At 37.4% G+C, this 144,179-nt stretch overlaps 1 protein-coding gene across 1 annotated transcript; it reads right to left on the bottom strand.

Moving 5' to 3' along the window:
* Window positions 1-74,931: 74,931 nt before the first annotated feature.
* On the bottom strand, window positions 74,932-115,632 carry tox3 (TOX high mobility group box family member 3). Its single transcript, XM_023953644.2, has 7 exons — window positions 114,900-115,632; window positions 93,230-93,295; window positions 84,578-84,826; window positions 77,564-77,827; window positions 77,247-77,477; window positions 77,021-77,101; window positions 74,932-76,887 (listed from the first exon to the last, which is right to left on the bottom strand). The coding sequence occupies exons 1-7, from the start codon at window positions 114,999-115,001 to the stop codon at window positions 76,072-76,074; spliced, it is 1,809 nt and encodes a 602-aa protein (XP_023809412.1). The 5' UTR covers window positions 115,002-115,632; the 3' UTR covers window positions 74,932-76,071.
* Window positions 115,633-144,179: the final 28,547 nt, after the last annotated feature.

The raw sequence follows: 144,179 nt of genomic DNA, 5'->3' as shown, positions 1-144,179 counted from the left end.
ACAACTTGTCATGAAATGAGCGTTAACTTTTCCAAAATCCTTGACCTTTTGCACAATGTGCCAACAGTCAGTTAAGGGAAAGAAATTACTACAAACAGAGAAGTAAATGCGCCTTTAACTGTGAATGTATCACCCTTTTTTGGCTTCTCATATTTTAAATTCCAGATTAACACCGGCACATATTAATATTTGCTTTTCATTTTAGCCACTAGTGGACCTCAGTTTCAGAGAAACTTAAAAAACAGCAAAGCTAAAGTGTGCTGAATGTGACATTCCGACAGGATATTAACACTGCAGCTGCAGTGTGAAGAAGTTCATATTTGAGGAAATGTAATTAGGCGCAAAGGAAAGGATGTCTTTGTGCACATGAAACAATGAATTCAGTAAAATAGGAAAGTCACACTGTCACAGGGGCTGAGGCAGGTTAACATCGGAAACTTGTAGTCTTTTATGGAGCAATCACAAAGTCAAAGAGAGACCAGGTAGGTAAACATGTTCCGTTCTAAACTGAGAAATTAGGGAAACAAATAAAGCCAGAATGGGTGAAAATTCTTGTGTTTCTTGGGTATTTATTCAGTTTTTTCTGTATTTCCAGTATACTTATCCCATCACTAATGTCGTTGGAGTGCAACTTCCCAATTTGCATGAGAAAACTGGACATAGAGACAAGTGTTTTTATCAACTGTATTTTCTTATCCTGACACATTAACTCCAGAAAACACTGAGTTAGGCTGTGTCAGATTTGACTGTGGACCCGCTGAGTATTTAATCTCCCTGAAGTTGTAAAAACAAAAATTAAATTGAGGCACAGGTTTGTGACACGATTCAAGTAAACATTCATTCATTTTTTTAATTTCTAGTTTTAAAATAGTTTGGTCTGGCTTTAAAAACGAGTTATCTGTGAACTGGTGACTTCAACCGTGGAAAGTAAATAAACCACACACACAAATGTTAACTGTGAAGTGGCACCTAAAACTTTAAGAACTTTTATATGTGTTAATTATGTAGGTGCAGAAGATACACTGGTGCAGGCTCTAGTTTAAACTGTAAGGCTACCTTTAGCAAAACCTCTTTTTCACAAACTGCATTCTTTGTGAAAGGGGCAAAGTTCTAGACTTTATTTCCCACTGATTTATCTTCTGTGACAAGTTTTATCCTTTTAAACTAACAAACTAAGTCTTGGTTGTTCCAACTGAAGTATTTAATGCATGTTCTAATGGGTTAATCTGATTTGTTTTTAAATTCTTTCATGTAGTTTTTAACAGTAATTGTTTGTCTATTGCATTTTTTATTTACATTTTATTTTTTAATTCTTATTTTTGTAAAAAAAGAAAAGGAAAAAAAGCTCTTCTAGGGACAAATGCTGCAAATTAGCTTCTGCTAAAAGCATTATGATATGTGCCGGGGACTGCTGTTTTGTAAGTCTATGTTTTATATCTGTCCCTATTCAAAAAATAAATTTAATTCACTTTGAAGAATAAATAAAAATAATTACTTTTAGGAATTTCGACAGTTTCAATCACTCATAAGTCACACTGTAATCTTGTGAGCTATAAAATCCCAGAATTCTACAGACTTTATTGCACAGAGCTAATAGGAAGTGGGTGATTTGACAAGAAAGAGGGGCTATGCTTGAGAGTTTCAGAGTGTGCCCACTCACTCCTCACATCAAAGGGAGACTTATGATTCCGCTGTAATGGTGTCAGTGTCTGCACTCAATTTTGGTAATAACTTGCCGCAAAAGAAAGAAACAATCTGGAAGCAATTTGTGATAATGCTGCCAAGTCTTTCTTTTCTTTTTTCCACTAACAAAAAGTTATTCTAACTGTTGACCTTTCCAGGGCCTGAGTGGCGTTTTACAGCGCTCTGTGCTCTGCGCCACTGCTGCAGTCAGAACTTTTGAATCCTGCATGCCCCTTCAGTCATTACACAACACACCTCTGAACAGTGTAGCATGTTTCCTTTGTCAGGCAACAAAAAAAAAAAAAAACATTTTTGTATTAGGTTTTTGAAATTAGCATGAATAAATATCTCAAATTATTTTTTTTGACAACTTTTTACCAGCTGTTTATTATATTATAAACCTTTTTAAACGGGCTCAGGATTCATGATGCAGTTTATCAGACTTCTTCCCTTCACACTGCTGCTCCCTTGTGGTGTTTTAAGTTATGATCAGCTGCTTTGACATCCTGATTTGAAGTTTGAATCAAAACAGTAAGCTTGAGTCCAGAATTAACTGTTAAACAAACCTTAAAAAAATTAATCTGAACAAAAACAAAGATGTTTGTTTTTTCTATGCTGGCTGCTTGTTTTGTGTCTGCGCAGCCCATTTTCCACACATGATCAGGATGAAGAAGACAATAAAAATGGAAAAACTAAAGGTCATAAAAATTAGTACAGCAGATGTTAAATGGCATCCAGACACTATTTTGCAATAAAAAGACATCTTTGTGGTTGATATTTATGTGCGCCACGGTCGGCCGTGGCAGAGGTAGGCAATCAACTTCTGATTGAAAGCTTGCAGGTTCGATTCCCGTCTCCCCACCTATGTATCAAACTGTCCTTGGGGAAGTCACTGAACCCCACCTTACCTCTGGTAGAAGGTTGGCGCCAGTGTTTGGAGGCAGAGCCCCATCAGTGTGTGTATGTGTGTGTGTGAATGAGTGAATGGGACTGTGACTGTAAAGGGCTTTGGGCCTTCGAGGAAAAGTGTTATACAACTATACGCATTTAGCGTTTTCTATGAACACATTTTATGTTTTGATGTTTTGTTTTGTTAATAGTCATACATTTGTGTCATAAGACACTTGCAACCACACTCCTGCTGCCTTTCCACCTTCCTGTCTTCTCCTGTCTTTTACCAAAGCAATCAGGTGAATCCTGCATTAACTCCAAGGAAACAGCCCATTAATATTTCACTTGTTTTCAAGCCTGTTTTAGCCATACATCAATGCCCAGCCACCTCTTTCAAAGCCATGCATTAGAACTATTTCCAAAATGCTTCATTGTCAGCCTGTGGCAGCCTCATTACTTATTAAGATAAGAGAAAAGATGAGCAGAAGCAGTTGGTGGCTCGGCTTGTTTAAAAGCTCCTTCCCACCTTCCTCCTCTACCTGCCTCCACCTCCACCACTATTCTCTTTTGTGTGCTCTCCCGGTTATAAAATAATAGAGAAGTTACTGAAAAGTTTGTTTAGAGAGTAAAAAAAAAAAACATTTTGCAAGTTCTTGCTTATAGTTTGCTTTAAGGCAAAAATATTCTCATCACTCACACACAAATAACTTATTAAAACGCCTTATATAAAAAGCATACGGATAAATTAACATCTATAGATTAAAGCAATGTGAAGAAAAAACTGTTTCAACAGGGAGGGAGAAAGGAAACATTTTGAGAACAAACAGAAACTTTTGAGGAACAAACTGCCAAACTGACTGAGCAAGAAGCAAAGGAAAGTTGCGCCATTGTTGCCTCATCTCCTGACAAAACTAACATTACATAGTAGTTGAAGGATCTTAAAAATCAGCTACAAAAGGAACAAAAGATCAGAGAAGATGTGGGAATATTAAAAGCCCTCTTTGCTGTCACTCCATCCAGATGATGGCATATCTTTGTAACAGCTAAAAAAAACTGTTAAGCAGGGCTTCATGAGAGAGTCCTACTGCACACTCATTAAAATCCCTAACAGCTGATGGGGTCATAAGTATGAATTTTGGATAAACTGATTTGGGTTTTGTTCTTAAATTTAAGATTAGGGTTGTGCGATGTTGTGGTGATTCGCACTGTCACCTCACAGCAACAACCCTCTGGCGGGAATCCTGGCTGGGTCTCATCTGAGGGGACTTTACATGTTAAACCTGTGCATGTGTGGGGCTTCTTTGGCTTCCCTTCACATTTTTCATAGGTTGAAGGCAGAATTTTAATAACTCCTTTTACTGATTGATTTTCTTCTCAAACTGTTTGTTTTTTTCATTTTTAAAAACAAGTACAAAGACAAAAGATAACATAAATCAGACGACATAAACTATCTACAAAGCAAAATTAACAACAATAATAATATATGACTGCAAAATGTACAATATATTATTTTATTTTTATTTTATTTCGACCACCTCCCAACCAATTAACCTTTTGACCTGAAAGTAGACTTGATGTGAGACTTTCCCATCTAAACCTTTCAGCTATTAGCACATTTTTTAAAGGCAGAGGTCATGTGCTGTACGTGTGACCAAGCACAAAAACATTGCTGCATGGCCCGCGCACATTTTAAGTGCGTCCAAGGCTAAAGGTAAGGGTCAATTAGACACCAGCTTCGTTAATAAGACTATTACTGTGGATGTTTACAGTAAACCAACTGCATCCAGTTTGGAAAAGTTTTGTTAGCACAGAAGCACTGAACTGACGAATGGCTGGATCAGAGTGGAATTAATCAAAGCCTTCCACTCATTTTTCCTAATAAATCACAGCGTGCAGCTGGAGGGCCCAAGCAGGCGCAGCGCAGGGAGGGTCATCAGACACTGAGCAGATTATTTGCTTTTTTTTTATCAGCCATCTAAAGTCAAGCTATTAGTCATCAGAGAGGGGATGACAAGGCCCACAAACTAAGCATTTACTGTACAGTAATGATGAATGAAGCTGGGTTTTAGTGGTCATAGATCAACTACAAGGCATTGTCCTCCCTTTGATCTTTCATCTCTTCTGCAATGATGGAGCGGGAAGAGTGAGAAAGTCATGTTAGAAATCTATGGAGTTGATATCAAAAAGATGTATTTTTTGGAAATGAAGATTTATTAAACAACCAAAAGGTAATCATATACAATAAATTTAAGTTGCCTGGATTATTGGATTTCTGGCTTGGTAAAAAAACTTTACTTCTGTGTAATGAACATGCTGTTCTGTCTATTTTGATTGGCAAAACAACCCAAAAAGAGGTTGTGTTGCTGTGGAAAGGTGATACTGGCAGCTCTGAGGGTTATGCAAGCACTCGCAAAGGTACGGCCACATTGCTGCGTGGGTGGGTGTAAGGAAGTTGGACAGGGACGTCCCCGTACTTTTAATGTGCGGCTCCTGCGACAGCCCGGGGTGCCACATCCATCTGTGTCTTTTTGCCAAATTTGATTTTAAATATTTATCACGCCATACATCTTTGCTGTAACAAATTGCTGGCAAAGTGCTATTGTCTGTGAAGAATGTAGTAAGAAGGATGGCGCTTTAGAGGGAACATCAATGTTTCATCTGGTAAAATATATTAGTGGGAAGCGTATGTGCAACTACAGCACTTTTGTAACACGAGGATGATACTCAAGTGGAACTTTCTCTAGAGTGTTTTTCCTGTCCAGCAAGAAAAGGAAGACATTTTACATGAAATACTCGGCCAATCAGATCTCTTTCTTTACTGAACATCAGCACACACGCTAGAGACAGTACGTGAATTATTTAAAAAAGAAAAAAAAAAGCACATTTATATAAATGAGTTTTTTTCTTGATTTATTTTAATTTATTTTATTTTTTAGTGATTTAATGATTTAGTATGAATACAGTGGCATCAGTGTAAATTATGTTTTTCTTCAGGATAAAAAACAAAACATTATTTAAGGAAGTAATGTAGCCACAAGAGGGCCCAGGCCGGGGTCTCACTGTGTTGGTCCCAAGCCCGGATAAATACAGAGGGTTGTGTCAGAAAGAGCATCCAACGTAAAATCTTTGCCAAACCATGAATGGGATCCAGACCTATAGGAAGCTGATTCGCTGTTTAGTTTAAAGGAAGTCATATTTAGTGGGTAAACCCTAACGACCTTCCTTCTTTTCAACAAACGTTTCAATGTTGTGGTAAATTTGAGCCTCAAATCTCCTTCCGGAGCAAATTGAATCAAAACCGCAATTTCTTTAAAATCTTGCTACCGTATAGTTTTTTTTCTATTAAACAAAAATAATGTTTTGTTTATTTTCGAAGACCCGAAAGTTTGAGCAAAACAGCAATGCAGTCCGGTTTGCATTATTTACATGCTTTGCTCCAGGTTATTTAGAATGTGGCAGTTTTGACAGCTTAGAGAAATACTGACTCACTTTTATGGAGAAACAAGCATTGATCCAAACTGTAGCAGTAAAACAGACCAATGCTCAAAGTAATGGCCGTTTTTCTGGTAAACAAACAAAAAAAAAAGAAAAAGAAAAAAAAGATTTACAGCTTAAGAGGCACAGAAAAGCCCTTCAGCGATACTTTCCTCAAGAAGTTAGAAGTAAAACATTCTAAAAACGGTGCTGTTTCTAATAAAATAGTAATGTTATTTTAATAATAAATCACCTATATAGAAATAAAGTGTTAGCATTAGATGTTTTGAGCAAAACTTGTAATACTAGAAAAATAAACACAACAATCTGGGTACTTGATAAGCTGTAAATAAGCACAAAGGTCTGTTTTATTTTTTCAATGTCCTGCTGAAGTAGTTTGCAAATACAGGGCTATTGATTTATCTTTTATTTTTATAATGTGTCTGTATGAATTTGGGAAGTAAAGATCTACAAAGCTTTGAACACTTAAGTTACTGCCCACCTTCATTAGTTTACCTCCTTGTGACCACAAGATGGAGCTCTTATCTTTTTCATCACGATTAAAAAAAGGTAATAATACAGAGATCCAGATCACAGTCATTTTATCTTTTAGAAAATAATGTAATTAGTATTAATTTAATGCATAAAATTGTATGCATGAATACACAAATATGAATGTGTGTGCCTAATTCCACATATCCACACACACAAACACGTAGGCCACATTTTTGTTTTCAGAAATGTTATACTTTATAGATTATATGTGGTGTGAGATCTACTTTTTAAATCTTCCCTCTGTAAAAATAAAAAAAATGTTGTCCATCTTACATCATTTTGTAATGCCTGTTACATTATTTTACTTTATTCTTTTTGCCTTGGCAACAGGGACATCCCTTAAGTGTTCCACTTGATGGCAGTAGTGTAGCAGCCCCCCTGCAGGATTGAGCATGTGTCTATACTGTTGCCAGTATGTAACTTGCTCTCTCTTTCTTTTTTTTCTCCTTTTTTTTTTAAACAAAATGTCTAAAATGCAGCTTAATTAACAATTCAGTGTTAGCACACATTATTATCCAGTGTTCAAAAAGAGACTCACAAACAGAACATTGCACAAAAACAAAATGTCTTAGAACCTTTAAGGAAATACATCACACAAAGCTCCTCAACACATAAATATGTATTACTTCTGCAACCCAATTAGGCACGGTAAAATCTGGCCTTTGGGGTAGAAACCTGTGAAACTGCATAGATTTTCCCGAACCATTCCTCCATGGCCCTTTAGTTGGACAGCTTTTGCTGTTACTGACAATCATGCCAACTGACCTGTATGAAGAGGTTTTAATCTAAATACATTTTTTTCTTATCTATGTGTACTACAGGATTATGACTTGCTGCTTACACCTGGCGCATGTCATAAAAGTGGATGGATGTTTGCTGAATAGCTTTGTTAGTCTTCCTCATGGAGCTGGCTTATGCAAATATCCCAGAAATCCAAATGGAGAACTGCAGCTTCATTAAATTTGGCAATAAAATACTTGCAATACCTCATTGGCTTCTAATGGACATAATGAGGAGTATGACTGAATCCAATCGGCTTGAGTTCGATTTAATTTGTTTGGCATTTCACAGACAGGAATGCATTTAGAACTGCAAGTAGACATGAGAAGTCATTACAAAACCAGGACACAGGCAAAGATTGTCTTTCTCAGAGAAACAAAGGCCTCCACTCTTTCAAACATCACGATTCCCATAATACTTATATGGAATATTCAGTGGTCCGAACCCCAGCCACATACTGGAAATGCCAGTGGTTGATTTTGCAAGATAGCGTTTCAACATATTAGGTTACTGAAACTTAATTAATGCAATTCCATTCTTATATTCAGCTGTTTTTCTTCCAAGACGAGATAAGATTGACTGGCAGACTATAAAAGCAGCTTAAAAAGATAACAGAGGAATAGACATTCTTCTCAACTAAAGAAAAAAGAAGGTAAAAGCAGAAAGAGAATAGTAGAGGCATACTGCTGTGCAGACAATAGAATACAGATCATATAAATGAACCATAGGAGAGCACATCAAATAAAAACACAGTCTTAGCTTTGGTCAAACAAGCAGCAGATAAACCACAGTAGGGAGAGACCAGGAGTTGATACATAATGTAAAGTAAATCACTATTTATATGGTGCAAACAGTTGGAGATATATTTTGTATCCCAAAAAAAAGCCACTAAAGTAGCATGTGGAGGCAATCTTTTCATTCAGGAGCCTTTTAGATTTAGCATTTTTATTTGCAGTCAGATGTGTCTCCATAAATCTCCTCAAAACAGGTACAATCTTGAAGAAAAAAGAAGAAGAAAAAAACACCATATAGGCTGATAGCAACAGCTCGCCATCCTCAGGTCTAGCAGTTTTAATAAGTCACAGTTTAAACTACCAGTTGCCGAAGCCAGAATAATTAAAACAAATGTGAATAATGAGGACTACAGTGTAGGAACAATGCATAGACCAGATAATCATATCCTGTCAGGAGCATGTGACTCAATTTGATTACATCTTTTTCTTTTCAGGACTCTACAGTGATCCATTGTGTATACACAAACTAGCTAATCAATTATAACCTCCAGCTAATGTAAAGATGCTTTTCATACACAGCCCCCCTCACTGTGCCTTGCTAAGATAAATTGGCTGTGACCCAAGCATGACCCTGGCTGATGTTCATGAGACCATTAAATTTCCTGCAACGAGGGTGCACTGGGGTTTGTGTGTGTGTGTGTGTGTGTGTGCGTGTGTGTGGTGGTGTGGTGGTGTGGTGGTGGGGCGGGGGGGGGTTGAGTGTGTAAGAAGACAGGCAGAGACATACAATGAAAGGAGAGGAGGAGGAGCAAAGACACAAAATGAAACAAAGGAAGAGTTTGAGCCATGTGAGCAGATATCCTTCAAATAAAAAGCCACCACCAACTAATTCTGTCTTTTGCTTTCAGTCATTATTTTTTTTCTTTTACAAGATTCGTTGTTTTGATTGAATGGCATACTAATTGTCTTGGTTAAACTCCTCATCCTCTGTCAGTCAAAGTTGTCTGGGAAAGGTTGGAAAGACAAAAACACATAAGTTACCATTATGTTTTGGTTCGTTTAGTCATAGAATTGATTGTATATATGTCTGAAATGAGTCATGTTTTCTAACAATGTTTAACTGTAAAGTGTGAAGCCATGTAAATTCTTCCAGTTTTTTTATATATATATATATATTTTTTGGATTAGTTGTTTCCAACTGTTTCCATTTTCTACACACATAAAGATGAGCTGCCTTTAGTCTGACATCCATGATGATTGGACATCCAAGAAAATATTACATAACAGAAAGAAGTGAATATTGCATTTAAGAGAACCTTGACCCTTCATATCTCATAGAAAATCAAAAAAATAAAAATAAATAAAGAAAAAGAATGAAGAAAAACAAAGAAACAAGCAACTTTTTTTAGGCAGCAGCCTTTTAATTTTTTCTTTATTTTTAAATACATTGAAATGTTACTAATTAATTGTTATGTGTCTAGAACAATTTTTGCAGTAGTTTATTTATACATGTATTAATATTATTTTATTTATTGATTTATTAATTTAAGTAAATTTTAAGGTATTTAATTAACGTTTTTATTTGTGGTGTCATGTAAGAAAATAAAATCATCACTTACTATTTTGGAGAAACTTAACTATTAAGTTTCTCCAAAACATGATATCCAACTGCTAAATCCTCCAGATTTTAATGAATTGTTCCAAATAAAAACCAAGAAGATTTTACTTATAAGAATATGCCACTGCATGGAATTTAGGGTAAAGTCACTTTTTCATAAATTGCCTTTCACAGTAAATATTTTTATTCGTGAATACATTTTTGGCCAAAAAATGATATGTCTTGATTGATTTTGCTCTGAAAAAACTGCCGCGTATATCCTTAAAAAAATGACATTTGATTAGTTAGATATACCTAATGTTAAATTGATTTATAAGATGCAAATAGAGCGATGTTTCTTCACTTGCAAGCACGTCGTATTCGTTTTGTTTCTTTTAAGCAAAAATAAGATTAACACCAAAGGAAGAAGAATGTCATGGAAGTTTCAAAAAATAAATCAGAAATGGTCAAACAACCAACACATGAGAGCTAAGAGGAAATAATAAAGGGCTTCAGTTTAACACAAGATTTCCCTGATTGACATACCTGACACTATTTTACAATTGTGTTGACAAAGAAAAACATGGCAAGCCGAAGTTAAAGTGAAAGATACACAAACAGAAAATGTCACATGTACATGCCTATATTAGCCTTATAATTTTACCAGCAATTAAGTGAAACATTTTGATAGATATCAAATGTTGGCCACAGTGCGACATTTTTATTTATTATATTAGCTATTAGTGCATTGCTGGAGATTATTACTTACTAAAAGCGATAAAGACACTCTTATTATGCATTACTTGATAAGACTAAGCCACAAAGAAAGTTTGACAAGTGCACTTAGTGTGAGATAGGGATTTTAATGAAAATAACAAAAACACAAACAACAAACACTACATTTTCTTAAAACCCTGAAAAACTCTCAACTAGGTGACCTTTAACACTATGGAGATAATTCCCATTTAGGTAATGGAGGCAACTTTCTATGGAACAAAACAAATGACATCAGTCTCTATTTGGAAGTCTGTTTTTACTGCCCTGTAAGTCACAGGCTTGAGTAAATCAGCTTTAAAAGTGAAAATGAAATGCTTCCAATAAAAAACAAATAAGCAAACAGAAAGTAGTCAGTTAAAAGCCTAACATAAAACACAACATAGTAAACAGCAGCACTAAAGTAGGCCAGTAAAAAAAGAATTTTAACCCTAAATTTGCTGTTTTTACTTTAAAGTAACTATAGATGGATCTTTGTATCTCTACATCGCTCACATCTCACATCCAAGCACTTCAAGGACATCATAAGTCCCAGCTAATTTCAAAACCTTGCTATTGTTGTTGGCTGTGACCTTCCCGCACACAGAGAAGCTTCACATTAATTACACGAGTCTTGAGGAAAATGGTTTGATGTTTTTCTGAGAAGGATATTTAGGCAGGTTTAGTATGAAATTCATTTAAAAAAAAAGCTCAGGCAGTATTAAACCTCTATTAATGATGTTTTTGTTGGCAAGAATAATTCTGGTCAAGAGGTCAAAATTAATGCTAAAATACAGGACGACAAAGCCAAATAATTTCTTTATTGATTTAACCAACTTAAATAAATGTTTGGACAATTGCTTTTTGGAAGCTTGATTTTTCTTTATAAGATGTTTGAGAACTTCCTAAAAACAAACATGCTGTAAGACAAATTTCAGTCAGGACCGGGACAGCATTTAAAAAGGAAAAATGTTAACATCAACTATAAGTCAAGAAAAGGATCCGTTGCTGCTTGATCCGAGTGCAGCTTCTGAAACCACGGACCATGAAATATTTCTTGACGGGCTGGAAAAGTGGGTGGGCTTATTAGGTACGGCCCACAGTTGGGGCAGATCTCATCTTAAAGGCAGAGTGCTCCAGGGTTTGAAACTTCGACCTCTACTGTTCAACCTTTACATGCATTCTCTGGGTTTGGAATCATGCTTTATTTATCTCTGTTACCAAACAACAATGATCTGTTCTTTCTTTGCTGCTGTTCAAGATAGGTCATTTACAGTCAAACGTTTTTCTGATGAACAATAAGATATAAATCAATGTTTTTCAGAAACAACAGGGGAAGAGTGAACGTCACAAAGAGATGATATTTGGAGAAAAAAAAAATAAAGTCAAGTTAGACAAAGAGGTGAAGAGGGTAAAGCTGCTTTTAGCCACCATGCTGTGCACCATGAGGACCAGACTCCTGGTAAACGTGAATGTTTCCACATTTAATTTATAAGAAAGCCCAAATTATTAAAAAGATTTTTTTTGTCCTTGTTTAAAATATTAAACTCTGTGTTCCCTTTTTTTTCAATTTGTTTTACTTTATGTTAATATTTTCCCGAAAAGTTGTTAAAAACTGTAAAACAAGGAATTACTACTGCTTGAAAGGAGCTAAACAGAGAGCCGGCTTTACCACCAAGTTGACAGTCAGTTTATTACAAGACTAAAAACTTTCCAGCTACTGCATTTTATAGGTGTGGGCAGTTATTTTTATATACAATTTAAGGAATGATAAAATATAATGTTGATTGTTCATCTTATTAACTCTTATTGTTTACCCATTCCATGTAAAATCATGTTTTTGTTGTTTGTTTAAATGTCCTTTTGGGAATTTTCTGATAATGAAAAACATGTATGGAGTAAACTAAGCTTAAATTACATTTCTAAAAATGTCTTAATTCTAATCATTGCAAATCAGGAGCAGACGCAAAAAACAACATACTTATAATTAAAGGACCGCAGGGAACTCTTTTAAAATAGATAAAAATATAATCAGAGTGGGCTATTGAACAAAAATACGCATGTTTAGATTTCAAGATATATCCGCCAAAAGATGTTTTTTTTTTATATAAGTTAACAGGAGTCCGAGTTTAACATAATAGAATAGTGTTAAAACTTAGACATAATGCATTTCTGCATGTATAAATATATAACAATATATATTTTACATATATGGGCCTTAGCAGTTTTGTTTAAATGTACCCATTATCTTTACTTTTCTTTTTTTATGTTTGAGAGCCAAAGGTGTGACACCCGGAAACATCTTAATACATTACCTTTTTTCCAATTTTAGCTCTTATACCAGCTGGGTTCACATGAGGAGTCTGTCATGTTGTGCAAAAGAGAGGATCTTGATCTGTGGCTCAAAGGGACAGAAATTCAGGGTTATTATTAATAAGTGCTGGAGAAAGAACATTATGTTGGCACACTGGCTCATGAGCCAGCAAATTGAGCTTGCAAGTACTAAGACACCACAGAGAAAGGTCATCAAGTTACTCCAACTGGAGCTAAGAAAAGAAATGAATAAAGCTTTAGGACTATATTTTTCAAAATAACTGCACCATTCATCATTTAGCCATTTTTATTCCTAAATCGCTAATGCAGAAGATGAGTCCCCTTTATGGACAAAAACCATATGAAATTGGAATTGAATATTAGAAGTCTGTTTTTAAAAAGAGTTAAAGAGCTAAACCAATACACAGTCAAAGAACACCAGCAGGACAAAAACAATTGAAACCATTCATGGTATGTGTTTTTATAGCTCAAAAAGTCACAAGAAGCAAATCTTTCAAAGGGCCCCTTCTCCTTCATTCTGAATTTGCAATCCATTATATAGAATCTATTATAATAACCTGGTCTTTTATTTTCTTTTTTTCAGATAGTTAGCTGATCTAACTGATGTCATTCATTTCCCAATTTGTGACTTTCCATTCTCCTTAAATATTTAAAAATGGCAAGGTTTTGATTTGGTTAGGTCTGGGAGTCTTCTGGACTAGTTAGTGGCTAACAAATGCTGATGCTTTTAACCTTAAAAGCTATACCGATTCTGAGACTGCTCCTCTGCATTCATCATCTATTTTTTTTCAGTTCAGTTGCTTTCTCCTTGTTTTTATTTACTGTGCATGTAACTAGATAGTGTTGCCCCTATTTTGGCCATCTGAGGAAATAATGCTAAAGTCTGATCCCACACTGAGGATGAGGTTGCAGAAAAACAATAATTAGAAAATAAACAGAAGACCCCTCAATCACTCTTGGCACATACCAAGATATGGGATTTAACTATTACAGGGCAATTACATCTACAGCAACTTAACATTTGGACTTGTTTGACATCGAGTTGCTTATGCCAAAAAGGGTGGAGGAATGAAATGCTGAAGAAATAGAGGATTAGTTGATGGAAACTTGAATCTTTTATAAATAAACTTGAATAAGACTGAAAAAGTTGCAGGAGCAATAAAAACAAAGTTTTGGAAAACGAATACTGTAAATTTAAATGCGTGAAAAAAATAAAAAAATAAACTGGACCATTTCTAAGACATGTATCGTGCTGCAGTGGAAAGAAAAAGAACAAACTACCGGTAAATGCAACAAAAATAACCCACAAAAGATGAATTTAGAGCATAGGTTCCCATAATGTACCCTATTTTCTGCACTATGGGGTGCACCAGATTATACTGTGCAATGAAAAGGTAAAAATGCTTAATGGCGTACACTTGTATAGCGTGGATTCTCAGCGCACAAAACAAAATGACATATTACTCACATACACAATCATATGATTGATCAAAAACAAATGTACAAACTCAAACAAGTTCATCCTTCCTCTTTCAGATTCCTATCCTGTCATTGTTAAAGAAACAAACCTCATCAGTCTTTTTATTTTTATCAAATCCGCCTATTCACACACTTGCATTCTCCATTCCCACTCTCCACCCACCGGAGCTAAGGCAGACTATTTTGTCTCCTGTCCTTTAACAGATCATCAGTGAACAGGTGCATTGACCCAGTGACCATCATGCAACTGACCCTCCAGAATATAAATCATGTCTGTACAACATTTAAAGCTGCTTTGTTTGTCTTCCTAAGGCCCTCCTTTGTGTTTTTTCCCCTCCTTTAACACAAATCTGGGGGTGAATGTTTACAAAAAGCTGAGATAAAGAGCAGTCAGAGAACCTAAACATTTGCTTTCAACTCACTAATTCCTTTTTGTGGTTCTTTTAAAAGCTTTAGGTTGATCTTTAAAACCACACACACACAGATATAATGGTGACCAGTCCAATGCATCCAATGCAGTTTTTAAAAATACAACAATATTTTACATATGAATCCCAAAAGAAAAGGTGCAACAAAATCATTTTACTTCAGTATTGCAAACAAAATAAAGTTAAAAAAAATGAAAGCTACCTCTGAAAGCAAGATGTAACTAATCAACAACTCTTTTCCAGCCCATCTGATACACAAATTGTGCCTAATGGTCCTTGCAAAATCAATTACCTCGCTAATACTTTGCATGCAAGGGATACCAAACTCTGAATGCTTGATGCATTTGCAAACAGACATTACTCACTCCAGATTATTTTGCTCCATTTACATTGCATTAGCACCTGAAACAGCAAAATGACTTCTGCATTTTTTTCAGCCATCTTGATTTCATTAAAATGCAGAATGGCCTTCCAAGGAAGCTGACAATACATCTAGTTGGAACAACCAAGACAGCAAACAACTGTCTGACTTATGACAAATGTGTTAAATGCTTTATGTATCTCGAGATTGTATCATCTACAGCGTTTGATGCAGCATGAGACATTCACAGAATAACTGAATGAGACACGATCACAGCCTTTTATCTGCAGATAACACTATTAATGTCTGTTTAGCACTGAAATTTTTGCACAAATAATGTATAAAACATTCTTAAGATAGCACTCCTAATGCATTGTGGGTCTCTATCACAGTTAGGGTGTAGATTATAGAAAGAGAGTGTGTTCCTTGAGCTGCTTTAAGACTTTGATTAACACAATATATCTGCACCAGATAAAGCTTGTGGAAGGAGGTTATTTCCAGAATAAAAAGACTCCTGTAGTGTGTCAGAGTAATAATAGAAAGAATCATTGGACAGACTCTGTATATAATCCATCCTTCAGTGGTTGCTGCGTTAGATTTACACTGGAGTGTTGTACAATTTAACAATATGTCATTCTTAGAAAAGAAAAAAAATAGTTGCTGAACTCTACATAGACTGGAAAAAGCTGAGCTCTCTGTAAAGTAACATGGTTCTTTGCAGCAAAGCACAAATCTAAATCTGGTGTCATGCATTTTTAAAGGGAGCTTTATGGAGGACAATATCCAGCACAGTATATAGTACAAGATTGAAATAAAATGGATTGGAGTAACTGTGCTTCTGTATTCCCCCCCCCCCCCCCCCTAAACATAACAGCAGCTTCATTTAGAGGTAATAAGAGTCAAACCAACTTGGTTGACAAATTTTTATTTGATCCAGACTCATTTACCAAATAGTTTTATACATAAACTAGACTGTCTACTACACACATTTGGTTACTTAAACACTTTTCAGTATACAGTAGTTGAATTAAAAAAAAAAAAGTAGCTTAAACAAAATAGGATATCTGGGAGTAACCACATACTGTAGGGAACTCAATTATAGATATATGTCAGTTAGAATGACCGCTCATAATGTGAATTATTTCAGAGAAGTAAGTATACCAGCGAGGTTCACGGCTGGTGAGGCACTGACGTCATCAGCAAGAATAAACAAAGATATGAAGCCTCCAGAGCGGCTTATTCACCATTTCATTGGCAACAGTTAAAGTCAGTTGTTTAAAATTTCATTTCAAAGTTTTCCTTCCGTATGCAAACTGTAGCACAGAAAAAAATAAAGAAAAACAATCACCAAAATTGTAATTTTTTACTTACTTTTACTTGAAGTTCATCCTCCACTCCTTTTGAGTGACGTGTCTAAAGAAATTCCTGAGTTTAGACACGTAATCCTCTATTTAGAAAATGATGCCAAACAACATTAAATCTTCTTCCTCTTTTTCCGGTAGTTTAAATGACTTGGAGGTGCATTTCCGCCACCTGCTGTGCAGGAGTCGGAGTGGGGGAATACCTAACTAGGCCAAGAGAAAGAAAGAAAAAAGCTGTATTCTCCTAAGCAACCAGGTCCTTTCCAAAAAACTATGACCACTACAAAGAAACTCTCTTCCCCTCCTAAAGCCCTCCTCAAACTCACCCCTTCACTCTTTGATAACTTTCCTCCATAACTAGATGGGTGCACTTGACTTGGTTTCACTAATTCTATTATTCTTTAGCCGCAGTGTCATATTCTCTGAGATCACCAGCGCCCTCTGCCTTGAGGCACGCATACTGTGTGCCTCACCTCGAGTATTTTTAGCAGAAGAAAAAGACTAAATGCGTTACAAAGTGGCACCAATGTAATCAGACAGTTGGCACAAAATAAGCAAAAGAAGTAATTAAAAAATAAAGTCTCTTTTATGATGACAGAAAGACAGACTTAGTAAAGCGCATTCGTCAGCTGCAGCTCCACTCAGTGCTTGCGGTGCAGGCCCTGCCGCTCTCTTGTGTATTTGAACAGGAAATTTGTAAATGTACTACTTTTTGTTGACCAAAGAAATGTTGAAAACCCGACAGAAAAAAAGGAATCATGGGATAGACAGGTCTAAAAATCTTAATTTTAAAAAGTATGTGCAATTTATTTTATTTTTTTGTTTGTTTTTTTAAGCTAAATTTTGCCTCCCTTGGCTGCACATCAGTGTGTGAATGTGTGAGTGAATGTGTGTGTGACTGGGTGAATGGGTCCGTGACTGTAAAGCGCTTTGTCCTTGTAGGAAGAAAGGCGCTATATGAGTATACGCCATTTACCATTTGCCATTCACATCACTGCTTTGTACTGACGTAACTTTCTGGCTTTCTATTATTTAAAAAAATAATAATAAAAATTTGCCCATATTTTGTAAACACTAAAGCAGCAGTTTGTTCTCAATGATTATAGAAACAGCAGTCTTTTTGGAAAAAGGACATTGGGTTATTGTTACATGTCGATAAAAGAATCTAACATCACAAGAAACAAGTTAATTACTGGACATTTTGACATTTTGGGTAGATGTCAATAAAAAAAATTTAACTTTCAGAGTTATATTCAACAATGATCGATAATTCCTGACTTTCTATCTAAAAGGGGAATAATTAAACTGTTTTTCTAACCTAGTACTTTTTTTTAAATCAGCTTCCACTAATAGTATTGTTTAAAGGTCAAACTTTCCGGTCCATTTCCCAAACAAACACCGTTTTAACTTAACATTACCAAAGGAAGTGGGAAATGGGAAACTACTAACAGCAAACCAAACTTTTTTTTTAAATAAAAGACAACAAAATAATCAAGCTGAGAAAAACATGTAATTACCTTTTTTTCAATCAGTGCAGCACAAAATTAGGAAAATCTGTCATATTAGGGTGCTGATTAATCAACTAATGCAGAAAGTTTGTGTGTGGATTTTTCTTTTTTTACAGTTCTTACCAGACCTCACTTTTTCCCTTGCTTGTTATCTTCTTGAGTTATTGAAAAAACAAAATCAAAAATGTATTTAAACAGTAAACCAGGCAGATTTTAACATTTTTTCTTCAGTACTTTAAATTATCTTTTTTTTTCTTTTAAAGGTATTGTTCTGGAACATTAAGGTAAAGTACCAACAACTGCAGTCTCCTAAATTTTTCCATAAAATTTGAACAAAACAACAAATACATGCTGATCTTCTTGTAATGGAAGTTTCGGATATGAAGGATGGGAGACTCTAAAATAGCTTGTCTGTAGTGACAGGATATTTTACAAGAAATAAAAGTTAAATACAGATACAGGTTACTCCAGTAGTGGACCTAACTATGGTAAGGCTAAAACTAACTGAAACAGTTAAAGTCCTACTCCAATACTGTTTTGATTAATTTTTAAAGCATTCCCAGTGGTCTTCTATTTATGATTATGCCATCTTTAGCCAAAAAGATTGCTGTGTTCTAGACATAGTTTCTGCAGAGTGGCAGCGGTTCATTAAAAATTTGCCTCTGACTTGTGGATGAGACTTTTGGTACGGAGTAAGGCTTCCCTCATTTCCCATCATCCCTTTGTTTACACTCTCTGCCGTTAACTTAAAGCTCCTCACATCCTCAACCTAACATAAGCAGTGCAACAAGCTATCCAGCCGTAAAGTTTTGAGCCAGATGCCAGCTTGGACGAGAAAAACAACGATGTTCGTGGATCAATATGAAGTCACTGCAAACTTGTCTGATGGCATATTTTTCATCTGCTTCTGTTTGACAATTTGAATAAAAAAATACTCAGAAAACGCAGTTTTGATCATATCTTCTTTATAAATGTCTTCCACCATGAGAAAAAATGCCACAAGAACATGGTAAAAAAAAAAGAAAAATACACCTAAAACACTTTTCATTGGAGTGGCTCTTTAAAAACTTGGTCTCAGACACTGCAGGAGAAATGTTTTATTGAACATGAACATATTTAAATCTCAACATCATAAAGCCTGGCTAAGGATAATTTCAGTTGGACATGCTGTACTAGACTTTGTTCAATGAATATTAACATGGTGTATTATCCTCTGTTTTATTTCCGTGTTGTTTGCATTTACCTTGAGACTTAAAACCTTATATGGTGGAACATAAAACTTTATAATTTAGGGAGTGTGTAGTTCGGTTTGAACATGAATGAATGTGCTTGTAGGGATGCCAAAAGCTTTTTATTTTGTAATAAAAATTCAGACAAAGTGAAGCACTCACCTCTCCAGTCACAAAATAAACCTCATGCATTCGTAACAGGCTGCTGAAGGAGAAAAAAACACTGTTGATCCCATTTAAAACACTTCAAATTAGAAAAGTAAAGCTGTTATAATTTTGTATGAGCAGAGTTTCTTCACTTCACTGAATGTGTCTATAAAATTCTGAGAGAGAACTAGGTTGCTAAAATGCACTTAATTTGGCATGATAGATTGAGTCCATGCTTCAGTGAGTGTAATTGAATCTGTGACCTATTTCTTCAGAGGAAAATTATCTCTTGGGTTATTTGTCACCATACATTTTAAAGGAATTCAATAGTCTGGCACTGAGTTTGAACGTTTCTATCCATTTATCAGCATTGTCTCAAATGAGTAGGTTGTTTTTGAATGTAGTCCTCCATCTAACAGTGTCTAAGCCTTGAGCTAAACACGTTACATCCTGTCACCACTTGTAATTTAATGTATTCATAAAAGTATAAAAGGAAAAAAACAATTAAGACGCAATCTGACGAGAGAACATGCCATTCATGGCTCTTTATTGAGCTGAATCCTCACTGAAAACCTCTCCAGGGATCAGCTGCATGGATACCATATTGCTTTTTGACCTCAAATACAGTTGCTTTCGGAAAAATTTGTATTCATCTCAAATCTCATCTAAAATCTTTAGCTGCAATTTTCTACTCCAAGTAGGACCTGCAGAAACACAGAAAGCCTCACATACACAAATGGAACATTGCCTGCAAGGTTAAAACGTACATTTGTACAACTGAGTGCACTGGCCGTCTGGAGAAAATGAAGAGTAGTATAGCAGTCAAATATTCGGTTTTGTCAGTGCCTTAGGTCAAGGATAGTAGGCTATCAATGGGCTTTCAGTTAGGTTTTTAGTTCTAAGGTTCTGTTCCATTATTACAAAACCATAACCATAAGTAATTTTCGTTTTAAATAAAGAGTTTATATTTGTTCCTGAACAACAACAAAAAAAGGTATCTGCTGGTACTAAACTTTAAAAACGAAAAAAGAAATAAAAGCATCTCTTTGCTGGTGTCATTTTGCTAATTTTGTTTCAATACGTCTATTAACCCAGGTGTAACATTAATGTCACACAAATAATGCTGCAAAGTAAATCTGTACTACCACACAACATTATATTTCAATAAAATTCAAATGCCTGTGAGGAAGTAATGTAATAGAAAAATAGTCTTTTTAGGGTAAAAAAAAAGAGGAATTAATAAAAGAAAATAACCAAAATGGAACAAAGACAACAAACAGAGTAGTAAGTGATGCTGGTTGTTGCTATGCAACAGCAGAAAGAGTGCACATTAGCAGCTGCACAGGTGGGAATATATGTGAAAACACTGTTCACTAAGTGGTTTTTATTGCTGCAGCCAAAGGGAATCTGAAACACTTAAAGAGAACAGAATACAAAGTAAAACAAAGAAAAAAGAGTTTGAGTTAGATACATGATGGAGAAAGAGAGCTTCAGCTTCATTGGGGTGAGGCTTTGTGCAGTTCGACTGAATAAACCGAGTTATTAGGGGAATATTTAGTGTCAATGGGTATGAAAAATAGTTTTAACCCGATATAGCAGTTTGAGATTGCTTAAAAATTGTGTTTTTAAAGAGACTCAGTAATTAATTTAGCTCAAACTCCATTTCAATAACATGGTCCTGCAGGGGCACAAAAAATAATTTGAAGTCAGGACGTTAACTAGGTCATGGAAAGACCTTGACTTAATTTTCAGCTATGCTTCGGTAGATTTGTTAATGTGAGATCATTAATCTGTTGACCCAGCTTTAGTAAATTGTTAGCTGTGGAACAGATGGCTTCACATTTGACCCTAAAGCACATATATAACAGGTTTTGGAGAGATCAATTCGTCCATTGTACCCAGGTCCCGTGGTTGCAAAACGAGCCCAATCATTATCCCTCCACCACCATGCATGCCAGTGATGACATCCGGACGTCGCACATTTGGATGCCCCTGAAAACCAAAATCATTTCAATCTTTATCAGTCATTTTCTGTAACGTGGGTGATATATTTTGTAACATATTTGACCACTTTGCTTTGTTACGTGATTTTAAGGCTACATTTTTACCGGACAGAAAGTCTCAAACTCATAATTGTTGTACTAATCACATTTCCAAACATGTGTTATGTTTGTTCCCACTTTATCCAAACATCTGCCAGGAGGTGTTGTGAAAATCCAGAACATTTGCTGCAAATCTCTTTTTGTATTCCCAACAGTTCAAAACTTGTCATTCCTTTTTTTTTATTTTTTTTCAATACAGCGGGTGCTTTTATCCCCCCCTTACAGAAAAACTGAAGGGATTTAAAGAAAGCAATCCAATTAAGAATTAGTAGTCATGAGATTTACATGTATAATTACATGACTTAATGTATGCGTGGCTCTGAATGAAAAATCACTTCTGGTGGTAGAATGTAATTAGTGGAGACACCAAACAATCTCACACAGCTGTCATATTTATATTTAAGTGAGCTATAACTGAGAAGACCCGGCTGATTAGGACATGTCTAAGTTTGCATTGTTTCAGTTGTCAGGTTTTTCCTCTTTCATGGTAAACTGCAGTTTATCACTAGGTATTCAATAGGTTGACTCTCAGTGGAAAGGTTATCCATATCACACTAATGACTTTCTTGACAGTTTTTCTTCTAATTAATGAAATTAATTCTTGATAACTAATTGTTGCTGAGGTCTGCTCCATCTGCTGAGTTGGTGAAAGTGAAATTAGGTCATTATAAAAAACAACTTGCTAATTTCGAAATATGTGCTCAGCTTTGCTTCCTAATTTGCTGAGCAAAATGCTGTAGTCTGCTGTGAACCCAATAAAACCTCTCCTATTTAAGAGCATCTATTAGCCTAAAAAAAGAGAAAAAAAAATCATTCTAGGTTTAACATACTTGTGGCTGAGCAAAGTGTAAAGCAGCAGCCTGTAGCAAGATGCATTACATAATATTCCTGGCAGTCTAACCCTCCAGAAATCATCTATGGGATGATATTTAGAGTCACTGAAACAGAAATATAACTCTGTGAAATCACAAGATATTAATAAGAAATACAAAACCCTGTCTGCACTTCATTCTAGTAACTTGTCTGGAATCAGCCCACATATTGTGGCAGGTGGATACGAAGACGATAAAAATGATGAATAAATGGGCTTGCAATAGATAAATTTCAGCTCAACTTGTGAGGAGAAATATTTTTTATCATGACCTTTACAATGTGTGCTCTTAAAATCTAAGTGTTGGTTTCAAACTGCATGAAGTAGCCCTGGTCTTCATCCAGTTTGGACTACTAATCCTGCATTCATCCATGACGGTTTAGATGGGTGCACTGAGGCTGTGTGCAAATTTCTAGGCTTAGATATGGTCAAGGAGGCGTCAGCCATCACAGAGACGCATACAAAAATTTGCTCTACTTTACCTCTTGTGGTTAGAGAAAAGTAAATCCTGAGGACTCATGCCATGCAAAGCAAATTCACCAGCCTTGCAGTTTTTAGAAATGCAGTAGTATCACATTTGAATTACATAGTCAACACACAAATCACTAATGAATTCCATATAAACAGCGCAATAATCACGCAAGGTTCGTGTTCAATGTAGATTTATGTGTTCTTTTCATGGTTTTTTCTTACTTCTTCCGTGGTTCTAATGTGGTTTATTCATGATGCATCTGTGATGATTTCACCCTCAACTTTTCTCACTTTTCTCACGTATTACTGCAAACAATTTTCAACCGTACAATATGCGCAAAATATACGTAGTGGCTGTGTTACACAGCCTTTGGAACAAATCAGTCTTAACCACAACGTACAAGTTATTGTGCTCATGTTGAAGTTTGTTTGATATGAGTGCAGTGCATCCATCTTTTGAGTGCTTGTATTTCACCACTGATTCGAACAAAGGCAACAAATTTAATGCTTCATTCTCTGATGGAAAGTAAAGGTTTTCCCCTAAGGATGAAGCATTTCTTCTTCTGCATTCACTGTCAGCTGCCACTGAAGAAACTGCTTAAACTCTAGTTGATGGACAATAATTATGCATCCCTAGTGATCAAAGAATGTGAATCAAACTGGGAGATTTGACCTTGCCTCAAAGAGATCCAGTCTGCTCCAACAGATCGGCTAACAGAGTTAGATATGCATTAATCACCACAAAAAAAAAAAAAAAACAGTTTTCTTTAACAGTTGTGAGCTATTTGACATTTACTGAACAGTTAGGTAATAATATAATAAAGGCATATTGGGCTGTCAGGGTTTCATGTGATAAAATGTTCGTGTTTGAATTTAGTGCTGTAATACTGGGATTTGCATGGTGACAGATCACACCAATCCTCAGGACGTCACACATTTCACCAGGTTTTGAAGACGGCTGTGTGACATATTCCAAACTTCTGCTGATTTTATTACACTTAAAAAGACTACATCACCAAACAAAACGGTAAATCTTTTGATCAACGTTTAAAACCAAACTTTGGTGCATTTTTACAAAAAATCCCAAATTTCTCAAAGTTAAATAGGCAAAAACCCAATATGGATTTAAATAAATACATTTAGTGTATTTATGAAATGTGGACATGATTGTCTGAAAGCAGAAATTAAGAGTGATTTTCCATCAGAAAGCCACTATTTTCCAAGCTTTTTTTCCACTTTTAGAAAGGGATTAAATGTCTGAATGAATAATCATTTTTATCAGTAGGGGTATTCATTTATCTGTTTTGTTTTTTTTAATATGTTTGAAATAACTTAAACTAAATTGTCCTCCAGATCAATAAGCACTTTGAGTTTGGCACTTGTAAGAAATCATTTAAATTCCACCTGAGTGGCATTATTTCATTATTGTTGTTTTTTCAGGCAGACTGTTTTTCATTTTAATGAGATCTTAAACTTCAATGCATGTGGAGCCAGTGGAATGACAAGCATCATGAACAAAGTTCAGCAACAAAAAAGAAATAACAACAGACAACCTAAAGAGGCCGGCCTGCAAGCTTAGTCACTCAAATAGAATTTGAAATGATTAACTTAACTGAACACAGCTTTGGGTAACTATTAAATGAAACCAGGTGACACTGTGACTTTAAAACAGAACAAAAGTCAAGAGAACACAACTGAGATCAAAAACTAAATTAAAGGTTTCAACACTCGCTAACACCACAGCACATTTTAAAGTGAGATTTTAATTCCAAATTTTGAAAATCAACAAAGTTGCAAACAAACTCTGTATTAGTGTGTAACATTGGTAAAAAAAATCAATTGACTGAAAAAAAAAGTCTGGAAAAAAGAACAATGATGAAATGCCATTTGCAGGTTCACCAAACTCCCAGAACCAAATTCAATATGTAAATACGTTTCCACTTGACTGCTTTACAAGGAAATGATTTCCCTTTTCTCTGTACCAGATTCAGACTACATCACAAAACGTATTTATCCATGTACCTCAAGTGCTACGAACCAAATCCAAGTCCACGACAAACACAGGTTTTCTATCAGCATCAAGGGAGAACAAATCAGAGGGTGTTGCCTCTGCATTAAGGAGTAGAACTGAAGGAAGATTTACATGATGTTTTAAGAGTTCCTGGCTCCACATATTTTAGGAAGACGACCTTGGTTTTGTTGTTGCACACGTTTCTCTGGCAGGGCACAGAAAGATGACTTATGCTCAACAAAATGTTGCATCAGCCTCTGCAGAGCTTTAAAGGTAATAGTAAACAAAATTTAGGCACAGAAGCCTGAACAAGGGCTCTGCAAAACAGAGAAAAGAGAAAAACAGGACAAACACACATTGAAATCTGTGTGCAAAAGAGGCCGCAAGTGCATTGATTTGGGCAAATATACAGATATAAGGAAACAGGGTTAGTATGAGTACAACCTGCCTTATAATGCAATTAAAGGCAAGTTTATTTGTAAAAATAAAATGTGTAAAAATAAAATGTTAAAAACTTGGGGAAAATAAGGAAAGATCTGTCAAATATGTGTACAATAAAAATAATTCGACCAATCCCAGCCCCTCACAAAGTGCATGCATAATGTTTTATGTATGCTCTCTCCTGCTAATTAATTGGAGAAGCAATTACACATGTGCAGCTGTTCGGCCAGATGCCAGTGAACTCTGCTCTAAAGTTATGTTGGCAAATTAAAGCTGACAAACACGAGGCATGTAATCAAGAGTTTGCCTTGTAACAGGAACGGGCATCTGGACTCAGACACACCTGAGGTAAAAAAAAACGTCAAAGTATCTGTAAGTTTGTCCTAAATTTTGTCTGCAGACCTTTGCATCCTGACCGTTTATCTTTGTCCACCTAAAAAGATAAATACAATCAGATAATAAGATTCAGGGTTTAAAACATTTGGGTTTGTACGTTTGCTACAGGTCAGTAACCTGAACATATGTTCTTGGTTCCAAAAGCACGAGTATACATTTGTTTGTAAAGTTGCTCGTGCAACCCCTATGAGATTGCGCCCTGGGCAACCAGCCATATTGCCCATAGGTAAAACCGCCACTGCACCAGTGTCCGTAGTGCTGATTGACTTTTGTAAAAGCAGGGCCAAACTGATCTCTCTTAAGATTTTCATTATTATTCGTAAATGTTTTCAATGATTGTGATGCAGCAATAACCATTTTGCCGTCTAGAATAAGCTGTTCAATAGTATGACGTAAAAGCCAGTTTTGTTTTAAAAAAAATTGTCGTACATGACAGGTAGTGATTACATGTGTTGACAACCAGAAGGACCATGCATAAATGATTGCAGCAAGAAAAAAGTGAAACAGCAAATCGATTAAGAAAAATAGTTCTCTGTATGTGCAACAGAAAAAGGATGTGAAAACATAAATTCTTGAGAGCTGAGGATTTTAGTGGAGCACAGTTAAATGAATGAAAACATTTCCAAACTTGCTCAACTCATTTTTATTGCACTCAATAAAAGTTCTCTCATTTTGTCCACCATCATCAGTTTTAGGTTCCCTAAAATATTTTCCCTGCTCAACTTGGGAAATACACAGTTTCACAGTAATTTAAAGTGTGTTGATGTGCAGATGGATGTTTTGTTGCTGTGCTTGGAGGAGAGCAAACTGGTAACGTTGCCTCCCGACTCGCTGGGGTTTCTTGTCTCAGCAGCCTCTAGTCCCAACATGTGATAATCATCATTCCTTCTGTCTTTATAACTCATGAGTGCCACAACCTGACAACTTCATACATGCTGAAATACACAATCTCATCTCAATGCAGAAATGGATTCCGCACGCCATGCTGGGCTTTTGAAACCTGCTCTAACTGTTTTGAAGGCACCCTGAATGAGATGTACTGCGTTTTTAAAGTGTCAAAAGCTCAAAAGGCACAAGTGATTATTTTAGCAATCAAACAGCAGAATACAGTGTCAAAGATCCTCTTATCTCTGAAATTTACATTTACGTGGAAGGAGTTAAAGATGTATTGCAATTGTTTAAAATGGGAATCAAATCAATAACTGGCTACCTTAGCGACTCATCTGCTGGTTTCAAAGATGACAAATTGAACTGATACATTTGAAAGGTAGCATTTGTAAATCCCACTGAAATGCCTCATTAATCTTCTCATTTAGATGCTGCAGGACATTAAAGCGAAGAGTGGGAAATTACTTGTCATCCTCACAGCAGCGCAGTGGAACATTTTAAATGGGGGTGTAATTGTTTTTCTGATTAGTTCAGCGCGGGTATATGTCTATTTATTTACATGTTCTGTTAACAAGGCCAGCATTTGTTGTTCTTCCCCCATTCTTCTGGAAAAAAAATCCCTTTGAGGCATCAGAGCAGCTGAGGAACACGCCTTGTTGGAAAAGGGAAGATTTCAGTTTAAATAGAAAAGTTCAAAGGTACATTGAGACAAATTCAGAATCTGCTTTTCATGAATAAACAGATGAAGTCACTGAACTTCCTTTCAAAGGGTTCTGCTGAAACCTAGTGAAACAGAAAAACTCAATAAAAACAAGCTGAAAGGGGCTTCAAATAAATAAGTTTAGAATTCAGTGCCTTGACGTGCTTCAGTGTGAAAATGTAGAGATGTCACACCACGTCTGTCACTGCATCCCTGCTGGTGTCTTATCACAACGGAGTACGCTGGTGTTGATTTAACCTAAAACAGAGAGAGGAACAGTTTGTCAACCAAAGACAAGGAGACGCACTTCTACCAAAATCCTCCAATATTTTCCACAGCGCACACATTTTCCTTTATTATGCTACATCACTGGGAAGTATTGGAACTGATAGTGTAGCGAATATTTTTAACTGGGGATTTCATGATTGGATTTTTGGCCCTGACCCAGTTCTGATTTCCGTTTTGATACAGAGTTCTGATCCGTTTCCTTAACAGATTTACACTTGGTTTATTTTATTAATCTTTTTTTTTCATCTAACACTTAAGAAGAGCACTTCTGAGAAGTAGCTTGAACAATCAAGTAAAATTCCCAACAAAAGACTATCAAAAAATAGTTAACTGTGAACTAGTAAAAACTGGTGGTAATTCAAATCAAATCAAGCTTAATTTATCTTAAAAAAAAAGCCATTTCATGCTCTGAGCTGCTTAAAGCGCTTTACTGTTAAAAAAAAAAAAATTAAATAAACTTAAAAATCTCATTTAAACCTATCCAATCCTCCCTTTATTGACAAATAATTAGTCATGTTGGAAAGTTTGGTGACTGTAGCTTTAGTATATTTAGAACTATTGAACATTTTGTATCATACGATTCATGTTTCAATAAAAAAAATCTTTTTTAAAATCCTAAAAATTCTCAACCATTTATTAGTTTTGAATGTTTTTGAGAGTTTATAGTTTTTTTGTTCCTCACTTTTTCCCAGAGATTGCACTTTAGACGGTCCCCTCGCAGCCGTCTCACTTCCATCTCTGTTTAGTTCTCATTAAGATAAATTGTAATACCATGTTTTTTTAAATAACTTCTACGGACGTTGTTTGCATCAGGACAAACCAGTAGAGACGCTTGCGTGTTTTAAACGTTTATGAAAGAGTTACTGAGCCCGGATGTCTGAATCTCACTTTACAAACTGTTTTTGTGTACTTCCTTCTCTAACTTGTGCCGTTATTCTGCTGCGCTTTACAACAATAAAATTGTAAGATCCTTTCATGATTTGGCATTTGCTTAAAATAATAAGGTTTTAAAAATATAGCGCTGGTCAAAAATAATAAAATAAATGTCCAATCCCTGATTGGGATACGACATCCGATTCTGATCGAGTCTGAAACTTTTTGAAACTTTATTCATCAAATTTTAAATTATAAGAATGTACAATATGTGGTTTACATTCTTTACCTATGGTTCAAAATATCTAACATCTCAGCTGCTTTACAGAAAACAAATGCTGAGAGATACTATTTATAACCTTTTTGTGTCTGTATTTTTGAGAATGAACAAATCAGAATTGTATTACTTTTGGGTGGAAATGACCTGAAGTATAATGTATGTCTGGCTGGGTTCTGCATTCATTTATACAATCCTTGGATAAATAAAGACACAAAGCTACATCATTCCTGAGTAATGCTGCAGGCTCTGCGTTAAAATTATAGAGACCGTTACACCAAGTAAGGTATGCTCTCTGCACAGAAAAACATGAACTGGGGGCTGTAATGCCTGGCTTTGGTGCAGTTTATATTTAGTTCAAATTTCCAAAGCTATAATTAACACACCTGCCCTAGTTGTAAAGGTTGAAAAGTAACTCTTGAATGAGCAGATGTTTTCTTTTTATCAGCAGCTGGTGCGAATGCTGGCGGCATATGACATACATACTTGTTGTAATTGAGAGGCAGTTCTGCTTGTCAAGAGAAAAAAGGACATCTGTCATATTAATATGTTGCAGTAACTTGCGAGATTTATTGAGGGTGTTTTAGAACTTCCTGGTAAGACATATTTGTCAAAGAGGTCTGAGCTGTACAGTGCTTTCAGACACTGTCCTGATGACAGGAAGGTAGAAGCAACATAGCCTGTGTCATTTACTTGATCTTACATGTCCTAGTTTATATATTTTTTTTGCTTCATTTTTTTCCTCAACATGATGCAAATCCATCCAATGCTGACTTGGGAGTACAAACACCCTGATGCTGCAACTAGATCTGAACATCGTAAAATGAGCCTGATCACTCCAAGTCTCCTGGGAATCTGCTGATGTGCCAAAAAGGCTCAAGTTCAAAAGCAACAAAAACCGAAGGACGCAGGCCACCTGCTGTTGCTCAAACAAAGCAACAGCCAGCCACTGCAGGTTGCACAGCTACTTCTCAGAAGCTGATAATCATTGTTGACCATCCAGTGCAACATTAGCATTGATCCAGACAAAGCTGGTCCCACATGCCATCAATAATTGATGGAGACTCATAATCATGGGTTTTTATTAAATGACTATTGGCCATTGGTCTATTCAGAGGTAACCAGCTGTGTTGTAGGAGAGAGTCAAGTCAAAACAGGTCTTTGTTGCATCCATCAGTTTTCTGCTTCACTAAACAGCAGATTTGTTTTTCCTTCACGTCATTTAAAAACAAGTAATATCCTTTTTTTTTCACCTCACTTGTGAGAAAATTAAAAATATATTTTAACACTTTGACATGTACTAATACCAGAAATCTAAACTTAAAATGTTTAAACACAAAAACATGTTTATTCTTGAGTCACTGAGTGTAGCTCTGCAACTCTGTCAAACTTTTTGTGTCAAAGCAGATCATGATTTACAGAGTGCCTTTTTGTGAGTGGTTGAAGGAATGATAGTAAATATCAATACCCCATTTACTTGACAGTCTACAGCTGCTTAGCAAGCAGTTTGATGAAAGTGTCCACAGACTTAAGATTTGTTTAGCAGAGTCAGAAATCTTCCATCCCTACAGGGAAGGAAACCATCAAAATGTCCTGACAGCTGGTATTTATCAATGAGTAGGTGCAGATTCTAGATTTAAAGGTAGGATGTCTTCTTGCAGGCAATAAAAATGAATAATTTCTTGTACTAATCCTTTTCTTGATACAAGACAAATGTTGCAGATGTTTAGAATTTGATAGTTAAAAAAACAATTATTGAGTTGAATTACAAAAATCGTGTGGAAAAAAATAATTTTGCAACTGTAGTTAAACAGACTTTTTAAAAGTATCTTGGAAAACTGTTCCCTCTCTAAATGTCAAGTTTGACGCATGAAAAGCACATCTGTTATTTATTCAAACATTTTTGCTCAACATGTTTAATATGTTCAGAAAACCCTTTAAAGCAGATTTACTATTGCTTTGAACTAACTTGGGTTTCGTCATTAATTGCGAGTAAACAGATTTTTTTAGAGGGGAGGGGGCATTTAAAGAAATGGGGAGCCTTTTTAAAAATACCCATGTGAAGAAAGCCTGTTCTGGAAGATAAAAACCAAGACATTGGCATGCAGTTGAAATGAATGACTTTCAGCAGTGAAAGATTTCATCCTCGCAAAGTGAAAACTCAGCTCTGTTGTTTTCAACTGACAAGGAAAACAAATCCTAAAACCTTTAGTAACTGTTAGTGTGTAGTTTATTAAAGAACCATTGGCAAGAAACTGAGGGCAGTAAATCGAGTCTTTAAACACAAACTGAAACAAAAACAACATGTGAATAAAAGAAAAATGTGTATGGACTAAGACACAGCAGCACTGAGCTATAACACAAAAGAAGCTGGCAATCACACATATATTGATTAAAAAAATGATTAAAGAAGTAGGAGCAGCTGGGGTTTGTGTGTTTTCACTGTTTGATTTCACTGCTTTTTCAAAATTGGGAATTAATGGTTTTTTTTGTTGGTTTTGCTTTGTTTTTGGTTTTAATAAGAAAAAAAAAAGGAAAACTGCTTGAGTTATAATTTTCCATTCTAATTAAAAAAGAAAAAAAATACTACAGCTGAAAAAATATTTCTTGAATTTTGGTGCCTGGTTTTGTTTAAGGTTCCACTCCAATCATCTTTTGATCTATATTCAAAGTGTTCCCAGTGGTCTTTTAATTATTATTATGCTATTTTTAGCCACAAAAAAAAATAATAACCTGTGTTGTTTTTTAGGACAAAGTATCTGCGAAGCAACAGGAGTTCATCAGAAATTCCCCTCAGAGTTGTTGACAGGACTGTTCGTACAGCGTAAGGCTGCGTTGATATCCCATCATCCATTTATTTACACTCCTGCTAACTTACAGCCCTTCAAAACCCCAAGCTAACATTAGCAGTGTAACAAAAATTGCAAGCAATATCTATACTATCCAGCCCTAGAGTTTTGAGCCAGATACCAGCAGGGTCACACTGTTGCTGGAGCCTATCACAGCTCCTTTTGAGGGAAGGTAAGGTACATCCGGTATGGTTTGCCATTCCATCACAGCTGTACACTCATGAACCCACACCTTTACACTTAAGGGGTATTACAGATTCACTCATCAACCACTGGACCATGTTTTTGGACTGTAGGTGGGCACCGGTGTGCCCGGATAAAACCCATGTCTTAATGCTTTTTATTTTTTTTGCAGACAATACCATGATGGACCAAAGAGGCTTCAAAGGCATCTTAGAAAATTCATGGTCTTTTTATATTGGCAAGACTCTTCATCTTAAATGTGGCCAAGAAGGATGCTCACACCTTTTTAATTTTTTTGTGTTGCTTTTCTGTTGTTAGAAAGCACCTGCATGACTGCTTAGAAACTGGTTCATTGGATTCTGCAGAGGGTGACTTTTCACATCCTCAAACTAAGCAATAGAAACTAAAAGTTGAGGCATGTTGTAAAGAGCTTAACAATCCTTTCACACTTCTTAATTCAGGGTACAAGTGATCATAACCCCCCCCCTCCCCCCGCATGGAGAAGTGCAGCAGCTGTAAAATGGAGAAATGGTTCCAGATTAAAGGTGAAATAAAGACAGGAACATGTGATCAGACAGTCGTTTAGGATAAATTCATGTGTTCCAGTTTTATCAACATTGCAGTCATTATTTAAAAGTCAACGTGTTACAAAAAAGAAAAAATAAACTAAGATTGGTGACTTAGATATTTGTGATGGATTTTTTGTGATGGATTTTTTTTTAAATGTCACTTGTTTTTATAAGAAGAGCTCACAGTGCAGATCCAGTTTATCTTTGTTGAATCTGAGGCCGAAGATCCTCTTGGGTTAAGGGGAGGTATTCATAAATTGTTTGGAAAATGCTTTTACCTTATAAAACACCTCCCCAAAATGGCCAACTTTCCCCTTTGCATCTGCTTTCATGCACAGGATCTTAAACATTGTGTTTTTAATGAAATACTTGCTTCTATTGTTTGAGATTTTAAAGTATTAGAGACAGATGGCATGAATCTACGTAGCGGTGGTGTTAGTAGCAGGTCATATAGGTGACAGTTTAGGTCTGCATAACTTGTTCGGTTGAGTCTTTCAGTGCAAGGTAATATTGCAGGTTTTATTTGGCTGAAAAGGATTACCTTCAAACAAAATTCTCTAAAGATTCTGCAAAAATATGGGCTGCATCCCAGGGACACCAACAACATGGCGAAGAGAAGCCCTGTGATCCATCTTTATCTTTGTGTGTGATGTTTAAAGTTCATGCTTATGGAATTCATTGACATATTTTTACACTTGTGTAAAACTTTTCAGTTAGGGTTATTCATGACCAAGTTATAATTAAAGTTACTGTTTCTGGAGGTGGAGATTCCAATGATTTGGGATTAAATACAACTCAATCATGGTGATTTTTGAAGAATAGAAATTTGAGAACCTTTGACAAACACTGGAGTCAGATTTTTTATTGCTACAAGTTGTAAATATTGGATTTTTTTTCTTTCTGTGTTAACTCAGGGTTTGTTTGTGGATTTAAAATATTTCAGGTGTTGAACACCACAAACTGGTAAAAACTCTACCAAAGCGTCATTTTCTAATCCATAATCTTCACACAATCAGAAAATTTAACCTGTTCTACAAAGCTAGTGCATGCAGTTTTTTTTAAGAAATGACTCAAGTCATTAGAAAATATCACTCTGGCTTAGAAAGATCAGAATTACATAGTACACATTAGGAAGTTTTCAACAACTTTCAGCCAATGAGACACCCTGGAAAAGGATTTTTCTTTAGAAAGGAAAAAAAAAGTTTTTTAATTGCCAGAGCTATGAACATGCACAGTAATGTTTAAGTTGTGTAAGTATACTAAACTAAACTCAATGGATTTATGTATCATCAGAACTTTGTTATTTGTGGCAGACTGAGTATATTCCAACTATTCACCATGTGTTGTTGCTCGCTTTGGCTTTTATGAACAGTAACCTTTCAAGCATATTTCCGTCCCTATGAAGTGACCACAACTTTGGCATTTCCTGCTGACAAACAGCACTATTGCAGGCCTTTTGGGGAACAAATGTCATATGCAGTGAATGACACAGATCTCTGTGATTCCATACTGAGCATCTTTGCACTATTTTATAGATGGGAGTTGCAATGTGGGAGGAAAAAAGAATGCTGCTATAACCTGGTTGTTTTTACAAAAGCCCTTTAAAATGGTGTTACATGACAAATTCACACAACAAAACTGAAACTAAAACAAAAGATGCAGAAAATAATGCAGAAACTCAAACAAATACTAAATAAACATGACCAAAAACAAGGTACAATCAGAAAGGGTGACAAAAAAAACACATAAATACATTGAGGATCAATAACACAAATCAAGACAGCTGTGGATAATTGTTAGCCTTATCCTGGTGTGACTGACAGGAGAAATGGAACATACCAAGGAAAAAAGAACGAACAAACCAAAGGCCACAATCCTCCCAAGTCTGACAGATGAAAGATTTTAGGACAAACGTTCCATCATATGTCCAAAGTTTCATTGTATTATCCCTACAGTGTAAAGAGGCACCGGTGTCACATATTTTTACACATTTTTTGTTCATTTTCACTATAAATTGAGCATAATTTATTCTGAGAAGTTAACATTGGCCTTAGAAAAAATTTAACTAATTTTAGGTCAGACCAAATATCATCTGAAATAGAGTTAAATTCAACTTTAAGTTAACTTTAAGAAAATCTCAGTCTACTCCTAGTTTTTCATTAGTCAGGTGTTCACAAAACACAGTTCATAGCCATAGAATAGGAAAGCAAAACTGTCAACCTTTCAAATCTTTCCATATATTTACCTTTTTTTGTGTTCCCTAAAATAGAGACGCATTGCTATTTTTTCACAATGCATAATTAGTGTGGGCCAAAACAGGTTGAGTTACAGTTAGCATTTAAAGCTGGTTAAAGAAGATAAGAAAGAGATGACTTACTTCAAGGAATTCAGGATGGCTGATGTTATTCACACGTAATTACGTGTGACCAAGCACAAGAACTGATGAAAATTAAAAATGCACATTGCTTCATTGCCTGGACATATTTTAACCGTAACCCTGCCCTAATTGCGTGCAAACAGTCACTTCCTTTTAGAATTGGTACCAGAAAAAGAACATCTCTTTTAATTAGCTGTAAACCTGATTTTCAGACACTACAAAAAAAAGAAAGAAAGAAAAGCAGGAAAAAAAGGCTAATATTCATCTCTTGGTTGCTCTAGAGTTGAATGGGATTATATTTGGTCTATTTGTGAAGTCTTACAGTTGAAAACCAACAGCAAACGCTTTCAGTAAAGATCAAGTAATTGTTACATTTTCGTAACAGCAAATACATTTCAATCTATGTTTGGTTTTGTAAGGATGTGTCTTTTTTTTTTTTTTAACTTGTCCTGTCCAACAGCTGGGCAGACAGATGATAGCTGAGGGCCTCTTGTGTTGGACATATTTTACTTTAACAAGAGGGGTTATTAATCTTCAGACAAACCAAAGGTATGTCTGAATAAACCCCTTTTGTAATTGAGGCCAAACTGTATTAATTTCAATCATGTTTGAAAATCTTTGGTGTTGGACCGGACGGAAAAGGAAAGAGGGGAAGAAGAGAGAGGGACGTTAGAGAGAGGGGGGGGTAGGAGGGTGATAATAGGAGGGGAAGGGGGATAAGACCATGAAGCAGCATAAAGCAACAAGTTTACTGGTTGTTTATCATTATGGTAAGGTTCAAATGTAGAACAAAAAGGGCGGGGCCTGTCCACACACACACTCAAATGTTATAAAAGGATGTGTCTTTTAACAATGATGTGTTCATGTTTGTAGATTTTTTTTTTCAGATTTCTGAAAACACCACCCCTTTCTTTTTAGCATGTTTTTATTGATTCTTTTTTTTTAGTTAACAGGGTCATATAACTTACCCCGTTAGCCACTGTTTAATTTTCTTAATGCCCTTTTAATAATAAAAAAAATACTCAAAATGAAAATATAAAAATTAAAAGGTAAAATACTCCAGTACTTCAGTATGATCTCAGGGACAAAAAAAAAACAAAAAGAAAAATAAAACTTGTTTTTCTTTTTGGATAAAGTTTTTCAGGGTGGACTGAACTAAATCGTGTAAGTTTCATTCAGAAACCGTCTCAGAACTCCACATTTTTGTACCATGCTGTGAGATTCTAAAACCTTGTAAGTTTCATATTTGCTCCAGGAATTGCCTGCTATCATTCTCTCTTTGTGTAAAAAAAAAAAAACAGTCTAAGTAAACAGATACAACACAAGCTGGCACCTACTTGCATTCATTAGAGCTCATATATTTGTAGTTGGCACAGCGTCAGTTTAACAAAGAAGTGAATGAGTGAAGGAAGTTGCACCTGCCCCTTTGTGCTTTTCCCTGAGGGGGATCTTTGTGCTCCTCCTAAAGCACAGTGACAAATTTCACTCTGTAAGCTGCACATACACTGACAGCGACAGAGGAGTGAATTCCACCTCCCATTCACTTTTACAGGCCTTTATTTTAAATGAGTAGTATTAGGCTACCAGCAGAGCTGTTGAGAAGCAATTTAACTAAACAAAGCTGCCATGTTTTTATTTTTATTTATTTTTTATTCACACACAAATGCAAAAGGAGATAAATCTGGCATCTCGCCAGGCTCATCACCATATTTAATATCCATCTACAAATTTTTATGAAGTGAATGCAGAACACAAAATAAATGGAAGTGAATTGCATACCGTATGGTGAAGATTGTGGACTTGCTATTGAAATGCAAAACAGCATCTTCATCAACTTAGAAAGAAACAGAAGAAAAAGAGAAAGAAAAAAGAAAAAAAAAACTCCTCCCCATCCCCACAGCTGCTTCGGCTCCAAGTTTGGAGTTATGGAATAAAGAGGGGATCTGTGCTCTTCCAGGTCAGTCATGCCCTGTTTGCAAGGTTGGAATTTGAGATCCAAGCATAAACATTATCTCCCCGGAGAGGAGGTTTACTCATGTTTGAATACAGCAAAGGCAAAATGAATCTTTCCACAAGCAAAACAACCATGAAGAACACTTTTATACAGCAGGTTCTTGTGGGAAACTCAATTCTTAACCTGTGGTACCGAGGCTTATACAGGAACTTGTTGGTTCTTTCTTAGCTGCTTGCTCTGACATGAAAACTTTGTGTGTAAAAAAGGAGAATAAAAGACAATTTTTAATAAAACTGGTGTTGGGTTTTCCCATATTACAGCCACAAGAGTGCAACTTCAGCAAACAATTGTCTGTGAATGTTTAAGATGGAATTTTGATGGGTTGCATGCAGTCTTCTTTACTAACTAGGCACGTTTTTATTCATCTTGATCACACATCTCTTTATCCTGCAGAGAGAATATTGTCTTCATAGCCAGAACCAAGAGAAAACAGCTGTGCCTTTGTATTAAGAGTGGCTACAGGTAATCAACAGTGCATCCACTTACCAAAGACTCTTCACAGAGGAGATTGTTTCAGCTGCTCTCAGTGATTGAAAGCATTAGCGATGAATGGCAAACTGCTTAGAAGGTTCTCAGAGTTTGAATGTGTTCAGGTTCACTTTGGGATCACCTAAAAATAAAAAATAAAAACATTTTTAGTGCTAACCTACAGTTTTTCATGCAATACAGTTTGGAAATTGCAAATACAAATATAAGGGTGTTGTTTTATTATGATTTATGGTGACACTATCTCTTGAGCGATTATGCTCGCAGGCAGTGTAAACAAAATGAGAAATGGGTTTTTAGTGAGCTGCAGGTGCGTGTTTGTTGATTCTGGAGGACAGAAACTGTTTTAGGCTGATGATAAGAGACAAGAAAGGGAACTCAGTTTCCCAGATGAGACTAAATTCAATGCGCTGATCGAGGGGCAAAATATGGCACAAGAACAAAGGGTACCTTCATTTTTCCGATCCCTTTACCAAATAGTTATCTGAGTCTTTATCTCTCCTCCCCTGAACACACAGTTAAACCTGTTTTCAAAGCAAATGTAATCAGGTCAGAGACCAAGTAAGCAAACCAAACACACAAAGCCGAGCTGTGGTTACTTGGTAGCGTTTCTTGTTCAAACTTTCTTCAGTAATTTGAAAAAAACTCAGTCTTAAAGGATACATGTGTTTATATAGATATGTGGTTATGAAGGTATAAACAAAGTAAAAACAGTGAAAAGAATCATCTGCTTTAAACAGCTGTATCTTTTTTTCTTTCCCCTGTGGGGAAACATTTGTGTTCTTCCACAAAACGGTTTTTGCTGGTAATGAGCCCTTTGGCATGGAGACAATACTATTGTAACTGTCAGCCTGCTGAGAGACTGCACAGCAATATGGCACTGGTTTGTAGTGAAACAGGTCAATTTTAAGTGGAACAGCAAAATAAGAGTTTTTGAGAGGTAATAAGAGCATTGTGCCTCTTAGATATTATACGTAATATACTTGTTTGTTTGTTTTTAAGTAAGCTTTTATGAATTATTTTAAATGTTTACAAAGTAGGAATTAAAAATGCCTTAAACATGTGCATTTAAATGTAACAATTAAATTATATGGACACTATGAACAACAAAAGTTTAAAGTCTTACATCCTTAAAAGAAATTGGGCATTAATAGCAGAAAGCTTCAGTTGATCACATAAAAAGCTGCTTATGTTCAATTCTAATACTCTCTGGCGGACAGTTTGTCGCACTGATTTAAAATTATTAGGGTGCAGTTACTAGTATTCAAACGTGGGCAGACATGCCTCCAAAAACAAGCAGTAAATAAGGACTCTGAATCATCTGCTTCTGTCTCTGGGGTATGCAGTTCCGTCATGTAAGCAACCTCATCTTGTTTGGCTCCAGTAACCGCTGCCGTCATGACAGCAAAGCAAACAGATTGCAGCACATGACTCTCTATAGAATCCTTAAAGGGTGTTGTTTCATACATGTAAGATACATTACATCTGAAGCTATTGTTTATTGTCTGTCTTGTTTTAGGACTAATTACTTTCTAATAGAAGCCAAAAGTAGCAGAGATGTGTCAAAAGATGTAAAGACCGCATCTGATGAAAACTATGTTTTGGTGTTTATAACATGTTTTTGTGGCATTTTTATGATGATGGAGGACATATATAATAAGAAAATCAAGCCTGCAAATTGCATTTATTAGTGTTTTTTTTATTGAAATCGTTGCAATTTGAATAAAAAAACAGAAACAAACAAACAAATGTTGTGTGAAAAAGATTGTATTTGTTACATATAAATTACATTGGTGGGCTGCAAGCTCCCTACTCTGCTCCATTGTTATGTTGGGGTTGTAAGGGGCTGTAAGCTAGCGGGACACCATGTACCATGTAAACAGAGGGCTCTCAGTAATGGGTGACAGGAAGAGGGGGGGTTGGATTGCTCCATGTCAAAGGTCCCACACACAACTGAGAAGCGAATTTCCAATGAACTAGTGCTGCTCTGCAGAAACGTTGTCCTTGAAACAACACAGGTTCTTTGATTTTGGCTGGAAATGGCAGAAAAAGAGCGGGTCTTTAAATTGTAAATTACCCAATCTTACCCTAATAATCCATTTTACCTTCTCCAACTTTGAGCAGAAAACATCTTTTGTTGAAGGTATATAATCATGATGAAAAAGTTATGCACTAGTTGCAGATTATTTGTTTAGTTTTGTGAAATCACTAATACACTTGAAATAAATTAACCATATAAATATGATACAATAATTTCTCCATTCCAGATATTTTATGTGTAGTTTATTGTTGTATTATGTCATCAGATGTCAAAAGTTCTTACTAAAGGGAATTCATCTCATACGGTACCAAAAGGAAGTTGTCAAATGCGATTGCAAGCCAAAAATATTGTGAATCATCCTCTGGACTGGAGCTCTGAAGCTTCATCCCTATTCTTCATTCACGTCTGGCATCAAAGTGCACCCACTTTGACATATTGTGTGGAAGGACACGCAATCATTAAACGTGCTGATGATTACAAAAAACATGTTATGAGTGAGTGCTGTTCAGAATGAGGAAATGTACTGTTGTGGTGAAGAGATACAGTTAGTATCATACAGCTTATTACACAGCTGATCCTCAGGAGGAGGTGGCAAGTCTTTCATATGGGGCACAGATGGTTTTTAGGTGTGTAGAGCCACGGACTGGACATCAGGCATGCAGGATGCCTGGTTTGTGCTGAATCTGTGGCTTTCTGAACTTCTGAACCCTCCTAAGCCCTCATGCTTTCAGGTGGAAGGGACATTTGTGGAAGTTCCCTCACCCGTATCCCTGCATGCCTGGTATCAGGTTATCCTGGGGATGAACGTCCCAACAGCTTGGCTAATAAACCTAATGAGTGTGTGTTTAAGCAAATATATCACTAGATATGTGGGAGCTTATTCATGTTCAGGTAAAAGCTGAATACAACTGTGTGTCCAAAAACTCAATATTTAAGGATTCTGATATTATATTAAATCTCAAGCACTTGTATGTTTTATGTTGTTGTTGTATCTGTCTTCTCTCTATTTGTTCAGCTGCTGGAAAAGACGAGTAGAAAAATAAATACAGCTGGTTAAGATAATTGTCTCTTAAAATAATGGGTGTAACAGTCTCCTGATAGTAGGTTTTACCCCTAAGGACCCGCTTTTCTCTTTAGCATCTCCTGAGAGAAATAAATGATAAACTACAAACTGTTCATTTTTCATCTTTTAAAGAAAAGGTTTGTGAAAATGATGTGATCTTCTCAAAAAAATATGCGATGATCTGTTTTAAGAATATATTTGTTACAGATTACCAGCAGATATGATGCTAAAAGACTACCATATTTCACGTACTGTATAGAAATTTGGGGGAATAATTACAAGAGCTCACTACATCCTCTCTTTTTACTTCAAAAACGAGCCATCAGAATTGTACATAAAGCCGGCTATCTTGATCAAACAAGCAATTTATTTTATCAATTTAGACTTTTAAAACTGTATAACCTTGTGGATTTTTACACTGCGCAACTTTTATACAGAGTCAGTGGGAAATCGTTACCATTCAATATCCAAAAACAGTTATTAGAAAATGAAGGAGACTACAAACTGAGGGAATGTAGGAACTTCAAGATCAAACTGATAAGAACCACAAAGAAAAGTTTCTGTGTGTCGGTGTGTGGCATTAAACTTTGGAACGGGTTAAATGTTAAAATATCCAATTATTCAAGAAAATGTATAAAGAAACTCTGATTTCAGGATATGAAGATAAGAGGAGTTAAGGATCAACAGGTGTTTGAATAATTCCAAATACATGTGTGAACTTGATTGTGGTGAAATAAAGCTCTTTTAATTACAACCAATGAGTGTTACATTGTGTAATGTGCATTAATGATTACTCAAAGGTTTTAAAGGTTTTTCAATCAATAAGCTATTGATTTTGTTTACTTGATCTGCAATGTGATAATAAACAATGATTATTACATATCAGTACCTTTACTGTTTACTGATATCGTGAATGAATGTTTTCTGAAGTGAGTTTGATATATATGTGTAAATTCTTTATTGCTTTGACTAAAATGCTTGAAATAAATCAATAAATCAAATCAAAATGAAGACAAAAGTAGTTTACTGCAATACTCTTAAATAGATACTGTAACTCTGCAGGTGATGAAAAATCTTCACTTCTTTTCCGGTGAGGTCCATTTTCTGTCCGTTTTGTTTTTAGACTGTTCATCTGCATTGCCTGCCTGTGACGTAGTTTGCTTAATAACCTTTTTTTTGTTAACAGTATAAATATCTGCATAATTACACATTTCTTATTACACAAATTTACTCACTTTTAACAGTTGAATATCAGCTGTAGCCATTTTCAAAATAAAGTTTCTTTTATTTCAACCATAAAAATAGCAGAAACCTCACCACTTTGTTTTACACTGCATGTTTTTTAGATTTTTTCTTCTTCTTACCTTCTGTTTTAATGTGCCAGATCCCTGACTAGTCTGGACCGCCTGTAGCAGCGTGTCCCAAAACTGGCTCATCTTGTGTTGTGTTACACTGGATTACAATCGAAGATGACAGCCTGGACAAGTATGAGGCAGATGGTTCCTAACACGGCATCAGTTTCAGGTCTTACAACGAAAACCTTTCATCCTTTTGTTTACCCTCCGCTTAGCGTTTGCAGTGATCCGTTTCATCAGAACAGCATTGTAAAAGTGATTGTCATCCTTCTTTGTTTAATAGTTGCTTTTGTTGAGCATTGGTCAACCGACCCTCATCCTGTCAAATCTATCAAAACAAGCCCTCCGTTTAACGTTCTTTTACTTTGTAAAATGAACCATAACTGTGATGTCAAAGCATTTGTGGAAAAATACTCCAAAAAGAAAAAAAATCCATGTTTCTTTTAATTTTCGGGCTGTCAGTCACACTGTGAGTGCAATGGACAGCTGTTTCACAACAATATATAAAAAAAAGAAACTAGTCCATCTTGTTTGTTGTATTGGGAGAAATCACACAGTTTGTTCTGAAAGCAGAGAAAAAAGAAAGCTAAAAATCCTGTTTATCGCACCAAGGAGAGCCATTAGTTCAAAAGCAGCTGCCTGAATGTTGTTGACAATGCAGCGAGAGTGCAGCTGTAGCCTGAAGCGCTCAATGTTTCTCTTCAGGGTAACAATGAATGTGCTGCCTCTCTTCCTTCTTTTTTGAGAAACATAGCAATTCAACGGTGCCTTATGAATGGCACATAACATTTTCATTGCTTCAAAGCCCAAAGTGACAGAACACAGTACAATTCCATGTTAGCAACCAGGCTTCTGGCTGTGGATCAAAAAGACCAAATAAAAGAGAAACATGCTCATTATGAGCCTTTCAAAGAGATGCCGTGAAAAAGAATGTTAACCATGTTTTAGTTGGAGGTTTTGATGAATCTGGCTGCAATTACTAAATACTCTGTTCTCTGTTAAGGTCATACAATTGGAATAATAAAAACAGCACTGTATGTTACATGGCATCATTGATTTCTCACTCTAATTCTTTTACATGAAAACCAGAGTGCAAAAACATTTAGAAAAAGAAATGTCTGTAAAGCTGTTTGCTATTATTCTTTGATTTGGTTTTAAACTAATTTACTGTTTTTTTTAAACAGGATCTCATTATTTTGTTAATGCCACATTGGCATATACTTGTGATGACATGTCTGATTACATTTATAAAATATTTTCTTTTATTTTTACATGTATAACAAATGTACATACTGTAATTTCCGGATTAGAAATCGCTACTTTTGTCAGACGCTTTCAACCGTGCGGCTTATTCAAGGATGCGGCTAATTTATGCATTTTTTCGATGAATGTCTGACGCTATTCCAATCCATTATACCAGAAAGGAGAATATCCAATCACCATTTGCTTTTCCCTCTCTGGGACTGTTGGAGACGTGCAGAATGTCTGTGACAACATGTTTAAACAATTTGTTTAAATGCGGGCGCATGCTGTTAATGTACAGGTGCGGCTTGTGTGTGTATAAAATAGTTTACCCTTTAAAAATGTACAGGGTGCGGCTTGTTATCAGGTGCACTCTATTTACGGTAGATATAAGTATGCCTGGGACTATGCAACTCTCGTTTGAAAATGTAAAATGAAGCATCGTGAAGGGTTAAATCCAAAATTAGAACTAAAATGAAAGAAAGATGTGTTTCAATATAGGATATGAGATTCATGGACTGATCTTTAAACACAAATCAAAGAGGCTAAATCTAAAACATATATACATTTAAAAAGGGTTAAATATTTGATATTCCTAAAATGTGAGCAATGAGAAATGTTGATCATTCTGTACATATTTTAATATTTATATTCTGCATTTAAAATAAATAACACATACATTGGTGTTCGCTGCTGCAGTTTGTCCTTTTTGTTTCTTGTGTTGTGAAAGCAATAAAGTAAGGGGAAAAAATAAGTTTGGAATGTTGTCTTATATAATGAAGTACAAGTTCTGCCTGCAGTTTGAAACCAGCACTGTTACTGCTGCAACACCTCTGGGGGGCTCAGAGTGTGACCTGAAGGTACTGAGCCCAGGTGATCCTATCAGTGGTGTGGCAATTGTGCAGTTGTGTTCTACAACTCAGATCTTTGACACTAAATCCCACAGATGCTTGATAAGATTGGAAGTGAGTTTGTTGGCTGTTTTTACTTTGAGCTTGTGTAATGTGACTGGTGAATTTAAAAGAAAAGCTGTTGTCATGGGAAGTAGTATAACCATGGTCTAAACCAAGGAGTTTCAAATGATGCATTCCTGCATAAACTTTAAAGAAAGCAAATAAAAAGTGCAAATCATACAGTTTACGAGATGCTTGTCATGGATTTATCGCTAATGATGATCTCGGGTCTTTTTTTTTTTTTCTTTGTCAGTGACTTGCAGTCTGTATATAAACTAATTGAAGTTGGACTGTGGTCACTTCTAGGTCAGGTGTGAATACTGTCAGCATAAGGATTTTTCCACTGCTTTTTCATTTTAAATTTTGGGGGAATTCCACTGTTAAAGTGATCCATCAGTGGTTGATCAGGTCCTGCCAGCACTCTCCGCTTTTAGTTGCAGGGAGTATGTTGCTCACTGAGCAGCTCTACTCACACGGTACCCCATCAGAGCTTTGCAGTATAAGTGACCAACAAACCCCCAACAGTCCACTTAATCGTCTCAAAGAGAGCCCTCCAGTCTTGGATTCTGTACTGTAAAACTGGCAATTTGGCAAGTTTTCTTCTCTGCAACTTCTTCCAAGATTTCTTTCCAGAACGCAACCAGCTCCCTCATGATCACCACGGACTCTGAGAAATGCTCAGTTCTGTTTAGACACATTATGAAACTGGCTTTTTTTTCTTTTTAAAGATTGAAAATGAAAAGTGACAGTTTTGTAGCTTAAGAACAGAAAATGCTGTTGGGAAGAGCTACACTGTTTACATTTTTATATAATTTAAAGACACGCTATAAAATTGTGTTTTTACCTTGTCCTTGTATCACTTTTTGGATGATGGAGGACATAGTCAAAGGAAAACTAAGCTAAAAATTGCACTTCTGTGTATTGTTTTTGTTCCAATCATTTTGATTTGGGAACAGATGAAAAATTGCTTTTTTTAGAAAGACTGTAGTTGTCCATAAGGTAGATCCAATATTGCTCCCCATTTTTATTGAACCGCCAATGTTAATTTGGGGGTGTGAGAGGCTGTAAGATAGCAGGAGAGAGTGTAAACAAAGGGATCATGGGAAGTCAAGAAAGGCTTACTCCTGCCAACGGTCCCACCCACAACTGAGAGGTGACTGTCTGTTTAATTACTGCTGCTTTGCAGAAACTGTACATCCTAGAAAATGACACAGGTTTATAAATTTACTAGACTACTGGGTTTTCACACCCATAGACAACAAAGCACTTATAGACCTTAGAAACTTTAAAAAAACGATATTAAAGACTAAAATGTACCCAGAGCCCCCCCAGGACATAGGGAAGTGAAGACTGTGTTAACCTCAGCTTAACTTCAAGTACCATTAGGTGCCTATAAGAAAAGTGGTGCAATCCTGTTGAACCCTGTCCTAGACAACACATTTTCGATATTTACAACACAAGGTTATTTTTAAGATGAAAATCATGAAATCTCTTTGTCTTTTAAACAATGCTTTTCAGTCAACTTAGCCTTATTTATGAAATCAAATTTCAAGTTTATAGAGAAATGTTTTGATCAAAAGTAAATAGTAAGGTATAAGTAAAAAGATTCACATTAGTATAGTACTTTTCTTTTAGCACTTTCTTACACATAACCCAGAAATCGAGTTTTTAGGTGTTAAGCTCATCATGTAATAGCTTACAAAATATAAAGCCAAAAAATAATAAATACAGAGTCAGATTTTGTAATTGGGTCAAGAACTTATTCATTCATTCAATATTCAAACAACTAGTGGTGGTATATAATATGTATGATTATTATAAATCATACATAGTTTTGGTGGAGCATTTTTTTATCATTAATATATATAAATATATATTAACAGAATTAATTATAATATTAATTAATTCTTTGTGATATTTGAGTGCGCCTTTCTGACACCCTTAAATTTAAAACTCCAACCAAAAGAAACAATTGAAAAAGTACAGCACCCTGGAAGTTTACTGCTTTATTTGCTTCTGTGGACCACACTGTATATCTGTACATCATTTTACTTTGATTTGCTCTATACTGCTAAATAAAATACCAAATAATGGCTGCAACCAGACGGTTTTATTTTGACAGTTAAACCGAAAAACCCCGATGTGACAGTTAATAATATGCATTTAAAAGTTGAATTATCCACTGTAATTTAGATTGACTGATTTCTTGATGGGCCTTTCTTTTTGTCCCTTTCAGGCCTCTGGTGCCAAACAATAACAGGGCTCGCACCAACTCCCCAAATCTAGCTTAAATGGCTTCAGACTTGAGGAGATGTTGTCTGGCAGCAATTTAAGCAAGCCACATTACAACATCATGAATAGAGCCAAGCAGACATTTCTCTAATTGGCATGCTGTTGTATAAGAAATAATTGGCTCATTTTAGTCAATTGAGTGATGGCTGGAAAATATGCCCTTAAAGAATATCCATTCTGTTCTTCTGGGACTAATCTGGGACGGATTCATATTTATTGTCTTTGCTCAGATAGACATGGATTTCCTTGTCTCATGTGTCAAGGGTTTGAAAGAAAGGGATGATTAATGATGCAAGTTTCCTTTTAAGTGCCATTATGGGGCGTCATTCAGCACAACTACACACCCCTGTATAACCTCAAGCACCGCAAATCTTTATTTAGTCCAAGCTGCAGCAGCAAAGGAGACAAAATTCTCTTTCTCATCAGTGGTGAAAGAAGCAGAGGAAACAGCCTGACTGTTTTGAAAGCAGTGAAAGGGAAGCAGCTAAAGGCAGCTTGTGTTACACAGTGACACAACTGTAAATGGGGGTAGAAACAAGTTACAGCATGTTTCCTCCCATTAACTGAAGTAAGTTCCTGGAAAAAAAAAGAATTACTAAAAGTATTTTGCACTGCACTACTTCATTTTACATAAATTAAATATAAAGTCGGAACAATTTATGTATTCTATGAGTTTTCCTTTTTGAGTTTTTGCAGAAAACTGTTTTTGATTTGATTTTAGATATAAATTCCAAACTTGTTACTCATTTGGTGAACTCATCAGAAAGACTTGCACCAGTCATCTTTGATCTATTTTAAAAGCATTCCCAGTGGTCTTTTAATTATGATTATGCAGTTTTTAGCCCAAATCAACAAACCTGTCGTTTTCTAGAACAGCTTCTGTAGAACGGCAGCAGTTATTTAGAAACTCGCCTCCAAGTGGTGCTGAGAAACCCCACCTCCTTTCCCATCACCCATACATAAATTATCAATTCACGCTCTCTTATGCTAGTTTACAGGCCCTCTAACCCGTAATCTAACATTACCAGAACAACAAAAATGACGACTAATATCGCAGCTATCCAGCCGTACAGTTTTGAGCCAGATTCCAGCTCAGACGAGGAAGACAAAGACATGGATCTACTCGTCTTCGAGTGGATGCATCAGAATGGAGTGGAGCAGGGAACTAGTGACCCAGCTATCGCGTCTTCTAAGTAACAAATACGATCTTTTTTCAAATGTTTTATTTTTTGGTCTGCTGCTGATTCATAACCATTTGAGTAGAGATCAAGTCACAAATGCAATTTTGAGCAAATTACTTTTAATGTATGTCTTCCATCAGCAAAATGCCACAATATCATGTTAAAACACCAAAAAAACAATTTTCACCGGAGTGGGTCTTTGAACAGTATCCTCTCTTCTATGAATCAGACATCATTCTGTTTATTTGTTGTTTAAACATTATTGTTTTAAATCGTTTGGTGAGAAGACACAGTAGTATACTGGAATATAAAATCAGTTCATGAATGAAGAAATTACTGGGGTGTAATTAAAAATAATAAAATATTATGTCTTAATTGCCGCTCTTAGCCTTCCTTCCCACATTAAGTATAGGGCTATCAGCTAAAATAAAATAAAAAGGTTAAAATTAAAGTTTTGACACATTTCCTGTTAAACTTGTTCATAAATGATAATAAAAAACAGAAAACGTGAAAAAAACATTTTTAACATATAATATGTAAATAATATTAATTTGTAATATATTTTAACAAACGTCTACTGCATGACAGTCGTTAATTTCCATGCTCAGAAAAAAAAAAGATGCTTTCTAACATTTCTGTGTATCTAATTTCATAGCAAAGTTTTATGAATGCCTTTACTTTCTAGAATTACAGTTATTTCATAAGTCCAACTATTATTTTCTTATATAAAGTATTTTTATGTTAGACTACCACAGAATACCTGACAACTAGTTTGACCAGCCAGAGAATGCTCCTCAAGTCCTTCATGGTGTTTCTTTTTTGTTATATTTGTTTACAACAGTTTCAGATAATTGTGACAAAGCAGCAGTAAGAATGGAAATAAATCCTTGTGACTAAGTTTGCAGACACAGAGTGACTGCTTCTGCAACCCCCCCACCCTTTCTTTATTGAGGCCTATTTTTGTCTTGTTCAGGGTCAGGGGTTCACTATTGTCTTTCTCTCTAAAACCCCACGTGGGATTTAGTTTCTGGGCTCTGGTGGAGAACAGGTGCACAAATGTGCTGGTTGGCTACTGTGACACAAACATACAGTACAAAAACAGCAAATCTTTTATGTGTACAACACAGTGGAGTCTCCGGAGACCAGGAAGGTCAGTGGCTTTCCACTGTGTCAGGTCTTTCCATTGTGAGTTAATTCTAAGAGCAGATAAATAACCCCTAAAGTACTGCTGTCATAGAGGCTTTTTAAAACCACTTTCATCTGATGCACTGATGTTTTATTTTCAATTTGTCAGTGTGTGATGGTAGAAAATTACCACTTAGTATAGGGTTTGTACTGCATGCTATGACAAAACCAAAATAGTTACATTCCCTACTTCCTTCCTTTTCTTTACTCAATTTTGAATATTTTCCTTTTAAAATTAGTTCTGCATTGGATAGGCACAGCTCTGATGTCTTTTATGCACAACACAAAATACTATGTGGAACACTGAGGCGAAAGTAAATCCGCTGCTATACCTCGCTAAAATTATAAGAAAACGTAAATAGGAGACTGCAGCTGGGAAAATAAGACACATCGGAAAATAATAGTTTGATAAAGCATAGTATCAATACCAGAAGATATGAACTGCAAAGAAGTGAGAAAGTTATGCAATGTTAACTCTCAGTTTTTATTTATAAAATAATGCATATACAATGTTAACATTGAAGACTTTCTTCATTTACCATCAGAAGTGTGTTCTGCATGTTTTTTCATAGCTCCTTTGTGTCAGGCATCAGAGTGACAACACTGCCTTTCCAAATAACATCAAGCTGCACGTCAGCAACTCAGCCTCCTATGTTAACATTGTTGATCTCCCTTCAATGGGGGGCATTGTTTGGGGATGCCTTCTATGATCATGAGGTTGCCGTTGTGGACGGATGCTCCATATTATCATTTCCTCACTTCAGAACAAAGCCATTTATTTTTTTTATTATTTCTATTCCAATTCTTAATTACATATCATTTTATGTTTCACTGTGTTGGGTGTGCTTTTATTGGGGGTTGAAGGCAGTGTTTATTTTTATGGGTTTTGTTTTCCGTGTGAAGGTCTTGGTTTTGCTTTTGGTTTTTAAGTTTGAAAGATGTTCTTACTTTGTAAATAAGCAGCCTCAGTGTATTACATTGGGTATGAAAAGTGCTTCATAAAAAAATGGATTTGATTCGGTTTTTTTTTTTCAATCTTGGTTGTGAATTGGGGCTTTACAAAAATAAATTGATTTGAAATAAATGAAAAAGAGGCATTACATATCAGGATGTTGCGTGACGGTGCAAACACACGGTTGCTCTACTCTGAGGGGAAACAATTGTTACCTTTTTAGGTATGACCATCTAGAGTTGAAGCTTAAAGATCACAACTTTTCTACAATTCATTTAAATATTATGAGTTTTCATTGGCAGATATTGGACCTTTTGACTCCTGCGGATAACAGAAATCTCTCCTAGATTTAATATATATTCATTTATTGTAAACTTGGTATTGACCACATGAACTTCACAGCTTCTGTGCTTCAATTATTGTATCATTACAATTTATTTAATGGACCGTTTGCTGAAGCTTCAGGCTTTTAAAGTTGTTGAGGAGCATCAACTATAACCCCAAAAGTTCATAAATAGTCTGTGTTGCCAGGCAACAGGGTAACGTATCAATGGATTTAAGCATAGCCAGATAGACTTTTATAAATGGAGAGACTTCCTCAACATGACATCAGCTCACTCTCTATGGTTCTCTGTACTCAATTCTTGGTGCTCTCCTTTAGTAAATCAGGCAAAGCAAACCATTTTGCAACTAGGGTGTTATGCAGTGTGTTTATCTCTCTGTTTATACCCCAGGCTACACAACATTTGGTTTTATTGCGTGACTGTGGTGAAAATGTTGAGCTGCTAATGTTTGAAATCCACTTCATTTTAACAGACAAGTAGTACAAAAAAGGACAAATTCAGGACACAAGATTCAGAAGAGAATAGCAGTTTTTGATATAATTTAGGAGTGGATCTGGCAACCTGGTGACCTGCCATACGTTGCAGCATGGACAGAGAGGCATTGTCCCCTATAGTGTTGTGTTCTGTGCTTCCATTAAGAGCTTTTGTTCCTCTTTTTCCACTCGTCCCAGTAAACCTAATTTGACCAACTGTGACTGCTGGAGGGAATCATGAAAAAGTCAAGGATAGGGTGAGGGCCAAATGACAATAAATTGTACGGGCATTTTCCACTCCACACACAATTTAATATTTAAATCTGAACAAAGTTATTCACTTTCTGTAAAAGAATATTTATTCTGCTAATTTAAAAAAGAACTTTTAATAAGTCTTGGGTTATTGTGGAAACTTCCAGTTCCACATTACAACATTATCTGGACCGTTTTTGTCAGATTGGACAGAGTCAAATAATTTGCCACAGTTACATGATGGCATGAAAAAAAGCTAAAAAAGAATATCAGCCGGGAACATTCCACCTTGGTGTATTATTTTGTATAGGTAAATTATAAAAATATAAGTTGCTGAGGAATGTTATCTCAAAGTTTTTATAAAATCTAAAATATTGTAGGCCTGAGCTTGCAGACCTCATCAATCAAAACCTAAAACTTGCCCAATATTTAATAAGTTACATTTAAGACATGGGACTGAGGATTGTATAATATAATTTGTTTTTGTCTGAATATTTCCCTTTTAATGAGGCCGAGTCTTTCATTAAATGTATTTCTAGCTCAAACAAACACATAAGTTTGTACTGTTTCACTTAATTATAGCCAAACCTACTCAGTAATTGTGTTATGGACATTTTTTTGTATTTTTTTACAAAGAATGAGCACTTGATTTGGAGATTTCCTGTGAGACACCCCTTTAAAACATTTGTGTAGCTTTCTTTTTTCCCCTATTTTCTTTCAAATGCCATTGTCCTCTACCTCCTTGTATGAAAAGTGCTTTGCCTTACCTCATTTGATTTACCCCAAACTCTAGTGAGCTATTAGAAAACTAGAGAAAATCAGAAAAGTCTAAAGAGTGCAACACCAAGGATAACTTCAGCACAACATGACATAAGAATCATAATTTAAAAAGATATGAGAGCAGAGAGCAGCTGCCACCACGACCAGTTTTCTATAAGTGAACTGGTAATCAAGAGCAGCTGTAGTTGTTAAAACAGAAATCTTGTCCAGGTGTACAACCTTCTCGCTGCTGTCCTTAGACATCAAATCAAGCTAGTGTTATTTTATTAATTTTATACACTATAAACCACTATAATCCAATTCACACTTTAAATTGCATCACGACATTTCTGTTGTTCCAACATTTTATTGCAATTCAACTGAACAAGCTCTTGGTTATGTTGTTCATGCACATTAAAATTGTAAGTCAAGTACGTCTCAACTAAACAAAACTTATGAGATTTTATGTTCGGTTGATTCAACATTATCAGCCTCATCTTCTTTTGGTCCTTCCAAATTGCAACCATTAGAGACTCCTCATGAAGAAGCCTAATGAAGCCATCATGAAATGCAGACTCTATCCTGCTGTGGTTAGTGCTCTCACCTAAGTGATAAAGCTATGGTTCAAATCCCAGTTAGGACCCTTCTGTGTGGAGTTTGCATGTTTCCTCTCACACTTCAAAGAACATGCTTCATAAGTTGATTTGGTGACTTGATTGGTTGAGGTATGTATTTGTGTGGCCCTGTAACAAACTCGCAACCTGTCCAGGGTGTACCCTGCCTCCACCCAACAATGGCCAGGTTAGGCTCAGGCAGCCCTTGTGGTGATGCATAAGGTTAAGAAAATTGGTAAATTGAAGAAGAAATATTGGTGTTCACCTTGTTTTGGGGTATTTTTATTCTCTTATAGTCTTCTTTAGGTCTAGTCAAATAAATTTGCAAGTTCTTTTAAATAATAATTGCAACTTAATTTGATTGGAACCCCTTGCTTAACACAATTTAAGTTTTTAAATGAGTTGCAAAAAATATTTAACTCATAACAAAAGCAAAAGAAGTTTACATGACTTTCAAATCTAGATCCATATAAAAAACATTACTTTGGTTAAACAAGATTTTTTAATTTAATCCAAAATTCACAACAAATCATGATTGTAATCTTGACATACATTTTTAGGCAGCCCATGTTGAAACGCTGTGTTTTGTTTTACAGTGCAGATTATTTCAATAATGTATGATAAAACATTTGAAGTGATCTACCAATAATAAAGGGTCTTTGGAATCCCCTTACCAAAAAGGACAATAAAAAGGAAATATTGAGGATTGTAAGAATAGGATGCAACCTTCTGGTTGGTTTGCTTTATTGACCATCCAACTCCAACTAAGTGAAGCCAATTCATTCGCCGTTTTTTCATGATATGGATGCTGCCATGTCAGAGACAGACAAGGTCATTAAGCACTGATTGGTCCAAAATTTGTCAAATGTTTTGAAACTCCACACCCCGTAAACCCAGCTAAACTAGTAAAATTTTGGTTTTGAGTTGCCAAAAAGGTTCAGAATTTCTTTGTTTTTGAAAAATATCCAGAAATAAAGTTTCACAATGACAACATCTGACAACCTCGAGCAAGGTCAATGTATGACTTTTTTCCATATATTTTCCTGTTTTTGTTATAATATCGTAAAATTAAAACTTTAAAATACGTACATTTAGGAGAAAAAGTCACAAATTTTGCTCGTGACTGTTACATTCATAAATATATGACTTTTTTTCTCGTAAATTTAGGACTCTAAAGTCGTGAAATTGTTTGTTAACTGCCCCAAAAGTCTGTCGATTATACCCAGAATTTAAAATGTAATTGTCTGGTCTTCAATGTAAAAAACAATAATACCTGTTATTGTTTGCAATGTTCTCATTTATTCAACAAAAATGGAAATAAATGCAAAAGAAATGCATGAAAAACAAAATACAATATCTTAAGCTACTTCAGCTGCAATGACTTAGAAACACAATTTACATCATTTGTGTTATCTCACTTTACCAATTCATTTTATTACACTAGTAATGTTTCTTTGGTTTGTTGAGATTTTCACAAATTTTGTCATGCACGACCCACTTTAAGGTCATTTAAGATCATTTTAAATTGTACAGTGTTTTGCTTTTTCTAACTATCCTGATTGTTTTCATCTTCAGCAATGCTGCTGAGGTTTTTATTTGAGCTTTAGGTGTTGGACAGATACTCTCACATTAGACTAAAAGGCTTTGTTGCTGGCAGCTGAAAGTCAAATGTGTGCAGATAAATGCTGTGCTTTGGGCAGCAGCCTTGTTTACCATCAACTGATCCTTTTTCAGTCTTTTTCTAATTTTGTAGACATGAACGTAATCCTTTCCTTATATTGTGATTTCACTGGAGCTTTGCTAAATCAAAATCTGCTTTGAAGTTCACTCTTGAGGGAAGTCACAACTTTTCATGTATGCACATGAAATTTTTTGGTTCTAATTCTAGAATTATCAACTGCTGGTGTCTTAAAGTGGAATAGCACACCATCACCTTGTCTACTGTTTAAAGACCCACTCCATTCATCTTTTGATCTATTTTAAAAGCGCTCCCAGTGGTCTTTTAATTATGATTATGCCATTTTAGGACACATCTAAAACCCTTGTTGTTTTCTAGGACATAGTTTCTGCAGAGTGCCAGTAGTTAATTAAAAATTCGGCTCAGAGTTGTGGACAGGACCTTTGGTGCGTAGCAGCCCTAGACCCCCCTTTCCGTTGCTGGGAGCTCAGAGCAGGGAGCCTGTAGGCCTGCCCGGCGTATTTTCTGTAACAAATGTGCTCCTTTTCAAACGTCTTTTTTTCATTTGCTCCTAATTCACAAGAATTTGTGTAAAGAAATACTCAAAAATGCATTTTAAGCTTAATTTTCTTCATACATGTCCTCCATTATCAGAACAAATGTTAAATATACCAAAAAAAACATTTTCACTTTTTAGTTTTCATTGAAACATTTGCTAAACCGCAAATCTCTAATCTTTAATCTATTAAAATATTTTAAAGGTACAGTCAAGCATTGTCCGACGGCGTCCTGAAAACTAAAATAACCAGTCCTTTCTCCCAAGTTGAGCCATTTCCCTGCAGCAGATGGACAATGGAGCCACAGAGTTAGTGAAGCATGTGGGAGGCAGGTCTCATGATACAGCAGAACATGCAGCAAAGAGGAAGTGGAGCACTGGAGGCTCAGGTTAAACACATGTTCGCTGTTCTTTGCTCCAGATGTGCTGTCTTGCTCATTCAGCGTTTTACCTAAACCCTCTGTGATCACAGGTTTTCGGTGCATGGACACAGACTCATCGCACACATTTCCTATTGGCAAGATTCAGCTGATTGAAAGTCTAAATTTTAAGAGAAAGTACACTACATATTCATTGTTAGTGCTGTCATTACAGTAAACCTGCACTGGGGCAAAGTCTGGAAACGAACCATATGGACCTCAAGTGAATTCACTGAACATTTATTTGTTTTTTATGAAACTAATGAAACAATACTCAGAGGGCCATAAGGGAGTATGACCCAACTGAAAACTGAATTAAATTCGATTAAAGTCACCTTTATGTTTATGAAGGAAATATGTCTTGCATTTTTTTTTTCATATGGACTCCCATAATGTTTACAGTTTAGTTTGTTAGGGGATTTTTAAAGTTCACATGCCTGTTGGCCTGCAGTTTATTGTTACCATTTCAAAATAAAAGCAATTTGATGCTTCATTACAACTGCTGTAAATGTGAAATAACACCCTCATTTGTCTTTCTAAAGGAATATTTGTAGAATAAGTTTACATGTTCTAACTTTGGTGTTTTAGCTTCTGTTTCTTTAACACCACCCTCAAACAAATACTCTTCCTGCTCTAACTAATAATAAACTATTTCATGCAAATGTGTGACATGATATACCTGATAACTGAAAGAGCCCAAAGTCAAAGCACTGACTTTCAGGCAGTTCATGGAGTTAAATGCCACTCAAATGTCTTTAAAAAATGTTTAACAGAAAATATTTTTCCTCCAAATTTTAGAAGTGATATGTCAAAATGTAACTGTCACAAATGGGTAAAATAAAATTAAAATTCATAATAATGTCACTATTGATACTCATAGCATAAAAACTGGCATCAATGCAGATAAGGACAAGCTGAGCAGCCAGCCTCTGATCAGAAGATTTCAGGTTGCTGCATTACTTGAAGTGTTCTTGGGCAAAAGAAAAATGCACATTCATGAAAAATACATTAAAGCACTGAAGCAAAGTTACAAAAATATAACATACATAAGTTCTTATTCAATACAACAGTTTAATATCATACACAGTAAGCCAAATAATAAATGTGCATTTCATTAAGGTAAAATGTGCAGACCGGTAAATCTTTTTTGTCTTTGTCGCTCTCTTTTAGGGGTCACCACAGTGAATCCTCCGTGCTGTGTCCACCAACCACCCTCATGTTCTCCTCTACTTCATCCAAGACCTCCTCTTTAGTCTTTTTCAAGGCCTCTTTTCAGGTAGTTCCATCCACATCATTTATGAACAGTTTATAGAAGTTGTCCTGCAAATTGCTGCAAGTAATTTAAACCACATTGCTGAGGGAACATGCCATAAAAGAGAACCGTTTTAATGATAACTGAAACCGGTTTTCTTAGTATATTTGCTAAGAGAATACATGTATTTAGATTTCTGAAAACAACCACCTGACTGCCTATAAAACATACATGTTTTTTTTTAAAGTAAAACTACAGTGTTTATTGTGCTGTTTTATTTGCAACTTTTGAATCATTTTTTTAGAATGCTGGCTGGCCCGAATGTTGCAAAGTATGGGTCTGCACACACAAAGGACAGCTTAGGGTCAACGTGGAAAGTGGAAAAAAAAAAGTAAGGCAGGCCGTTTTCGGCTTCCGTACTTTACAATTAAAGGCATAAAAAAAGTGTAGAGACCTGATTGCATCGTTAGAGCAAACTAACAAGATAATTCTTGCAGTGCATCAAAAGAGTGACTCCCTTTGGCACAACAAAGATGCTGGTCTGACTTTTACTGTATTTTTGCTCTGGGTTTGACAAGCAAAACAAATAAAGTCTTGATACGCTGTTGCAGTAATTTGAGCTTTTATTCAGACATAAACGGAAGACAAACAGACACTTTGTACTCTGCAGGAAACAGATGCTAATGAACAAAGATGTTATTCAGACCTTTGGCAACAGGATTAAAAGGTTTTTAAAGGGAAGTAAGAAGAGGAAGATGTTTCAGGGACCAAACGAACATGAAAATATTGCAGCAGTAATGAGTCATTCTGTATCTGATTTGGTTTAGCCAAGAATAGAATGTCATTATTTGTTCTTAAAAACAGTTGAGGCACATTACAGTGCACCGATTTCAGGCATTCTTTTAAGCAGCCCCATTTTTAAGATCATGTCAGTGAATGAAAGAGGAGTTATATTTCTTTAGATGTGTTCATCTAATCATAAAATGCACATTTCCTCCATTTTTTAGTATTTTTTTCCTCTACGTAACCCAACAACTGAGATAATTTTCCATCTTTCTGGTGAACTGAGCTTCATTGCTTCAACCCCAGTCCCAGTGTAGCAGAAGAGTGAGACATAATTGGTCATTTGACCAATTTTGTCTGTCCAGAATTGACTGTGATGGATGTAGCAGCGAGGGATGAGGCATAAAACAATACATATGGAAAATGGCAGCTAGTTCTGGTACAAAAGGTTGGAAAATGTCATAAGCTGAGCATTGGTGTAGCAGTAACAAGCACTGGCAGAGCACACACAAACACAAGCATGAATAATGTATTTACACGTGCGCAAACATGCCCCCTCCACACAAAGACATATTGTAAACTGCAGCATGGACACACACACAAAAACAAATCACATCAAATAAATGCTTGATTATAATGTATGAAATGTTTCTGATCAGTCAGCTGAAAAACTAATTTCATTTTCTCATTAGAAGTCTCTGCCTGAGGCTCATTCTCATGTCAATGTTTATTACTCTGAAAACAGAAAATTAAAATTGTCAGCTTGGTCAGAGTCAGAGCTGTGAATCTGCGTTTTTATGATTTGGGGAAAGAAAGAGAGGAAGACAAAAATATTAAAAGACTGCACAGCAGTTGCAGAGACATCTCGTTTAACTGAAGCAGGAGATTTATAGTCAACATGACCTTTCCTCCTCTAGAGATTTGTTGCTATGCAGTCCTCCGCCATCTGTCTAATAAAGCACAAGGTACAATATGTGCGTGAATTTTTCCATTTTGTCAGTCTTTAAAATTTTGGCAACTTTTAATGTAATTTAAAAAGACAAAACTTCACAGTGGGGCATTTTGTAGACAGAATAAAGTTCAACTTTTAACAAAAAAAACAGTTCTTCCTCAGCTCATAAAGCTGTGGAGCAATTATTTGTGCATGATGAGATAATAAATCACTTGATGGTGGTAAAACAGAAAGAAATACCATCACATCATTACCCAATACCTGACCACACTAGCAGCAAAACAGACCTACCTAAACCTAATAGCTGCAAACATACTGGATATCTCAACATACTTAGTGATTTGACTTGATTTGATTGATTGATTTCAAGCATTGTATTTAAAGCAATAAAGACTGTACACAGATTTATCAAACTCATTACCGAAATAATGAAATGCATCGATTAAAAAAACAGCAAATAAAACAAAAAAGCCACTTAAATCACATTTGCTTAATTAAATATAGTGATCATTAACTAAAGTCAAGTAGAGCTCGATTTATTGCTTGAAAAGGAGTGGGAAGAAGTGAGTTTATATGATCCCACCCCTACTGAGTTAATTTATTTTATAGTTTCACATAGTTTTTGCAATCTGGTTCTGCTCAGTTAGATTCTTTTCAAGTAACAAAATTCAGTGCTTATTAATGATTGATTATCTTCAGAAAACATTCATTCATGATATCAGTAAACGGTAATATAACCATCATGAAACAATCAAGTGCAATCATTTTGCTCAATATAATCAGAATAGATAAGTCCTATTTATAAACTTCAATTGGAATGAAAAATAGGGGGAATACATTTTGTTTTGTTTTTATTGTGTTTCTTGTTTGTTCCAAAGACATGAATCATGAGTTCATCAGTCTCAGGATTGTTTGTGTCATTAACAGCACAGACACACACATTAACACAGTCAGTCACCCTCAGCATCTCCTGCCTTAGCCTTTGTGTGTGTACTCATGTAATTGAGGCAGTGTTCTACTTTCAGTTGACTGAGGCCTTTATGTTGTTATGTTGTTGTGGATGTAATATAAAAAAAAAAAAAAAAGCAAAGAAATCCTCGATGTGTTAGTCTTTATTATAAATGTCGTTAAGGAACTTAATGTTTGTTTTCGGTTGGATGGAAAAAGGACCAAATCAAGCTTGAGTGCATTAATTCAAAACAAGACAGTGAAGGCAGTGGCATAAAGATCCTATTTAAATCAGAACTCAACATGTTTTTAACTTCACTTTAGGATTGTATGAACAGATCAGGATGCAAATTATTTTGTAGAAGTACAAGAGTTCACAATAATTGTGCAAACATTATTATTGCACAGACCCACTGCAGTGAAATTTGTGTTTTTAACATGTTTTTACAGCATTTTTCTCATGATTGAGGACGTAAAGAGAACTAAGAATTAAACTGCATTTCTAAATATTTCTTCATTTAAATTGTAGTGAATCAGCAGCAGACAAAATATGCAATTTGTAGGATTGAATGCAACAACAATTGGGGGCCACAAGCTCCCTGCTCTGCTCCATTCCGATCCATCCACTTGCAGACAAATAGATCCATGTATGTCTTTGTTTTCCTCATCTGATCTGGCTCTAAACAGGAAGGCTGGATAGTTCCATTATTCCTCTCTGTTTTTGTTGTACCACTAATGTTAGCTTGGGGTTGTATTTGGCTGTAAGCTAGCGGGAGAGAGTGTAAACAAAGGGATCATGGAAAATGAGCACAAGCTTTCTCCCTGCCAACAGTCCCACCCACAACTCAAAGGCAAAATTCTGCAGAAACTATCTCCTAGAAAATGACACAGATGTTTAAATTTTGGCTAAAAATGGCATAATCATAATTAAAAGACCACTGAGAAAACTTTTACAATAGATCAAAAGATGATTGAAATGGGACTTTAGAGTTCTAGCTATTGTTACAGTTGTGGCCGTATTTGGTTTGTTCTTTTTGTTCGGTGTTTTTTTTATTATATTTCTGTATCAGAGTGGGAGTTTATTTTTTGGAATTTAATTATACGGATCTAACAATCTTCGTTTTCAATCATGACATTGATTCTAATGTACCTAGATTTAACATAACTACAATGAAAAGAGCTGATCAAATGCATTATTTTCAAAATTCTTCTCCACTGAAGCTCAAACTTTATCTCCACTGTCCTTCGATAGATATAGTGCATGAAACACCATACAATTTTTGACTGCGCCTGCTGCAACCTACTGCCCATTTGAAAGTGTGTAGCCTCACTTTCCAAGAATTTCTTGCTTATATTTCTTCTTCTCACAGTAAGGATACCTTCTTTTCTGCAGGCATCGCTTCTCTTGAATCCCTTTGTGCATGACATGATTTTAGCACAACTAACTGAAGATCAATCCGCACATGCACATACACGCTTTCACTCACTTGGCACTCTGTAGTCAATTTAATGGCTTTGATAGTCCCTGTCGCCTGTGGTGGTTCAGTCCTAAGTGGTGCAGAACTGTCATCATTACAAAGCTGAATCAAATGAGCCAAGCTGGAATCGATGTGTGTGATACAGTAGTTAAAAGAGTCAGGACTTGGACTGAAACCCAAGAGTGACCTGTTAGGCTGTGAGCAATCTTTACTAATGGATTATTTTATTTTAGACTTCACTTGCTCTGTTGTTAAACATCAGCTCTGTGGACGAGTTCTCACCTGTTGGGAGTTGAGCATAGCTCTGGTTCAAACTGCAAGTACAAAAATAAATTCTTCTGGGTTTGTCTGGTTTTTACATTACTTTATGCAGTTTAAATGATAATATTGTTAAATATTTTTGTGCAAAAGACAAACTAATAAGCATTTTCATAAGCTATTTTACCAGAAACTTTCAGCAAAGCTTAACTCACAGTCAGAGAGCCACATTTGTTTATGGCTGTGGTAACAAATAGTGTTATGGTCTTATAAATTTTGAGTTTATTGCATTTTTTAACTATTCTCATCTATACTCTTCTATCTTTTCAATATCAATACAATTATATACAAATAATGTCCAAGCAGTTAAAATGACAGCTATGGTAATTCTAGAGGTTGTGCAACTCCAGAAGGTTAACCTGAACATCCTTATCATGTAGGGCCGTGAAGCACAAAGTGCCACCTCTGTCACATGAAACCAGACTAGTCAAAGATTGGAGAGTAAAAGATATGAATGTACGCAGAATAGAATAAGTTTACCCCTTCCAATTTAAAAGAGGTTTATACAAATGTATACCTTCTGTGTCCTAAGATTCCTAACCCCCCATGGTAACTGTAAAATCTGTACAACACAAGATGCCATCAGTTCTTACTTGTTTGCACAGCTGATGGACAGGAAAAGACAAAGATTAAAGTCAATCAAAGTCTGAACAATCAAACTTACGGCATATTTCCACACTTGTCTGCCTGTTTGACACCCATGACCCCACATTTAGACAGTTATGGCTTTTTCATTTTTTTAAAACCTTTTAGAATTTGAATATTTTTCAATTGATGCAAGTCACTTTGATTTAATTGGTAAAAATTATGTTTAATAATAGTTAATAATGTCTTATGCGAGAGGATTTTTTATAATTGTGTGAATGAACACAGTTGAAGCAATTAAATCCCATTAAAGACATCAACGTAATCCATTGCTGTTGTCACGTCTGATTATACATCAAATGAGCTAAAAGCAAAAATGCAATGCAGTGCCTAAAACTTTCCCTTTTTAAAGATACTACGCTGTACCTATTCCTACTGTATACTCCGACACAGGATAGAGACCTTATTTGTTGAGGATTATTTCCAATAAAGTGCAGCCAGCCATACCTTTCTATGAACAGACCTTATTCCACATCATAGAAACACATGTCTTGACCTTTCATTTATTTTCTAATTCAGTTCCCCTTGTAAGCAACTCTGTCCGTAGTCATGGAAAAAGGTCAAAGCAAGCACTGGTGTCAGATGTTTGTTTACTGGATTAGCTGGATCTCTTTTACCATTGGCAACATTTCTGATTACATATATTAAACAAAAAAATTTTTTTGTGAAGTTTTAACTTGCTTTTCAAAGATAAAGCTCAGATATATTTCAGTTCAGTGGCTTTCAGAGTTAGCTTATCCCCCCCTTATACCCATTTTACTGAGTTAGACAAACAAAGATAGAAAAAACCAGCTCGAGGTGGAGCATCTCCTGCACCAACCCCATCCATCCACAACACATCCTCTCCTTAAATAGCCAGCAAAGAATAAGAGAATGAGATTTTCCATTAATCAACAATGTCTGTGCGAGCCCTTTGTTTTGTTCCAGGATAGAAAACTGAAAATAGGACATTGTGAAGAAATGACCTCCTTATGCATGTGAACAGCCTCTTTGAGGAGAGTTAGGGGGCGGGGTGTGTCAAACCAATGTTGATCGATGACGCTGCCTCAGATTATGAACACAGAATTAGCTTGTATGATAAATAGATGGGCCAGCAGATGATCCCACGGGACCTTGAAGAGCAGTTAGACAAACTGATTTCGTCCAAAACTTAAGCTTCCCGCAAAGTTACTTAGCTTGTTAAGATCCCAACAAAGAAGACACATCATGTGAAAAATCATCAATCTGGCAGAGCCACCGGAACATAATTATAAAAGACCATCTTATACTGCCATCGACAAGTGGGTACAAAATGTACCAACGGTCAACAATAACAGCTCAGTGAGGAGCTCTTTGTTGGTTTGACAGTGATAGAAGGATGCCTAATTCAATCATCTGCTCAGGAATTTTGAAAGCCCTTTTCTAAATGGCGGTTTTGGAAGAAGTCCAGCGTTTCTGAGCGACAAACAATTTGCTGTGCCTTATAGCTACAGCTGTGGGTCAAAAGCAAAATTGAAGAGCTGTTTTGTTAAAACATTTTTCCTGTAAAGAATCAAGCTAGAGTTTGCCCAGAAATGTCCTTTTCTCACAACTGCCCAGTTTTTTTGTTTGAGTGTAGACTTTTTTTTTCTATTTTTGGGTTATAAAATGATGATTACTTACACTTTATATTTGTTTTTGTTCTCTTGCATTCTTTCAGTCTACTCATTACTCATTTCAGTCTCTGCCCATGAGTCTTGTGTTTGCTGTCCTTCAAAAGCAGCCATGCTATGTTTATACCCATTTAGAACCCATTTTGTCTAACATACATGGGAAAAGGGTGCTGAAGTGACCAGTGAATATTTGCAAACCTTTTCAATTTGTTACCGTTACTTAAGAGCAAGAATCAGTTGAGCAACAAGTCTTGAAGCTTGCCATCTCCTTCCAAAGAAAATGAAAAAGAGGCAAAAGTCATTTTAGTCAAAGAAATTGAAGACCTCGATCAATTTCTACAGAAAACAACGATGGTGTAGTCTGCTGCACACACACACACACACACACACACACACACCCACACACACACAGACACCTTTAACAAGAGAAGAAAATATACACAACTATGGATGCAGGCATTGATCCAGATATCAATTTCTTTAACTTTGTGAAGAACCACTGTAGTTATACAGAAGACAACAACAGAAATGTAGATCCTAATCAGAAACTCTCCATAGATTTTAACAGCAGACGCTTATGCGAATCCACAAGCTATTGAAGAATACTTGCATAAATTTAACAAACCTTTCAAAATAATTGCAATATCAGAGACCTAAAGCCAGAAAAGGGCTTACACTTCCAGCTTGAGAACTATGATTTTCAAGTCTTAAACACAAAGTTGTGGAGACAACGTCTGGCTGTATTGATGATGTCATGGAATCTATATCTTTTTGGTAATATTTCTATGTGGCAATTTTAAACCCAAGAGTGCAAAAAAAAAAATGGAAAAAATTCCTGAAAGCATTTGATATACCAAGCAATGTAATTCAAATTCTCTTTTGTAGCTACTCTGGTTAAGTAACTTACTTTCTTTTTTTACGCAGTCATGAGAACACAATGCTTGTGGTTCTAATTAGCTCAGCTTCTTTTTTCTTCAGTTGCCCTTGGACTTTTTGATCCATTGCTTCAGTTGCTCTGTGTTAGATCTTTGCATGTCACCTTGTTTGTTCTCAGTGCAAATTTGGGTCCGTTTTGTCACGCTTGAATATTATTCTTTAGTCGTTTCATTTTATTTTTCAGTTTATTAAATGCGTTTGTCTAGTGTCCATCAGACTTGCTTACTGGTCTCCTGCACGTCCATGAACTAATCTGTTTCATCTCAATGATGGGTGAAACCAAAGTGTGAGAGATCCCACAAATCATCAGAAAGTAATAAGTAAATAAATAAATAAAAACACTTGTGACCGAAAACATAAGACAATGGAAAGGGGATGACATGTAAGGAAATTTTGTACTGTGAACATTTTTTAAATAAAATTAGATTCAAGCTTTTCTCTATTTGGGGTTGCTAAGGGGTTACTTTAACAAGTCTTGTAGCAACCCCTAGCTATCCCCTGGCACCGTCTCTGTTTCCAGACCCCTTTTTGTTTTAAAACAGTTTTCACTTTTAATGTAACCGCTTAATTTTCTCAGACTGCATAATTCCAAAGAACCCATGTTTGTTTAAGAGTCATTCTTTTGGAACTCCTCCAGTTTAGTCCATGATCAAAACAACTAGAGTCCCATTTTTCTGATAAAGGGTGTCTTCTAATCTGTCAAATATTTAGGGGTTAGCAACAAGTGCACAGCTATAAAAATATGTTTAAATGCTTGCTAATTCTAAACTCATTTACCAAGTTTAGCTGTGTACATTTGTGCCATAATCAGACCATAAATATGGGCAAAGTTATGCTATAGAAGGATTTGTACTGACACACTTTCAGCAGTTTGCTGCAGTTCAGCCTCAGTGCAATCTCATGATTTGCATTATAGCTAAAATATTCTATAAACAAGAGAGACATTTCATGCAATTTAGCTGATTGTACATGGCCAATTACACTGACCAAAATTGTAAACGCAACACTTTTGTTATTGCTCCCATTTTTTATGGTATGAACTCAAAGATGTGAAACATTTTCCACATACACAAAATAACCAGTTCTCTCAAATATTGTTCACAAATCTGTGATAGTGAGCACTTCTCCTTTGCCAAGACAATCCATCCCACCTCGCAGGTGTGCCATATCAAGATGCTGATTAGACAGCATGATTATTGCACAGGTGTGCCTTAGACTGGCCACAAGAAAAGGCCACTCTGAAATCTTCAGTTTTGTTTTATTGAGGGGGTCAGGGGACTCAGACAACCAGTCAGTATCTGGTGTGACCATCATTTGCCTCATGAAGTGCGACACATCTCCTTCGCATAGAGTTGATCAGGTTGTCTATTGTGGCCTGTGGAATGTTGGTCCACTCTTCTTCAATGGCTGTGCGAAGTTGCTGGATATTGGCAGGAACTGTAACATGCTGTCGTATACGCCGATCCAGAGCATCCCAAACATGCTCAATGGGTGACATGTCCGGTGAGTATGCTGGCCATGCAAGAACTAGGATGTTTTCAGCTTCCAAGAATTGTGTACAGGTCCTTGCAACATGGGGCCGTGCATTATCATGCTGCAACATGAGGTGATGTTGTTGGATGTAAGGCACAACAATGGGCCCCAGGATCTCGTCACGGTATCTCTGTGCATTCAAAATGCCATCAATGAAATGCACCTGTGTTCTTCGCCCATAACATACGCCTGCCCATACCATAACCCCACCACCACCATGGGCTACTCGATCCACAACATTGACATCAGAAAAAACCGCTCACCCACACGACGCCACACACGCTGTCTGCCATCTGCCCTGAACAGTGTATACCGGGATTCATCCGTGAAGAGAACACCTCTCCAACGTGCCAGACGCCATCGCATGTGAGCATTTGCCCACTCAAGTCGGTTACGACGACGAACTGGAGTGAGGTCGAGACCTCGATGAGGACGACGAGCATGCAGATGAGCTTTCCTGAGAAGGTTTCTGACAGTTTGTGCAGAAATTCTGTGGTTATGCAAACCGATTGTTTCAGCAGCTGTCCGAGTGGCTGGTCTCAGACGATCTTGGAGGTGGACATGCTGGATGTGGAGGTCTTGGGCAGGTATGGTTACACGTGGTTTGCAGTTGTGAGGCGGGTTGGATGTGCTGCCAAATTCTCGGAAACGCCTTTGGAGACAGCTTATGGTGGAGAAATTGACATTCAATTCCCTAGCAACAGCTCTGGTGGACATTCCTGCTCTCAGCATGCCAATTTCACGCTCCCTCAAAACTTGCAACATCTGTGGCATTGTGCTGTGTGATACAACTGAAGATTTCAGAGTGGCCATTTCTTGTGGCCAGTCTAAGGCACACCTGTGCAATAATCATGCTGTCTAATCAGCATCTTGATATGGCACACCTGCGAGGTGGGATGGATTGTCTTGGCAAAGGAGAAGTGCTCATTATCACAGATTTAGACAGATTTGTGAACAAAATTTCAGAGAACTGGTTATTTTGTGTATGTGGAAAATGTTTCACATCTTTGAGTTCATACCATAAAAAAATGGGAGCAATAACAAAAGTGTTGCGTTTATAGTTTTGGTCAGTACATCGGTGACTTCAGGGGCCTGTTTCAGAAAGGAGGTTAAGTGTAAACTCTGAGTGCGTTAACCCTGAAATCAGGGAAACCCTGGGTTTTCCGTTTCAGAATGGGAGGTTTGTTAAACCAGAGAAAGCAGAGTAAGTCAAACCCGTTTCTGAAAGAGAGGTAACTTATACTCGGAGTCAGTGTCCATGGTTACTTACGCTGTGAACCTAACCTTGTCGGGAGCAGGTTTTATTCTCTAAACTCAAGGTTTCTGCCGGTCCCCTCCCCTTTTTAAAGACGAAGCGGTATTTGTCGCTTTAACCTTCATTGCCCACATTTCCGTCACACAGAGACGGTCTAAGTGACAAGAATGGCTTGTCCTATTTTGGAGGACCCAATAGACGAGGAGGCTGCATTAATTCGTAGAGAATTACATTTACGTCGTGCGAGGATTTTGAGACCTAGACTCGATTTTTTGTCATTTCCCCATACGTTTTTGTTTGAGCGTTACCGTTTTTCGTTGCAGTCAATTACATATATACAATGAAAACAACATTAGATATCTATTGCTATGTAGATGTTTCATACGTCAAATATTGTCAACAAAGCCTACATCCATGACATGCTCAAATTTGACCTGATTGAATTATGTTTTTATACTTCAGTTTTAGCTGCTGCCATGTTCTTTTAATTCCTGCAGGATTGAATCTACATGAAAATGAAATCAGGGACATTGAATTAGATTAATGTAACAATTACTTTTTGGAAACACAATTTGCTAGCACTGCTTACTTTCTTAATCCCATACAAACCTATACCACTTGATCAACACAAGGGTAGACAAGAGTTCACTTTTAAAAACACAATTGCATGTATTAATATTAAACTGACCAACGTTTGCAAGAGGGGAAAGTTAACAAAAAAGTCCTCTAAACATTACCGACGTTAAAATGCATTTTTCCCCCAGATTAGTTCTGTACACTATGCAGCATTTCATGCAATTACACCGGGAATAACACTTCAAAAGTACACCTAAATATTGCCATTTTTTATTTCACACCTTACGCTATTTAAAAAGTTATTACAGCCAATATTTTATAACAATGATTTAAATGCAAACTTACGCATTAACTTGAGCAGCTATGTTTTCCCACGCTAACTGTCTCTGTTTTGCAGATGCAGCGGTGTTGCTTGTCTCCCGAAATATGTGCTCATATTCACTGTAACTCTGCAGCAGCACGTCAAGTTCAGCTGGCGAAAAATATGCAGACCTCTTTTTTTCCACGGTTGCCATGGTGACTCGTAATATCTGCGCTCCATTGATAATGGCTTCTTATAGTCGCGGTGCGCACGCTTAACTCCGAATCAGTCCACTCAGAATTGATTGACCTAACTCCGATCAGCTTCTCTGAAACAGAAAACTCAGAGTTGTTAATCTTTCGATTGACCAACTCAGAGTTCAAGTTTAACCTCAGAGTTGGTTGAACCTCCTTTCTGAAACAGGCCCCAGGGCAGTCAACTACTCAAAGATAAAAAGTTATAGTTGTCACTGCTCGTCTTTCAGAAAAGCCTTTAGGTGCAAATTTGGGAGCATTTTTTGAATGAGCAAACATGCTGGCATGAATTTGCCACTTAGAAAAACAAAATATGTGTTGGGTAAACAGATTATTCTTTATAAGTTGTTGAAAAGGAATTAGTTTTCACAACCAAGAAAACACTTTCATTGATCAAATTATCAGCTAATGTTAGATAAACAAAACACCTTTAAGAGAAATTAACAAGATCAGAAGTTAATCATGACAAAAACTAAAAACAAACTGAGTAAAATTAAATTGCAGCAAAATTAAAAGAAGACAAACATTACAGGAGATTACAAGACAGAGGATCAGAAAAGACTAACTGAACACCATGAGTTTAAATACTCAGGGGGGCTAATGAGCTGAAACAGAAACAGATGTGATAATTACAAACGAAACTCTGGTGTTTCACAGAATGGAAAAACTAGAAACAGAATGGCACGAATCTAAAAATGTACTTTCAAAAAACTAAAATAAAAACAACAACTAAATGAGTCACAAGAATCATCACAGTTTGATCAAGTACAGAGAATGACTTTTATTATACAAGACAATATTGACGGTAACATTTGTGAATATAACCATCTATATATGGCCATGCAAGAAAAATTAGGGATGTGTATTGTATTTTCCATTCTGACATGATTCAATATGCAACTCAATACATGGTCTGCCAACCAAACAAACAAGATTAAAGAAACTTTGTGGTGATGCGATTCAGTCCAATTCTTTTCCTCTAATCTATAAGTAGTTTATATTTTACACAGGTATATATATATATATATATATATATGGAATTTTTTTTTTTTTTTTAAAAAGCCCCTTTGTGGAAAGCATCAAAAATCACGCACATTTGATGATGGAGAAGGCTATTTTGTATGCAGCCAGGTCCCTTCCCTCAGTTTGTATTTAAAACTATACAGCAAAATAAGGTGCAGCTAGTGTGACCTCCATGATGGTTGTCTCTATATCTAATGTATGTTGGAAAATAATCCTGATTGTCCTGGTCCAAAGTTTTACTACTCCTGGCGTGATGTTTGATGTTTCCCTGGTACCATTAGCATATTCTGCAACATTCTTAACTGATAGCTTTCAGGCATATTGCCATATTGCCATATTGACATAACTTTCTTCTACAACTCTTAATCATGTCTCCAATCCCAGCCTTTGGGAATAAACATGACCTTTAAACCAGAACTTTATTTCAGCATACTAAGGGCACAATAGCTGGGTTGAATCTTCTTGAATCTTGAATCTAGAATATAGCAGGCTACAAGCTAAATCTTTAGAACAAGAAACTTCCCCTTTTAAGTCACCTTAATTTTTATTTCCAGTCATCTTGTGTTTTGTTTGTGTCATATTATCTTTAGTATGTTTGTTTGTAAAATGCACGCCAGAGAATCAAAACAAGTGTTTGACGGCACCGCCCCTTTAGGACTAAAAGAACTGTAGATCCTAATGTGCTGAGGGTAATTGTGGACCCCTGACACCGAGGGAGACCCCGGGTCTGAACCTTCCCTCCCTTTAGCTGGCCCCTCTCCTTCTCTGCAGTGACCAAACAAAGCAAGGACCCAAACAATGGATCAATCTGAGAGCTGAATGGCTTTGCGGGTCAAGCACCCCCCCCCCTTTCTTTTTGAGAGAAACACAACCCACACTTGTTCTGCCGAGGAGAGGCTGACCCTCACAGCAAAGAAATAATGAATGCTGCCTGGGCATTAAGCTGATAAAACTAGAGGGACTGGAATCATTTTGGCAGACAAATCACCTCTAATGGCATGAAACTGGAGCCTGTCCTCTGTCCTGTCTCTCCCCTCTTCATTACAAGTCTACTGTACACTGTCCAGGCATCCACCGGCCATGTTAAGCTGCTCTGCAGAGTTCATAGCTCAGGACGTGACCTTAAAGAAGCAGATGTCTGCTCTTTTTCCAGCCATTGCTCATTTTTATTAGTTTCATTTTGCCTTTTGCTCTCAGGTTTCTTGAGATGGCGTTGCACACAAAGAAGCTTGCGTGTGCGCTCATCTGGAAATGTGTTGGGGAGGTATTTTGTTAGGCAAATCATGTGATCAACTGCCACTGCAGTTTCTGTTTAGAATCAAAAGCTCCACCTATGACACGTCTCGCAGCAGCAGGCTGCCAGCCAAACAGCATTTGCATGTTTCATAGTCAAATTGGTTAAAAATACGTTTGCAAATAATATCTAGAATTTTTTTCCGTCCCTTTTCCGGGAGTTCGTCTGACAGGTTTTAAATCCCATTGAGGACTCATAAATTACCCATTTAAATGTTTATTTAATTTAAGATCAATTTATTCTGTTTTGCTTAATCCTTCTTGCACAATTTCATATTTAAAAAAAAAAAAAAAAAAAAAGGTCAGAAAATCTGATGCTGTGCCATCAAGGAAATATTTTGCCCTGGCTTTTGTGCACATGGGATCCGATCAGGCCTGTTTGTCATCAGCATAAAGTATGATAAGATGAAACCTAATTATCTCCATGAGCCTAATGTTACAATGGAGCTCCTATTCCTTCGTTCTTACTTTCCCCCCTTTCAAACCGTGGCTAACGGCTGTGCTGGCTTTCAGGTGCACCGAGGTCCTTTCAGATTTATTTACTGCTGCTGCGACACTTCTATGTGGCTCAAGCAGTGGTTTTGCAGCTTCCCGTCGGCATGGTTAGCGGAGGTCTGGAGGCATGCAAGCTGTTGGTCTTTCACCTCCGCCTGCGGCCCCTCCCCCAGGTCAGTGGACATGCGTCAGATCAAGCTGGGCCTCACAGGGTCAAGGAACCATTGCCAATCAGGACACAAAGCATCAGAGATGCAAGAGTGTATGGAAACAATTCAGCAGGCCTCTCTCTGCCTGTTCATTTAACATTTTATACTCCATTCATTCATTTCTAAAAATGATTTTATTATTTAAAAAATATGAAAACTATGAATTTTAAATAAATAACAGATTGTGTTTACTTTTCTCAATATTTAAGCATTTCTTATAGTCCAGAACATGTTCAATTAAATTCCAATTGTTAATAATTATTTTTTTTTATTTTACATATTCTGTCAGTAAATCTTAAGCTTACACTTAAGGAGTAGATTTACTGAATAAAGTGAATTTTTTTTTTTGGGTTCCAATCCTGATTTGGGAACTTCTTATTGTTTACAGAAACAAGCAGCTCCTGTGTGCGCCTTCATTCATACTCAATGAGAGGACTGCCTCCTCTCCCCTCACCCTGAGAATTGACTGTGTAAAAGAATCATCATCAGCTTGATTCTATTATAATCTGATCCTGCAAGCAATGTTGCAGGTCTGAGAAACCCAAAGACTGGGCACCTCACATTTAACCCTTTTCTAGTCTCTCTGCGTGATGACATCCTAATTCCCTGACTATTTCCAAGAGTAAATGTTGTTCTTCTCCTTTTCCAACATGTAGATTCTAATGTCACACTTGTCTCTAACCTTCTCCTGCTCCCTTTTGTTTGGCTTTTGTTTGGCAACAGCTGTTATCATAGATTTCTTTTTTTTCTTCTTCTTCTCTTTTTTTCTGGTCAGCTGTGATTGCTCCGGGCAAAACAGGAGCAGATGGTGTTTTGCTATGCATGAATGGATTGTTAGAGGAGTTGGACTGAATAGGCTAAGTTTTGAATGGTGTCTACACAGCACCTGCCTCTTGTAGCAGCAGGGACATCCTAGTGGCATGATCTGTCTTGGCTTCGCTGGCATCATGAGGGATGAAAAGAAAGAAACTGAAGGAGGGGGGACCTTATTGGGGACGGTCCGTATTTATTGATTTTTCTGCAAAGTCGTGGCATAATGTGGTGTACAGTCAGTTTGAGTTAATTGGATGTGACACAGCGTGCACATGTAATCTATCACTCCAGTCTCCTGGTACACTTTATCAGTTTTTGTTGCCATAGAAACATGTTGGCTCCATAATAGCCCATATTAACAGGCTAAGTAAATTGCAATAAAAGGCAATTCTGGCTTTAGCATCCTCTGCTGAAAAATAAAGCCCATAAAACCCAGATGAAACAAATGGGAAAGCTCCAGCAGGAGCAAAGCAAGATGGGTTTTTGCATTTTTAACAAAACACTGTCCAAATAAAAAGAAAATGTGATTGTTTCCATGCAGAGCAGCGACATCTGTCAACCTCTGGGGCATGATGGTCTGTCACAATAAAGCTTTCTCAAATCACTTACAGCTTGCTGAGCATTTTTTTAGACTGGCTGTATAACCAAAGATAAATGCATTTTCTTTGCAAAATACTGACAATGTCTACGAAAAACTAAACTGACCATAATCAATTTAAACAAACCAACTCTTCTTGTCTGTTGACAGCTTTTCTTTTGCTTTAAGATAACCTTTATGATTGTGACAGCTGGATAATAGGGATGTGTTTATCTGATCTTGCTCACTGACACAAAATATAAGGCTCTGAAATTTATTTTCACATTTGAAATAATGATTTTGGTAAATAATATGAAAGGAAGCTATAAGAAAGTTATTATTCATATTTTATTTTGGATGGCAAAAGAGCATCTGTTTTTGTTTATGTGATGATGACTCCATGTAGTTAATCATTTACTGCAGCCAGAAGACAGGATTACTCATTAACAATATGCCTGTGCTGTGTGTGCTGCACATTAAAGGGAATGCATCAAAACTGAGATGGCTGAGGTCACAAAACGGATCCAACAAACTTACCTCAACAGAATTCTGTGAAAGAGGTATAAGCCTAATAGTTGAAACACTCTGTCTCCAAGGCAACACCTCTGTGTAGAAAATGCAGAGAAGGAAAATATGTGTTCACAGGAGTGCTGCCTTGGCTAAAAGAAATAAGAAAAAATGAGGAAGCATATTTCTGTCACATGGCATAGTCTGTTTAATTAATTAAAAAAAGAGGATCTTTTTTTTTATTTATTGACAAAGTACCACTAAACAAGGGACTGGACTTCTCTGAGGTTATCAGAGAGGTTGCACAGTGGTGTCATAATATTTATCCAGACCACACTGAATCTGCTGTTAACTGCTACAAGACATCAGTGTGGTGCTGCTTTAGTCCTGCAGGTCAAAAGTTCTCCAAACAAGCTTTAACACTGGTCATCCAACCCCCTTTGTTCAAACACTTTTTATCTCAGAGGTCAGTATCAGTCAAGCTTATGAGGTAAGAAGTTCTTTAAATATTGTTACTGGTGGTGCAAATTTCTGCAAATAAGGCTTTGTGAAGGAGTTGTTTAAAATGATTTCCCTGTACCCTTGATGGAATGGGCCTACTAAAAATAAAAAGCTTTTTTTCCTTCTTCTTTTTTTTGAAACACAGGTTGTCGGAGTGACTGGCTCTGCATCTGTGGCCGGAGTGTGAGAGTGGCTGCAGAGTGGGTCTGATGGTCAGATGGTCAGTGTCAGCAGGCCTTTTGTTACTCTCACATTGTATCTGTGCATCGAACGGGAAAACAACAGAAGGGCCAAAATAAATCATTCAAATACAGAATCCCTCAGCTTCCACATCTGACTCCTTAGTCATCCTTGGCACAGTGCCGAGCAACTGACCTCAGCGGGAAGGAGGGGCGCAATTAGGTCACCTCATAATAGCATTTTTAAAATGACACATTACTGTCACAACAGCCTCCGTGTATTTCATCAGTTGGTTAATGAAGACGACAGGAAGAAAGAGATGAATCCGAACACACTTATGTTTCAATGATCTTATCGCTTTGGGGTTTAAAGAAAAACAAATGGAGGGAATTTATTCATTCACCTTTTCAAACGTAACCTGCCTCCATTATCAAAAGAACAATGTATTATTCTTGGAAATGATGTGTTTGGATACAGAGTTTTGAAAATACATGTAACCTTTTTATTGCTCAGTCCCATAACTCCAACCCTGGCTGTGAGATATTTGTACACACACTGACCGCAGTACTGAAGGGTTATGGAATAACAAGGAGCTCCATGCATTATTAATGGGCTCTGCTGTGAATCTGTTCAGAATAATAACAGCGATTTCCCAGAGCCTCATTACTGTGTGTTTTTAAAGCATGTGCTTGGTATCCATGGACACCCGCTCCCGCAGCCCTCCCGCCCCCACCCCCTTCCCCTCCTCTTCTATTGAGATTCAGGTCATGCACGGCACTTGCTGTTTTTAATTTTCATTTCATCATAAGCACTTTAAGACTGTTGCCAGCGCCTATTTGCAGTTTTCCTGCAGACCTCTTCACACCGGCTTATGACAGGACAGATGCTGCAATTAATCACTGTAGAGGAATGAGTGTCATTTCCACGCCGAGACCAGAGAGCCAATCGCTGCAGCCCATTCAGGCCCGGGCTCCAACTTACAAATGCTTCACCAAAACTAAATAATTGAAAAGAAAACTAAAATTGAGCTCTCTACCAAGCTGCTATCGGTAATGCTCAGGAGCACATTCTGACTCCTAATTTGTAACTAACATCAACCTGTGTTTGAAATGTCTCCACTGCTGCTGGAGAGAGAAAAAAAGGCTTCTTTGGGCCAGTGGATTCACAGCCCATTGTGAAGATATGATAATTATTGTTTGCCTGCCTTCCCTCCCCCGCTCTCCATATTATTCAAGGGAGCTCAGCAAACCCCTGGGGATGTCTTGGAAATGAAGCGATTTTGAAGGGAGTAAGAAAGAGGCAGAATCCAATGCACTGGTGTGTGAGAAGGGGGCTGTTATTGAGACAAGTACCAGTTACATGCTGACCTTGTCTGGTATCAACACTGTTTTTACACACAGTTACAATGGACTTCCATTCAAATCACTGAGAAACAGCACACATTATAATAAAGCTAACACCAATGTTGATAGATCCCTGCAAATGTTTTTTTTTCTTGTACTCCATAGAAAACATACAAATTTCTATTTTTTCATTCTTTGTAAGGAACTGTGACCTTGTCATTATTTATTAATATTCTTTTCAGTAGCTAACAAGGGAATATGAAGAAATACCTCATAAGGATTATGGCTAATATAGCTTTTCAAAGAAACTGATTGCTCCAAATAAATATTTGTGATTGATAGTTTAATTTGAACAGAGACACAAAGAAATAATACTTCTTACAAAAACAATGGTTACTAAAAAATTATTGATGGAATGTCTCTGTGGTTTTGTCTGGATGGCTAGACAAAGCATTAAATAAAGTTTTTTTTTTGTTTGTTGGTTTTTTATCGTGAGTTGTAAACACCTTTTCAGAAACTGATATGCATTTATTCCATGGACACTTTTGATATGCAGTTGGTTTGTAAGCAAAATACAAAGAAAACAAATGGCTGCTTTCTGAACTCATAAAAAAGTATAAAAGAGCAGAAATGCACTATGTGATATAGCAATCCACAGGTCGTTTAACATTGTTTTAATTAAAGCCTCACATATTAAAACTTTACAACAGGTGATATGAAAAATGTACAACATTTTAGTTTTTTTTCCCCCAGGGACTTCTGTACAACTGGCAAAAATATGTCCGATGCCTTTTTAGTTGGCTTTGGCAGTGCAACAAACTGGCTCTGCAAATTTACTTTTAAATTTTTTTTTCTTACACAATGACAGTATCAAGGAGCAGAGTAAAAATACTTCAATCCCCAAACTATCTGCCCTGATCCAGAAATTTGTATGTACCATAAAATATCCCCTTTGTTACACAAAATAAAAGCATAATTTAACTGTTAAACATCTGACATAAAAACAAATTAAAGAAGGAGCTTCTCGAACGCTTGTGGGAGTGGTGTTGCCAGCTACACCCTTGTGGGTGAATCACTTTTGGGGTAGATTACTGATAAAGGAGATCTCGATGCTCCCCTCTCTACAAAACATGTACAGCAGATTACAGCTACAGTCTGATGTGATGACATGAATGATTTATGGCAGTTTCTGCCTCAGTTCAGTCCTTCTTCCACATAAATGCATCTCAAGACTTTTTATTTCCCATTGTCTTCATTTGTCAAAGAGTGAGGTGCTTCAAAAGTGTCTTTGAGCATCACTGTAAGGATTTGAGCAGTTCCAGAGAAACGGAAAGTCATCTTTATGCTGTCTGGTGTGTGCACGAAGACGAAGGTGTGCGAGTACTGGTTTCCAGTGAGGATCCTGTGAGTCATTTCTGTCCAGGCAAGAAGCGATAAAAATGCTTTTGTTGGTCCTTATGCTGCACTTGATGGACAACTCTGGCCTCATAAATAAAGCTTTGCTGTTAAATAAAACTGATAGACTTCCTTAAGCAAATGTTGTTACCAGTCAGTTTAAATGAACAACTGAAACACCTCACAAACAATCCCTGGGTGCTCACCATAATATTTTATCAACAAAACCCCAGCTAAAGTTTTTGCCTCCCTGTACATGTATGTGCATATCTGTCTACAACAAAGGACAAGTTCTTTGTATAACATTCTAAATCTTACACACTTCTTAAGTGCAACTTAGAAAAGCAACATGGAACGATGCTTTTATTCTATTCCTGTTCTTTGAGATAGGATTTTTATTTGGCTCAGTAAATGCTGACCTGGGACAAGACCTGGGCGTGGGCCTGAATTTGGGAGGGGTGTGGTTGCTGCTGTGGGGTTGGCTGGGGGCTGCCAAGCGATGCAGAACCTCCCACTGAATGGGGGGTACCAGGAGAGGGGTGAGATGGGGAACACTGAGGCTGGTGCTGCTGCTGCTGTTGCTGCTGCTGCTGGAGATGTTGGATCTGCTGCTGATGCATTTGATGCTGCATTTGAATGTGCTGCAGTTGCATCTGCTGCTGCTGCTGCTGTTGTTGTTGCTGCTGCTGCTGCTGGTGCTGCTGCTGCATGTGGTGCTGCTGCAGCTGTTGCTGGAGATGATGCTGGAAATGCTGGTGCTGCATCTGCTGCTGGATCTGCTGGTGATGCATCTGCTGCTGTTGCATCTGATGGTGCTGGAGGTGCTGCTGCATCTGCTGTTGCTGCTGAAGCTGCTGCATGGCATGTTGTTGCACCGGCTGCATGGGCGGACTCATCTGAGACACCCCTGTGGACTGGGCACTTGCCATTATGGACCCTCCAGCACCCATCTGGCCCATCAGCTGCGGCGGCATCCCAGGGGACATATTCTGGTGGGAAACTGTAACCGAAGTCACGATCTGGCTGCCCCCTAGTCGCATCTGCAGTGGTTTGGGGGCAATGGCTCGTGGAAGGGCTTGTTGCAGCGCCTGGGCAGCTGATGGCATGGAAGGGTGCTGATTGAGCGGTGAAGGCAGCACCAGGCCAGGAGACAGACTAGTGGAGGCCAAGGTTTGCTGGACTGTTCGAATAGTCTGGGCCTCAGCTGACTCTGCTGCAGCCTGATGACAGGGAAAAAGCCCACAAAACATGATTTAAAAGGAATATGCAAAACATGCACATAATTTCAATGAGTTTGGTCCTCTAACAATTTCATGTTTTCAGGATGAAAAAAGGAGGTCGGCAGTTTCTCACCTTAGATACCAGACTGGCACGGTATGCAGCCAGAGCTTTTAAATATTCTTTCTTGGCAGCTTCAGTTTTGCTTTTATAAACCTGTAAATAAATGAAAATGTTTGAATGCTCAGGGGATTGCATGCCCAAGGGATTGCATGAGCTGGGCACATTTGTTTTCTGCCTAAATCGTATTTTCTTTAGAATCAGTAAGTTTAACAACTACTTCTAACCACTTAAAAAGTACCTGTTTCTGTTCCTCTCCTAGGCCGTCCCACATTGAAGCTACAATCTTGGAGACTTCTCCAAAGGTGGCATTAGGATTTTGACCTTTGATAGCAGCCTGAGTGTCTCTAAAAAACAAAGCATACGCTGACACTGGCTTCTGAGGCTCATTGGGGTCCTTCTTCTTTTTCTTCTTAGGAGTCTTAGGCTTCTTTGTTGGATCTACTGGTGCTGGTCGCTTCTCTCCAACCACCTAAAATAAAAGGAAGGAATTGATGAAACTCAATCCTCTTAAAAGCCTTAAATGCAGAAGTATAAAAACTCTTAATTATGGCTGACCCTGTTGCCATCATCCTGCTCGTCTTCATTGATGGAGCTGGAAGGAGAGGGCGTGGCAGACTTGCTGGCAGGAGGTGAGGGCGAGGTGTGAGCAATGTTGGGACCTGCCATGTTCAGGCTCACTGAAGCGTTAAGCTGAGACTGATTGATGGCAGTCATTTGATTCCGTGACATCATAGCATTTGGGCTGTTCATGCCTATGATTGACTTCATCACCATGGATGGATTGGATGGGTATTGACGGAGATGTCCTTGTCCAAGATTCTACAAAAGAAAAAGAAAAAGAAGAATAAGAAAGAAGTCAAATAAATGTGTTCATCTTCCTGATGTTTAGCCTTTTCTACATGTCTGGGTTATTTTCTGATTAGTTGCACCAATATGCATCTAGACAATATATAACAACTTTGAAAATAATATGACTTTGTAAAACTGTCTGAACATCAATGCACCTTTCACATCAACAAAATTGTATAAAATACATTTTTTTAACTATCAAAAGATTAAGCACTGCAACTAAATCTCACATATGTGTTGTTTGTATCCAACCAAGTTCTAAGTGATTTATAAAAAATATAAATGTTTTTTCAACACTCAACATGGTCAGCTTCCTACAACAAAACACTTTACAGTGTAAAAAAACAAAGCTTAAATGTGCCTCCACCAAAAAGGTTCTTTAGGTAGGACTACAAAAATAAAGTGCTATTTATTTCCAAAACTGCCTAATTGTACTTAAAAAGGTAGCAAAAAGCTACTGGAATAAAAAGCCAAAGTAACAGTGAAATATTGCCAACACGGCAATCTTTTTTTTTTTTTTTTTATTTGTTTTTTTTTTTTTCAGTTAAACAGAGTTGTATAGGTGTCATTGAGTTGTGTTACATCACCGCAAGACTAATCTAAGCACCTTAGATTAGTTGTTAGCTGTTTTTCTTTGCATGAAAGGTGCTTTAGCAATAAAATTAATTTGAATTTGAATTTAATCTACCGAGAAATGCTTCTCAAGATATTTTGTTGTATTGGTGCGGTGCAGAGTTGCTGAAAGAGGCTTGGCTATTGCGGTCAGGGGTTGTTTTGGCAGGATTTGAAATAAATAGTAGCATAAAATGTTGCGATATTTCACACACAGATTACACACCCCTTATCTACACTTAGGCTTAAAAAAACTGTATTTTTGCTGAACAAAAAAAAATTCCTTTATGAGTTCTGTGAATCATTTTGTCAAAAAACTCAAGATATCATACCAAATATAAACAGTTTCCTTGCCCCCATGTCTACAAATGTGTTAACCACAATTAGAGGGCTTCAAGGTTTTAGGTTAAGTAAAAGACCCGTGGAGGTCATCTTAAGTACAGCAAACACCCTATACAAAGGTCTGCTACAATACTTCAAAGACTACAAAACCCTTATCTTTGAGTCGCACAACATGCCAGTGCACTCTGAAGAAGCCTCAGGCCAATATCCTTTATGTTAGGTTACAACTCTGTGAAAGAGGTGCTTTTCTCACATTTGCTTGTGAAAGACCAGGACTCCCATGCAATCAACTTCATAAATCAACCAGCTGAAGGGATGAGACGTAAGAGCTTTAGACAAATCTCATGTCTTTTACTGTCCATTGTTTAATGTAATTGCCTTTTCCCCTGTCCTTTCACTCTTTTTCCCCAACTAAAACATTAAGGTTCTTGCAGGAGCCAAAAAAAAAGGTTGCATGCATGTTTGGATTGATTGTGGGGAGGATGAAATTACAAGGTTTGCCAGCTCTCCAGAGGCAAGACTGATCAGAGAGCCAACAGAGCTGACATGAAATCTCGAAGAGGACGTGAACAGAACAGAAAAGGTTATTTGTTCTCCCTGGGTACATCCATCTGGTATTCAGCAGCACAAACTCAATCTCTCCCAACATCAACACATCATAAAGCCATGCACCTGGCTTTATTGAAGGAACCTTATGAATGCCTGTGTTCAAAAACAATATTGTAACACCATTTCAGACAGGCACATATTGGATCTACAATCCATTTCTTTCTCATACCATGTCTGCTGCTTATCATAAATACAATCTACAAAGTGGGAGAGGATACATATTAACATGTGCAAGCAGGTCGCTGCAAAGTTAAGGAAATAAGTGGAACACACAATGTTCCAATTCCTAAAACACAAGAATAAAAGCTCCTTTAAACAAGCTCATAACCAAATTACCATGATTTACTTTTCACTGCACTGTGGTCCAAGTGCCCATGTGCTTATCATTACTGAGAACTTGATGGCTTGCAGTAAAACAACAAAAAATGCACAAAGTGGTTTTATTAGTCATAGCCATCTGTATGTGCAGTCAAGAAAACATTTGTTCCTTCCTTCTGGAGCAATTTTGCCTTTAAGCAGTGGTTCAGTCTACCATTTGTTTGGAATGTGGCAAAAATTCTCCAAATGACTTCATATTGAATGCCGCTCATTTTAGAAAACATGCACCGCTGACCACACAGTGACACTTGATTAAATCTCTTCTAGCAGTCTGCCAAATACATTATTCACCCCAAAGTTAGTGTAATAAAAGGAATAGCAGCAGTTTAGCCATTAGAATCTCATGCTTAAAAAAAAACAAAAACAAAGTCTTGTTAGAGAAACAACAGCATGAGCAAATCTGATTTAAATGAAAACAAAACAGCTATTAATAAGCTAGTCAAACACATGATATTAAGTAACAGATGTCCTGATTGGGAATATCATGCCATACTTGGATGTTTGCTTCTGTGCCTCTGCCTTCTCATTTGCATTTTGATTGCACTACTGCCAGCAGTCACAGCCAGATATTTTGATAGTCATCATGAATCTGCAAATACGTCTTTATCTTGAGTACACAGTAGCCAGATGTGCCCTCCCTAGTGTGATCTGCGTGCGAGTGTGTGTGTGTGTGTGTGCGTGGGTCGGTGGGTGTGTTCTTTGTGTGACACTAACAAGCTGAAATGTACTCTCTAATCATTTAAGGATTTCTGAATGTAAATCCAGTTTGTAAAAGTCCCCATTGTGCCGTTTATAATGCAAAAGCTGGAATGGCAAGAAATGCTGTTATGCTGCCAACAGTATGCGGCACAAAGAGGAAGAAACTGAATGTTTTCTGTTTGGAACATTACTGTTTGCCTCAGCCACTTACAGCACAGGAAACACTCCAGGCAAAGCCACATAACACATTCCAAAGAAGAATAGGCGGAAAAAAAAAACACACCACTGAAAATGTGTAAAACATTTTTAACAATAAATACAGGCCAACAAATACAGCAGAGAGGCTCAAATGCAACATTATGCATTAACTCAGGGATACAAATCTCAGCCCTAATGTCAATGAAAAAGGGACCCGGTCTGTTTTTTTAAGATATTGGAAATCAGAATTTGGGGAGAATTTATGAACAGTGGCACAAAGCTGTAACAGACTGAAAAGAGTGTTAACAAGTTCAATTTCCATTCAATCAATGCCAAAGCTCTTGGAAATGTTCCATGGCAGGAGAAGGGTAAAATCATCTATATGGTAATTATAAGGATGAATCCCCAGTAACTTTGGCCAGCATGAAAGGTCGGTCCTATTAAAGATAGTTTATCAGTGCTGTGCACATATTCCTTTACTCTACCTTTAAATGGGAACATCTTTTTTTTTTTGCCTTCTATTTTCTGCAACCTGCTGAAGTCTGTGCTTAAGCCAAATGGGAAAAATGGAATTCTGAATGCGGGCAAAGGCTATAATAGCATGAAGATAAATTGTTTTTCTTTCCTTTGCCTTGTTGCAGTCAAACACACTTCGCTGTCCTTCCCCCTCTGCGGTGTGCAAAGTCAGTCTCTATTTTACCAACCTCTAACCCCCACTTAAAAACAAATCTCCCTGCTTCTCCTCCCCCCTTGGAGTCTGGGGCTAGTTCCCCACCCCACCCCCCACCCGCTGGTCTGCTACAACCAGTGACCCGCACCCCTCTCCACCATTTCTCCCTATGCATTATGTGTATTTAAAACTTGTCCTACATGACATCATTCCGGTTTTAAAGCCGTATGAGAAAAGTAAATTACAGAATCAATCATGTAGAAGGTCAAGCTGAGACTTCATTTCGAGTATTGCATGCCTGCATGAATATCTTTCATTTCTGACTGACCCAATATGTCACAAGAGCTGTCTGTCGAGAGATAGAAACGAAAGAAAAAAAAGAGGGGAAAAAATCCACTCTCTTAAATTGATGTACAACTCATGTCAGTGCTTCTTGGCTTGAAAGGGAGATAAGAAGGATGTGTAGAAAAAACATGCTTTCTGCAACAGTGCTCACATTTTTCCTTTCATTCACTGCACAGTCGCTTTGGACCAATCAGAGCTGGGGGTATTGTGCTCAGTGAAAATCTACACAGCATTGAGGCGTATCAAATCATGTAAACAACAAACTACAAACGGCCTTTTCAGCCTCACTTTCATCTTACGTGATGTGCGTGGCTCCAACATTATTAAATATTAGCATCTTTTTGCAGCTGTTAAGCTAATGGCAAGTGATACAGCTAGTTGGTAATGAAAAATATATAATGTGTCATCGCACAATGGTAAATGTAATAAAACGGCGGGGCTCACATCTCCTGAATATTGATTTTAACATCCAATACAACCAGTTGACTACTGTAGGCTTCGAATCCAATCACAGAGGACACAAGAGCCCATTTCAGTACACGCTTCCTCGTGTCAAGAAAAAAACGAAAATGTGGTGAAGGCACCAGGTGTTATTTGAAATAGAAACCGCAGAGCCTTGCTGTGAAGCAGGGAGAAAAATTGAGAAGAAATTGTGAATAAAGCAACAGTGGCAGCTCTAACTCCAGTACTATTTGGCACTATTGAGACTCAATCAGAAATCAGGAGGACACATGCTGGGAGACAAAAATGAGAGTCAGAAGCTTGTTAGGAGAGCAGATTAAATAAATAATGACTTCAGATTCAGGGCTTGCCAGGCACATTTGCAGCTGAGAAAATGCATTTTTCTTTGTGGAAACCCAGCATCTGTGGCCAATTTGCAAGACATACGCTGAACATTAAGCAGGGAGGAATTAACAGAACACTTGGCAATGCAATGACATGGAAGACGCTTTTGAAAATAGCCCAGGTATATTCACTGGTTGTGTTTCTCATTAAGTTGTGATAAGAGACTGGCTTTCACACACACGCATACTATTCTGCACCAGCAGGCTAGCAAAGGGGAAGAAAACCAAAACAAGTGTTTGGGAAATATGAGCATGGCGCCTTGATGAGAAATGTAATTGCAATAGTGCACAGTTTATTTGTTTGCCCCTGCAGCCATAACAAATAACACAGAATATAATCATGTATATGAGGTTGTCATTCCTTTATCAGAGTGCTGACAAAATGACAAAACACCCCTCTCAGGTCCTTCGTAAATCATTGTCTAAGAATACACAATTTTCTGCAAACGGTGCTGTTACTTATCTCATTTAGAAGTTGCATTCTCTTTCTGAAGCACAGATAAAAGCACAGATGAATAGTTTTTATAAGCATTGTCAAGAGACTTTTGGGGATCAATTCCATTTGCAGGAAAAATGAAGGGCCACCACAAGCCCTCTCACACTACAATGTGCGATGACTGATAACGAGTGAGTGGTGTGCTGGCGACAATGCCACAAGGCAGGGAGCGGAGACCCACATTCTCCCTTCACTTTTTTAATAGGGTCTCTGCACAATCAGAGACATGAGCCATGCAAATGGTGTTAAAGAGGAATAATGTTTGAGAATCAAATCTAATCCTCCAGCAAGTCGCGAGAACAGTCAGGAATGTAATTGTGTCAAGGTTCCGTTTCTTCCAGATGCAGAAAGCTTAACTGACCATGAAATGAAAATTCCTTAGGCAAAAAGCCTTCTGGGACTCACTCACTGTACGCTGCAGAGATATTTTAAAAGCTGCTATTATTTTATATGATAAAAGTCTGAAGGAAGGGGGAAAAAAATGGAAAAAGTCTCATGTTTCCCTGTATGGAATGTAAATAAATATCTGACATGCGATCCAACAAATGTGTCAAAGGAAGGGAGTAATAGAACGGGGGGGGGGGGGGGGGGGGGGGGCTGTCAAACGCTCATTTCACATATTCATACAGTTCTGATGATAATAGCACCTCTTCTCAATTGAATGTGATTTGTGGCTCACAGACTAATGTAGCACCAATATCATCATTTGCTCACTCATGCCTTTGTCCTTTTATTTCTTCTCCTCTAAATGAATCCTCCATTTTTGTAATGGATCTGTAAGACATCTAGTCAGCCGCTGACATTTCCATTTTTTCCTCTCCGGTGCCTCTATGATTGTGGCATTTAAAAATGACGTTTCAATAAAACAAAAATCTCACAATCAGCACACATTATCAGCATTTAAAAAAGTGATTATTTTACACCCCAGATTGAATAAATCTGTTGACTGAATTAATCAAGACACTACAAGGAAGCCACAAAACAAAAATCTTATAGATTTCCAATATGGTGTGTTTTTAACCACCACAACTCAGCATTTACAAAGCCCCCAAAAAAAGGCTCCAGGAGGTTAAATGAATGAAATTTGAGCGTATGAACCTGTAATGCTTGTGGGAGCCATTTCCACTGTCCTCCCCGGCATGAACGCGTACTTTGTACTCTCAACACAAGCAAGTTCCCCATGCAAAGAGTGATCACAGTAAGTAGCATGATATCATGACATTTACTGAATAGGATCATGTCCATCCAGTGTTGCAAACAGATGCAGTGGCAGGTGCTCTGTCAACATGGGATGCCAAAACTGTGAAGGTGACATTAAGGTTTAGCAAAGCGGCTCATTTAAAGCCTGAGATTAGTATCTATAAGATATTAAATCACACCTTGAAGTTTAGATAAATCATCAAAAATCTCATCTGGAGCTACAGCTGCAAAAAAAAAAGTTCATTCAGGAGCAAGATGTGTGGGTAATAAATGAGGGACAGACTGAACGGCTTTCTTGATTTATGTGTATTTATGACGCTGCTTACCACAGGATGGCCTGTGTTGACAGACATCCCTTCTTGGTCAAGCATGTTGCGGGAGATGGTGATAGAGGGCAGATCCAGGCTCTGTGGGGGGAATTGGGGGATCATGTGACCCCTGTGCAGGGCTGGGGGTTCTGGCATATGCGGGAACGGTGAGTCCACTTCTGGTCCCAGACCGGGCTCCGTCTCCGGCGGAGGCGTTATGGGAGGAATCTCAAACTCTTCATCTCCCAAGCTGGGTGTGTGGAAAGTCTGCAAGAAAGACGAGGGATTTATAAAGTATAAAAAAGGAAAGCTTTCACTGAGGTGGCCTTTATCTAACATGCCTGAGGACAGCCTTTAGGGATTAAATCAGACAACTTTGCTAAACAGAAAGTGTTTTATTAGAACCGTAATACACTTGCAGCTGAGTGCACTATGATGTAACATTTCTTAAACCTACTGAAGTCCACTTAAAGAAAAAAAGAAGAAGAAAAAAGGCGAATGCAGAGGAAGACATGAAAAGCAAAAATATCAAGCGAAAATCACAGGAGAGAGAGAGGAAACATGATAAAAGCCCTTAATCTTGGGGATGGAAGATGTTGGGTTGAAGTGCAGTGAAAATACACGTCACAGGGAGATAGGTTTAAAGAAAAAATTTCAAAGATTATTACTCTTGGCCAGAAGTGTTTCTTTTTGTTCCTCTCGCCTGCACCCTTAAATCTGTTCATCAAACAGCCTAATCCTTCTGCCTTTCGAATTAAAGCCTTCAGTCACACTTAATTTGCTTATGTGCCTTCTTGGAGATGGGGACTGTTCATCTACTTGGGTCTTGTTTTCATCATCACATCTCATGAAACGACTCACTAGAAAGGATTTTCATACTCTGACAATGACCTCACTGCAGGTCTACATATTTGTAGCGGCAAACAGCACGCCGCCTCAGCTCCTAGCTGTGACTGCTGCTACTAACTCACACAGAGCATTGAAAAATCTGTGGTAAGATGAGTTTTAACAAGACATTCCCTAAAACAAATTCAGTAATAATTCATTCTTGAAGTCCCTCTCCATCGAAAATTGTGTTTTTGGGGTTTTTAACATGTTCTTGTGGCATTTTACTCACGATGGACATATATAAAGAAAAATAAAACTTAAAATTGCATTTCTGAGTATTTCTATATTCAACTTGTGAATCAGGAACAGGAATAAACACTGTAAGGGTTGGTTGTAACTGGCTGTATGCTAACGGGAGAGTGTGTAAACAAATGGATCACGGGAAATGGGGAGGGCCTACACTGTGCCAACAATCATAACATAAGAGGCAAATTTCTAATGAAACTATGTCATTGAAAATACATAAAAGATGACTGAGAGCACTGTACAATGGGTCAAAAGATGCAGGTTAACATAAGAATACTGTACAAGCAGGACATTATTATCCCATATCTTCCAGTTTTAGCATGATCAGAAATAAAGATTGCAACTGTTTAAAAAACAAAAATAACTGTCAACAGGGTTAACTGAACAACAATCCTCTGTCTGCTCTGTCTCCATGTCTCTGGAAAAAGATGGAATAACAAACAGGAGACAACAGGGAGAAAATGCCAACACAGACCTTGATTAGGTAGTATTAATGTTCCCCTTGCTTGCTTTAGCACACAGACACTTGACACTAATTCATTGCCTACTCAGGGCAGCTGTCTTGACAAGCACTGATGAATTCCAGTGGCTGAGTTAGCTAATAGAGTTTTCATTATTTTTTATTTTAAGTCCCGTTTTGCTCTTTAACACTAGAGGTTTCACTTTAAGCTCCCTGTTTTTGCAGTCAGATTAATACTTCTCTCTGAAGATTCTAAATACATATTCAGGCCGTACAGGTCTTCTTAAAAATCCGCAATATGCCAAAATTTGCTATAAATTACGGTTTACAACAAAACTGCATTTGTAGGCATTAGGGCTGGGTATCATCACTGCAAACTATTTGATTCATGCAAAGATTTCGAACCTTGTTTTTTGACATTTAAGATAATTTACCAGGTTTAAAATTGTAAATTGTATTTGTAAGTGACTGAAGTCTTTCTATCTGTAATTATATTTAACAGTTAACTTTTTTTGCTTATTTGCTTGTGTGGAAATCCTTGTTTCTAGATTTTATATTTTATTAGAAGATTTCTTGTTTAGTAAACATTACTTTCTGAATGGGCACATCATTTTACTACTTTTTAAGTGATTTTCTTCAGTGTTTTTTCTACTATTTTTAGGCAACCTCTTTTTGTAGTGAAGTCAGACACCTTTCAGGCACCAACCCAATTGCCTCAATACTATTGAGAATCAAAAGAACATTTTTAATTCAACACCAAATTTCATTACTTGAGGGAACCATTGATTCCATGTCAATGAGCCAATAAAGGCCGCCTGCTTGATTCAAGTGATCCTCAGCTGCTTCAAAACTCACAAATAGCACATAAATCATTTAGCACTACTTGAACTCTATCAAAACTGCACTGATATGTTGTGTTAAAAACAGTTTGTCCCTTTGCTGTGTGTATGTTTTGTATATTTGTTTAACAGATGAATCTGTGAAGTGAGTTTACACTTTGAAAAATAAGACCAAGGTATCTGAAATAATCATCATTATGTCAGGTTTGGGGAGCATGAAGGACCCAAAAATGCAGAGACGGGAGGCACACGGTTCCATGGCTAGGGGTTTATTAACTTAACAAAAAGCACTGCAGAGCAGGGAAACAAAACTAAACTTACTATGGCCTAAACATGAAAACATGGCAGAAGACAGTCAGGGAAGAGACGGTAATGGACCAGCACCAGAGGAAGGCAGAGACAAGACTTAAATGCAAAACAGGACTGACAAGACACAGGTGAACATGATCAGGAGAGATTGGGACCGGGGAAGTAAAAGTAAAAAAAAACAGGAAACCTTCCAAAATAAGACAGGAAACAGAACTCAAACATGACAGAAACAAAAGGATGCAAAAATTAATGCAAACCATGACACAAATACTTTTTAATAAGGTAGACTGCAAAAACACAAAACCTAAATAAACTTTTCTTTGTGTCAAATTTCTAGTTTAAATATCTTAAAATAGGAAGAAACTAACTTTTTAGTAACTTGTTAGTGAGATATTTTGAGTCATGTGATCTCCAAAACATCTTATTTTAAGCAACATTCCAAAATGACCAAATTTTTCTTTACTTTGCATAATATTTTTCAAGCAGACGTTTTGTTCGAGAGATGAGGTGAGACATCTTCCTTCTAAAAAGTTTCCTTTGATTCGTAACACATTTAATTTTTTAAGACAAATTGATGTTAAAATGTGTAATTCTATGCTGTAAGGTGATCAGAGTTTAAATTTACAGGATTGTTGTAGCACTTAAAACAGAATAATTTGGGGGATAAAGTGTATAAATAGGCCCAATAAAGAAATAAAAAAAACAGTTTTGGGGCACTAACGCCCCTTTTAGGACAATTTCTGATTAACAAACCAATATACCTAAATATGAGTGTTTATAGATAATTTCAAAATCTAATTTGGCCTTTAAGTGTAGTATATACCTTATTTAAAGAAATCTTACCAAGACAAATTCTGCTTGTTCTATTGGCAGATATTTTTCTGCTTACAACAAAGGAAAAATATTATATATTCTATCTTACTTGTTTTGAGAAGGACAACATTTTCAGTGTAGGGGTTCAGGAACTGGTATTGATTTTGGGGTATTACTTTAGAACATGTTGGAATGATACTCAACCTTCAAAGCCGTAAAAAAAGAATGCACTGTAGAACATAACAATTATTCAGAACTGTCAATGATCAGAAGTCACTGGTCCATTTTAGCTGATGGAAATCAATGTGAATGGCAGCTGCCTGGTATATGATGGCAGTCTGGATCTGATCATGTTACAATCTGAAGACACAGGCATCTTATTACCATGGCTCTTCCAAAAAAAATGTCCTGCTGTGTCTAAATCTTAGTTTTGCTCTCCTTGCTCAGCAACATCCGGCCTTAACAAATAGTGATGCTTTCTTTAAAGTGAAGATATATCGGGGCAACTGTGCGTAAACTTTATATTTTGTTGCACAGCAGCCTGAGTTACAGAGCCGAGGTTTAAAACAAATGTCAGAGATGAAGGTTTGCTGAGGTCAGATCTACTTTTGAAGGAGAACAGCACAAGCATGACTCTGACCTTTCAGTGAAATGCAGACGTGTGCGTGGTGCAGAGGAGCACTGCTGTTTACTCTCTGCTTAACAGTATGGAAAAAGAAAGCAAATATTAGAGCGGCTCAGGAAAGATGAAGTCAGATCAATATCAAAGACTGTTCTTGTCTACAAAGTGCTCTCTGTAAAAGATGATGCAAATTAACCTCTTCAGCAGGGCCAGCAATAATGGAGACGTGCAGTTTGTGTCTCATATGGGGATTTATAGAAGATGTCAGCTGTCTGTGAAGAGAAGGCCTTCACCACAGGGAGGAGGTGCCAGATTTTAGAGGAACCCACTGAGCGTTACAGTGTTGTACACTGCCTGGTGTCATTTCACATAAAGCCAGTCTAATTCTTCACCAGGAGCAGCTTAGGGGGCTCTGTTCAGAGATTAAGAGATGCACAATCCACTTTCTTTGCATCACCGGCCCGATTATCCATTTAAATTGTTCTGAAAGGCTCAGCAAAGCCAAGTGTCAAGGCAGATGCTGGCTCAGGACGTGCAGGCATGTACATGTTGAAGGTGGGCAAGGGAGAGCACTACAGAGAGAGGTAGAGTGTGAACATTTGTGTTGGCAGCCACAGGGTTGAGTGTAACGAGGCCAGAGAAGGGCTTGTAACAGAGAGGAAAGAGCATCCAAGCCAGGTGTGTGGGAAATCCCCAATCTTTGCTGCCAACAGGGTTAATACAGCTTTTCCCAGGTCAAATTCAGCCACTAATAAAGCATGTCAGGTTGTTTTTTTGGAGCCTTAGCAGCACCTTTCTACAGGATTCTTAATTGAAGTTTCTATTCTGATCAAGTCAAAAGAAGGTTTAGCTTGTAAAATAGAATAAAAATGGTTTGTTGTAAAAGTAACAGGAAATTAAAGAAACTAAAACCAGAATGGAACTTCTCTTACCAAATGCAACAGTTTCCATTTATAGGCTTTCCAAACTAAATTATTTCACCATTATTTCTACCCATTTCAAACTCCATCTTAAATCCAAGTTCTTAAGTAAACGTGCATTTTCTTTTTCTTTTTAGCTCAATTGAGAACCAAAGCCATAGAATATTTTTAGACGAAAAAGTTTCTTTCACTAAACACTTTAAAGACCCAGTCGTGTTTTTGACATGTTCTTTATTCAAATGGTTGTGCATCAGTAACAGATGCAAAAACGCTCATGGAAAAACTTGTAAGTGTACGTACAAGTTACTACGACAACCCACAGGCTCCCTACTCCACTCCATTCTGATCCATCCACTTGTAGACAACTAGATCCATGTACATCTTTGATTTCCTCGTCCAAACTGGAATCTGCCTCAAAACTGGGCAGCTCCAACATTGGTCACCACTTTTGTTACACCTGTAATGTTAGGTTGGGATTGTCAGGGGCTGTGGGCTAGCCGTAGAGCACGTACACAGAGGTATGATGGGAAGGGGCTGGTACTTAACTAAACTTGTGTTTTTTTCTTCCTTGAGCTCAACAGAGAACCAAAGCCTAAGAGGATTTTTAGAAGACTTCATTTCTTTCACCAAAACATCTTTGCTTTGGCCCTTAAACTCCATTTGCCTTAAGGAAATGAGAACCAATCCACTCCAGAAATAATTATAAATGAAGTTTTGCTTCCAAACGGCAAGGTGCGTGTGACTGACAAAAGCCATGGAGCCACAGCAAAGGACTAGAAATAAGCCATGATTGCCTTCACAAATTGTACAGGATTAATGGAATCACATCCTGCTGATACTCCACAGAAAGCCATAGAATAAAGTCTGTCATTTTCTTTTTATAGGCGCCAGGAAAAATCTCAAGTAGAGCACTCCAGTGCAGCACTTTTGAGAAAGAAGCTTAACTTCTGAAAGACTTCACTCTATTTGTTTGGATTGTGTTGTATGATGATGTCTTAAACATGTTGCTTTTACATGAACAGAAACTAAAACGTTTTTTTAAGCTTATGATTCAACTGCAAAAGTAGAACATAGAGCAAAAAAAAAAGCTTTTCAGGCCTTTTCCCAGCCCCCCTTAGTAAATGTGGTAATGCAATTCACAGATGCAATAACCAAGACTTGTTAAAGGCAGCAGCATGCAATTACTACATATAATAGGCCTCAGAATCAATAGAGGTTGGACTGAGAATCTAGTTTCAAACAGACGGGCAGAGTGCAGCTTCTCAAATGACAAGATCAACCATGGTACCCCCTGATCAGCATTATTTCAAATGTGGATCATTTGTAGTCCATCTCTACATATTTATAGCTCATTACATGAGTCTAATTTGATTGGGGGAGTAAAGTGATACATGTGAGTGGAACATAATCTCAGTTTACAGTATCCTTTTCCCTGAGGGAAGAAGTCAAGCTTTCCCTGCTAGGATGCATGCTTTAGCAGGCACACCAAGGTCATCTTATCTCATCCTCTAAGTGCATAAGGTAAAAGCTAAGCAGGCCATCTGAACGTGCATAGCAAGTACACGACTGCTACTCTCAGCTTGTACATTCTGTCTAATCGATAGGTTCACTTCAAAAATAAAAGCTTTTATAGTGGAAAAAAAAGGATCTAAACAGTTGACTGAAAAATACATTTCAAGTTTTGCAGATTTTTTGGAATATTTGGCATCTTTGATGATGTCAAATCTTTCTTTTATTTACAGCCAGAGTTTAATATGACCACATTAAGTAGATTACAGGCTAACAAGTCAAAGAAGTATTCACTTTCTTTCCACTTTACCTCATGCCGCAGCAAAGAGTGCTCTGGAGACTTCAGTGCTTGAAAAGAAAAATCTATGTGTAAGGTTTCTTCTCTCTACTGAACACAATACCATCTGTGCCCTAACACTGGAAACAGTTGTTCCTTTTGATTAAATGCAAATGAGCTGGGCTGGTTTTATTAAGGAGCACCCCCCATCTCTCGTTTCCTTCACTGCCACAGTGGGCCCTCACAGCTGGGGGCTGAACGCTCTCCAAGCAGCCCGTGTCCGCGCGGATCCATGCTGCAGCAGGCCTCTGGATGCAGAGGATGTGCCCACTCAGCGTAAATGTGGGGGAAAATTAGACTTCTTCTTTAATACTCTGTGGCTTTGTGAGGCAACCACTCTGAACACAAGGTCACGCGCTCCTCACACTCGTGTGGAGCTGCCCAAGATTGTATGTCACAGTTGCATCCCTGCTGCCCAGCTGACATGAATGAAAACAATGAGGTTGACAATGACATCTATCTCCGTATTTTGGAGTCATGCAGTGATGCTTTGCTGTGGGTTTTGTAAGCCAGATCAGACTGAATGAGACTGGACTGTTTGAGCCACAGAGCATGATGGGTATTTTTATACACTTGTCTCTAATGACAGGGCAGAAGAGTGGGTGGAGGGGGAATAAAACTGGTAAATTTAGCTCTGTGTAAAGACTACTATGGCTCACAGAGGCAGTTATTTGCTTCAAAAAAAAATAAAAAAAACTTTTTTTCAATGCAGTCATGCAGCATACCATTTTCTTTGGAGCTGCACAACAAAACCTTCTCAGTGACACTACTTTTGTGAGTGGCAACAGATATAGCTGATGAGAGTGACACAACTTTGTTCTTCTGTTATGTCTTTGAAAACGCAGCCATCCTATTTATGTATGCATCTTATGCAGTCATTATATTGTCTTTTTAAGGTTCAGTCAAAAAGTTATATTTATTATGACAAACTTATGTTAGATTAAGTTGTTTGAACTCACTGCTTAACAGTGTAGCTTCTTTTTCTTTGAGTTGTAGAACCAGCAGCAACGGTTTTAGATGCAAATTACATTTTCTCCAAATGAGTTCTTCTTATTCTATATTAGGAGGACGTTGTAATGTGTTAACTCCCTTTATAACAATAAATTATTGTAAATCTCATTCATCCACTTTAAAGATAATAAATAAAAGATTAAAATATAACTTTGAGATGTTTTGATCCGACTAACTTTGTAAGTGTGCTGAACTAAACTAAAAAAAAGATTGATTCCTTTTGCAGCAGGGATGTTGGTGAAATAGATTAAGGCTGCTAAATGAATTGAATTTGATTTAATTCAATTATTTTAGATGAATATCAATTTACCTTTTTTTTTTTAAATCAAGAACTATAAATTGATGTGTCTCATGAATTCACTTTGCATGTTTTAAATAAAGATAATTTTCAATTTTGTTTCCTTAACCCAGCCATACCACCAGTAATAAAATACCATGGCAATATAGACTGATAACCATAGATATTTAGATAGTATAAACATTTGTTTCCTTTGATGTTGGCTTTAACTGTGGAAATTCACATTGATCCATAACCCAAACATATACTTTGTGAGGTCTGTATACAGTCCTCAACTCCAGGAGAGTTTAATTAGAAGGAACACAGTCAGGAAAGAGAAACATTTTGTTCAGTATGCTTTGCATTTCCATTTCTGTGTTAGCTGAGAGTCCTGAGCTCCAAAGGAGATTTGAAAATGGAAAAAGTGAGGTGTACTTACATCCCCAGCAGCGAGCAGCGCGCCGTTTGCCTCGGCCATGTTCATGTAATTGTTGTTATTCTGGAACTGTGAACGGAGAAGAAAAAAAAAACACTCACAATTAGCCCATTAGTGCCCACTGAATGACAACACCCGCAACACCTCTATCAGCAGACAACTGTCACTCAAACAGTGACATTTAGCTTTAAATGTTTGGACTATGCATTAACCCTTTCCTCATCACATTGGGGGGGGGGGCGGGTCTCGGACAATTCAAACTGGAGTAATGAGAATCTGATCGGGCTACTAAGCTCTTATGGGATGGCAATTAAAGATATATTTGCATCACAAAGCCAAGTACCAGGATGCAGTGTCTGGTTATTAACTTCAAATAACCGATGGGCGAGGTGGGATACTGGGGGAAATAAGGAGGCGGAGAGGGTCAATGAGCGCTTAGTTCAACATTTCATGACCTCCATGCTAATAAAAAATATACATATACATATACATATACATATATACATATACATATATATATATATATATATATATATATATATATATACACATATATATATATATACACATATATATATATATATATATATATATATATATATATATATATATATATATATATATATATACATATATATATATATATTTTTTTTTACCCCATTTTAGGCCAATTAAACATTAAATTCTTATATTGTGCTAAAAGTGTTTGACCTTTAACTGGTGGAGGGTAGGATTACGCTCAACTGACAATTTAAGATTTGTCATTTATAAGTAAAATAGTTTCATATGTAGGGAAATCAATACTAAAACTAAACAGCTTGATCAGAAGTTAAATCCTTTCAAAACATGTTTTTATAGCCCCCTACAACCCCCCCAGAAAACAGCCTGCTAGCAAAATGGCAGCCACTTCCTTTCTTCAGAGACACAACCACACTGACAGGTAGGAACAATGGGACACAGAATGAAGAATTATTGGCTAGCAGCTGGGCCTGGGAGTACAATACACCTCTGTGTGAGTGAGGGGGGCACAAACCCAGCCTACACAGCGCAGAGCAGAAAGAATCATGGTGTGTTTGTATCTTCATGAGGTCCGCTGTGAACTCTCGTGCCATTTTCAACAAAGCTCTGCAGTAATCTCTTTTGTGTTGTAACTACAGTTGTTCTCTTAAAGTGTAATGTGTGAGGAAAACTTTAAAAGTCATAGAGACAAATAAAAAACTTCTTATCACAGAGGACAGCAAACAATAGTGGAAACAAATTAAGATCAGGGTGAACGGAAAATATGTTCAAACCTTTTGTATTATTTTAAATTCTTCCTTTCGTCTGAGTGGTTAGTTTGTGAAAGTAATTACCGGAAGAACTGCTACTAATCAACTGCGAATGGTATCCATTAATTAGTCAATGCCCTGGAGAGAGACCAATGTTAACAATGTTACGCACTGATGAGAAGAGGAGCCAGGCTCCACGAACATTTGCTCAATCTGCAGCCTATGCTTCTTGTGGCATCGAACCTGAAGCTGCTCCACTAATCTACATCCGACTTTTATTTGAGCCCTTATTGTAAATGTGTGAAAACATACAGACTTGCAGGATTTCTGCGGGAAACATCTGTAAATTGCTCACACTCATTTCCAAAGTGTGCACAAGACATGGCTGGATTACGTTAGCCACTTGGCTGCTAATTAACCTTAAGATGGCCTTATCTTCAAAGTGTTACCCTGTTCCCCTTTTTCTTTTAGATAATAAATTGAAGTCTCAGAGATATCTCCCCCCTCTTTTCAAGCACTTGGAACATTGTTCTGATTATGAGGGGAGATAAGGCTACATGCAGGGCCGTCTCTGGTTCTTCTGTCCCTGTCGCAGAGTACCAATCTAAAGAGTGAGAAGATGATTGCTCATTGTAAATAGTTCCATGACAATTTGGAAACATTGCAGTCAAGTATGAAGGCGTGACTGCACATTTCCTGCTGTTACCTTCCCAGAAAACGAGCTGTCAGAGCATAGATTTGTGATGAAGCTTTTGTCTCACTTTCCATAAAAACCTCATGTTGGGATTAATGTTGACAGCTTTTAAACTCAGTTAATCACATTTGCTGAAACACATCACGGGTTTATGTGAATGACAACTTTACAAATGCACATGTTTGCAAATATCAGGGCAGTGACTCAGAATAGGAAATGTGGCACAACCAGGTTTGGCTAATGAATCTACAACAGGCATGGACACTGATCCGCATTAGCTTCATTAGAGAACACACAATCAAGTTAAGTCCAAGCACCAATTAAAGGTGTGGACCTCTGTCTCTTTGAGTCAGTGTCCTGAAGGCTGTTTAAAAGCAGTCCTACATCTCCTCAGAGAACTGTGACTAACATCCTCAGAAACGTCCCCTGCCACCGATATCAATCTTCCCCATTAAAAGCTGCACTAAGTCGGGCATGCAGCCTCTATGGACAGCAAGAGGAGGGAGTGGAGATTGTTATTGTTATTCCCAATTCGTTTCTTGTGAAGGAGGGGGCTTTAGTGCTCATGTTTGCGGCACTGCCGATTGAGTCAAATGCCAGATAAAATTAAGTGTGATTGGAGGAACCGCGCAGCTGACAGTAAGGGACGGCGCTAAAATGGGTCAGCACTGACAATGACGGCTCTGTAATTAAAATGATGTGACGAGCTCGATGAGAGCTGTGGCCGCCATGCAAAGGGGCCAAACAGCCATATGTGCGGACACACAAGAACCATGAAAACAGAACAACAACAAAAAACGTGGGTTAATCTAAGTGCAATCACTTGATTTTTTTCTACAAGATAATAGCTTCTAAAACAAAACCTGTTATTGTTTTGACTGTCCTTCGGCAAAGAGGAATCCTGGTGCAGAAAGAGTTGCTTTCAAAAGCTTTTATTAACAGAGTGCATTCATGGTTGGAGGTGCTCTGCAATATGAGCCACACTAAGAGCCAGTCCTGGCAACATGGCAGAGCAAACACTGGACACTTGGTGTTTTTAGAGCTCTTTCTGCACCAGCAGCACATTTCTTCTATAACTGTTTAACAGGAGAGAATTAAGAGCTTACATGGATGCTGATCCTCATGTGAAAAGACTCCACAGTCTGCATGATCGCAGGCAGGCAGGCAGGAATACCAAGCAGGCACACAATGAATGACATCAACAGGAATTTCTACAGTTGCTTTCAACGCACCGTCAAATGTTTTTATTTAGTTAAAGCACATTTTCTGCGTTACTGAAAAGCCACAAGTTGACAGTAAAGTTCCAGTTTTGACTGAAGCTGATGTAAATCTGAGGCTTATTTTTCTTTCCCTTTTCAAACCATGAGCAAAAACATTTGAATGAAAGTGCATCCATTGGGAAATAAGGTGTTTTACAGCTATTACAGCAAACAAAATTATTTCAACCTCAGGGCGAACACAATATTGCACCAACATGACCCCGTCTCACCCCCAATATGATGGAGTAACCACACAGATCCTATCAGTAAACATGAACTGCACAACAAAGAGCCGTACAATCCTGCCTGAAGAGGCTTTGATAGCGCCGCCAAACTCTGCATGTGCACAAATCCAGAAACATGCGGTTCTAAACGAACATTGAATGATAAACGATAAAGCATGACTGGAAAAGTGCAATGTGACATTTTCTGAACCGTGAAAAAACAAGCACAACTGAAAGAGTTGCTCCTTTCAATCTGTATTTTTAAAATTGCCACAGTAAATCACCACTTGGGTCTACAGTGCGATCAGAAAGTCACAACACCCGCCCTGTCTGTCGGAGAGTAACCAAATTGGACACATTCTTGCTCCCTCCTGAAAACCACCAAACTAATTCAATCAAGAGCCCAGGCTTTTCCAAAAACAAATCAACTGCTGACAAGTGATTTTACAGTTCAGCTTGAGCTCAGTAATCACAGCCTAGCATGTGTTCTCTGGAACATGACACTTGTGTTAATATGTTCTCTAGTGGTCTCCTTAAAAGGCAGCAAAAACAGCAGCGTTAAAACTCAACCTCCAATCCAGAGAAAGCCATCATAATCTGACATGTTTTTCATTGAAATTTCCTTTTTAACAGGGTCTGCTGTCAGGTTTGAGCTCATCTGTTTCAACATGAAGGGTCTCAAAAGAAAGCATTTCTTTTCCTTTTTGTAGGATTCTGCTGCAGCGAGTTGCCTCTCTACTTAACATTTACACCTGCAACCAGCATGGTATTTTAGAGGCTACCTTTGTATGGTAATAGTTTTCACTGAACTGTTTCTATTCTATAGGAGATGGACACATATGTATGTTATATATAGCATGCAGCTGATCATTTCTATAGTGACTCCACAACACAGCGTGTCTACACCATCAGTTCGCAAGCTGTGTTCTGATCTGTAGGCCGATCGATTGGTAATTCCCTTTAAAGGTAAAATCATTACTCCCCAGCCCTGCACTGTCTTCCACAGTTAAAACTGCCAGTCCTCAACTGAGGGGAGCTTCACTGTTGGAGTATGACTCTTCCTTCTTTTCTTTGTTGTACTGTGGAAGAAAAAACATGAGGGAAAAAAAAGGCTTACACTCTTGCAGATTATAACTCAATTATTATTTGAACAAAAGACAATGAAGGCGGTAAAGACAAATGTCTGCACATTCAGGATAAATCAAATCATGGTCCTAAAGATCATGGTAAACTAAGCCCAAATATCAATTGCTTTCCTACCCCTCTGGCTCCGCACTTTTGCTCCAAATGTCGGAGCATTTGAAGCTGTAGAGGTGTCCAAAACTGTTTTTTAAGGAGGAGCTGTAGCAACTTAAGGCTGCTATCGCTCCGCCAGTAGGCTTATTAGGTGAATGTGCTCTGAAGCACCGGCATTTACTTTTACTGTAAATATAAGTATTGAGTTTTTTGTGTTTGCACGACTTTCTGAAGTTATAAAACCAATGTTGTTATGTATTTTCCTAGCGCTGGCAGCTACGCACTAACGTATCTCAACGGCGACTATTGATGATGTCATCAAGCAGTAGTAACGTCGGAATATGAAGACACTGTTTTTCCATATTTCTCAGCTTGAAGGCATACATGTAGGAGTAGGGAGAAGCCGTAGGGATATGGAAAGAATACGCATTTGGCCTAAATATGTGTGCAACAGCTCCATAAAGGTTTTAGTTAGGGATGGCAGGGTGCCAGTATCGTATCAGCCGATATTTGCAAAACTTGAGTTTATCGGTATCGGTCCAATATTTAAAAAAAATCTACAGATATTATTCAGAATGTTTTCAGGAACACTTTATTTTTAAAATGTATACTTCTTCCTTTTAGATTGTGAAGACTATGTTTACAGTCATAATCATGAATTGACTGGTAAACCTTATTTTGATAGGGATACATGTTGTTCCTAACAGATCCCTGGCAATGGGGAGCTTATGGTTTAAAGTTATGTCCAATATTTCATAAATGGTCTGAATGCTTTCAGGTATATTTATATGAAAGTTTTAATAATAATAATAATAATAATAATAATAATAATACATTTTATTTATAAGGCGCCTTTCTGATCACTCAAGGTCGCCGCACAGCATGTATACAGTATAATTAAAAGTGATACTTGTTCCTATGAGATCCTTTGCTGCATGTTAAAAAGGTCAAGTACAATGTGACTGTCCAGTAAAAGGAAAGTTGTGCATTTCTAATAAAGAAACAAAAAGGAAATCTAAACTTTGTGTTACTGTAGACACTTAAGTATCGGTGTTGGCAAATATCGGCTATCTGCCACAGTTTCATGGGAAATGTTGGTTATTGGTCTCGGCCAGTCAGTACAAATTATATCAGCCCATCCCTAGTTATAGCAAGTCTGCTGCTTTCAAAAACATAACATTAACAAAATCATTTTTATGATCATTGCAACAAATAAGAAGAGTTAAGAAATATAGATATGACAAAAGAGGTTTTGATATTGATACATATTAAGGCCTTTGGAGTAGCAGAGATTAAGAACATGTTAAGCAAGAGTTTTGACCTAGTAAGACCTGGCATTCACATGTGTGAACATCACATTGTGGGGTTTATTAATTCGGCTAAACTGGGGCGCTGTGACAACAAAATAAAGAAGGGGTTTGCAACAAGTGCTCTGGTCTGAGCAGGTTATAGAAGAAATGTAAAGCTTGGTAAGTCTGTCAGTTAGATGAGATTGAAACATTAGGTTAGCTATTGGTTTCTACAAATGCATTTAACAAATGTCATAACAACCCCAAAAGGCAAAACTTTTGAAATCCTCTACACAGTACAAACACATTCTAATTCTTTCACACTAAATACATTTCACTTTTCCAAATCCAGCCAAAATCACAAGTTTAACTATCAAAATAAAGAAAATACTTTCAAGTGATTTTGCAGCTCAATAAATATGCATGTATTTTTTTTAGTTCCAGTCATTGTGGCAGTGATGAAAGACAGTAAGAGGCAAACTACAGTTTGTGCTCAGCATATTACTTGGGGCTAAATTCATATGCAGCACAGACATGGTGTACAAGAGTGATAACACACAGACACAAACAGACCAGAGTGGAAAAGCGTTTAAGATATCGTTGTGTGTCGTTTTTATGAATACAATTGGTTGAGTTTCCTCAGTTTGTGCATTCGTTCAGGCAGAAAAAGCTGTCAGTCACAGAAAAGTAAACTTTCAGCACACATTGGCTTTATTGCAGTTCCTCTAAGGACACATTTGACTGCAGAGGTGTTCCACCTCGGCTGCTGTGATATAATTGGCATTGCAGTGACACATCAGAAACAACAGCAGTGGTTTGAGCTCCTAAATTAATAGTTGAATAGGAATGCCATTTTAAAAAAGCATGTCTGCAGGTTTGCTTGTGTTTTATGGAAGAGCATTTTGTTGCAAATACTTAAAATTATTTGTCAATAGGTGATAGTCAGTATTAGAATTGGCCAAGTACATACAGAGCATATACAAGGAATTTGGCTTCGTGTCTTATACTGTCGTGCAAACCAAGCAGGGTGTAAAAGGGTAAAGACAAAAAAATGAATAATAAAACTAATAAAAAATTTATGACGATAAATTTAAAGATAAATAAAAATACAACAGTAGTTCTGGTGTGACAATTCTGGTGTTTCTCTTCCGTGCTCTGTGACTGGTAAACAAGGTTGAGCAAAGGTTTTGAGCATGCTTTTAGCATATGGTGTTTACAAAAGTCAGTTGCTACTCAAAACTGTACTGACAGTCAGAAGAAGCTTGGTGTGAAATGTTGAAGAGGAGCAAATCTCGTGCATTTTGCTCCAGGCTTTGTCTTTGAAAGCTCTGTTCTGATTTATGACAGACTTGGTGCCATAGAATTCTGGTCAGGCACAAACCACAATTATTAATTCGCCTTCATGATCAATCTTTACCTAGTAGGCACTTTCGTGTTTTGAAAAGGACGCTACCCATATGTCACTACCAAGTTTGAGTCCCTGATTGGTCAAAGCTCAGCTTTCAGCATGCAAAAACTGACTTAAAAACATAAGTAGCAACTGCCGAACACAAGAGTTTGGACACAGAAGCCCGAAGAACACATGTGCACGCAGAAATTTCACTAGTAGCAGTCGCCCAAATGCACTATTGTGAGCCCCCACGCAACATTAAACGAACATGCCTTCATTTAGGTTCTACCCAACTTCTTTCAAAAAATATATCTACGTTTTTTGTCTACCCACGAAATGGCACATAAGATTTGCAGACACATCTTGGTCTTGTTTCACAACACACTGAAACAAACACATATTTACCAAAGATTTTGCTTTTCTGTGAGGCTGTAGGCTTGCGAATGCAGCCAAAACAAAGACGGTCTCAGCATTTGTCCGAACGGACTAATGGTCTAAAGCCCAGCAGTCTCAATACGGTGCAGGATGGAGCCCTTTTTCCAGCTCTTAAAACTGCTCTGTACTCTTAAGAGCAAATCCTAAAAGAAAGCACAAGCTAAATAGGGTTCCATCTTTGATCTGGCGGGGTGTGTGGCCATTGGCCCACAGCCACAAAGGAGCTTAGGCGATTGAGAGGGTCCCAAAAACACGGTGTAGCTTTCTCACACAGGCTGCTGTTGCATGGACACGCAGCTCTCAAAGAAGCAACGAGGGAAAGGCTTTGCAAGCTGGAGGTGCCTTGTTTGTACTGTTAAGCTTTGTGTTAATGTTTATGTTTTAAGACTCAGTTTAATCTTATTTAAAGGCAAGATTTTGTCAGAAATGTGAATTTTACCAAAAGTTTGATTTCTGTTAAATTAGCTACAAGGCAGTCTGAAGAGCTAATAACTTAAATTTCAGTGTCAGACACAAAATAACGTTCTGCAGAAGGGGGAAAATTTCTTTTTTTTTTTTTTTTAATGGTAATAACGCTAATCAGCACATGTCTTAGTTTGGCTGTGAGCTCAGGGACCTGGACTCAAAGCTCTTCTGAAAGCTACAGGGGGTTGAGTCTGTCCTATGCTTCTCAGAACAAATTCATTTTTCTATTCCCAATGTGCCATTACTGGATCCTATACTTGACATGCCTTTAAAAATGAAAACAGTCAAGAGCTTTTATAAATAGACTCATATCTGACTGAAAGAAGATGAATAGATGATTTAATCAGGTACATTCAAGTGAAGTTAATAAATACATTTGTAAATTTCTCTGTTCCACTTATTAAGCAAATATTTAAAGGTATAAAAAGTAAAAATTGGATGATATTAAATCTATGACAATGTTGTTGGCTGATTGAATGGCTTGTATGGTGTCTGGAGCTAACAAATTATGTCTTACCGATATTTTAAGTTCAGCGTTTTTTGAATTTTCTGATATAAATTTGAAAATGTAGCATTACAGATTTTCACAACCTGTGTCTTTTCTGTTATTCCCAGCTGAGGACTGCAGCAAGCACAAACCAGCCAGTTGTTCATTCTCCATAAATCTGAAAAGCACAAACTGCTGAGCGGTGACTCATATATCAGTCTATTATATACTACAGGACTGACTGTATTAAACAAATAGCTAGGCCTGCAGCTGGAAAAGAGAGGCAATATAGAGAGAGCAGAGGTTATTGTCTAATTTAAATCTTGGCTGCTTTCCCAGAACTGTACCACATTCCAATTTGTGGCTGTGTTGCTTGGCGCTATTGACAGAGGTCCGGCTGCAAATACTCTCGGGCTCTTCTCCAGAAATGTGTCTCCAAACTGACAATCAACAAGTTGGCAGAGATTAACGGAATGACAGGAGCAAATTAGATGAAATAATAATAATGCACGGATATAGATGCTGCAAGCTTTGTACCACTGCCACGTAGGTTCCTTCCAACTGTGGATGCAATAATGTAACTATAATCATAAAAACTTGACGTGTAACAACGCAGGCTCATAAAAAAGCCCATACATTGCTTCTGTAATGTCTTTAAGGTCCATAATGAAATAGCAGCTGGAAAAGACATCTGTGAACACACAGAGCTTACTGAATGCTTGAGCGAGATCTTAGAGGCAATTAGCTGTTTCAAGAATTTTCTCCTTGGCATACTATTGTCCATTCATCCGCTAGATTGACAGCACACCAGGACATCATTAGCAAACCTGACAGCTGTTGAGTCACAGACATTGTTTTTCATGTGACAGCAACCATCAGGCTAAGTCCTGCACCAGTGTTTTTAACAGTATTTAAACTCAAAATGTCACGTTAACACCGCCTCCTTTCAAAAGCATTCAAATACCTGCCTTGAGGGATTACCAACACTGAGCCTCAGCTCTACTTCCATATCATTGCACTGACGGTTATTTGAAACAAAAGCACAATGCATACCTTTTAAACAGAACGCAGAAGCATGCCTTTCCTTTGTGTTAGATGTTTGAAGATAAAATGCTTACAAAAGCCTGCTGGCGTTCAGTGTGTGCATGCTTTGAGACGACAGAGTGAGTCAGCAAAGTGTTCACATGTGAGGAGGGACGAGCAGGATGCTCATGTTCAAAAGGTTTTTTTTTAATGACACTTTAAGCAAAACTATCTCCATCATCAACAATCGAATAAAGGACGCATCTTTTTTCTTTATCAAAAATAACATGAATTTCAAATGGATATAACATCCATCTGAAAGTGTGTGAACCAACAGCTCCGGAACTGGTCTTTTTTTAAACAAGTGTGAATAATTCCATACGTTACAGCTGTAAATCCCACATTTCCAGCTCCATTAAGCTGCTTTGACCAAGGTTCTCTCCGAGTACTTTTATTGTTACTCCAGTGCAAGTAGTGGGGGGAAAAAGAGAAAGAGAGTCACTGGCATTTTCTGCATTTGAGCCTTGACCTCTATTTTAGGACCATGCTGTGAGTTTCTCCACAAAATAAATGGGAGCAGAGTACAATCGGATCTGCACCTTCCTTAGTGCATGCTCTCCCATCACTCATTTGTCTTCATTAGGTGTATACGACCCACTTCTCCAATTGTCCTCTTCTTTGAAATGTAGTACGGAGACCAAATGTATGTGCCACAGCTCCAGATTTTCTCAAGCGCAAGCAGAAAAACTATTTCACCGCAAAGACAGTTTCTCATTTAGTCAAGTAAATCAACCAACACTGTAAACAAATGTCACTAATCCAATTAATCAATGTGAAAAGAAATCGAGTGATGAGAAAATCAGTTATTTCCACAGGGGAAGCCATGCTGTAAAATACTGATAGCAGCTTTAAGCCAAAGTGAGGAAGCAGAACTCCCACTGTCAACTTGTCAACAGCTAATTTACCTGGAGCCAGAGGGAGAGATTCACTGGACACACAGGGAGAGTTAATCTCTTCCTTCATCTTCACTAAAGACATCGACCCAATTAGCTCCCTACATTGACTGACAGTGCTTGTGTTTGCTTTCCTTCCTTGACTTTTTCCTTCCTCCTTAAATCAGGTTTGTTTTATTTATGCAAGTTCCAGCTGATGGCCTCAGAAAGTATTTTAAGCTACAGGAAAGCAGTAGAATAATTGGGATGTCTCCATTCAAATGTGGGGAGCGGAAATATTCACTGCTGTGATTGTGTGACTGATTAGCTAAAGGGAAAAGTGAATTAAGAATGTCTCCACAGAGAACTGGAAATGGGACATTTGAGACATTTTCCTTTTTTTTTTTCCTTCTCATGATAATATCCGTACAAGTTTCCCTTTTAATGGTTTTCAGTGACCCAAAAAAAAAAAAAGGCAGGGCACACCAGAATTACGATGCTTGCAGAAACTGCTATTTGTAGGTCAGTTTAAATTCAGATTGCCCTTTCTGCAAAATGTGGCTCCACATCATCTTTCATCTGATCATTTTCCATTGTATTGCTGCAGCCAAAAGACTAGTCAATGCAGAAACATCAGATCTGAAAACCCGAACATTTTAGAACATTTAGAAAGACATCAGTCAATACCCAGCCCCCAGACAAAAAATAAATACATTTATAATAGAATTGCACAATCAAAAGCTACAAATTTTGTATTATAAGTGGCCTCTAGTGTGATTTATTGAAACTGATCAATTGTCATAAAAATGCATTATCACCTTAACAAATTTGTACATCAAAGGACATATTGAATAGTACTTAAACGAGACCATGTTGGATAAAAACTGCAAGATTACTACTCCTCTAACCAATTAATGTTAGACTCCTCTGAAATTAAATGCATTGCTGCACAATCTAACAAGCTCTTTGCTGAAGCTGCCTTGCTTTTATCAGTTCTGACCAGTGGACTGTGGTGGCTCATGTTGGATAGTAGCTATTATAAAGAATTTTCTTTTCAGCTTTCTTCCAATAAACTTGATTGTAATCTAATATTTGATGTTTTTTGCCAGCAGATACATTGGCCAGTGGTTTTGCATAGGATCAGATTCTCGCTGCACAGCGTTGGTATTTCATCTTACAGAACCTGATTCATAACCAATGACATGTTCTTAATTCTACAATTGTATATTGCAGCTGGCTTTCACATATAATGGATAGAAAAAAATGTGGAAAAAAATGGTTTGATAAATAGAGCACTGACAGGGTAAGCCATCAAATAATGTCTGATAATGGGATGTTTCATTCTAATCCTGTATGGGTAATTATGAGATTAATTTGTCCTGGTTGTGACAGCTTTTGGAGGCGGAAAAAAAGCTTTATTTACAACAGTGTTTGTTCCACAATGCCCTGGAAACAGTTTTCTTCTTTTACATTAAATCTCATTTGATTTATTTTTACTGCAAAAGCAAAACAGCAAAAAGAAAAAAAAAAGATGCTATTATTCCTTTCCACAACACAGCACTAATGCTGCAGGGCATAGTTTGTCATTGTTATTCAGTACTCGCTCACCTACACTTAAAACATGATCCTTCTGGATTTTAATTAAGCACCAAGGTGCCTCCCAGGGGGGGTTCTGGCTAGGAAAAGGAAACTACTTTGATTTATGTGTGACTTTGTTGTTCCTGCTTGAAGCTTACCTGTTATGAGAGACTTTGGTAATGAAAAAAACAACCAAGTAATTATTCTTATTTGTTAATTAGCTCCTGTTGGGGTTGCAGTCCTTAGAAAACATCAGCACCAATGGTAAATAGTGATGCTAAATAGTGATTGAGATGTGCTTCTGTGTGTCAGCTGTCTTAGTAAGTATTCAAGGATTACGTATTAAGGTATCTGGTTGTGCAATCACTATTTTGACTAAAGCTAAAAAGAAAATGTGTTTCTGTGTCACATTGCTGGATATCTCAAACATTTCCTGGAAATGTCTGCCATCGCACCCTCCTCCTCCACAGCATGGAAATAGGACAGATCTGCTAAAATGCTTTATTTGATTGCAGCAGCATTAGATTGCAAACTTTAGCCTTTAAAAATAGTGTTTTATAGTAGGCATTGCAAGAAATGTTCATTAGCAGGACCGTTTATGTATGTATCCTGCCAAAATCCACATAAAAAACCTCAGAAGAAACAAATGAAACAAAATTTGCCCTATCAATGGAGGATAAAAGAAGATGCAATATAAAAACAGAATAAGACAAACACAGAATGAGAATCATATTCTAAACAGTTTTGTGTTTTTTTCTTTTCCTTTTCATTCATTCAAAGGTTTTACTCTGAGACCCAGGATGTGCTGCATGTCCATGTTCACAAATCAAAGCAGATCGGAGCACATCTCATGTTGGTAATTGAAAGTGACAATAGGGAGCCACCAAAGTGACACAAGGACAGTTTCTGAGGAAGAGTTTGTGCAAGCTGTTCTTTCCTGGACGAGTATCAGCAGCTAATGGAGTCTCAATGCTGTGCGGTGCAGAGGGATCGCTACGATTAGCTCATGGAGCTGCTGAAGGTCAGCACTGCTGAGCCGAGCAGCCACAAGCCTTCATAAAACCATGCAGCGTATCATTATTTTCAAAGTGTTTCATTATGGACGGTTAACCTTGGCTAACTCCAACCTAACACTTTAATCAGCTGCCTGTTATGCCTTTGAAACTGTGTAATCATTCTGTTTCTCCTCTTGTTCATCAGCAGGGGAGGAGAAAAATGTAAGAAGACTTATTTAGAAGAAAAAACCCAAACAAAACCCTGTTCTCAAGGTTGCGCAGGTATTTGAAAAATACACCACAAGTTAGAATGTCCAATGAAAAGAGAGAGAATTTCATTTCCTTGGAAAGAATGTCATTTCAAAGAATCACCAGTGACTGTCCAAGCAGGAAAAGCCTGCCAATAGTAAGGCCTCACAAACCTTGATCTTGTTTCTACTTCTGCCATCCCACAGTGTGACACGTGAGGGTTCATAAGCCAGCAGACACACACATATCAGTAAATAAAGACATGCTGTGAATGAGACTCAGCTTCAACTCCTGCAGAGACTAAAAATCTTCTTTAGAAATGCATAAACTCTGCTTAAATCCAAGTCAAGGATTCTGTGAACCAAGGTCTTCAACAGACATTTATTTTGAACAAAGAGATGGACTCATGAATACTGTGCAAAATTTCTAATGAACAAATCTTTCAGATGAATCCCTAGACACAATGAAATTACCAGCATGTCGAGGGCTGTGCTTGTTTAAATAAAGGCAGTTCTTGTAGCCTTCTTCTGATCATTGGAGGACATATATAAAGAAAATTAAGTATTTAAGTATTTCTTTATTCAAATGACTGTAAACCAAAAACAGACCCAAAAAAATGCAGTTTGAAAAAGATTATATTTGTGATGTAGAAAACACACTGGGTGGGCCTCTAGCTCTCGGTTGTGCTCCAAGTCCACGACTAAATCCATGTACTGTCCTTTTTCATTTTCCTCGTCTTAGCTGGCATCAGGCTCAAAACTGTACGGTTGAATGGCTTCATTATTGCTCACCATTTTTGTTGCACCGATAATGTTAGGTTGGGGGTTGTGAGGGGCTGTAAGCTAGTAGAAGAGCACACAAACAGAGAGGTGTCATCAACGAAGGGGGGAAAGATGGTTGTCTTAGAGGCTAATTTCTAATGAACTACTGTAAAAACTATGTCCTAGAAAATGATAATATCTTTTTTGACAAAAAATGGCGTAATCATAATTAAATTTGATCCGAGTGGGTATTTAAATAGCAGAGAATCTTTGCTTTGTCTTCCGTTAAAGAATCTGATGCTGAGCACCAAACCATGATTAACATCTTTATGGTGGTTCTGAGGTAACCATAAACATCTCTTGGTCAAGGCTGAGGAATAGATTACAATCTTAGATCAATATTGAGAACGTTCAGGTCAGGTTTGCAGAGTCTGCTCCAACACAAAAGTCCTTTATGGTGAGAAACGACACAAAAGGTTGTAAAAACCGGGGATAAATCACTAACTGAGGAACAAAGGAAGAGTGACAGTAAATTAGAGAGCAGAAATCCAAGTTGTTGTTATTGAACTCCTTTGCTCTTGCTCTAGACGGGGAACACAGACGTTTCTGAACAAATCATACTATTGATGCAACACTTAAGTACAAACGCTCTTCCAGGAACAGCTGTTTCATTCCCCTCCAGGACTCAACAGCAGAACAAGACAATCCTCCCTCAGTTTCCTGATATCATTGAATGTGAATACTTATGACAAAAAACACAGGTCTCTTGTCAGAATCTTTCTATCCAAGTCGAGAAAGCAGAAAAAGATCTGGGCAAACTGTTGTAAGCTGAGATGGCAGTTTTCCAATTCAGGGAGTCTAAAGCGCCCTCAGGAGTTCATGCTGGAGTTCCTATTCTGATATCTTGTTGCAATTACTTATATAGACAAGAATAATAAATACTTCAGTCTAAAATTTTAACAGCAATTAATGATCAACCACTTAGAAAACATTAAACACACTTATTCATATTAGCTGCAGTTGCAGCACCACAATCTTTTTGGTACAAGTGGGCTAAGCGTGCATCACAAACAGTTCCTGTTTGAAGTCAGTCTTCCTTGAACACTGCAGCAGGTTGTTCCAGCACGCCATCTATTTGACTATTCAAATAAGTTTTATTTACCAGCAGTATTTAAGCTCTTTGTTCAGTGAGTCCCAGGGATATTTGCACACCTGCTACTATTGTCAGTCCTTTTAGCTCAACCTGGAAACAAGTGGCATTATGGGAATGTGGGATGCAGAGGGGGAGGTTGAAGAGAAGGGGAGGATTAATCACACAGTGGAACATGTAATACTACACACCTGCAACCCATGCAATTCTGATGAGAGAGGGAAATTACAATGGACCTGCAACAGGAACAAGTACCGATAAAGCGAGTATCATCGATGCGAGTGGGCTGGTCCAATCCAAACACCACAACAGTGACTTTTTTCTGGCTCTTATATAATGTTATAGTGTTTATTTATTCACAATAAAAAAAAACTATGAGAAAAAATAAAGAGTGGTAAATCCAGAGTTGTCTAGCATGCAGACAAAAGCACAGATTTTTAATGGTTTGATGCTTTGAGCAAAAGATCTGTACGTGCTCACTAGTAAAAGTCAAGCTAACAGCCAAAAATGCAGTGGATACAGTTTGTAGGTCTATTAAAAAAATTAGACTTCAGGTCTTTGAAACCCGGAATGGCTCCCTCTCTGAAAAGCTTTAAAAATGAATCCATCTCGACAGCGAGGCGAACCACTAAAGGGATACAACACTTATTGAATCAGCCAACCTGAAGTGATTGACTGCCTCTTTACAAAACTGCTTAATTCACATTAAAAGCAGTTTTCTGGGGCACGGAAAGTCCTCCCTCCTCCTTTTTTTTTTTTTGCTTTTTAGAAGTCAGCAAGGTTAAAGCTGTTGAGGATGCAGTCACCAAACCCAGATTAAAACAGTTCATCACAGTGAAATAAAAATATCACATGTGCAGGTTCTGCTTTGACTCAGCTGGGCACAGTATTCGCAGAGATGACATTTTCAAAATTGCTTGTAGAGGTTGTTTGCATTTGACCTTAGAAGATAAATAACCTGAAGAGGAGATTTACTTTTTCCTGTTAGTGATGAGCAATATGTACACAGCCTGATGGTAAATCAAATCCTGAAACTAAAATTATCACAGCCTTGCTAGGCGTCATTTTCACCTTCATAGAGAGACGCAAAAACACTTGATAGCAGCCTCCTTGGTCACTTCAGAATCTGTTTTGACTTTTAAGAAGTTCCCAAAAAAAGCTCAACATTTTTTCTCCCTCGTAATTACAGCTCAAGGTGATGTAAACAACCCCTTTAATGCATTTGTGATTTAAAAAAGTAGTTGCCACAGATGTTTATTTTGTAGAAAAACAAAAATGTTAAGCTGTTTTCAGTCAAATAGACCACAGAACTGGAACTATTCAAGTAATACAGCAATTAAAATTACATGTTATAGCTGTCTGCATTACATTTAAGTGACAGAATAGCACTCAGAGCACTTAGGTACTTTGATGGATGGTGTATTGATGTTGTGCACATAAGAGTGCAGCCCTTTCCTCTGAAAGAGACATTTTTTTATTATTTTTTTTTAGATGAAGCATGTAGCTACATGCAGTTCAGAGAGAGTGAGTATAGGAACCAGCCTAAGCTGATCCTCAATAAACAACCCAACATATGTACCATGGAAAAATAGCGCACAGTGCTTTACTAGTTTTTGACATGACCTTTTCTTTTATAAATGTTCATATGTTTAAAAAAAAAGTTTTTTTTTAACACTAAAGATGATTTTTGTTAGCAGCCAAGTCAGAAAGCCATGTGATGTCCCTTTGGGTCTCGTTTCGAGGAAACATCAGAGTGTGAGGTCTCCCTAAATGAAGCACACTGAGTAATGCATGAGGGGATGTAATGAAGTGGATTTATGAGCAGAGATGGCAGGATTACAGAGGGTCTTTACGAGTGCTGATCTGGGTTAATGGTCTATATCTGTCTAAGATTTTGGAGCTTTTGTCACATTCACCTCATAAACAAAAACAGAAACCCTAGGCTTATGTTCCCCACAAGTTCAAACTGTTAGTTCAGATCAATGAACCGTTCAGGAAAAACAAATTGAAATTAATTAGTACAACTTGTTTTTCACAGAGATCAAAATGGCAAACGGAGTATTTTCAAACTGTCTGTGTGATGGATGCTAACAGGCTCTTCTCTAAGCCCTGTAAGCATGTCTCTTCCACAGCTGCATCCTTGTTGGATCTCAGCAACCATAAATTAGTTCAGAAAAACACCATGCAGAAAACTGCATTATATGCCGACAAAAATCTGCACTTCATGCAGAGGTGCGCATTGAGTGGTCCGTCACACACAGCTTTCATTCTTTAGAGGCAAAAAAAAAAAAACTTTGAGTACAGTGTGTGTGTCTTTGAGCTGGCAGACTAAAAATATCACCCTGGTCTCAGCGGGAAAATTAGGTGTTTAATAAATCTGCTGAACTACATCTCCTGACAAGCTACAATTAAAAGACTCAGCAAAACACATCAGCTATTCACTTCTTGGACATTTAAACATTTAACACGCACCTCGGAGTCAAATCCATCAACTGTTGAGTTTGACAAAACAGACAGCCTCAAAGGTTACAATCCTCCTCTTCTTCCTCAGCAGCACATACACACACACACACATCTACCATGTTAACACACAGATGCACACATTTATAGTTGTGTTTGGATATGTTTGAAATGTGTGTGATGAAATGGCACCAGCTGTGTACACTGGGGAGATGCACATGGCCTCTGGGTGAGGAGAATATTAACCCCTTCCTACCTAGAAAGTAGGATGGACAACAAAAAGGGAGCTTTAGAAATCATCAAAAGGTATGTGCTGCATCAAAAGTACAGTAAAGAGCTGCCAACAAGTCCCTAAAAGTTTTAGCTGGAGCCTGAGATATGCATGAGTCATAAGTGTTCATGACCCATGAATAGGCGTCTTTTACAGGCTCAATAACTTCTTTTGATAAGAGCATTATGTCATTTTAAAGCACAGGTCACTTTTCTTAGTGCAGCTGAGTGACTGATAAAACGCAAAGTAGACCATAACTAAATTTACAAGAATGCTTTATCTACATGTGGCTCAAAAGCATAACATAGACGGAAAAGACAAGTTCTTGAAAAGGGGAAGGAGCCTGATGTTGGATTCCTGTAAGATCATAACTTAGATCACTGGTGGATGTTTTTGGTTACTAATGGTAACGAGTCATGTGGTTACTAAAGCACACAGCTTGAGCCACTACTTATAAAGGAAAGTACTGCAGCAGTCTCCAGCAAAACTTTCCAAACTATCAAATGGGTTTTCAAAACATCAAGCTTAGTTGAGTTGGATCGAGAAAAATTTGTTGAGTAAAATAAAAAATAAAAAACAGTAAAAAAAAAAAAGGTTCAACGTGAATGGCTCAATTCTGTTTAAGAGTTTTAGTTTATGAAGTCAGATGTAAACACGTCAAGCACAGTTGGCAAATAACTCACCATAATTGTCTTCACCACGACTGTGATGATTACAACTTCAACTCTATTTATTTCTGCCATGCAAAAGCCACCCTCTGATGACAGTTGGTTTATTCCAAACTAGTCAAAACAGAGAAACATGGTATTTTCCAAATCCCTTGTCAGAATTCCATATAAGTTTAATATTCTATCTGGGACATTTTAAATAACTTAAAATTGAAGTCCCTAGAGGTGGTCACAGTTTGCACACTGACATCCATGAGTTTTGCCATTAAGCCATTTGTCAGTGTGATTATCGACGTCTTTCTGCAAAAAAGCCATTAAAATAATTTATGGTCAGTTCCGAAACTACAAACAATTATGCTGTCTCAGCGGTGCTGTCATTAGTTTTGCAAATAAACCTCAAATGTGAGCACCAGTGCAGGTGAAGAGTTTGTATTAACATCTGTTGGTGATTTCTTGGCGCCTGGAGGTAATGAAAACCCACACTAAAAGGATACTGTATCTGAAACATTATTAAACTTTGAGGGGGGAAAAAAAAAGACCAGATGGCCGTAAATATGGGGAAAACACTGGGTCTATTTAATGAAACCATTAAAGTCAATCACATTTGACTTTTGCAGAAATCAAATCCAGTCAGCTCCCTGCAGCCCCTTCTCCTTGTTTTGCATGACTGCAGAGTTTGCCCAGAAAAACCACAAACTTTAACTGACTTGCGTCTTTGAAAATAAAGATTGAGACAAACGGTATCTATCTATCTATCTATCTATCTATCTATCTATCTACACATTTAATCCTTTTCTAAACCTCTGGAGGCAACCTATAAAATCCTCTGACTACAACCAGGTGTTGTGAACACAGCCTAAAGAGCCAGAAAACCACGGCTGGTAATCAGATAAATATGAAGCTTCAGCCAATTAGAAAGCAGGAGCTTTGCCTTGAGCAAAACCGATATGTGTTTAGCTTAAAGTTAAGGTAGTTTAAAAGAATTGGGCTGCTATGAAGAATCTAACCACAGTCCCAGAAACTCTGCAGTCCATTTTAAGGATTATGTTAAAAAATATGACCATTTCAGTTTTGCAGAGATTATTCCTTTACACTCACTTGATGCATCCATTCCCTTCACCACCTCAGGGTATCCTTGTATAGGCAGCATTATTTTGAATGACTGTAGTACCAAAGAATTGGTTTGGATGCTTCCATACATTTTGAAAAACGTATGATGATCTGCTGTTGGGTTTTCCTATCTGAACTTTTCCCGTGCTTGTTTTCTAAACTTAACTTCTAAAGCAGAGAAAGTTTAAATGCTGTGACAGCTTATAAATAGATTAAAGAAGTAATGCCTCAGTTCTCTGTGGCTTGTAAGCACACCTCCTCTTGTGACTAACCGCTCTGCTTTGTGCCACCTTTCATTCAGCAGAATCAAAGAAATCGGAGGCTTATTTGAAAGATGCAAGCAAAACAGTCCATTTGTTCACAGTGCAAAAGCATCATTATTAGCATAAAATGCAGGCTTTGTACTCCCCCTGCCTCCCTCTCTCCAACATAACTGGTAGAGATACTGGGTAAGCACCTTCCCACTGCCCTCCCTTTTGCTCTTTGGCTGCCTTTACGTTCTGCCCGATTACTGTTACAGATGGAAAATTTCTGTGGACCTGGGGAATTTATTAGCAGCGGTAAAAATGACATTTCAGCTCTTGCACCGATGCAAAGAAATGCAGTTAAAGTTTTTTTCAAGGCTGATGAAGACATGATGAAACTGAGTACATATGACAACTTGGCCACATGACAAAGAGCTGATGAAACACTGAGACAAACCTGGTAACTGTTTAGAGCAGCATCATTCTGCAAAACAGAGCTGCACCACAGGGCTGAATATTTTGGATTTACGTGGAGATTGTGCGTGTGTGCATTTGGGGATGGGTTGGGGGGGGGGGGATGTTGGAGGTACCATTGTTAAGCTTCATTAAAACCAAAAAACAGCAGTTGTGAGATCTTTGCCTGTCATGGTGATGGTTGCACTAACTGAGGAACACGGTAGCTGCGCTAGTTTTGGATCAGAAACCAATCTTGCAACACATGTGAAAAATGTAAACCCTCATTTGGATATTTTGGACTCTGTCTAAACTCCCTTAACTCTCAAACTCTCACTTGCACCTGGATGTGTTTGGGAACAGGGAAAAATGACAAAAAATACTTGGAAATTGTGCAGATAAAAAAAAAAAAAAACTGTACCCCACAAAATGACTGTTAAAGCATGATAGAACTGATGCCATGACTTAGACAGAACTCAATGCTGCTGACAATGAGGTTGAATACAAAAATAAAGAATTATTAGTCTATGTGCACATTACAATCTAAATATTGTAAGTTTAACAGAGTTTTCCCTAAACTGCTAAACAAATATGGAGATCTAGAAGTTCAGCCCCAAAACACTTGGTTATCCAGCTAATTCTGTCAAATCATGGACACTTGGCTTTCCTCATTTTCTCAGAATGATGGAGGGATGTTGGGAATAAAAGCATGAAAACAGCAGCGCCGTAATTGCAGATCACATCAGTGTGGCAGAGTTCAAAAGCTCTGTGAGGCTGGACTAAAAGTGACACTTGTCCTCTCTCCTGCTTCCTTTTTCCCGCAAACGCACCGGAAAAGTTCCAGATAGGACATGGAAGTAATACCCGAGCCTCTTCTGAGACACGGATAATGTAAGGATAAGACGAGAGGAGGCACTTTCATTCAAATAAACTTGTCCTGAGCTGTGACATTCAACAAAACCCGGTGCGCTCGCGGTTTCAGCTTCAGCGTGGTCTCTTTAGTTTACGCAGAACAAACAGGGATTTCTCACCTTGTTGAAGTTGTAGTAGCCCAAACAATGGGCAAAATCCAAGTTTGCTGGGTCTCCTGGAATAGAATTCCCCCCAGCAGACGGATAAAACCTTACATCCATGGCGCGCAGCTGGAGTTGTAGCCCGAACACTTAATGCGTTTACAATCCAAGCGCGCTCGGAGAGGGACGGAGGAGCGGCGGGGAAACTGACCCACGCTTTGTTGGGGAGGACACGGAGGCAGCGGGAGGGAGGGAGGGGGGAGGACAGGTAAACTTTCGCTATTCCTTTCTTCCTACGCCTCGCTCAGCCGCTTCATTTCTGAGAAAGCCTACTGGCCGGTTGGACGGAGTCCAGGATGCTGTCCTTCACAGAGCTGCAGAGACGCTGTGCGCCCATGCATTTACACACAGCTGCTGCTGGATACAAAGAAGACACGAGACCGGCGGCAGCGCGGGTCCTCCTCCTTCCCTTTCCTGGAGAGCGAAGCAGCAAAACGACCACAGCCAAATCCCCCCCCCCCAAAAACCACGCAAAACTCCGAGGCTGCTCCGCGCGCTCAGAACTTTCCAACTTGGACAACTGACGCAGGAACTAGAGTGCGAGCTCAATGCTGCCAGGACGCACGAGCGCAAACACTCCACTCCACAGATGCTGCAATTATGTAGTACGCTGTAGTACACTGTAGTACACTGAGTATCCCGGTTCAGCCCTGGGCTCTGCCTATCCTGCTGATGAACAAGGCAAATGTGTGAACAAGCAGAGCCACGCCCCAAACACACAAGGCCACGCCCACCAAAACACAGCTTTTAAAGCCATGTGACAAATGAGAAACAATTAGGCTGTTGTTGCTGGTTGGCATTTGGAGTGGAAATTTTCTGTTGTATATGTTTGCGTGCATGAACCCAGCTATTGGCATAAATTGAACATTTCAAAATAAAAGGTAAATTGTAAAAAAAAAAAAAAAAAAGCTGAAGCTCTTAAAAATAAAGAACAATAAACTTTTTTTCCTTCTTCCTGTGTTGGCTTGAAGCAGTTAAAACACACTCAAGACCCGCACCAATGAAAATCCTGTTTTTTACATGTTCATTTGTCATGAAGAAGGACATGAAAATTAAGCTTAAAATTGCAGTTCTGAGAGTTTGTTTTGGTCAAATCACTGGGAATCAAAGGCAGACAAAACAATTCTGCTGGTAAAAACCTGTAGGTGTGATGTATAAACCTGCTATGGTAAGCCACAAGCTCCCTGGTCAACTCTATTCTGATGCATCCACTTTAAAGAACTAGATCCATGTAGTGTACATTTTTGTAAATAATACACAAAAAAAAAATAGAGAGGGAGAACTATAGGCTGAAGGGAAGATACCAAAAACTGGTTGGCTTTGTTTTTTTTCTGTCTGACCATTTGGCTCAAAACTTCATGGCTGGATAGCGCTAATATTGCTTTTCATTTTTGTTGTACTGGTAATGTTATGTTGGGGTTGTTAAGGGCAGTAAGCTAATGGGAGAGCATGTACATTGATGGATGATGGGGAATGGGGCAGGCTAACTGTGCACAGCTCACAACTAGGTGAATTTCTAATAAAATTCTGTCACTAAAAAACAACAGTTTTTTTGGGGGGGCTATAAGTAGCATGATCATAAATAAAAGATTGTCTGAAGGTGTTTTCTTTTCGTGCACATATTTTGGCAGCAATTTGGAATAAAACAAAACTAAAGTAAAATTTTCTCACCGTGGAAATACAATATTTATTTATTTTAGTTTGTTCTGGCAGATTTTTTTTCCACTGCAACTTTTCTGCAGAGAAAAAGTGAGTATGGAGATTTAACACTCACTTTTTTTGTTTTCTCTGCAGACTGCTGCCCCCCCCCCCCCCACTCCCCCGTATCTCACTTTGCTGTAAAATTCTTTTTACCAACACATAAAAATACTCTGATTGTATAAACTGACAGGAGCAAGGGCACAAAAAAAGCAATTCTTTAACAACGATTTGTTTAAAAGGCAGAAGTGTTGCCAGTTTTCTTATATAAACATTTGTACTTACACTGCCTGCAGTCATGTGTAGCAGTGATAGATACTATGTTGCAGGAATTGTTGCCTTGTGAAGTTTTTCTTGATATAATCATAATTTTATAGGTTTTACAGTTTAAATAGATTGGTTAGAGTTATAATTTAAATTTATTCGCAACGTTTTTGGGCATCATTAGTCATACATTTAGAATATAAGCAGTGGTATAATTGCAATATGTATTTCCACATAAGTGCCTACTTAAATGTTTTCTTTTTCTTTTTTGGGTTACGTAAAAACACAATGATCTTACATGAGAAGGTATGTTTTGTATTAAATTGAGCTATTAGCAACTTTCCATCAGCAGGACCACAATGAAGAATTTTACTGTGGAAAAAAATAAAGAAGAAAAAGGCTCAGCCATTCAGACAACTGATGTTAATGGCAGACAGAAAAACTTTCTTCCAACAAATTGAACAGGTGAAATAATGAGTGTGTTTTTTTTTCTTAAAGTCCCACTGTGATCCTCTTTTGATGTATTTTCAAAGCTTTCCCTGTAGTCTTTTATTTATAATTATGCTGTTTTTATCCCCCCCAAAAATACGTAGTTTTCTAAAAAATAGTTTCCACAGAGCAGCAGTAGATCATTAGAAATTCTCCTCCGAGTTGTGGGCGGAACTGTTGGTGCGGATTTAATCCCCCCACTTCCCATCATCCATCTGTTTACACGTTCTCCCGCTAGCTTACAGCCCTTCACAATCCTGGCATAATATTAAAGGTGCAACAAAAATGGCAAGAAATTGTTTCGACTGCACCTGAGTCACAACTATTTGAATAAACAAATACTCAGAAATGCAATTTGAAGTTTAATTTTCTTTATATGTGTCCTCCATCATGAGAAACATGCCACAAGATGTTAAAAATATCAAAAATACACTTTTTTTTATAGAAAGATAGCTCTCATAATGTCTCAGAAACTCATGTGCAACCGTAAAATATATATAAATATATATGTCCAAATCAGTAAAACATTTCCTCATGGAAAAGTATATTGTTTTTGTCCACTACAATACATACCTATTGATATTATATATATCATATTATAAATATAATATGATATTTATTATTCAAAAATAATAACTTATGTATTTGTGAAGGAAAATGCTGCATCTGTGGTTAAAAAATAAACTCAGATTTAAGCTATACTTCTTGAAAGAAAAGTTGTAAAACCTTATCTCATTTCATAAATGTTTTTAAATAAATAATTTGATGTGTAATCTCTTTGTTTTACTGCCTGTGATTAATTTGAAAACTAGAAAAAAAGAGTCAAAACTGTTTACTAGAGAACTACCAACCAGCAAAACTGTCCTCAATTTTTAGCGCTGAAGCTGCACAGAAACAAGCCTTACTGGGCATGCTCCAACAACGTTCAGGCTTATTTAGTCCCACATGTTATCCACAATAAAAAATTAAAAAAAAGAACTTTCCAGTTCTAAACTGACCACATCAGTCCAGCACACAGCATTGTATTTTTGCTTTTAAAGTGAAGGCAGGCATCACTAAATCAATACTGTCAGTTTGCTGTGGTTTTATCAATAAACTGGGAACTGTCTAATGCTCACTTTTATGGCCAGATTCCTAAGATTCATGGAGACAAAAAAGTTGGCATCCAAATTTTGATTTCAGAACTAAAACCAAGAAAACATTGTTCCTATATAGTCCCAAGTGTCAGTTTTTACGTATTGTCATGTTTCATCCTCGTGAAATTTAATTACGAAGTATTGCAGGATTTATTCATGTATAAAATAGCACTTAAAATCTTTTCCTCTGTTTATTTCTGAAACACAATGCCAGTCCCTTTTTGATTCAGCCCAAACCTGAATTGTTAAAGTCTCTATTTGTAAGACCTCTTTTGTTCAGTCTCATAAAAATACTTTAAATTCAATAATACTCATGTTATTAAAAAAAGTATTTCAGCAAATGGGGAGAGCAAAGGTAAGGGCTCACAAGGCCACTGAGAAAACAGTCTACTTTTATTATAATAACTGTGTTATTGGAAACCATTTCCGTAGGAGTCACAATGTGGTCAAACATGTTTTTTTTAAACAGTTTCATCAAAATAATAAATTTCCAGTTAGAGAGATTTATTTCCCGACAATGTTTTCAATAAACTTTAATAACACACTCACTCATACTTTACACATTAAATTATACTTAATTATATATATGGTACATCAAAGCTTTTTTTTAACCATATTGCATTGAGAAAATACTCTTTATAGAAAGGTTTTTTAAGGCGAAAATATTTTCCTAATAAAATTGATTAATTTTATAGCTAAAGAAAGTATGCCAAACCCACTGGCTGTTGACACGCAAAATCACAGGCAGCAACAAAAACGGTTTCTATGGCATTATAAGGGGAATTCTTTTTCCTCAATGTCACCATTCAAAGTCTCACTTCCAAGTCGCTGTGGGGAAAAAACCTCTGTTAACATGAATTAATGTAAATGTAAACAAATGGGAACACAGAGCAACTAAAAAGTCCCTACTAATCCCAATAATAATAAAGTCAGATCACAATGCAGTCTGTTTGCCAAAACGACATATTTCCTTTTTTGGTATGATGTCATAACATTTTCACTAATTATTAAAGATGGTGATTGCTTCATTGCAAGTTAATTTTTCTTTGTCAGTTTTATATACCTTTTAAGAATATCCAAAGCTCATGAATAAAAATTAGTTAAAAAAAAAAAAAACCTTTGAAACATATTTATTACAACTATACTATTTTGACAACTTTGTCGCAGGAAAACATTTATGCTGTAGTAAAAGTTTTTCCTTCGATGCATTCTCATAGAAAGAAGGAAAACACAAGCCCAATGTCAGCATATGTTTTATTGACATTCATGCTTGACTGGGAATCCAAACTGAAAATTGTGTTTCATTTCTGCCAAGCCATAAAAATTGAAGTGTACTTATAACAAATGCACATTATGTGCTAAAGGTCTGTAGCATGTTTTGTAATCTGTGACGGACCTATAGGACCCAAAAATGTACAAGAAAAGGTTTGTGGTGGGAACTTAAAACTTAAAAAAAGAAACTTTAACTGAGCAGACCATGCAAGAGAGGGAAATGATACTGGTGACAATCAGCAGAAAAGCTGATAGAGCTGAACTGAAAGCCAGACACCTAAATGTATTGATGATGATTGACTTAAATGAAGACAGCTGTGAATAATTATCAAATGAAATCAGGTGAGACTGTGATTTACAGAAGAAACAAAATCTGAAAATAAAGCAAGAAAGCATCATTGAGATAAAATGAGTCAAAGGCTATAATCTTACATATTTGCATTTTTAAATACTATATTATATGTTGCCCCTCTCTTTATGTTTTTCTATTTATTTGCTCATTAATGAACATTTCTGCAAACGTGCCAGTGTTAGCCACAAAGCTAATTTCCAACTATAGTCCCAGGGCAAGTTGTAAGTTTGCCCACAACAAACACCAAAAACACAAAATCGACAAGAATAATGAAATAATACAAAATTAAAACAAACAAACAATCATAATTTTTATTTACAAAAAGGATGGCTTTTGTGTTGCTGTGCACATGAAAGTAGAAAATGTGTAGGCTTTAATGGTTTAATTAAAAAAGGATTAATAGTGTTAAGTATTTTCGGCACCTCTGTGAGATTAGATAATAACATTTAAATGTTGCTGTGTTTAAGCGCTGGCATGAACAGACTCATTATGTTGATATAAACATGACATATTTGTGTTTTTTGCTTTCAAACTAATAGTGAGGATAAATTTAATTATGCACTTTCCTCTTAGTTTGAGTGGATCCGTCAATATAGAAAACATTTGGAGATAAAACAAGAAAGTAACAGCTGATTATAATAGTGATGCATAAAAACAAGAAAGTAACAGCTGATTATAATAGTGATGCATAAAAACACCAAAGTCTCAAATGTAACCTTAAAGTCACATCAATATTCTTGTATTTTTTTAGCACTTTATATTACAAAATATTGAGGTGAATAAACTGTGGTGCAGGGGTGGAGCGGTCAACCTCTGATTGGAAGATTGCAGCTTCTGTTCCCGCCTCCCGCCCATGTGTCAAAGTGTCCTTGGGCAAGACATTGAACCCCAAAAAGTTCCTGGTGGTTATAGGCTGGCACCAACTGAATGCTTTTTTGGCACAAAGCAATACTGGATGATCACCCCCTATACAACCGTTTGCCAATTTCTTATTGTGTTTCTTTTTTAACATTTCACTTTGTTTTCTGGAAATTACTTCAGTTTCCCAAAAAGTTTTTCCATTTTTGTTTTTTACATTTTGGTTTCTGAATTATTGTCATTATTTTTTCTAAAATATAAGACTGTTTTTAATATTTGTTTGATTTTTGATTGTTGTTGTGATCTTTCAAATGTTTTTGCGTCACGTGATTTGCTGATATGATTTGCACATCAGAGCCATCGTAGTAAAGCGCCTTGGGCTTTCTAAGAATGTAGTAAAGCGCTATATAAATATAACAAGGATTAATTGAGAATTCTCAGAACTGCCTTACTCTGTGCCTTTCCTCTTCAGCAAGTAAACAAAAGGTGGCTCATTTAGTCTCTTGTCACATTCAGCTCTTCAGAATAAAAAAAAAATCCTTAAGAAATATGAAAATGAAAGTTAACTGCAAGAAGAATTCAATAAACAAGACCTCAGTCTTTCAGTGTCACCTTTGAACTGCATAAATAATGTTTCATTTTCAGCAACCTCTCAAAGTAAAAATCACTTTAGTTTAATCTCACTATAGTTTTTACAAATGTTTAGTCTTTTGAATAAACATTGAAGCAACCACAACCTTTGTCCCTGGTCGTGGCTAACAACTTAGTCAAACAATCGTGTAGCATTTTTGTAATTATTAAGACAACTTTTGTTTGTTTTGTTTACATTTAAAGGGGTGTTCAAGCACTCCTTCTGAGACCGATGATAACCATGCACTCTGTATGAGCATTAGCAAGGTAAGCAAGCCTAATCACTCACATACAGAGCTAAACTCCAATGCAGTGCTGCAGAAGATAACCCTCATTTGAAAGCTCTCCAGTGGTCTTTTAAGAGATGGTCAACAATCCACGATAGCTGCCAGGAAATCTACTTTGTAATTACCAACGCACTGATACATATATGCAAAGCAATTTTTGTGTTTTTCCAGGATAAACAACGGAGCGATGCCTTCAAACCACATGGTCCGCCCACCAATCAAATCTCATTCACTCAAACACATACAAAAAGAGACGGAAAAACCCACACCTACACACCACATATCAGATAAGAAAGCTCTGCTACAATCTCAATTCAGCCTGACTCCTTTTGTTATTTATTCCTGCTCTTAAGGTTGTTTGGCTGTGCAGCCAGGGAGCGGAATTAATTTCCTTTCCTGAGTGTCAGTGTCTGAGCCAGATGAATCATGCTTTTCTGCTATATGTCATTTCCTGTCAGCCTGGCAACACTGGAGACATTTGGTAACATAAAAACAAATTATCTTCTGCTGGCGTCTGCTCCAATTCAATTAAACCCATGCACGGTAATTATATGTTGATACAAAAGAGGAACAATGGAAAAATATTTGATTAAGCAAATAATCTATATTTCTTTCACAACCTCTTTCACATTAAATGTGGTAATTTATTCATCTTATGTACATCTTTTAATTAAAGTTTGATTTGTGTTGTTTTTTTTCTCTATTTGCTCTTTTGGTGGCTCAGCTGTAATGTGCCTTCTGACGTATGTGTTCCTAAGATGTTCCAGTTTTAGCTACAAGGCTACAGCTCAATCCTACAAGAAACTATGTTTGTTTTCTTCTTTTACTGTTTCACTATGATAAGCAGCTTTAAAAAAAATTCCACTTTTCAGGTCAAAGAACTGAGTCCTGCTCCTCCAACAATCCTGGTCACACGTTTCATGAGTCTGTAATTTTTTTCACTTTCTGTCGTCCTTTTTATAACTTCTTTAGAGTGCATTTGGATAAAAGCCATTACATCATTTTCCAAATAACAATATTAATACCTGGTTGTGGATTGGATATGATTTTTCATACAATCCAAGGAAATTTGGTAAAGGACTTTTTCCATACAAATGAAAGCTAAAATGTGCAAAGTCAATTTAAAACTACCTAACTATGAAGAAACAACTAGTTTTAGTTAAAAAAACATTTTGGATTGTCCTATTTGGTATTGCTATTCTGAAAAGTGAATTAAAAGGTGTTTTTTTTTTTAACTCGTTTTGCTAAATTCAAAAATTGGCACGAGTTCCAGATTAGAAATCTGCAGCCTTTCTATTTTATTCAAAACCCTTGTTTAAATCATGATTCATATGCAAAACTTGCTGTTGACATAATGCTGTGTTTGGAAGAAAACATTTTATATTTTTTGGTTACTAATATAAAGTTTGTATAAGTCTCAAACTAGTCATTTTTAGTGTTTGCAGGTCTTTTCAGTCTGCCCGAAATTCTTCAAAGCAACAGCCCTTCACACAGAGTCTTTTCCAACTGGTTAACTTCTTTTGGTTAGCATAACGGCTGACTTTTAGTTAGTTTTGTACCACTGAACTACACTCAGACGACTGCAAACACAGGCACCACACACAAGAGTGCTGTTTTTTCTGGCAGACATCTGTGTAGGCATTTTTTTTACAATCCCTTACAATTCTTAACAATCCAGCTTCATAAAAGGTTTTGTTCAAAACATTGTCCTATATTATGCACTATTATTGGTCTGTTATTGGTGTTATGTTAATGTTATTGGTCTCCTTTGATAGAGAAATGCTCTGCAAGAATTGGCTATCCTGACATAAATCATCTTCTTAAAATCTTTGTCAAGGAAATCAACATTTTGTTTCAGATTGTAAGAAAATGAGAATAACATGAGTTCAATGGCACAAAAAACGCCCTCTGATTATGACTGACCATGATAACAAACAGGGGAAAAAAACAGGACTTTACGTTTTACTTTGTGAACTAAAGCTATCCCATCTGTAGGCTAATTTCCACTGGTTTGATTGTGTCCCTCCATTAAATTTACTTGACACAAATAAAAATAGAATGTTTATGTACCAGTCGGAATATTTACATTGCCTTCGTCATGTCTGCAACTGATGTCTGTCCCTCTGCAATGCAACGCAAGCTTTATGCAGGAGTTCCAGTTCTAGTCCGTTCTAGGAATAAACCACTCCTCTGGGCACCAGGGAGGAGGGGGAATGACTGGAGACAATGTAAAGTAACAGCCGGTCGTGAGACGGACTGCTCACGCAAAGCAACAGAGACGCACCGCAGACGGACCAGTGTAAATCTGTGGTAAGACTGACAGCATTTGGTCTGGATTGTTGGCATTTTGTAAGCCAGCTCCTAGGTAACCTCTCCAGAAGATTGTTAAGAGAAATGATATTTGAAGGCGGCAGTTCTTCCCAGGAGCAAACAGGTGTGTGTGCTCACGGCTTTTTTTTTGGCTCTTCTCTGTTGACCTAAACATTGCTTTCCTCTTGCATGGATCCTGGACTTGATGTCAACAAAATTCAGCGAGCTCCATAACATACGTTTTGCATGTCTGCTGTACACTCTAAAAAAGCATTCCCAGAATCCTGCAGAGTATTTGCTGGGATTTTGCTTCTATAGTGGAAAGTATCCCTGATGAAATAAACAATGACAGAAACTTTAAAGAAGTTTGCGAAGTATTTCCTCTGCAAAGCAGTGTTTGTGTATAAAATCTGACAAAGATTCATCTAAGAAACAATGACTATATGTGCACAATGTTGCATGTGTTTTGTTTTTAGCGGCAGATGGCAGTTATGACAAATAGATAATAATTGGTATGCTCCAAGGAGCACAAATAAAGCCACTGATGCCAGGAGTATACTCTCTGAGGATCCTGTTTATTTAGACAAGTTAGTGTTAGTGAAGCAAAAATAAAACATGCTGTCAGATATAAACAGTGCCCACATACAGTTGGTGATGGAAGGAGAGCACAGAATGGAAATATATTTTCTCAACACCAACATTCAAAACACTCTAAGGAATATACAGTTTTCTGTATTTTACATGTTTTTAGGAAAAAAGTAGACTTATGATCAACTTTGTAAATATCTTACAACGGAGATTTGAACTCCTAAAGTGTCCAAAGGGAACCTTTTGGTTCTTAGGGTATGCAGGCTTTCCTACTTAAGGCTCCTTTACCCCAACCAACATCCCCAACTTACTCAAAATACTTGCCCTCTTTTCACTTCCACCATCAAGGAAAACAGGGAAAATTGAAATCGATTTGCTGTGTTGCCACTCTATTATTGCATGTGAATAAAACTGAACTGCCTGTCCTTTCTTACCTGGTGTTTTTTTGGGGTCGACTTCACTGTAAACTTTGTTGTGAAGTCAGTTAGTTTGAATACAATTAGTGCTCCATAACCATAGTCTCCATCGTCTCCAAAACCTGCCCTCTCAGTAGCTGCGTTTACATGGACAAACGTAACCGGAATGAACGCCTAATCTGAAGAAAAATGCGTCATGTAAACACGCCGTTCAGAATACTCTGCCCCATCGGACTCGTCCGGATCAAAATTTCTTTGCGATGGAGATAGGTGGGTTATGCTGATAGATCGTTGTTCATGTAAACGGTTCATTCCGATCGTGTGTCACAACTGCTCTGGTTCAACGTCATGCATAGATGGTATTTCACTCCAGAGAAGGCTTTGGAGCTCAAACAGGACCGACCTGCTGCTCCGCAGACGCCTGGTGCGAAGCACGGACGCCTCTGCGCTCCACCCCTGGCCCGCGGGCTCCTCGCCTCTCCCTTCCTACCATCTCTGACACCCCTCGCGAGGGGCCGAGGAGGAGCGCTTCATGCCCCTGACGTCCGGACCCTGCGTGGTCCGGGTGCGGCTGCCGGTGGACGGAGCGAACAGTGTCTCTGAGCAGAGCAGCTGGACTTAAAACTTTGTGTTTGAGGGGAAGGGGGGATGATGCTTTGTTATGTGTGGGATGCTTCGGACTGTCATCCATCCCACAGGTCTATGTGAACGAACAGCCATGTCAGGGCTCAGGCGGCCAGCTCACACAGCGGCTTTGGGGCGGTGTGTGAGCTTTTCAAAGCAGAAATGTCGCTCAGTCCCTAGAAACCGTTCAAAAAATCACGTGGATTTGCGTTTCCAGTCGTGTCCCAACAAAATAAAGGCTGATGTTATTCCCACACGTGCAGCCACACGTGTTGAAGTGTGCTTGGTTAAGACACTGAACCCCACCTTGCCTCTGGTGGGAGGTTGGCACCAGTGTTTGGCAGCGGAGCCGCCACCAGTGTGTGAATGTGTGTGTGAATGTTTGTGTGAATGGGTGAATGGGTCTGTGACTTTGGGCCTATACACCATTTACAATTCTGGGTCAGGGGTTTTGAGCAAAGCAATAAGCATCACAAAATCCAAAAATAAAAACTTCTACATAAAAAAAACTTTCTTAAATTAAAACAGTCCAAAAAATTAAAGAACACCTTTGATGGATCTTGGTTTGACCCATGCCATGAAAATTGCATTGTTATCCAACATGCCACCACAACAGTGTCCTTCAGGTCCATAAATCCGATTGCTCTAAGCTGGCAGGAAGGTTTTTGAGGATTACTGTGGGCATGGACCGCACCATAAATTAAAGACACCCTTACTGAGTTATAATAAAACAATTCCCAATGCCCAGAATATTTAATGTTCAACCAGGTCAGCAATGATTGGACACAGCTGTCTTTGTAATTAAATCATCAGCAGGGTGAAATGATTACTTTTACTGTGCAATAACAACCGATAGGATTGTCATAAGCAAACCCAGCATACCTGACAAAAAACGATTGAAAGATTGCTCTGTCATTTCTGTGGAGTGGTACAGAACAGCCTCTCCAACTACACTTACAGTCCCAAGTACACTTATTGTTGTCAAATTTAGGTCTCAGTGATAGACGATAAATGAATAGGTAACACACTCCTTACTCACACAAAGTCAAAACATAACTGAGCCTGCTTTTCCTAACCAAAAACATCTGGATGTAGCAATGTTGCTTCTACTTTTTATCGTCAATGCTGTAAAGGTGAGTTGGATATATATATAGTATATTTATATCAACTGTACTCTTTGAGGTTTGTTGGTGTTTGACTCAAATTCAGTCAAGCAGAACCATAAAAACAAATAATCTCCTATTTCACTCTTTAATACTTTATGGTCAATTCTGTACTATGAGGACACATAGATCAGGGTTCTTGCGCTCTGTTTGGCTGTCTTCTTTGTTCAAGAATGTGTGAAGACCCATCTAAACTCTGATAAACATGCACCAACTATTGTCTATCAAAAGCCCTGGTCCCTCTATCAACGAAAGGGACCTGGTTTGGTCAACATATAATTTGAACAACAACGTGCCATTATGGTACAAAAAAGGAAATAAGCCAAAGACAGTAAGTCGTGCGCGAAAGAACATAACACATCTAAAGTACAGAAAACCAATGGGAATACCTAGGACACTGAGAAGGTGAAGGTGTTTATAGATAAAAAATATATTGGTATCAATATGGTGGCTCCTTGTTCCTTTGTGAACAAGTCAGCTATAGGATTTTTGTTGACTGTCTTGGCCAATCAATAAGTCAGGTTTTTTCTTCTCTTTTATGCTTGTTTCTTCCTGATTGGTGCTTATTTCTTGGATTCTCAGCCTAAAAGGAGCAGCTGTTTTAAGAGCATCATGTTTTCAAGGAACGTTGGTTTGCTCATAATAGGAGCAAACCAAACAATGTAAAGGTCTGAAATTGATGTTCCCTGTCCATTTAAAACAAGCTCAGAAGCCTATTCTGAACTTACTCCAAGGTGATCATGTTCTTAATGCCACTATTCACAACAGAGTTCTTACCCCTCATTTTACTTTGCTTGTGGGTTTGCATCCATGCTGATCAGTGTCCATAATGTTACTATATCCACTGCAATGATTGCATTAGCCCAAAGGCATTGAGTTAGAAATCCTCTAGGTTGCATAAATCAAACTCTGAAAACGTAAACAGATATGATACAGATGCAGCTCTGGTTTGGGAGAAGATGCTGCTCACCAACATCCCTTCAAAACTTTCAATACTTTTTTTTTTACACTTTTTAGAACTACCGAATTTTTAAACATTCAAAATGCCAGTCACAGAGAGTAGTGTCGGAGATGTGTTGTTTTTTTTTCCATGCCTTGAATCAGTGCATCCTCCTAAAGAGACCAAACAGTGTTTTTTTTATTTGTGAAAAATTGTTTCCATTTAGTCAGTGCCAAACTACTTCATATCGCTACCATAAACAATGGTCAGTAGCTACGCATACATTTGCAAAATGTCTTTAACCTGATCAAAGATCGGATTTGAATTGAACTGTGTACATGGGCCCTGAAAAAACCATATCCGATCATAACAAACGTTTAGATCTGTCACACATCAGAATAAACCATTTTGACGTGTGCAGAACTATATAAAATACCAGTGATGGGTGTACAGTAGTAGAAGAAGTAGCAGAATTATGCTGTAAACAAACATGGCTGCGGTTAGCATATAACGAGACGAACATGCCTTTCTTTTCTTTTTTGTGAAAGTGACTACATTTCTAAATACGTGCAGCCAGTTTTAAACTTTTTCTTGGTTGCATGGACCTGGAGGAAGGGTTTCACGTGACTGTTCGGAACACAAACGCAATTTCCACATTCAAAAGCCGCCCCTGGAACTCATACACCATCCTGAAGCTGCTCCTCTGCACACCGTAACAAAGTACTCTCCCTTTGCCTGCAGACACAAAGCCACGGAGTCCAGCTGCTCTGCTCGGAGACATGGTTCTCCGGAATTTGGCGCTGAGCCGCCAGTCGGTCCTGTTCGCACTCCAAAGCACACACTGTCTACAAATGACACACAAACCAGTGCAGTTATGATCTACAATCGGAGTAAATCGTTTAGATGCACCACAAGCGGATCAACAATCAGCGTAACCCACGCATCTTGATCAAAAGGAAATTTTGATCCGAATAAGTCAGATTGGGTCAGAGTATTCCGAATGACATGCTAACATGAACCATTTTTATTGTGATCAGGCTTTTGTTCCCATTACTTGTGTCCATGTCAACACAGCTAGTGACAACAACTGATGACCCCAGACTTCTATCACAAGAAACATGATGCACGCCGTAGATTAGCTGCTACTCAAAGCAAATCTCACTTAATCAGTTTAAGGTCACAAGTTTGCTTAAAATGCATGTTAATTTACTGAATAAGGCTAGGACACTCAGAAAACCTAATGCAAAAGAAAAAAAATGTGCTCATATTTTATTTTATTTTTTTTATTTATTCAAACATTTAAAAACCTTTATCAGTTCAGCTTTTTTTATTTAGGTTGTGTTATTTGTGCTAATTCTAATCAGAGTTCCTTGACCTTTTCAGTCTCTTTATTCCGTACATTGTAACCAAGTAAAGCAAATTAGTTGCATGCAAATTTAAATGATGTGAACTGTGCCCTGCATAAATCAATAAACAAACAACATCACAGCTTTTTTCTGGCCTTACATTGTGCGTAAATGTACGTTTGACCTACATATCTGCAGGAAGCTAAAATATTACTTTCAATTAAAACCTTTCTCAACAGCGTTAGTCATCTTAGCGTTCACCATTTATACTAATTAACACTTGCCTCATGTTCCACCTGCTGGAGGAGGATATCTCTGTATCATATTAACTGATTTTGTGATATCCCCCTGATTGACATTTCCACAGACCTAATGTGTAATTACTTGACATGTTCCTATTTTTTCTTTAATAAATTGACATTTCCTGAGGTTTCCTCTCATTTCCTTTTTGTCATTTTTTTCCCCACACCAGACCTGAGGTAGACAGCAAATACAAATACAAAGCATTGTAGCGCACTATTCTATTCACTATGAACAACAAAAAAATCATAGAAAATGATACAATCTCTTGGAAAATCTTTTTTTCTCTCTGCATCAATGGCTTTTTAATTTAAATTGTCTCAAACATAGATATGAAAAGAAAAGAATAAAGTAAAAAAAAAAAAAAAAAACTCTGAATTTCCATCCAACTCAGTTTGAAAGTGTGACCGCAGTGTGAGTTATACAGCAAGCGTTTCCGTATCGCTTCATGCAGAGCACAGGTTGCATCATTTAACTTTGCTTGGAGCTAATTTTCTCTTGTTTACTATACAATGTACAGCTGATTTTAAATGTGAGATTTTTTTTTAAATGTAAGACCTCATCGTTAACTCAAGTAATAATCAGAGCTGCATATATGAGAAGGAAATGAATGCATTTAAACATCAATGCTTCATGTTTTTATGCTGAGAAACAATACACATTAATTATTTTGACAAGACGTCTATTAACTTGAAAGATTTGGTCATGAAAAATGTTATGAATGTGTCTCTTGGAGCCACTGTACAAATTCCTAATGGTCCAGTATAATGAGTTTTCGGTTATAAAAATGATGATTAATAGTTTAACACTTTTGGGTGCTGTCTGTTCCTTTGCAACATGTTAGGGCTCATTTATTTTTCTTTGCCTCTTATCCAGAATCTCTTAATGGTGGAAGATTTCTAACAAATAATAACTTTGGATAACTTCAGATTGAGGGTTAAGTCTCCAAGAAGGTCAGAAGTTAACCAAAAAGGAATGGAATTTTATGTTTAGTCTGGAATTTATGAGGCTCACTTTATTGAATGGTTGAAAGTTTGCTGTTTCTGAACGATAGCTATGGAGCATTAAATTCAATGTCACCTCATTGATCAGCAGATATGAATACGGTACACACGAAGTGCTGTTTTTAGAATCCCTGTGCCAAAATCAATAAGCACAGAACCAAAAACCTGGATTCAACATAAGCTCCCTTCCTCTGTACCTGAAGGCTGCAGCTGCTTCTCCTCTGCAACCAGATGCCTTGTTAGAACTTGCATAATTGCTATTGCCACTTTGAAACCCCTACAATCTATTGTCCCACCAGCAAAAATCTGGTGAACCCTGACCTTTCACTGCATCTGCGAATGTGTATGGTAACCGTAAATTTGAGGTTAGTTTTTAGAATTGTTGTTTGTAGCCATCCAAGCCAGAAATTATTCAGGAGAATCTCAGCCTCCACCAAAATTCCTATGAAACTGGGACAAACATACTTGGCCCAAATTCGCCCTACCCCTACATTTGGCCCTACAAACAGAAAAATATAGTCTTTAAATTCTGACATTACTACCACTTACTGACATTATCAATAGTCGCCAGTGAGCTACGTTAGCGTGTAGCTGCCAATGCTCGGAAAATACATAACATTGTTTTATATTTGTAAAAAGTTATGCAAAAACAAAAACTCGATATTTACATTTAAATGCAAGCTTCAGTGCTTCAGAACACACCCACGTGAAAAAAATGCCTTTTTTCTTCCGCGGCACAGCGGATCTCCCTACTGGCAGAGGAATACCCAGCCCTAAGTCCCCACGGCTTCTTCCCCAAAAAAAACAAGTTTAGACACCACTACAGCTCCCAATACCGCTACAATTGGAGCAATAGGGGGGAGCAGGAGGGTTAGGAAAAGAATTTGGATTTGGCCTTAGTATACTTGGAACTTACCAGTGAGGTTGATCTGATTATTTGACAGTCATATTTTAATCAGAAGATCATTTAATCAGGATAATATGAAATTAGCACTCACTCCTACATTTTATTACTGCTGCAAAATTTGTCTTAAACAAAGGTTGAGCATCCAACAAAAAAGAAAAATCGCTTTCTCCTCACCTGTTATTCTATAGATCTTTTTCTTTATTGTGACCATACTTTTACACATTGACAATAAATGAGAGCTGGACTGAACAACCTCTCCCCCCTCAGGTTCCACGTAGGAAGTACTCGCCGGTCCCAAACAGCGTTTGACATATTCTCCCGAGCCCGCTTTCAGTGGAAGGGGGTGTGACTTCCTAACACTCCTGATTGGAGACGGTTGTTGCCATAGAAATGTAGACGAACCATCACAGCTTACTGAGGACGTCTGGTTCCAACAAGGTGAAGAAACTATCCCGGAAAAATGGCGACTGTTTAACTTCATTTGGTTGGAACTGGAAGCAAGGCATGTTCTAGGTGTGACCTCACACGTGATCCGTCCAGTTATGTTACACAGTCAATGCTTTTACATCACCAACAACCATTGTCTTATAGTCTAGATTGACAGGAAAATAGGATACTTTTGTAGAAAAGATAGAAAAATGTTAAGATTGCTTGTTTTTAGGATCTTGGCATACATCATTATAGGCAGGATTTGCACATTTTAAAACAAAAATGTCAATATTTTGACTTTGTAGGTGGTTAAACTCCCTGAACACGAGTCTTTCTAGAGATGTTAGTGAAGGAGTCCTTGATGGAAACACACTTCTGGTTCAATATTTAACTGCACTATAACATTTTCTCTCCCATAAATAAATGACAAGGCATTTTCTCCTGTATATGCTAGTTTTCAAAACTATCTATAAACAATCTTTGTCCAAATTACGCCTGTAAACACTTCATCCAGCCCAGCATCAGCAGGGAGGTATTGTTGCTTTGAGCATGTTAGTGGGGTAATATTAGCACTGAGAGCTGAAGCCCTAATACAATCATAGAGACTCGCTGCATGGCTTTTCCCTCAAGGCACTTCGGTTTAAGTTCATAGGGTAGAAAAGACTTGATTCATTACAGCAAAATTTAAGTAATAACTTGTTTTAAAACCAATTTAACATGAAGAGTTACTGAGGAGAGTAAAAAGAAGGTTTTAACAAGAGCTTTTCTCTAGTATGTTCTTTAATCACAGTAATAGTACTGATACTTTTGCAGCATCAAAGACAGACTATTCTGTTTGATCCAGTGTGACCACTCTGTAATGCCTGTCACTGGTCATATTCTTATGTTTATATGAGGAGTTTGGAGGCTCATGAATATTTATGCTCCCTGTGCAACTGAATGCTCAGCATGAAATGGAATACTGCAGTGCTTGAGGGTTGTTTGCCCTAAGATACAAATTTAAATCTACATATTGCCCATTGCATACAAATAATGCTGCAACAGACTCAAACCTGGGGGGTCCCTTTGGCTATGAAGTGCTAGGATATTTCATTTTTAAGATAACAGGATTTTGGGTTATTTGTCAAGTAAACCGGGGGGGGGGGATCCACCCTCTTCTTTACAGATGAGTGTTCAATGTCCAAACGGAAAGAGATTGGACTCATTTTCTAATTGCTTATAAAATGTGTCTTTTAATAGATACATTTCCTTTGGCCGACAATAACGCTCTGTGAACCAAAATGGACACAGTGAATAAGCACTGTGAACACAACCTCATTTTCTGGCCACATTAAAATAACTGCATTTTCTCTTCCATGGTCTAATAACTTAAAAAAGGATCTTGATTTCTTTTCCCCATGGCTGCAAATCTCATTTTTATAGCACAAGATATTATGTGCAAACCAATTCCAAATCCACTTTTCCAGTCTACTTTTCCATTATCACAATAAAATCGGGGCCTATTTTTATGATGCTTGAATGCTGAAATACATTTAAATAGGTCTGAGAATAGGCTTGCCCTCTTGGCCGTTGTCTTTTGAATTAAATGTCAACACAGGTGTAAAACAAAATGTAACCTCATATTCTGCTGAATATAAATGTGCCATTTACTGATATGGATGAGTCTGGGGGAGAAAGAGGCTCATCTCTGAGCTCATAAATTAACTTGGGGCTGTCTGTGGTTGAGTGACATGTCTTTGATTTGTTGCAAGCAGTTAATTTCAATCCGAACCCAGCAGGCTGTAATTTCTCCCAGCATCTTGCTTCCCAGTCATGCAGAGGAAAAAGGAATGCTCCACCATCAAATAAATGACTTGTCACGTAACCTTTCAAAAAGGCCATTTGCTAATATAAGCTAAAGCAAACACTTTAGCTTATATTAACAACCCAGTTTGGATATCTACGACTAACTATGCTGCCCAGGGGCATCAAAATTTTACAATTTTTCCTTTGCATTTTCTTTTTCATCTTGTCATTCTTTCGTCTTGGATTTCACCTTTTTAATTACGCCGTCACAATTGCAGTGTCTTCACTGCATGAGGTTGTGTGCTACAAGGCTAGGGGAGGGCATTCATTCGAAACAGGAGAGAAATGGAAAGGTGGCTGGATCTGAGCCATGACCCATATACTGTCTTTCTCCAAAACTGTCATTTCCATTAGTGTAGACCCACCAGGGCCCTGACAAACTCTTTTTTCCTCTCCAACTCTATTCAGCTGGACGAGCAGTGGAGTGTGGTGAAAAACTCTTCATGTATGATTGTTTTCTGAACAGCTCCCAGTGCTGTAAAAAATAAATTAGCACACAGCATATCTAACCTTAACGCAGCATCTTTTACTGACGTTTGATGTGATGGACAGGAAGTGATTATGGGCTACATCCTGGTGATGGTCCATTGTAGAACTGTGGAATATGGATTTGTGGATAATGATAGGTTTAATATAGTTTTATATGTTAACGATGTGGAGAGCAAGATCAGCATATGCGGTTGGGGAGTGATCATGAAAGGGTTTAAAAGGGCTTGCTAACCTCCAGCAGGAGATCCCTCATCATTTTCATCACACTCTGTTAAATTCAACAGCAAAGGTGTGCATTGCCAATAAATATAAATATGTATGTGTGTGGGGATAATAGTCAATATATAAACCCTTTCTTTTTACTATAGTGTTTACTTACAAAATTGCAGGCAAGGGAACTAAAAGGTAATAAAAAAATGGGTTGGGGGACTTCAAGATGGAGAAAAAATACAATCAAAATGAGAAAAAAAATCATAAAAATAACAAAGGAAGGAGTGATATCAAGAAGAAAATGTTCTCTACAGACAATTCATTTACTCCCAAACACACCTTGGGTTATTGAGAAGGATAACACAGCAGCGAAGGCCTATTGCATTGCGGCATATGTTTCTCCTAGCTTGACATAATTGCCATTCTTCCTCTGTTTTCTATCTGGACAACATCAATCTCAGTTGCTGGTCTGTCAGAACTGTCGGCAGCTCAGAGAAAAGTCAGGCTCCCCGTATCAAGGCTTTGTGAAATGTTGGCACAAACCAAAAGATACAGCTGAGGATGAAAGATCGCACAACTGCTTCAGCCAAAAGACTGTCCTTTTTACTTCATGTGTCACCACATAGATTTAGTGTAAAACTGAGCTCATCGCCAAAGACCCATATAGGCTGACAGGGGAAAATTGATTTTTTTTTTTTTTTTGTCTTTGAGATGCCTGATATCAAATCAATAATGCTTACAATGGATCAGGAAAAGAACAGAACCATTAAGTAGTGCAAAGAGGGCACACAATGAAGAATGGATGCTGATGTATGGATATTTCAAACATAAACATATCATAGGCTGCTTGTTAAACCCAAAAAAGTCGTTTGTTTAGTCAACAAAAACCCAGAATCCCTGTTGCACAGTGAACATAGACTAATAACTGTTTCAAAAAAAAAATTCACAACTTTGGGATGAAAAAGATTGTTTGGGGGGAGAAGCAATATTTCACTGGGTGAAATAGGTGCAGGCAATCTGCCTTTGGAGTGGAGAAGGCAGCAGTGTTTTATAATGGAAGAAATTCAATGTGACATGTCGAGAATGAATTGCTCAGTCAACCAGAAATATCCCTTGTTCTAATGGCTTGGGACATTCAATGGCGTGTTCTCCCCCCCCCCCCCCCCTTCCCCCTCCTCACATATTACTCTCCATCTCTCCCTCTATTCCTCCTTTCTGTCTGTACAAACACTGCACATATCTGTGACAAATAACATTATGAATATTCCCTGCTTTCTCAAACATAAACTAAAAGGCTTAATTACTAATGCAAATGGAGGCCGAACAGAAATGATGGATATAAAAAAAATGATAGACAAAATCTATACTAACTTAAGTAAATAACTATTTTTCTAAATACTTGTCATTTTGACTTTTTGAAGAACATCAATATTACAAGGGTTTTGGTTCTCCAGGTCTTGTTTTAAAACAAAAACAATTTATGGGAGGAATTTATGATGCAAAAGTGTGAAGATCAAATATTTAACATGTTTATAATTTAGAGAAAAGAAATGAACGACTTGAAATGTAGCTGAAAGCAAATTTTCCCCATTTATTAAAAAAATTGTATGTATGAAAGAACTTCCTGTTGATAGATAAAATACAATTCTAATAAATTTGGATAGGGATCACAATCACTTTTATCAAAAATTCAAATGAGATGCATTTGCTGAAGAATGGAAAAAAACTTCTATATGGTGAAAAAGGTTTAAATCCAATTGTTTGCTACAAATTAATACAGGTTTCCAAGACACACAACACTCTCCATGTACAAAGGCGCCATCAGTCTATCCTGACACATATTCACAGTTTTCTTCTTTCTGTAAAATTAAAAAAGGACATTTACAGAAATAATAAAGCATAAAACATTTAATTTTTTTATTAATAGTAAATAATTGTGTCTGTTGAGAGTTTTAGATTTGTGTACAGAAGGGAAATTAGTAGGAAATGATGTGGAAGTTGTTCAAAAATAAGGAACAACAAACTGTTATGGTATCTGTAATCTAATTGCCCTTCAAAGAAACAGTACCCTTTTCTTTTTCTTAGTTTTAAACATTTTTCTTGATCAAAATGTGGGGGGGGGGGATCAATCTGGAATTCTTAGATAAGTTTTTAAGAAGCAAAACATTTGAAATTTTGTTTTTCCAGTTCGCACAAATCTCAATTTTTCTTTAAATGAACCACTTTGCAGACGTTAATTAGCATCAGGTCTATTGGAGGCTGTGGTGCAGTGTGCAGAGAAAGATATGACCCAGTCGTATAAAATGTCATAAATTGGACATGAGCCACTGGTGCAGTAAGAAAGAAGTAACTGCCCCCTGTTCTGTCTGCATCAGCACCCATCAGCAGACAGTGATTGTACGCGCTAGTTTGAAGTTGTGTTAAACAGAGACAAAAATGGGATGCAATAGATATATAGACAATAGATATTCCTTTGTGCAATTTTATTGTAATCTAACTTTTTTTCTAATTTTAGACTAGTATTAACTTGTGATTTTACCTAAAACACTGCTACAAAATGTTTTCACTAACTTACTTGCTTTACAGTTGATTTAGGAGTAATTATTTTTTTAAAGCAATTTTTCATTAGTCAAACTGAAATTTCACAAGCAGACACACATTTTTGTGGACAAAGAAAATGACTGTTTCACATAGAGCTTCATTTAAAGAGTCTTGATGTTTTTTTTGTTTTTTTCCCTGGATCTAATTTGTGATAGAGATTCACTGTTCTTAAATGCTGAGGTTTGTTCCAATGCAAGAATATAAATCTGATAGAAGTTGCCTTAAGCCATCTAGAAATAAAACATTTTACAGCTTTCCAAACTAATTAGTCAGATGCTTTTCTGAATATATCATGCACATAGATACTAACAGTAACCTTAAATTGTAAGCTGTAGGTCTTCACTCTTCAGTCATAACCTGGTTATAGCAATCTGGAACATATATGAGTCAGTGTTATGGTTTTTACTTTTCCTTTTGTAAAATAATTTTGGCTAAAAATGGCGTAATTATTAAAAGACCACTGGGAATGCTTTTAAAGTAGATTAAAGGAAGATCAGAGTGGGACTTTAACACTGAAAACTAAAAAGGGGTGCACTGTTGTTTCTGTAAGTTGTAACTGAATTAGCTTTAAGCCACAACAGTCATATTACAGCTTTTTAGAAGATCTATTCTCTACAACAAGAGCATTACTTTTCTCAGGTGATTATGGTGTCATAATAGTTGTATTCAACAATGGTAACAAAACTTAAAGTTTTTCTTCAGTGATAATAGAGCACACAGTATCATGTCTGATTTTGCATGATTGCTTTTTGAGTGCACGGACTCCAGGATTGACACTTTAGAAATTCACCCTGTCCACAAAATGCATCTTGCTTTACCTGCAGTATATTTTTTTTTCCAGAAGTGTAATCACATGTTAGAATATTGCTTTCTTTTATCCAGAAGAAGAAAAAAAAAAGATAAATATGTGCTGGTGGGAGAAATGTTTCAGATGCCAGTTTCATCTCAGGGGCTATTTTGTCGCATGCCCAGATCTGATCAAAGTATTGTTGAAGATTGCGATTCTCTTTTTTTGAGAGCTGACATCGCTCATAATCTGTTTTCAGAATGAGAGATGTGACCTGCAGTGAGTACAGAAAGGGGACCTGAGATTTGGCTCCGACAACCTTCCTCCTAAATTTTAGCTGCTCTTTCAGGCTGACATGCAGCGTGTAAAAAATGCTTTGTGTGGCTAAAAATATCAGTGGATTAAGATAAGTTATCTCGTCTCTGATAACAAGTCAAACACCACATCAAATATTAACCAACTTTACCTATGAGGTCTCAGCACTTGTGTTGTTAATGATTATAAAAATGTTTTACACAAAAGTGTGGCTTGTCTCGGAAAAACCCACATTTATTTTCTTTTCCTTCACATAAACATTACATAATGAGATTGTTTAACTGATACATTTTTGCTTAACTAACCATAACAAAACACAAAAATAAAAAATAAAAATCATACTTGAATTATTTATTTCTCTTCGTTTTAAGCAGCATAGGTGTAACTAGTCAGGTAAAATATTGCAACATGACCTTACCCTTAACACCACAGATGTCGCCAGAAACGCCTAAATAAAAACACTCGTTGGTATACTGTAACCTTTCAACAATTTACGCAATCAACGCAATTCCAGCTGATTCTGAGGCAGAGAAAAGTGGCACCGCTTTTATTGGTTAAAAAAAATTCTATACATGACATAATGGATTATTTGGGACAAAGACATTTTTGGTCTAAAAATTATTTATTTTTTCACCTTTTTACTAGTCTCAGGTGACATGTTCACTTTTATTTGTTGATTGATTTGTAGTAATGATAAGATGTTAAACATTTATTGAGTATTTACAGTTATTAAGTACTTACCAAAAAATAGTCACTGCTATTTGGAGGATTTTGATTAAACCCTCTAAATAGGCAATGATCTCAAACCAAAGCACCAATGGTGCAGTCAAAATAATCATCTTGAAGGCCCTTACACACCGGGACGAATTTCGCGCAGGAATTTCGCGCGCGATTTTCGCCGATGTTTAACGCCTCGTGACTAAACAAAGGGCACCAATGAGAGTGTGCACACCGACGCGAAAAAATGCCACGCGTCAAAGCGTCAAAAAAAAAAAAAACGCCTCGGGTTCGTTTTTTTTTTTTTTGACCAATGAGAATGGCATTTTTGCACACGTGTCTGGAGCTTCTGAAGTTACAGTAAAACACAACTTGGGGGCGCTCAAACACAAAATGCCTTGCTGAGCACACATACCAGCGAAGAAGATAGACGCCAAGTAGCGTCTACACTGCTGCGAAGAAATAATGACGGACATTCTAAAATATCCCCGAACCAAACACCAGTTGGAGCAACTGGTGCTTGAAATATTCATGTTTTCTTTGTATGATTCTGACAAGCACGTAAATACTAGCTCTCTTCTTCTGAGTGAAAAGCGACTTTAAGAAGCGTAAAGTTGCGCGGCGCCACCTTGTGTACAGGAGTATTTCTGTTTTACATTTAGCGCCATCTAATGTCAGGGAATGAAATTGCATGTTCACTCGGCTCATCGTCGCCTGGGTGTGAACACAAAAAACGTGGCGAAAAACGCTGGCGAATAACGCCTGGCGAATATTCGTCCCGGTGTGTACGGGCCTTCAGTCATTCCCAAACCACATAATCTTGGGGGTGATGACCCCATAAAACTATGTGTTGCTAAATCATCTAACCTCAGTCAAAAGTATGTAGGTTGAGCTACTTTATCTGAAGCTTTTACAGTATGTTTTACACACTTTGCTGTGTTAGAAGGGAGCAATGGACCTCTACGGTTATTATTTGGGAACCAGAAGAAGGCATGTGATGATACAAAAACTCTTTTGTAGCAAGTGAAAAGCCACGGCAACATAGACATAAAATAAACCCCAGCCGTGCTGTTTATGAAGCATGCCATTTTCCTTGTTGTCTGTGTCAAAATTCCCAAGAAATCACAGTGGGTTAAGGTCCAACAAAGTGAGCCGGAGAATTTGTTATTGGGTCATTACTACTGGAAAACCCCATCCTCCTGGAGCTAATGCACTTCTGTCGATTCACACAGATTCATCCCCTCCTGAGCTCTGGCTGCACTAAGCTAATACTCTCTGAGGCGTTAACATTAAGCTGAGCTACAATGTCTGTTGGAGTAGTGACAGAAAAGAAGGCTCCCCGTGCAGTTCACCATCCAGGCCACTGTTTAGAGTCAGCTCACTATCAGTCTTAAAAAAAAAAAAAAAGAATAGTTTAGGGTGTGTGTGTATGTGAGGGGGTGCAAAACAGAATATGCATGCATAAAATTCAACACATTTGTTTCCATGGCAACCATTCAGCATGTCATTCACTTGTCAAGCCGCATCAGGGCTGATGGGGCCCATTGTCTGAGAGCTGGTGAGCATGGCCGCCTGGATCAGACCTGACCCCCCACCCCCACTCTCACCCCCCCATTCCTCCTCCTGACCAACATCCAGGTCATTTACCACGCCTTTATTTCTCCTTAATTCCAATTCAGCGCCCTCTTTTCCCCCTCACAAATCACAGTATTGAAGCATAGCTTTTATGATTCCAATGAATGGGAGGGGGTTGTTGCGTTGTAAGGGAGAGTTTTTGGGGCCACTACTCTCCCACTAACACCTCAACGATTTATCTGCTTTAGGTTCTAGATTTACTGGGCAGTGAAGGCAGAGTGGACCCCCAACGTCTATGACTAGCTGTCAGCATCAGTTTAACGCTCACAATGGGAGAGAAGGCCATTTGACTTCTATAATCTCTCTGAACATGCTCTGCTGGATTGACACTGCTATGGTATTTCCCCTGTGAACCACACAGGGGCATGTGGATGTAAACACGTACAGAGGGTCGTTTTACTTTAAAACCCAAGTTAGTTGCACAAAATACACTTTCAACTCTGTATTTTAAAAATTCTCTTAGATAACCTGCTCTTCTTCGGAGGTGTTCAGCTGCTCCTTAAGCAGCTCTTTATTGATTGATTATTTAAAGATGCGTGAAGAAGACTGCCATTCCACTTCTGCTAATGTAGAGAACAAATAGTGAGTTGATGAGCCGCTGGTCATTCTCCTGAGGGCTGTTAGTAAGTTGTAGTGTTTGGTCAAGCAGCCATCACTCAGTACAAAAGCATAGCTTCTCCAATCACCTGTCGCAGCTCGATCAATAAACACCAATGGCTACAGTGCATAGACCTGACCTGCTTTCAGACCTGCACCTCGGCTGTGTCGGCGTGGTAGATGAGAGAAGCTGAAGGTCAAAGCAGGTATACGCGTCGCTTTTTGTTACGTATTTTATCGCTCCTGCTTAATCCACACAATCTTCCACCTTCCAGATCCAGCAAAAGTTCAAAGTTGTATGTCTCTTTTAAGAAAATTGTGATTTAAAATTCAACTGAGGTAGTTTTGTATCTGAAAGAATAAAAAAAATAAAGAAAATTCCCATTGCTTTTTTAATAAGTACCGTAATTCATTTGTTAAATTTAGTTTCAACAATTGCCCTATTTTTTTTGGACTGTAATTTGCAAAATTGTGTGATAAAGAAGAAACAACTCACATAAGTGTCACTTTGGGAGCAAGTTATGTAACACAACACAACAAGAATGGAAATTTCATCTTGAAAGGTAAATCATAATATACAGTACATAATAATAGACTGAATACATGCACACTTTCCTACAGTAATACATTGATGCCTATTTAGCTTCATGAAACATAGGAGGAATCTAGTAAATTAGCTCAAAATATGAACAATTATTTCAGATAACCATAGCGTAAGGAAAATGCCAACACATGAAGTAAACTCTTTTATATCATTTCTAATCGCTAATTTCATTTAAATCTTTATCCTCTGGGTTGCTTTCCAACATTTCTGCTAAGCCCACCGTCAAGCTGCCTTCAAACCAAACGTGTCAACTTTAAGTGGCCACTTTCAATGAGAAGTCTGTAAATGCACGTCAATCCGAATTTCGGGCTTCCGCATTCAGAACGCCTACATTGAAGCATCACTACGCAAGTTTTTAGATCCGTTATCAACATCTGGAACAGCTGTTCATTATTCACGTACTGGAAGTTCAACCAGCTGAACTTCTTGGCTGCTACACGAATACGAGAGTTTTATTTCAAATCAAATCAACTTTTAGATGAAAAAATGAGTCTACACACGACTTTGAAAACAGGATTTGAAAGGGGAATGGAAGAAGCTTATGCTTATAAAAATCCAAACCCCCTCTCAACAACACTCATAACAACAAAACAACAAAATTAAACATTTGACATAATAACGCTAACCTACGAGAAGCACCTGACGAAGACAGACAGACACGCCCAAAAACTCAGACCAAACACCAAACCCCCTATGAAAAAGGAAGGAGGAAACAAGATGCCTCAAACTGTGACCAATCAGGAGACAGATTTGATTGTGACGTGTGGGTCGCGTCCTTTTCAAAACACAGAAGTGCCAAAACATGATCACAAAGGAGAAATTATAATGATGTTTTGTGTTCGGCCGGATTATTGTGACATCAAGTCAGACATTTATAGGAACAGATCTGTGAAAACCAAAAAGCCTGGAGCAAAGTTTGTGGGATTGGCCCCCCTTTGACTTTTCACATCAAGCCTCATCCCACTGTAGGAGGCGGACGAGCGCCAGCAAATAGTAGAAAAACAAAAGAAGAAGAATTCCACTCCCTGCATGCGAACACCACTGGATGAATGTGCATTCAAGAAGCCACTTATAGCACATTATTAAACACGCCACATGCACTCAATGTGAATGCATCTTAAGACTGAGCGGCGCTTCTTCTTCTGCTTTGCTGTTAATTTGAAATTACATAAGTCGCACATGAGTATAAGTCGCACCACCATCCAAACTATGCAAAAACATGACTTATAATCCAAAAAATGTGGTATTTTAGCTAAACTTTTCAAGATCTATTTTTCATTTCATTTATTTATTTAGGCTGCACGGTGGCGCAGTGGTTAGCGCTCTTGCCTCACAGCAAGAAAGGCCCTGGTTCAAATCCCGGCTGGGGGACATGAAAAACAACATCAATAGGGGACCTTTCTGTGTGGAGTTTGCATGTTCTCCCCGTGCATGCGTGGGTTTTCTCCGGGATCTCCAGCTTCCTCCAACCGCCCAAAAACATGCTTCATAGGTTAAATGGCAACTCTAAATTGTCCATAGGTGTGAGTGTGAGAGTGGATGGCAGTGTGATTGTGGACATTCTACCAAGCGACAGACTGGCGACCTGTCCAGGGTGTCCCTTGCTTTCGCCTATAAGTGGCCAGGATAGGCTCCAGCAGCCCCATGACCCCGAAAGGGAAAAACAGAATACAAAATGAATGAATGAATTTATTTATTTAATATAGGGACAGCGTATATTAATAAACATTTCTGTCAATATGCCAGAGTTAGCCAAAGGGTTATTTTTCATCTGCAGTCCCTGGGTAGATGTTAAAATCACCCTAAAAGATCAAAATAAAATGACACATTTACATAACATTACATACATTTATTAAACAACGCATTCAGTAAAATTAGCAGTTAACCTAAAACCAAATTGGTGATAAAACAATCCAAAATCATACAAATTTAAGAACATGCACACATAAAAGACAAGATAATAGCGAGGATCGGTGAGAGGAGGTTTACTCAGTGTTGACAGCTCTGACTGTCAATGAGCCATTTCTTTAACTGTGTCTTGAATAAGTTATATGTGTTTTGATTTCTGATAGTTACGGGTGTGAAGTTCCACTCAGTAGTTGCTCTAACAGAAAAGCGGTGTGACCAAAAACACTTTTTCTGAAGGGAATGATAGTCTCCTCTGACTGCAATCCAAGTTCTGTTGTAATCCGCTGTCCGTATTTCCCGATTTAAAGGCACATAACAAATTATACTATATTTCAGATATTTAAAAAAACATATTTTCATATATATTTTTCTTTCTTGATAATACACTAAAAAAATACATGTTTAATTTATATTTTGAGGGTAAAATGATTGAAAGCAGTAAATATATGTTCAGCATTTGCACAAATGGTTTATGGATTTGCTTCTCCCAAAATAAAAATCTCAAAGCTGGTGTTTC

This window comes from Oryzias latipes, chromosome 3 (genome assembly GCF_053564925.1).
Source record: "Oryzias latipes strain Hd-rR chromosome 3, Olatipes_Hd-rR_3.1".
NCBI lineage: Eukaryota > Metazoa > Chordata > Actinopteri > Beloniformes > Adrianichthyidae > Oryzias > Oryzias latipes.
The sequence above is the reverse complement of the archived record's forward strand: the minus strand, read 5'-3'. Positions and strand labels throughout refer to the sequence as shown.

Excerpts from the sequence above, each read along its gene's own strand:
- tox3 (XM_023953644.2), bottom strand. The coding sequence starts at position 115,001 with ATGGATGTAAGGTTTTATCCGTCTGCTGGGGGGAATTCTATTCCAGGA. Across the intron at positions 77,478-77,563 it reads AGCAGGATGATGGCAACAGG|GTGGTTGGAGAGAAGCGACC; the intron begins GTCAGCCATAAT and ends CTTTTATTTTAG. Across the intron at positions 76,888-77,020 it reads GTGCCAGTCTGGTATCTAAG|GCTGCAGCAGAGTCAGCTGA; the intron begins GTGAGAAACTGC and ends CCCTGTCATCAG.